Source organism: Rattus norvegicus, chromosome 5 (genome assembly GCF_021556685.1).
Source record: "Rattus norvegicus strain SHRSP/BbbUtx chromosome 5, alternate assembly SHRSP_T2T, whole genome shotgun sequence".
Taxonomy (NCBI): domain Eukaryota; kingdom Metazoa; phylum Chordata; class Mammalia; order Rodentia; family Muridae; genus Rattus; species Rattus norvegicus.
This window is the reverse complement of record NC_141538.1, coordinates 167,415,014-167,556,491: the sequence shown is the minus strand read 5'-3', so window position 1 is coordinate 167,556,491 and position 141,478 is coordinate 167,415,014. Positions and strand designations below refer to the sequence as shown.

At 49.0% G+C, this 141,478-nt stretch overlaps 4 protein-coding genes, 1 long non-coding RNA gene and 1 other non-coding gene across 23 annotated transcripts in view; 3 read left to right on the top strand and 3 right to left on the bottom strand.

Moving 5' to 3' along the window:
• The window catches only part of Per3 (period circadian regulator 3), a 37,430-nt gene extending 11,954 nt beyond the window's left edge, over positions 1–25,476 (top strand). For 2 of the 9 annotated variants that reach the window (XM_087551289.1, XM_087551292.1), the window contains 14 exons: positions 1,352–1,458; positions 1,690–1,846; positions 5,085–5,190; positions 6,139–6,267; positions 6,841–6,970; positions 11,197–11,329; positions 11,841–11,956; positions 12,113–12,280; positions 15,898–16,125; positions 16,756–17,444; positions 18,731–18,833; positions 19,787–19,970; positions 20,598–20,748; positions 23,102–25,476. In XM_087551289.1, coding sequence (XP_087407415.1) covers positions 1,352–1,458; positions 1,690–1,846; positions 5,085–5,190; positions 6,139–6,267; positions 6,841–6,970; positions 11,197–11,329; positions 11,841–11,956; positions 12,113–12,280; positions 15,898–16,125; positions 16,756–17,444; positions 18,731–18,833; positions 19,787–19,970; positions 20,598–20,748; positions 23,102–23,185 — 2,485 coding nt within the window. In that variant the 3' untranslated portion in view covers positions 23,186–25,476. 9 annotated transcript variants of the gene reach the window in all.
• Positions 25,477–27,300: 1,824 nt separating this feature from the next.
• Uts2 (urotensin 2) lies at positions 27,301–40,977 on the bottom strand. 2 transcript variants are annotated; one of them, NM_001429544.1, is made up of 5 exons: positions 40,710–40,977; positions 32,638–32,845; positions 30,155–30,265; positions 29,084–29,127; positions 27,301–27,539 (listed from the first exon to the last, which is right to left on the bottom strand). In NM_001429544.1, the coding sequence occupies exons 2-5, from the start codon at positions 32,738–32,740 to the stop codon at positions 27,426–27,428; spliced, it is 372 nt and encodes a 123-aa protein (NP_001416473.1). In that variant the 5' UTR covers positions 32,741–32,845; positions 40,710–40,977; the 3' UTR covers positions 27,301–27,425. The 2 variants fall into 2 exon arrangements, with proteins under 2 accessions (NP_001416473.1, NP_062033.1); NM_019160.3 differs by lacking the exon at positions 40,710–40,977 and having other exon boundaries at positions 32,638–32,789.
• Positions 40,978–51,087: 10,110 nt separating this feature from the next.
• On the top strand, positions 51,088–56,565 carry LOC102556501 (uncharacterized). Its single transcript, XR_015621369.1, has 3 exons — positions 51,088–51,256; positions 55,373–55,501; positions 56,425–56,565. It is a non-coding gene; the product is annotated as an uncharacterized LOC102556501 (long non-coding RNA).
• Positions 56,566–57,498: 933 nt separating this feature from the next.
• On the bottom strand, positions 57,499–57,656 carry Rnvu1-33l1 (RNA, variant U1 small nuclear 33 like 1). The gene has a single exon (XR_015621540.1). It is a non-coding gene; the product is annotated as a U1 spliceosomal RNA (small nuclear RNA).
• A 17,481-nt stretch (positions 57,657–75,137) lies between these two features.
• On the bottom strand, positions 75,138–101,531 carry Tnfrsf9 (TNF receptor superfamily member 9). 4 transcript variants are annotated; one of them, XM_087550771.1, is made up of 9 exons: positions 101,442–101,531; positions 101,045–101,291; positions 90,321–90,445; positions 89,261–89,365; positions 87,388–87,525; positions 86,518–86,587; positions 85,056–85,186; positions 83,958–84,092; positions 75,138–75,414 (listed from the first exon to the last, which is right to left on the bottom strand). In XM_087550771.1, exons 3-9 carry the CDS (start codon positions 90,418–90,420, stop codon positions 75,317–75,319), a joined length of 777 nt encoding a protein of 258 aa, XP_087406897.1. In that variant the 5' UTR covers positions 90,421–90,445; positions 101,045–101,291; positions 101,442–101,531; the 3' UTR covers positions 75,138–75,316.
• Positions 101,532–106,108: 4,577 nt separating this feature from the next.
• Positions 106,109–129,505, top strand: Park7 (Parkinsonism associated deglycase). 6 transcript variants are annotated; one of them, NM_001277251.1, is given in 8 exon segments: positions 110,730–110,827; positions 111,701–111,759; positions 112,154–112,260; positions 113,358–113,459; positions 114,995–115,054; positions 115,735–115,804; positions 118,254–118,340; positions 122,237–122,584. In NM_001277251.1, coding segments are annotated over 6 exon segments (570 nt in total). In that variant the 5' UTR covers positions 110,730–110,827; positions 111,701–111,759; positions 112,154–112,170; the 3' UTR covers positions 122,398–122,584.
• Positions 129,506–141,478: the final 11,973 nt, after the last annotated feature.

Genomic DNA, 141,478 nt, shown 5'->3' with positions numbered 1-141,478 from the left:
TATGAGACACACACACACACACACACACACACACACACACACACACACACATTTTAGAATTCTAGTCTTGAAGTTGGAAAATCTGAGAAATCGAACTGAGCCATACATTAGTGTAAAGGGAACCCAGACACTGTTAATGGAGCCTGGTTTGTCTAAGTCACCCTTACAAGACTTCCTAACCCTGAGCACACTTCTGTGACTCCTTTTGATACTGTGTACCACTTTTGACATTACAATGTATCCGATTATTAATGACGTTTATGACGTTTTTTGTTCATCAGCCTTTGTTACTGTCGTAAAGCACTAGAATGGCCAACTTGTCAGGAGGAAGGAAAGGTTTATTCACTACCCAGTTCAGTCCACAATCACATGGCTGGCTTATTGCTTTAAGGCCTCTGTGGGATAGGACATGACTGTGGTGGTGGCATAGCTCCCCACACAGACAGTGAAGGAAATCTACTTCATGGAACCAGGAAGCAGCAGGAAGTCAGCCTAACTGTAGGAACCACGGAGGAGGGCTGGCTCACTCCATGACTTGCCCGCTGCCTTTTTGCTAGCCTTCTTACACAGCCTGGGGTGTCCAGGAAGTGACACTGCCCACTGTGGACTGGGTCTCTGACATGTCCACAGACTAATGTGATGGTGACATTAACACAGTTGAAACTTTCTTCAGGTGATGAAGTTGACAGCTAATGTCAACTCAGACAGGGCCCCAGGGGTTATCCCAGTGACCTAACTTCTTCCCACCAGGCTTTGCCTCCTGAAGGTCTCGCCACCTCCTAGGATTGTCATGGGCCGGGGACCAGGCTTTCTGTGTACTAACTCTTGGGGGTATTCAAGGCCCACCAGTGCTGCATAAACTCATACACATGCACACATTCATACAACAACCCCTTCCTCACTAACACCTTCTGCATTACCATATGACAACGTGGTGAAGAGCACACATGCTGAGAGTATCTGCGGGTGATCTGGAGTTTCTGACTCCTGAGTTCACAGTGAGCCTGCAAGCCTGTTTTAGTGTACGAGGTGCTTTTGGTACAATGTGGCAGAAGGCCATGGACATAGCTCGTGTTTGTTCCCCATAAACAGGCACTTAGGGCTTTGCCTCATTGGATGCATTAAGGGGCATCTTTTCATTAGTGTTCTTCCTGTGTAGAGCTGACAGAGAGGCTAGGGTTTGATGGTGATGTTTTGTTTTGCAGAGTGGGAGACAGAATCCTTACATATGCTAAGCATAGTCTACCACTGAGCCATGTGGCCAGCCGGGGTATGTGTTTCTAAGTATGTAAAAACTGCTTAATTACCTGCCCCATATAACACGCTTCCTGTGTGTGTGCCTGTGCCCCAGAGCAGTGCCTTTGCTGGGTTTCCTACCTCAGGATCTGATTGGAACGTCGATCTTAACGTACTTGCACCCAGAAGATCGGCCTCTGATGGTTGCAGTACACCAAAAAGGTGGGGCCCGCTCCTGTATGGAAGTTGTTATCTGCCACTGATTGGTTGTAACTTTTCAGTTCATTTCTGCTTAGAGTTTAGCCTTCACCCAAATCAGAAATGCGTTGAAACCGCTAAAATCATTGTTTTCCTGTTTTAAACTGCTAAAGAAAATCCCAAGCAGATAGCATGTGGGGACACTTAAAATCCTATCTGTGTTGAGTTTGGTTTTAATCCTGTTGCTTTGTATAGTTTTAAAGTACGTGGGCCACCCTCCATTTGAACACTCACCCATAAGATTCTGCACGCAGAATGGAGATTATGTCATTCTGGATTCCAGCTGGTCCAGCTTTGTGAACCCCTGGAGCCGGAAGGTCTCCTTCATCATTGGTCGACATAAAGTCCGAACGTAAGTTCATCAGTTGCTGCTCTGGGGTACAGGGGTGAGTAGGGCAGGTGTTGCTTGTCATGGGAAGATTGACATGATTGGGTGTGTTACATGAAATAAATATGAACACAGACACACACACACACACACACACACACACACACACACAGATACAAAGGCACCCACACTGGCGCCGGCTAATTTCTAGTACCAAGGTTTCCCTGCCACTAGGGTCTCCCCATGGGAGCTGCCCAACCTGCCATTCTCCTGTGGTGGATCCTGCTCACATTCCCAGCCACCTGCCCCCTGTGGTTAGCTGTCACAAATCCCTGTAAAACCTGGTAAAAATCAAAACTCTAGAGGCTTGTAATTTATCGTCAGATTTATATCTAAATTCTCACCCCACAGAATGTCCACACAATGAACTCAGAGCCAACTGATACTGATATAAACCGCCCACCTAGATAAGACAAATTGTCCTGTAATTATCTGTCCCTTATAAGACATTCATAGCTACCTGTGACTATTTAAAGCCATACACAATCTGGATCATCTTTCTCGTCCTCCTTCCTTCCTTCCTTCCTTCCTCTTTCTGTCTCTATGTCCCTGTCTTGAAAATTCTCCTCCCACCTTCCTTTTCCAAGGCCCCATCACAGGCTCTCGCCTTATCTTTCACCTGCCTTCCCCTGTGCGCAGACAGCAGCCTGCAGGTATAAAAGTTCAGGAGTTCTCTAGCTTCCTTCATGGCACTACCAGCACTCTGCGGTCTTCTGACAGTAATTGCAGTCTTGGGGCAGGGTTTCAGCTTTTAGATCACTGTGGCTGCACTGTAGATCTGAGCAGATCTACTCCAGATCTAGGGGCTCCATCGCCCTTTTCTGGCCTGTGCAGGTGCCCCGCGTGCGGGTGGTGCCCAGATACACACCGGGCAGAACACCATAGCGTAAGAAAAAAACCTAAACTAATATTCACGTGAATTTTATATATATATATAAGTGTTATGCTTACGTGTATGTATGATGACTGTGTACCTGGGGCACTGGAGACCAGAAGGGGGCACTGGGTCCCCTGGAGCTGGGGCTACAGCTCTGGTAAGCAGCTGTGTGAGTGCTGGGAACCAAACCCGGATCCTCTTCAAGGGTAGAAAGTGTTCTTAACCGTGGAGCCATCTCTTGGACCACTGGCTTTGCTGTTTCTTGGCTCCTTCTTCCACCCAGCCTAGGGCTGGGCAAACAGACTCCCATTGGACCACACCACTCAGCCTCACACCGAGTGTCAGGGACAATGTCCTGGACCACACCACCCAACCTCACACCAAGTGTCAGGGACAATGTCCTGGACCACACCACCCAGCCTCACACTGAGTGTCAGGGACAATGCCTACATCATAAGACTTTATGAGGTGATATGTCTGTCTCAGTATTCTTCATTGGTACCCAGACTGGTCCCTTCCTCTCCCCTTAATAACCAGGAGACCTGGGAAAGGTCCCATGGAGGGATAATCCCATTGGATAGATAATACTGTAAAGCAGTTGGAACAATGGCTACACAAGTTAGGGCAGTGGTTGTCAACCTCCCTAATCTCTTTAGTAAACTGCCTCATGTTGTGGCAACCCCAACCATACAGTTATTTTCATTGCTACTTCATAACTGTAATTTTGATACTGTTATGAATCATAATATGAATATTTTTGGCAATAGAGGTTTGCCAATGGGGTCACAACCCTCTGGTTGAGAACTACTGTTTTAAGGCTTCTTAAAGATGTTCTTTTCTTTCTTTGTTTTTAAAGATCTACTTATTTAATATATATAAGTACACTGTAGCTGTCTTCAGACACACCAGAAGAGGGCATCAGATCCCATTACAGATGGTTGTGAGCACCATGTGGTTGCGGGGAATCGAACTCAGGACCTCTGGAAGAGCAGTCAGTGCTCTTAACCCCTGAGCCGTCTCTCCAGCCCTTGCTTTTTCATTTATTGAGTGAGGTATTGTGTAAGGGGAACAAGCAAACGTGTAACGTAGCATTCACATGTGGAGGTCAGAGGACGCCTTGGGTGGAACATCCTCTCACCAGGGCTCTTGGATCAAATCCTGGTTATCAGGTTTGCACAACAAACAGTGCTGCGCGCTGAGCCACCTCTGAGCATTTTAAATCCTCTGAATCGAATGACAGGTAAAGTAGCGTTGGGAAGGCCTCCTTTTCACCACCTCAGGTGCCGTAGAGTCGTCTTCATCAGGTAGCGCCAGTGATTAGCAGCTTTAACCTTTATTTACTTATTTTTGATTTTTTTTTTTTTTGAACCAGGATCTCCCTGGGTAGCCCTGGCTATCCTAGAGCCCCCTGCATAGGCTAAGCTGGCCTCATGCTCACAGAGATCTCCTGCTCTGCCTCCTGAATAATGGAATTAAAGACATGCTACCATGCCCATTAAGCTTTAAGTTTTATTCTTACGAGTTTTTAAATCCTGTGTAGCTGTGTACATCTGCACGTGGTTGTGTGCAGGCACCCTCAGAGGCCAGAGGCATCAGATCCCCTAGGAGCAGGTGATGTACATGGTTCTGAGCCACCTGACATGGGTGGCGGGAATCAGACTCAGGTCCTCTGGAAGGACAGCACGCACTAACCACTGAGCGTCTCCAGCCCAGCTGTAACTGCCCAGCAGCTTCAGAATCTTAAAATCCCTACAGAGGTTTACTCAGTCAGACTTTGAAACCAGTCCTTACTGAAGCTCTTGAGGGTAGAAGAAGTAGCTAACTAGACAATATGTACGTAGTTCTGAAATGGTTCGTAAGATCAGTGCTGTGGGGAAATGAAAGCTGTGCCAGGTGCATGTGATCAAGCAGGAGGCAGAGCTAGGAGGCTAGCCTGGGCTACTGAAGCAACACTTTGTCTCACAAAACCAAGGGCTGGGGATGTAGTTTAGTCGTGGAGTGTTTTCCTAGCATGTTCAAGACCCTGTGTCCTATCCCCGGCACCATGTGGGTTAGGGGCTGTTGTATCTTTTTTTTTTTCTTTTTTATTTTTTTTTTTCTGGACCGAACCCAGGGCCTTGCGCTTGCTTAGCTCTACCACTGAACTAAATCCCCAACCCCCTGTTATATCTTTTTAACTCCATACCCATACCTTCTGTATTTAGAGTCAAGGAGTTCTTTCATCGAGACTAATAACTAATTCCTTAAGCAGTCCCAGCAAGTGTTCTCGTCTCTGTTTCAAGTGAACCCAGTTCCTGATGTGTGGCCTCCCCTGGTGTTTTATAGGAGCCCGTTAAATGAAGATGTTTTTGCCACCAGAATAAAAAAGGCAACCAGTCATGACGAAGACATAACAGAATTACAAGAACAAATTCACAGACTTCTCTTGCAGGTAAAGTGAGAAGTGTTTAAAAAGACATCATTCCCAAAGTTGTGCTTTATGTTGGCTCAGTCTTGGTGACGTCACTCTGCGAGCGTGCACTGGGAGGAGAGAGGAGTCTCTTCCTCCACCTCCCAGACGTTAGTGCTTTCCTCCTCCTTCTGTGGATTAAGTCCCGCTTGGGTTTTCCCTTACTCTGGGTGAGGTGTGCAGAACATTTGGGCTGTGCTGGATTTGACACAGCAAACCGAGCTGCACTGCAGGAGAGACCTGTGCTCTCTGGATGAAAGAAGCCTTTTCCTGTTTCAGATGCCAACAGCATACTCAGCTCCTGAGTTTGGGCTTCAGTGTTCTTATTTATTTATTTATTTATTTATTTATTTATTTATTTATTTAGATGATTTAGGTTTTACAGTTAGAAGAGTGTTATGCTTGGTCTCAGTATCTCTTGGCATTGTAAGGGAAGTGGGAAAGTGACCTGTTGAAGAGAACAGCCAATGAGGGGCTGTGTAGGTAAAACAAGCTGACCGTCCACAGTGCGTGAGGCCAGCCGTCTTCCAAAATGCCTTTCAGAAAGTCTCTAGGGTTCATGAAGTGTCTGAGGTTTTATAAAAGCCATCTTTTTATTTCAAGTGTTCTGTCTAGTCTTAAAGAACTAAAGTTTATTTTATTTCATTAAATTATTTATGATTTTAGAAAAGTTATTGAAGTGCTGTATTATGGCATCTAAAAAAACCTGTTGCTGTAATTCCCACCGAAACTAAAAAGTTAGGCTCTGCCCCGAGAACAGGAAAGCACTGGGAAATGGCTTACACCAGCAGCCGGCTAGCAGCATCAGCCTCCCTACACCCGCTGTAGCGTTGAGGGTGCTCTTAGCTTTGTGATGATCGTAGACTAGAAGCTGAGGTGAATGTCGTCACCACGTGCACAGCAGTAACTGAACTGGTCCCTTCCTCCTAGCCGGTTCATGCCAGTGCTTCCAGTGGCTACGGGAGCCTGGGCAGCAGTGGCTCGCAGGAGCAGCACATCAGCGTCACCTCTTCCAGTGAGTCAAGCGGACACTGTGTGGAGGAAGCCCAGCAGGAGCAGGTGCGTGGCAGTGGGAGCCTTGTGCAGGTGCCGTTCTCTGTACCGTGCCAGTGGCGGCCCGGCGCCTGGTGACACCTTAGGATTTGTTTGTCATTTACAAATTTCATTTTACTTCAGAAAATAGTTTGAATGGATATAGATAAACATCTAAAAAGAAAGTCTGGCCTAGGCTTGGTCGCACACTTAAAATTTCAGCAGTCAGAGGATTATAAGAGTCTGGGACCAGCTGGGCTCCATGGTAAGAACCCTGTCTTTAAAAGAGAGAGAGAAAACTCACCTTTACAGGGAGACTCTTAGAATCATTGTTGCTTTTCTGAGAGTGGCGGGTGTACCACGGGCAGATAGATGAAGTACAGTTTGATTGGCATCAGTGTATCACGGCACAGGAAGAATTAGAATTAGAGTGAGGAGTGCTTTTAGTCATGTCTCAGGGAGCCCAGGGTTTGGCATGTATTGTTTGTGTGGTTTTTAGCACGTGTGCGCACGCACACACACACACACACACACACACACACACACACACACACACACGTCTACATTGTTAACCCTTACATTATCATTCTTTCCCCCAAGATGACCCTGCAGCAGGTCTATGCCAGTGTAAACAAAATTAAGAATGTGGGCCAACAGCTCTACATCGAGTCGATGGCCAGATCGTCGGTGAAGCCAGTGATGGAGACGTGCACGGAACCGCAGGGTAGTGGTGAGTCGTCAGAGTGACCTTGGTTGCTCTCCTACCTATCTCTTCACAGAGAGCAATACGTTTGCAAGCTGAGCAGACAGACTGAGGCCTGAGCTCTTTCCAGCTTGCTGATTACGCAAGAAATAGTAGCAGTCTTGATAACAGCAAGATGGCCGCTGCAGAGTAAACTGGCAAGCTAAATGGTTTAGCTCAGTACACTTGAATAAAGAAGAAACTATTTTGACAACATCAGATTCTTAGTTTGTTTCCTTTCTGAGATTTCCAGGTGTACTAACCCCTGCAATCAGGAGGCACAGGCTAACCTGGTCTTCCTAGTGAATTCCAGGACAGCCAGGGCTCCAAAATGAGACCCTGTCTTCCCTATAATTTTTTTCAAAAAAAAAAAAAAAAAAGAAGAAGGTGTTTATTCTCATAATACAGAAAGGGCGATGTCCAGGGTCAAGGTTGGAAAAGGACAGTAGTCAGTGAGAACCGACTCTGCTTCCAAGAATGAGCTTGAATCCCCACATCCTCCAGAGGAAAAGCTCTCCTGGTATGACAGAAGGACAGACAGCAAAAAGAACTCAGCTCGGGCTGGAGAGATGGCTCAGCGGTTAAGAGCACCCGACTGCTCTTCCATAGGTCATGAGTTCAATTCCCAGCAACCACATGGTGGCTCACAACCATCTGTAAAGAGATCCGATGCCCTCTTCTGGTGTATCTGAAGACAGCTACAGTGTACTTATATATAATAAATAAATAAATAAATCTTTTAAAAAAAAAAAAAAAAGAACTCAGCTGGTTCCCTCCCTTAGCATGTGGTTTTGAGATGGAGCCTTGCGGTGTCACTCGGTTATCTCAAACTCCTGAGGTAAAATGATCCTTCTGTAACAGCCTCCGACATGCTAGGACTAAATGCATGTCACCACACCCACCTGGTTCTCTAAGGTCACTTCACAAAGGGATACAAGAGTGCTTCCATTTTCTGCTCAGGAATAAATAAAAAGCATCAGCCCACAGCAAATCCACAGCCTTTCTCCACCCAGTTGGAGTCCTGCAGCACCAGAAAGCACAGCTAGAATCCAAGGAAAGACTCGGGCTTAGGCAACGCTGGGCTGCCGCGCACTGCTTACTGAGCCAGATACCTTGCAAGAGACAAATCCTGGCTCAGGTAAATGCACAGGGATAACGAGAGTGGAGCAGACACTCAAACGACTCTCAAAACAGCCAGAATTTGGCTAGAGGAATTTGGGAGCTGAAGCATCCATGAAACCATATCCACAGACTGCAAACCTGTGTCAGTCCAAACCCAGCCTGGGCAGGGAAACAGCTCTTCAGTCCCCACTGTTCTGCACAGGTTCACACTTTATGGAAGGACAAGAGACAAAGTGGGCACTCAAAGAAGACTCAAAACACTGCAGCAGAAGTGCCCGACAGGTAAAGTAAGTAGAAATGGCACATCGCGGGGCCAGCTCTGAGGAGGAGCCGAGCAGAAGGGCCTGCTGGCAGGCCAGAGATACTGTGTGTCCTCACCGAATTCCCAGTGATTCACAAGCGTCCACCTCAGTCTAAGAGACTAACGTTACTGTGTACGTTAGATCAGAATGAGAAATGGTTGCCACCGACACCCCAGAAGGAAGACTCAGTAAGCTCCCAGATGGATTGCTTCAGATCCCACTGAGATCTCAGGCGGAAACAGACAGTGCCAGTCCAGGGGTCATATCAAACCATCTAACACGGGATTGACCGGGATCCTAGGAGAGGTGTTTGAAGACAGAAAGTCAAGATCTTATTGATATTCAAAGAACATCAGCCTACATGGCTGAAGGCAGCAGGACAGGCGGACAGGTAAGATGGAATAGTGCATTGTCAGCAACCACGCACAAGACAGGAAACGGCACCTTCCCACGAAAGATGGTCAGATCTGCACCTGGGGGAATCCTTCAGAACCAGATGTCTCAATCAACTGAGAATTAGACGGCGCACTTTTCTACCCGAAATGCCAGGGAATTTCTTTTTTCTAACTATTTTAATATGTGTGCATGCATGCACACTTACGTGCACATGAGTGTGGATACCCTGGGCAGAGAGATGCCGTACATCCCGTGTGGGACGGAGCGGAACAGAGAGGTTGCGTCTCACTGCTTACAGTAGTGCAGTTTGACAGGAACTGTACATCTGCTTAACCGTTTCCACTTGACAAGTGACCATGTGACTTTGGGTAAGGGAAACCACGGTGCTGGTGGTAAAGCCCGGCGGAGGAGGTAAAGGCTCTGCGCTCAGTCCTGCTCTCCAGAAAACTGAAACGTCATCCACTGAACGCACAGGAAGCAAACCTAGCCACCCGTGATAGCGACACACACTGAGGTTGAAAGCGGGGAGGAGCTGCCTACGAAGGGGTAGCTGGGAGAGCGCGTGCATTTGCCAAGAGCCATAAACATTAATCCCATCTCGGAGCATACAGAGAACCCCAGGCCACTTGCAGATAAATCTGCCAAGCAGGAACATCAGAGCCATGCCCAGGGAGGTGAGCTTACTTACATAGCTTCAGAGAAGAAAACCATATTTCAGCTAGATGCCAAGTAGAGAATACTGAAGTGCCCAAAAGCCATACCCAGGCTGTCGGGTTTATCAGCGGCGGAACTCTCAAGTCACTTTGTGTGTACGCCACGGCTGAACAAACTGCAGATGCTCTAGTAAGCTAACAAGGCTTCCTACCACTGTAGAAGTTTTAAGTAATCAGGAGGAAGTCTCGACTAGATTGTCCTAGACAAGGGTAGAAGCATGTGGAGGAACTGAGTGAGTCATTCAGCTGGATAGGTGGATGGACAGATGGACAAGGGTTAGCAAACAGACCTGTATAGTCATTTCTGACCACTGAGAAAACTTATAAGCATAGACACACGCCTAACACCAAGATCTTGGTTGCTGGGTCTGTGTTTTTGAAGAGAAGGAATTAGGGCCAGAGAGTAAAGACAGTCAAGAGACAGACAGACAGACAGACAGACATCAGAAGGGCACAGGGTGGCTTGGAAGAGCTACAAGTAGCTCAGGCTAGGACAATTTGAGTAACAAAACTCACCATGATAGTGTTGGTTTATAACCCACCAAATTAAGTGACCTGTGTCTGTACTGAGCGATGACTGGAAGAATGAGTCAAGGCAGGGACCAGGTTACAGCGGAGTTAAGATCGGACCACCAGATTCACTGAACTCCCAGGCAGGATCCTGAGATAAAAGCTACGGTTAGTGATAACACAGTAAAAATGCAAGCAAAGTATTCATTTCAGTGAAAAGCCGTCCTCCACTGTGAATTTTATGGTTCACCACATCATTGTGGACTTAGTGGAAGTTCCTCGGAGGGGCATGGGGAGCAAACGCTCCTACCATCCCTGTAGACTTGAGAGGAGGCTATCTGAAGTCATGTTAAGATAGGCTCTCCAGGCCAGCTAGAAGTGCCTGTCACTAAGAACAGAAGCAGCTGAGGCCACAAGTCTGTCAGTCATGTGACAGAATTGCTCACTCCCCCGGAACCCTGCCGTTCTTGCTAGCCAGAGCCCAGCTTCTGGCGCTGCCAGGTTCCCTGTCTCCTTTCCTGGGCTCTGTCTTCTCTATAGGAGCTTCAGGTTCTCCAGCGCTCAAGCCTGGAGGCTTTCCCTTCTCTCCATGCCCCTGCCAAATTCAAATAGGTATAGCATCATTTTATCATCCCTTGGTTGTGGGGGACAGCAGGATCACAGCCATCAGTCACCATCGTGGCTTGGTGTGGGCAATGCTGTGTTGTGTGCTGCACCCTGCAATACATGAGATATGTGTGATACCAGATATTCCGGTCTCCGTGCCCACTGACCAACTCTGCAGGGTTCAGGTCCAGTAGACAGGTGGTGCACAAGGGGAGGGACTCGTGGCATTTAGGTGTCTTAACCAGTTGTAACAAGTAGTATTAGCCTGACATTGGGCGTCCCCCACCAACTGCTCATCCGAGAGTCGCCCTGGTAATCCTTGCCCGAGATACATGCTTCACTCATTTTTACAAATATCAGCGTAATCATTGTGTGCAGCTTGCTTTCATGCCTTATTCACTTTACTGATATGTTTGTGTCGGTCATTTAGATCTGAGCTCACGTTTAATGATATCAAATAGACTACGTGGTACTGTATAAATGTGTTATGAGCCTACTACGATTTGCCGAATATTTTCTCACTGCATGCTAGACTTTAATTGCATCTCCTTCCATTTTCTTTCAGATGAGCAGAAGGACTTTTCTTCCTCTCAGACACTGAAAAATAAAAGCACAGATACCGGCTCTGGAGGCGATCTGCGGCCAGAGCAGCATAGCTCGTCCTATCAGCAGATGAACTGCATCGACAGTGTCATCAGGTGAGAAGTGCAAGTCTCAGCGATGTCACCCTTGGGCAGAAGCCTAGGGAGTCAGTGTGGAGCCACAGAGCCCTCTCAGAGACGTCTGTGTTGGTTTCATACTGTGAAACGCAGACACATATCCATGTGATCGGTTGCTGCATGTGGAGCTCTTAGAGCTGCTGGGGACAGTGGTACTGAGTCCTCTGTGTTAGCCTGTTACACAGTTCACAGTTTGATGACCATAATGGAGGACACAGAAAATATGATGCTGTGTCTCTTGTGGGAAAGCGCTGTAGACAGTGCACACCTATGCTGGTCAGAGTTAAACGGTGTGAGATGTGAAGGCCAGTTAAAGAACGTTGTGGAATAGATACTCTAAGCCAGTAACCCAGGCTGGGATGCTGAGGACTGACCTCATCCACGAAGAAAGGCCCAAGTCCCCCATGCCTCAGTGGCACAAACAAAGCACAGAAGTGGGCGTGGCCTGGTGCAGCCAATAAGAAGACTCAGCCCTCTTCTGTCGTTGTAGGTACCTGACAAGCTACAGTTTCCCAGCCTTGAAAAGAAAGTGCATCTCCTGCACAAACACGTCTTCATCCTCAGAGGAAGCCAAGCCAAACCCAGAGGCAGACGGCAGCCTGCGAGGTAGCGGGAGTTGAGTGCTCTGGGGTGGATGATGCCATTGGAATCATGAGTCCTGGTGTCTTCCCTTCGGTGGCTAATGACTTAAATGGTCAGTCACTGACTCCGTAAGCTTCTGCTTAGTATTCTTCACCATCAGTTTGTCACCTCTGTCACCAGACACCGAACAGCTCCTGGACATTCCAGAACAGGAAACAACCGCACCATCCGCAGACGCCGAGGGAGGTGTTGCACGGACCCTGTCCACTGCCGCACTGAGCATGGCGTCTGGCGTAAGCCAGTGCAGCTGCAGCAGCACCACGGACCACGTCCCCCCCCTACAGTCAGGTACCGCTTGAGGAGGAAAGAAACCATTACTACAGTGTCTGCGTCATAACCACTTTCCCTGTCTTTCAGTTAAGCTAATTAAGAAATGCCACCATGTCTGTATGTGCTACAGGCTGTCAGCATGTCTGTATTGAGCATGTTATTTGTTAATAGATCAGTTGATCACGTGGAGCTCTTAGAGCTGCTGGGGACTGGGGTGCTGAGGGCCTCTGTTCACCGTTATGACTGCACTTCCCTGGGGACCGCATCGGGTTGCGTGTGGCTGTTGGTGTGTCTGTTTGGGGATTGTGTTTATGTGTATGGATGCTTTGCCTGCATGTATGTATGTGCATCATGTGTGCCCGTTGGCCACAGAGGCCAGAAGAGGGTGCCACATCCCCTGGAACTAGAGTAGGTGTGAGCCTCCCTGTGGGTGCCGGGAACCAAACCTGGGTCCTCTGCCAGAGCAGCAAGTGTCTTAACCTCTGCGGTCCTCGCAGCCCCATTCACTGATGTTCTAGAAAGGTGCCTCTCACATGCTGGATGTGTACTGGCAACTTGATGAGTCACATGTGTGTTCTCATTTTCGTGTTGACTTTCTCGGCAGCACACCCGTCCTTCACAGCATTCTTACTTACTCAGTAAGTTACCCTGACCTTGACTGTCGGACTTTTTCACTGCCTCATGCTCTTTGACTCTGGGTTTTCACGGGGACTTGGTAGGTGAGATGGTGACACATCTCTGAAGTTGGGAGTCAGGAATGTCCCTGGCCTACTTTGGTCCTCTTCACTGGTGTATCGGATAATGGGGGTTGACTTGTGTAGTCGCTGTGGGAGCTCTGTTCTTCACTCTGCGAGCTGTGCTGGCTCCTTTTCTCATTGCAGTGACAGAATTCCTGATTACCACAACCTGAGGGGCATGGGGTGTTTTTAGCTTATGATTTGAGGGTGCAGACCAGCTGCCTTGCCTCTTCAGACACCTCCCCAACGAGATGCCCCACCCACTCACACACACCCCAGTGCCCAATCAGACACCTCCCCAACGAGATGCCCCACCCACTCACACACACCCCAGTGCCCAATCAGACACCTCCCCAACGAGATGCCCCACCCACTCACACACACCCCAGTGCCCAATCAGACACCTCCCCGAGATGCCCCACCCATTCACACACACCCCAGTGCCCAATCAGACACCTCCCCGAGATGCCCCACCCATTCACACACACCCCAGTGCCCAATCAGACACCTCCCCAACGAGATGCCCCACCCACTCACACACACCCCAGTGCCCAATCAGACACCTCCCCAATGAGATGCCCCACCCACTCACACACACCCCAGTGCCCAATCAGACACCTCCCCAACGAGATGCCCCACCCATTCACACACACCCCAGTGCCCAATCAGACACCTACCCAACGAGATGCCCCACCCACTCACACACACCCCAGTGCCCAGACACCTCCCCAACGAGATGCCCCACCCACTCACACACACCCCAGTGCCCAAACAGCATGGATTTGCTCCTGTCCTGAAGCCTAGCTCAGTTCTAATAACGGTTTTAACCAATGAGAGCACACTCCGCTCTCACAGCTGTCTCCATGCCCTGCATCTCAGAGGGCTACTGGGAGGAGTCCTGTCAGCGAAGACTGATCTGGCCAGCTGGACTGTTTAGTCTTCACGAGTCTTTGCTCTCGGGAAAGCTTACTACCCCCCTTCCCAGCCTTACCCTGGGAGGAACTCCAGCTCACAGAGATGACCACAGGGCAGCCCTGCCCCCTTCATTACGTACAGGGACAGCCAAGGCCTCAACTCAAGAAGCAACTTTCCCTCGCTCGCCCGCTGGGTTGCCTGTGAGTGGTAAGCAGGTCCTCAGCAGTTTCCATTGTAGGACCAGGAACTAATTAAGATGCAAGACCCAGAGATTGACTCAGCCGGGCCAGAGCAACCACACGGCTGCTACTGGAATCCCTGCCTCAACCACAGGAAGGCCCGCCAGCGCTTGCCTTTTTCTCTCAATGTGTATATAGCATGTGTGTATGCTTCTGCATTGTTCGTGTGTGTGTGTGTGTGTGTGTGTGTGTGTGAGAGAGAGAGAGAGAGAGAGAGAGAGAGAGAGAGAGAACATGTATAGAGATCAGAGGACAAGTTTTTGGGGTCAGGTCTTTCCTGTTACATGGATTCCTGAGATCCAATTCAAGTCACCAGACTTGCATGACAGGCACCTTTACCTGCTGAGCCATCCTGCCTGCCAGAGATGAGGTTTTCTATTCTGACCAATGAAGGAAGCACCACTCCTTAGGCCTGAGCTGTCCTTCCCTCTGTCCTGGGTGCTTCCCATCCAAGAACTCAAGGCAGACCCTCCCCTGAGTGCCAGGGTCAGCGGGGGGCTGTCTGTCTCTCTGGAGGCCTCTCCCTCACCTGTCTGTCTTCTCTGCCACTGTCCTGGACACTCTCGCCTCGCCTCTGAGGGAGTTGATTAGGTACTGAGGCCCAGGGCCCTGAAACCTTTTATTTCATGCGTCCATTATGTTCATTGTCTGAGGCAAGAAAGTCAGTCTGCTCCCTGATGCTCTGCTGACTGCGGCTCTTAAGTCCACTCAAACCAAGTCAGAGCTGGCACGGGCCCAAGCCTAGCCAGGCTGCCTGACTATTGCACAGCTTTGAGAGGTGGGAAGGGCATTAGGTAACCAGCACAGCGCCCATCGTGGTCTCTCTCTTGAAAGCAGTAACCTAGAAACAGCGCAGGATCTGCACACAGCGCGTACGGCTGCACGTGTGAATAAGCGGATGCCCTGTGCATCTGTGTAGAGGATGAGGTGCTGTGCACTGTCCAACTCCCTGAGGAGTAGGAAGTGGAGCTGAGCCGTAGGCCAGCGTCCGTGTGTGCCTTTTCAAGGACAGGGTGGCTGGCAGCCGACGAGCCTCTGCACTCGTGCTCCCTTGTCTGTCTGTGCGTCCAGGGCCTGCAGGGCAGGAAAGAATGGTTTTCTGTGGGGAGAATGAAAAGAAGCTGGGTAGAGCGTGGAAGGCACAGGAAGAATGTGCTTAATTGATTTTTAAAGCCTGGTGTTTGAACCACTGGAGTATGTTTTTACAAAATCAACTGAGCCAAGGACAGTGGTGCACGCCTTTAATCCCAGTGCGCAGGAAGCAGAGGCAGGCAGATCTCTGCAAATTCAAGAACAGCCTGGTCTGCTTAGCAAGTTCAGGACAGTCAGGGCTACATAGAGTGACAGTGTCTCCAAATAACAAATAGAAAGAAATTCAAAGGTTAGAGGTGATCGCACGCACGCACTTGTAATCCAGTGCTCCAGAGACCGACAAACTCAAGACAGTGAGCTAGTTGCGAAACTCCAAGCTCTGTTTCTAAATTAATAATTATGACCAAAAACAAACAAGCAAAAGGAATGTAAAAAACATGGAAAATGTAAATCAAGACCTAAATAGTATCTGTATATTCAATCATAAAGTAATATATATGTAAAGAAAGATGAAAAGAATTTTTGTGCTGTACTGATAAGTTTTTATATTCCAACAATTATGTTTGTAGAAACGTATTGAAGGGCAGTTACAAAATAAAAAGAAACCGTTGCTACTAGTTACAATTAATTCTGTTTTCTGTGATCCCAGCAGAAAGTGTTGCCGGAGCGTGTGAGCCCTGGGCCCTGAGAACGAAGGCTCACGTGACCGCAGAAGGATTCAAGCCCGTGGGGCTCACAGCGGCCGTCCTCTCCGCGCACACGCAGAAGGAAGAGCAGAACTATGTTGACAGGTTCCGGGAGAAGATCCTGACCTCGCCCTACGGCTGTTATCTTCAGCAAGAAGGCAGGAACCATGCCAAGTACGCCTGCGTCGTGGGAGGTAGCTACATTCAGTGTACGCCCCTTCCATCCTTACGTTACCGTGACTCACGCACAGGCGGGACTGTCCTTCCGTGTCAGTGGGAGATGCTTCCAGGAAGAACTGCCTGGCACACTGACGCGCAAATCCACGGACACTCAGGCCTTCAAGTAAAGGGTAGAATATTTGTGCATGACCTACTCAGACGGCCGTGTCCTCATCCTCGTCTCTTATCTAACACTCAGCACACTCGCCATTGCCTTTGAAGGACGTGGCGTATCTGTACGTGTTCATTTTAGCGATGGTTTTTTCTGAGTATTTTCAGTCTGTAGTTGGCCTGGTGGACAGCTCAGGCCCCTGTGGCTGTGCAGGGCCAGCTGAACCCAGGAGAAGGGTGACAACAGGTGATTGCACCCACTCCACAGTTTATGAAGGAGCCCTAATTAGAATAAGAAGAAACCGGTTAAGGTGCTGGATCTGGTTGACTTTAGAGCACTAATTTTTACCTAGAATTTTTGTTGATTTAGAACAGCCTTTTGTATTTGTAAGAGTATTGGCAGGTGCTTACTTCGTGAGGAAATACTTACTGCGGCGCCTTTCTCCGTGATGTTTACGTTTTCTGTAACATGCCTCCATCTTTATCGGCAGCAGGGGCCACCCCTAAGCACAGCAGATGTGCTGGAAGTGAGAGACGGAAGCACAAACGGAAGAAGCTGCCGACGCCTGTGGACAGCAGCAGCTCCAGTGCCCACCTCTGTCCCCATGTCAGAGGACTCCTTCCAGATGTGCAGCACTGGAGCGCTTCCGTTACCTCTCCCTGTGCTACAGGCCTAGCTCTCCCCTCAGCCCTGGTGGTTCCCAGCCAGACCCCGTATCTCCTCTCCTCTTTTCCCCTTCAAGACATGGCCCCTCAGGGAGTAGGGGACTCCGCAGCCTGGGGTGCTGCAGCCGAGTGTCCACCTCTGTCCGCTGGTCCCCAGCCTGTTTCCATGTTCCCTTCTGCTTACATGGGTACTTTCATGACCGTCCTCCTGCACAACAGCCCTCTCTTTCCTCTGTGGCCGGCATCATTCTCTCCATATCCATTCCTGGGGGCCACAGGTCCTTCTCAAATGGCACCCTTAGTACCAGCAATGGCTCCAGACCTGGAACCAACCCCTTCAGACCACGGCCCAAGGAGAGTGGAGGAGAACTGGGAGACACACAGCGAAGAAGAGCATCCGTTTATTAGCTCACGGAGCAGTTCACCATTGCAGTTAAATTTACTCCAGGAAGAAATGCCTGCACCATCAGAGTATGCAGATGCAGTGAGAAGAGGCGCCTGCCCAGACGCTAAGCAAGTGAGTGCAACTGTCAGCACCGAGGGCCTGAGAAGCCTGGGTCCTCTTACCAGGCCAGGGCTCAGCACCCACAGCCTAGCCATAGTGGGCGACCATATCACATGGCTGTGCCTAGGACTACGCTCGTGTGTGTGTGTGTGTGTGTGTGTGTGTGTGTGTGTGTTTATTTGTTTGAGGCAGGGTTCCCCTGTGTAGCCCTGAGTCTGGCATTGCTGCATTTAGTGTGGAATCAAAAGTGTTTTATTTTATGTGTAGTAGTGTTTGGCCAGCAAGCATGTGGTATGCTCTGGAGGCGTACCAGCAGAGGTAGCTGGATCCCCTGGAACTGAGTCTCAGACAGTCATAAGCTTCTGAGTGTGGGTGACAGGGACCAGGCCCAGGGCCCCTGGAGGCACATCAAGGGCTCCTAACCCATGAGCCATCTCCCCAGTCACTGCTTTTGATAGCCTGAGTGAACAAAGCTTAGGAGCTCAAAAATAAGACAGCAGCAGCTCAGGAGCTGGATAAACAGTTCCGTGGTTACAGTGCTTGCTATGCAGTCAGTCAGGAGGGCCAGAGGAGACCCCAGCATGGCATCGGCTGTCCCGGAAACCCCCATAACTTCAGCTCCAAAGGACCCCAAGTTCTTCTCTGGCCTCTTCAGGTGCCTGCAAACACTCGTACACCCATGCATAGAGGCATAGTGAATAGTTTCAGTTCACAGACATTTTACTTACTGTCGGGTGGGTACTCAGGTGCCACAGTAGCCATGCAGAGGTCGAAGAACAACTCTGGGGGATTGGTTCCCTCCTTACAATGTGGGTTTCGAGGATCAGACTCGGGTCATCAGGCTTGAAACAGGCGCCTTCACTCAGTCTTGCTGACCTAATAATATACGTCTTAAAGTACATATAATGACTTTGGTTCATGAGCTCTGCCACTAGTGAGATGGGCTAGCCTCAGTGGTGCATTCAGCTTGGCTTGTGTGTCTTTACACGAAAGCTGGGAAGATACCCACCTCACAGCCTCTGCTGAGGACCAAAGGATTTAGAGCATAGCTTAGAACATATAAAGGGTCCACGTGTGCTTGCAAAATGGCAGAAGTGTCTGGAAGCCCACACTTGTGCAGTGCCTGGCATGTAGCCAGGGTTCAGGACACAGTAATTCCAAAGAAACCCTGACCAGGTTCTCGACGCCAGCCCCAAGTCTTCCCTTCTCACATGTGAATCCCTCCTACTCGACATGTGCAGCTGAAGAGCAGCCCGCTCGCTAGCCAGCACTCAGTAGCCCTATGTCCTCCCCTCCAGCTCTGTGTTACAGGTAACAGTGGCAGTAGGAGCCCTCCCTGTGCCACAGGTGAGCTGGCCACAGCATCAGTACAGCAAGAATCTCCATCCGCAGCTGCCTCAGGTAGGTGGCCAGGAAAAACAGCCTCTCACACTCTCACCAGATCACTCCATCCAAGGCCTTGTAGCTTGGACACGGGCACAGAAAGGAAGTTTTGGACACCCCCCTCCTCATTTTGTAGGCTTCCTTTCGGGCAGGTTTATACTTGTGTAACTGTTACAAGCACTTAGAGTATTCTTTTCTAGAAAGTTCTGTAATGGTCTTCAGTCTATGTGAGTTACTTTCCTCACTGCTGAGACAATATCCCACTGAAGCAACTTACAGGAGAAAGGACTTGCTTGGGCTCTTGGATCTGTGGGTACAGTGTACTGCGGCAGGGAAGGGGTGGAGGCTAGACCATCTCGGTCTGAGGCAGAAGGACCTCGGCATAGCTGACAAGAAACAGCTCAGACCTGAAGTGGGGCCATGTTATAACCTTCAAATTCCTACCCCCCAGTAACCCACCTCTCCAGCATCCTGCCCCAAAGGGTCTACCACTTCCCAGAACACTTCCACCAACAGGGGACCAAGTGTTATACGTGTGCCTATGAGAGTGTTTCATAGTCAGACCGACAGTGACTACGTCCGTCCTGACACACCGGTGCACTTTTTTTTGGGTTCCTGCAGTGCAGGGTGAGAGCTTCTTGCTTTAAGAGTCTCTCAGCAATGCTGTTACGGTTGACCCTCATTAGATGGGTTGGCAGCCTTCCTTTCTGTTGCTCAAGAGGATCACACTGGATGGATGGATGGTTACTGGGATCGCATCATGTAGATGGTTACTGGGCTGCCTCTGCTCTGGGCCTATGATCAGTAAGGCTATGAGCCATTTGAAATTGTAAGGTCATTTGGTGAGTCTCTGGTTAACACCCTATGGAACTGCCACTGCTGAGATGGGCAAGTGGGTGTCAAAGTCGGAACAGGACGTCTCTGACAAATGAACTTCTGACGGGTCTTCTCCATTCTGTTGATCTTGGCAGGAAGCAGTGCCAGCAGTGTACACGGCAGTGGCAGTGACTACACTTCTGAAGTCTCTGAAAATGGACAGAGGTCACAGGATAGACAGAGAGACAGAGCCTTTTCCGGGGCGGCTGAAGAATCTATCTGGAGAATGATAGAACGGACGCCAGAGTGTGTTCTCATGACATACCAGGTGCCGGAGAGGTACGAAAGCACTCTGCAAACCCCACTTAGTGTTCGGACAATCTCTCTTTATTTCTAAAGTTTCCATATTACCGTTTATCTCGTTCACGTGTGAGTGTGCCACGGCACGAGTGTGGACGCCTGTTCTCACTGTCTAGCCTGTGTGTCCCAGAGATCAGACCCAGGCTTGGTGAGAGGGGAAGCTCCTTCCAAGCTGTGGCGTGTACCTAAGGACAGAGGGTTTGCCCAGAAGTGACCAGCTCTTTCAGGCCATCACACCAGCTCTTCTTTTGGTTTCTAATGTGGCTTTTCTACATAAAATGACTTTTAAATGTTTTAGATACCATCATAGAAAATGTGTTTACAAATTTGTTCATTTAAATTCAAACAACAAATGATCCTTGAAGGAAAAATGGCAGCCACGCGTGTGCAGACCTATACAAACCAGACACGAGCCTGCGGGCTGTCCTTCCAGGATGCACACGCTTAAGATGTTTGCTTTCGCCCTGGCAGAGGAGAGCTAGGGGAATGCATTTCTTGATGCGCTTCATTTAAGCATCACAGTTTTCCACCAAGAAGCAAAGGTTTGCCATGGCAGACAGATGAAGTGCGTCGGCACTGGGCGCTCAGAGGCCTTCTCGGTCTTAGGGGTAGAGACACGGTGCTGAGGGAAGACCTGGAAAAACTTCACAGCATGGAGCGGCAGCAGCCCCAGTTCTCTTCTGCGCAGAAGGAGGAGCTGGCCAAGGTGCGGTCCTGGATCCACAGCCGCCCTGCCCCTGAGGAAAGACAGCTCCAAGTAAGCATGCATCCCTCACGTCAGGACTGTTCTGTGTCAGGTAACGGGTGTCCTCCATCTAAACCATCGCCTGTGTGCTTTAAATACAAAGTGTCACATGCTATGTAACTTGTACAGTATGTGCTGGGTTTTGAATACAGGTCTTTTTAACACTGTGAAGTTTCCTAGGAGAAGCATACACTAATGTCTGTCCATCCCAGGTAGGGCCCAGCCCCAGACCAAATACAGTTAAAGTAAAGGCAGACTTGGCGACCCAGTGAGTTCATGGAGTTTACATTACAGAGCATGGGCGATCCCAAGACAGCCATATCACTGAAACTATCTCGCCCCAGCATGAGTGGTAGCTCCACAGATGGAGCCCTCCACCCCTTCAGTCCCTTCTGCACTCTAGACTCTCATCGCCTCCTGAGAACACAGGACACCTGAGGTGAAATCATACAGAACTGAGAGGTCAGCGTAGGAAAGAGGCTGGGGTCTGCAGTGACGGTCTAGTGACTCCCTACCCACTTCCTGTCAGGGAGTGTTAGCAGTCCCGATCTTAAAGGTCTCTTGTGAGTAGCCACAGTTCTTCCCTTATGTGTGTGAAGCAGGAGTCTGCAGCCGTGATGAGATAGTTCTCTCCCACCAGTTGGAATGCTTAGGGTGATAAAGACCACCCTAGAGTTTGACAGCTGAGGGGACGGACAGAGATACGTGGTTCAAATATGCATCCCTCTTTAAAAGTTTCATTTCAAAGTATAAGAAAGGCCCACACTGAAGGAAGCTTTCTCACCCCACAGAGCTCTTTATCCATTTCCTTCAGCTTGTTGGTACACTGAGAACCCTGACACGGAAGCCCAAGTCATTCTGATGTGTTAGTGTCCCAGACCAAGGACCGGCAAGCTAGGGCTGTAACGGCATACGGCCTTGAGTTACCATCCCTCCAACCCAGTCTGTAGTGTCCCTTCATCAGTTCCTCCCCGTTGTGCTGCTTTGTGTGTAGCACTGCACATGTCTGCACACCTGCACGCATGTGTTGTACCCACAGAAGCCAGAAGAGGGCACCAGATCCTCCAGAGGCGTAGCTGTGAGCTGATGTGTCTGCTGGGAGTCTAACCACCCAGCCTTCTCCAGTACACGCCCTTCAGCACGTCTAACACTGCAGAGAGTGACATCATGCCCCCATCCCAGCCTCTGATTTCATGGATTCTCCGACTCCTCCCTTACTGTTTAAGTTTTCCCAGATAAAGGATTCTTGGTGGAAGTTTTTTTCTTTAAGCACTTTGACTGTATCAGCATTCTGTCTTCTGGCCTCCATGTTTCTGCTGAGACATCTGCAGACGATCCTCTAAGAATCTCATGTGTGGTATGTCCTCTCCTGCTTTGGTTTGACTGCTTATCATGTGTCTGGGTGTGTGTGTCTGAGCTGATCCCATCTTGGATGCTGTGTTCATATCTTCATTAAATTTGGGAGATTTTTTTCAGTCGTTTTGTTCTCACATACATCCTTTTCCTTTCTTTCCCTCTCTCTGGTCCCTCTAACAGCTGTCAGTGCACTTAGACCAGAGAAGCTTCAAGCACTGCTCACCCTGTGGGTCTTTTCCTCCCAATGATGATAGTGGTGGTGGTGATGGTGGTGGTGGTGATGCTGGTGGTGGTGGTGATGTTTGTTGTGGTGATGGTCGTGGTGATGGTGGTGGTGGTGATGGTGGTGGTGGTGATGGTGGTGGTGATGATGATGATAATGATGGCATCTGTTATCTACCGTTATCTAGTCTTCAAAGTTTCAGTTCTACGTTCTCCCCAGACTTGCCTTTATTCCTCCAGGGAGCTTTATCTCAGTTCTGTCTTTCTCAGGGTTAGAAGGTTTTCTTTGTAGGTGTCTTTCACTTAATCGATGCTTCTGTTTGCTTGTCTGTGTCTTCTCTCTGCTTTGTCTTAGCTTTCTAACCTTGTGATAGAAGCACCAAAAACACTCAGAATGTTTCACTCCACAGGGTAAGTCAGGGCAGGAACTGAAGTGGAGGCCATGGAGGGGTGCGACTTACTGGCTTGCTCCCCATAGCTTGCTCAGTCTGCTTTCTTAAAGCACCCAAGAGCACCTTCCCTGGGGTGACACAGCCCACAGTTAGCTGGGCCCTCCCACATCCATCATTAATCATGAAAGTGCATCACAGACTTGTCCACAGGCCAGTCCGATGGAGGCATTCTCTCAATGGAGGTTCACTCTTCCCAGACATGTCTGGGTTTATGTCTGTCAAGTTTACAGAAACCAAGCAGTAAATCTTCCCTTAATTCAGCCTTTTCCTTATTTTTAAACTCTTTAGATGACATTAACATCAAATAACACGCTTGCCTTTGTTCTCTTTTGGAGAGCTATGTCACCTGTGAAAACAGAGGTTCAGTTGGTGACACTGCAGAGGCCTGTGAACAGTGTCCAGCAGAAGACACCAGTTGAGCAGCTGTGAAGATGTCCCACCCTCTCCAGGTCATGTGGAACACAGAGACGTGTGTTACCTCATTACAGTCTCTGAAATGGCAGTCATCAACATTAAGATCTTCCCTGGCTTTGTTCTGGTTTGGTTTTGGTTTCAGTGGCGCTGGGGATCAAACCCAGGGCCTCGCCTCGCCTCGCCTCCAGGCTGGCACTCCCCACTGCTGACCTGTATCCCCAGCCCTCCCTTCTTGGTTTCCAACAGATGACGTTTTCCCAAAGCAGGATTTGTGTAGGTTCTTGTTCCTGCTATTAAAACTGCCAACCAGAGCCTTCTGTAGATCAGCCGTCACCTGAAGACATTGGATTGCATCTGACGGCATGATTTCAGAAGCTACCCTGAGTTAAGTCACTGTTGGAGTGAGTCTCATGCCTTAGTCTCCTTTGTTCTGTTCTGTTGTTACAAAATCATTTCCCCACTAGAATACTTGAAGAACTTCTATCTGTGGGTTGTGTGTTTCTCACGGTGTTTTCCGTGAACTTACCACATTGATGTAGGTTTTGTACAGCATGGTGCTTCTCTTCCTGATTGTAAGACATTCCGGCTTTCCCACAACGTCAGAGCGCATGGTTCTCTAGGAACTGTGGGGATCGCAGTTTCTGTGTTTGACCCCATTCTCGTCCACACACTTCCTATGGCGGCTGCCTTTCATAGGAGCTCTTTCCTTAAGATCTGTCTGCTAGACAGCACATACTCTTTGGACAACTGAAGTTAAGCCTTGCATGTTAAAAAACGTCTTACTCAAACAGTAGTGTTTTTAAAGTTGTTTTGGTTATAAAATAAATGTGAAAAGTTTTAAATATTACGTTAATGTTATCGTGGAGGTGTGTGTGTACCCAGGCTTACCAAAACAGACAGTTAACTTTTCCTTTTCACTGAATTACACAATGAGGTCCTCATGCCACCCAACGGTCTGATTGGCCCTGCCTTTTGTTTGCCCTTGAACGGCAAACAAAGTGTTTGGGGTCTGCAGCGTGAGAGACTACACTTAGGGAAGCTCGGAGACCCCAGCTCATTGACAGCAGCGTCCCATGAGTCTGTGTTCTCCAAGCGTTTTCGTCTCAGAAGTGAGTGCGATTGTTTACGAGTTCGTCCACTCACTGTCCGGTGCTCTAGTTTAAAGAAGCCCCAGGTTCCTTCTTGAATGCGGAAAGGCTATGGAATCCGCCCATGCAGGTCAGGAAGGAACTGGCAGGGAGGAGGTTTACAGTGGCCTTTTCCTGCTTCACTTCCTGTAGTCTAACTTATTTTTCTTTCTTTCTTTTTCCTTTTTTTTTTTGTTATTATTGTTTTGTTTTAGGAAGACACTTTGTTTTCCTCAGACAATTTATAGCTGTTGATAACTGTATTGTCACTGTGGTCAGGAGACATCGCAGAGGCCACTGTGCCCAGCGTTCCAATCCTGTGGCTCAGACTTTTCTAAAATAATGCTTTTTCTGGACAGCAGTCCTATCCGAAAGTATCGGAAACAATTTAAAATGCTGCCTGTGACGTTTCTTGGAACTTTCTGGTGTTGAGCAGATCCAGACACCTGTTCCTGCTGTGTGAATAGAGACTTCACAAAGCCTACTCCATCCAGTGGTTGTGGAGGCCTGGATGGTCAGGTTGTTCTCCAGCGAAGGGTTATGCTTGTTTGGAACTTCCAGAATCCTCCTGCATCTGTGTGCATACAGCACATCTGAAGGTTTCTGGTGAGAGACGCCCTTTCCTGTAGGTCCTGGATCCCTGTTTTCTCTACAGTTCCTTATTTCCTTGCCTTCGTCCACACTTTATGATAGAGTCTGTTATGCCAGGCTTGATTTGAAAATGGTGCTGTAGTCAGGTCTGTAAAGCCCTCTACCAAATCTCACCTTTGCTAGGATGCCATCAGTACACCCAGCAGTCCCTGCTGCTGAGGGCCGGTCCAGCAGAGGCTGCTACCCCCCATGGGGGTCATACCCAGTGGAAACTCAAGCTCACTGACTTTGTATCAATAACCAGAGAACTGGTAAGAAAAGCGTGCACTGTAGACTTGAATGTCTACATAAATATTTCCCCCAAAGCTTAATTTTCTTGGGTCAGTGGTCAAATTTTATGAAAAGATGTTGTATAAATGGACTAAATGAGGTATTATAATTCACAAGGTGGCACATTTTAACGAGATTGACAGTTTGTTCATAATTAAATGTGAATTTGCTCATACGTATGGATATTTATCTTTTCATTGGGTATCTTTTTGAGTAAAAACAATAAACAGTGTCTGTGTTCACGTGGAGAATGCTCTTCATTGTGTAATGAAGCCTTGAGCATGACTGGTGTCCCCTAGAGCCGCCTGCTCGCTGCTGTCCCTGAAGGTCCCATGCTAGGTCCACACCACCAAGCTCACAGCTGTTTGCCTGTCTCTGTGCCCACCCTGGAGGACAGGCATCTGCCACTGTGCTTAGTCCCCATTGTAGCCCTGAGAGTTTCCTGAGCCCTGGATACGTTTAAACATCCTGATGATGCTATTCGTTTATGCCAGTAAACTATCAGAAGTATTCCTGAAGCTTCGTAGGTAAGCTTGTAGTTCACAAAGTCTGAGTCACTTAGAGCAAAACCAAGACACCAGAATATAGAACCTGAGCCCAGGCAGCAGGGCCTTAAGTCTCATGCCTGTCCAGTTGTACCTTCCTCTCATGCCATTAGCAAGGGCAACATGGCCCAGGACTTACAGTTTCTGCCTCCAGCCTGACCTGTGGAAGTGCTCTGTAGAAACTCTCCTTCCAGCTCACAGCAGCCCGTGGAGGCAGTTCTCACTCTACAGGGGAGGCTGCTGCAAAGGCAGAGGACGCAGCTCCTGTGACTGGGCCTAGCGGTTTGCCATAACATAATCGCCCCAAGTCACTACGCCTAGTGACAGTTTTTTAGATTATGCTAGTATACTCGAAACCCACTCAGGCTTTCGGGATTGCCAAAGGGGAGCGAGAGCTAGTTTGACTCTGACACTGAGAGGCCACAGTCTCATAGCCAGACTTGATGGTGGAATGCTCGAACGTGCCCACCTGCGTCCCCTACTGGGCCGTGCTGTTGTATCGAGATTAGGAAAGCTTTGTCACATGTACTTGAAGACACTGGGGATATTTGGTGACAAGGGTGAGTGAGGTTTACACAGCGCCTCATGGTTGGTGCAGACCTGTGACACCCAGACAAGGTGTCTGGCCGTCTACAGACTGCCACAGTTGTAGCATGAAACGCTGGTCTATTCACACATCTGTGGGTCTTGAAGCTTAATAACCTGCCGATTCCATTCCACAGCGTGAATCCCCGCGCCAGCTCTAAGAACACTGGGTATTTTGCTTTCGCTGGCAGAAAGGAAGTGAGTTTCCTTTACTCAAAGTGAGTCAGCTGTGACACCGAGGCTCACAGAGACTGAGAGCAGGGACATTTTCAAGCGTCTGAGAAGTACTTGAGCCTGCTGAGAGTATGAACACGCACACTTGTCCCCAAGAAACAGTTCAGAGCATCCCTGCCCCCACCTGACACTGCCTTTACGTTAGAGCTTTGCAAACTCAGGCACCGCCTCCCTGGGAAGCAGAGCTTAGCAGAATGCTTGCCTCAGGAGCAAGTGGAGCTCCCAGATCCAGCCTTGCTCCCATCCAGCCTCAGCGCGACTGACCCAGATATGGTGATATCCGCTCCAGACATGGTGACATCCACTCCCAACCAGCACTCAGGAAGTAGGGAGGCAGAAGAATCAGGAGTTCAAGACTGGTGATGGATGCATGAGACCCTGTCTCCCCAGTTCCACCCCAAGGCAATGTGTGTGTGTGTGTGTGTGTGTGTGTGTGTGTGTGTGTGTGTATTCACTTTCTTAAGGCTTGAGAAGATGTCGACAAAGTGATTTATTTTTAAATCATTTTTTACCTCAGAGGCTCTTGGCCAATCTTTGTCTTTATGCCTTCTCTTCCTCCTCTGTGCCCAGGACGGACAGAGTTCACGCAGCTAGGCAGGCTCTGCCACTGAGCGACACCTCCAACCCAACTCTTATTTCTAAGCTAAATGGGGCAAAGGCGGGCTACCAATTTTCCAGGATATCTACACAAGTAAACAGAACTGTGTGTGATACTTGAGAAACATAGAGGGTTTATTTCTCATAGTGGAGAACGGGGCGTTGTTGGCACGATTTTTCTTCAAGCATCTGCTCTTTAGTTTCCTGAAGTGATGGTTCTGAGGAGACGTCTCTCTTCAAATGCAGTACTTCCAGAAGCATTCTGGGGCAGTCCCGTGTTGCTTACGTTGTTTCCTGGTTCTCGCCAAAAGACGGCTCAGTACAGTGTTAGAATCTTGCCCAGTGAGAGCCTGAAACCACAAGAGCAGAACAATTAGTAGCCCTGAGTCAGAGTCCTCGATGGGGCTCCCCGGGCTGGGGCTCTGGAGCTCTCATCCAGTTGACTTAACTCTATGGTTGTCCTGAGTTCCCCTAACTTCTCAGTGGCCTCTCAGTCACCGCTCTGTCAGGGTTCTAGACGCTTGCCTTCTGAGTAACATGGAGCATATCTGTTAAAATTGGCCTGTTCTGGGGTTGGGGATTTAGCTCAGTGGTAGAACGCTTGCCTAGCAACTGTAAGGCCCTGGGTTCGGTCCCCAGCTCCGAAAAAAAGAAAAAGAAAAAAAAATTGGCCTGTTCTAAAGGTCAAGCCATAGTTTTCCTTTGAGTCCAGAATGCAGTAGGCACATCCTACATGTACATCTTTAGGCCTTCAGGATAATCCCCGTACTGGATAGTTTTATGCTATCTTGACACAAACTAGAGTCATCAGTCAGGAGGGAGCCTCATTTGAGAAAATGCTTCCATATGATCTGTCTGTACCAGAACTCTAGGGCATTTTCTTAATCAGTGGTTCATGGGAAGGGCCCAGCCCACTGTGGGTAGTACTGTCCTCTGGCATGGTGGTCTTGGTGCCATAAGAAAGCAGTCCGAGCAAGCCAGTAAGCAGCACCCCTCCATGGCCTCTGCATCAGCTCCTGCCTCCAAGTTCCTGCCATGTTTGAGTTCCTGTCCTGACTTCCTTCAATGATGAACAGTGCTGTGGGAGTATAAGCTGAATAAAAACCCTTTCCTGCTTTGGTCATGGTGTCTCGTCACAGCAATAGTAGCCCCAACTGACACTGTCCTATTTTAAAGGATATAAGCCTCCTCTGAGTCATGATGACTTTTCCTCAGCTGCGCACAGAAGCCATACTAGTCCTCTAAGGGCTTCAGGTAGTGCACCCTGTCTCTAGGATCTCCTGTCACGTGATGGCTACCAGGAGGATGCTGGTGGCGATTACAGCCACAGAGCTATCTCTGGTCTGTCCTCTGCACCACTTTTCACCCTGGGAAGGGGAGCACAGCATCCTTCAGCCCTTCCCGTGCTGCCTTGTTGGTGCCCCATGCTGACTAATGTATCACTCCCCTGGTGATCTGTTGAATCGCAGGTTTGACTAGTAGGGTCTGTGAGTGGAGACTGAGCATTTCTCACCAGCTTTCTAGGAATGGCACTGCAGCTGAGGCCACGTGGACAGCAAGCCTTGCAACAGCCTCACCTGCTGCTCCTTTCTCTCACATCCTACCACAACATACTCAGGACAGGCACTTGTTCTGACGTTCTTGTTACAATTTACCCAGAACAGCCGCCTGTTACATCATTGTTACATTCTCTCTTACATCCTACTACAGTTGACCCAGAACAGCCGCCTGTTACATCATTGTTACAGTTACATATTCTGTGAGTCGGTTTAGAAAAATCAGTGCTTCGGAAGAGCACTGGGCAATTATTTTAAGGTATGATTCCTTAGATCACTCTTGGGTTATGAATTATAAGAAGTTCAGTTTTTCTCTCTCAAAAGCCAGCGCTCCTTACCTTCCTCAAGCTTCCCCTTGGAGTGGGAGTCTCGGCACTGGGATCTGGAAAAGAGTTTGACGCCTTGTCGTTAGATCTACTGCTGTGTTTTCAAAGTCACCATGTAGACAAGGCTGGCTTTACCATGTAGACCAGGCTGGCCTCACAGAGCTCCACCTGTGGCATTTGCCACCACACCCAGCAGTTAGGCTTATTGCAAAACATACAGAATCTAAGATTGCAGGGCCGAGAGATAACTCGTGGTGAACAGGCTAAAGGGCCAAAGTTCAGATCCCCAGAACCCAGGTAGAAGCTGGTTGGGCGTAGAGGTTACCTTCGTTCCTTAAGCACTCAGAAGGTAGAGACAGGATCCCTGGGACAGGGCAGCTAGGTAAAACAGCTGGATTAAGGTGCTCCAGGCCCAGAGACCCAGCCTCAATAAATAAATCGAAGAGAGTTGGAAAAAAGCCAGTGTCAACTTTGGGCCTCCCACACACCCACATGGGCCCACCCTCACACATGCACACCACACATGCAGAGAAGACAAAACAAAGACAGCACCCCTAAATCGTGTCTCAGTTCCAGTCCCGTCCAGAGCAGGCAAGGATTCTGACCTCTGCGTTTTAATAGTTTGTCAAAAACTGTACCTGGACTGTCAGTCAGCAATGTCTACTGAGAGACTACATCCTCTACCCACATGTTCTGAGCAACAGAAGAAAACAGTCAAAGCTGTGGTCTTTCCTATCAGTTGTTGGTGTTGTGATAGGGTCTCGGGCTAGCCTCAGACTCAGTTCACAGGCGTGAGTCCCCATGTCTGTCGTCCACCATTCCAACCCTGTTTACGTTTTACTTCAAAGTCACCCCAAGAGGGAAATTTTCTCCTTGCTCCTGCTGCTGTTTTATTTTGTTTTTTAATATAGCCTTGTTGTGTAGCCGAGGCTTGCCTGAGTCTACGGAAGGGTAGACAGAGGGTGGTAGAAGAATAGGCTAAGAAGGGTCATACAGTTCAGCTTTTAGAGCTTTCTCTAGGAGCTGGAATAGAGCAAATCTAGTAGCTGCAGAATCCACCCATAAGCCTAAGGGTGTCTTTACCTGCCTGGCCAAGGCTTCCCTCTGCTTCTGTGCCCACGGTCTGGCGCAGCGTCTGCAGGAGGGCAGTCCTCTCCAGCTCCTCCAGAGCCCGAAGAGCATTTTCCTCAAGCACTGTAGGGAGAGACAGACAAGTAGCCTACCCTGGGCTTCACCCGGCCATTCTGTTCCCCGTGAGTACCAGGGACAGGGAGGTGGATACTGGAATTCCAAATACAGAACTGGTGACATGTCACGGTGGCACTTAGCAGATGTAAAATGCTACGCAAGCCATCAGGAGTCCACGGAGGAAATCATGGGCCACCCCTCCCTGCCATTGTGGTCACCCTAGCACCTGCCTTGGGTAGGAGCCAGTCTGGTTCAGAAAGTCTGACTGGCCCTCACCTCCGTGTACCCCTTGAGACCTGTTGCCTCTTGCTTTGAGGTATCTGAATGGGAGGCAAAAGGAAGGATCGCCTGTGTCCCCATGGGGAAGTTGATGGTGGCACCTCTACTGCGCCTCACGGTGGACATTCACATGAAGTTCAAACACTGTATTGTGACCTTTGCGTGGACGGTGGTCTGAGGTGTGTATGCCGAGGGAAGTGTGGTAAATGCATGTAAGGTATGCAAGGTTAAGTGTGTGTGGGTGTATGCTATGTGCAAGCTGTGTGGTATGAGGTGTAAGTGCAGGCAAGGCAGCAACTGTGGCAAGTCCATGTGAGGAGTGACATTCACAGTAACAGGTATGAACGTACGGAGTGCACAGGGTGTGTGTGTGTGTGTGTGTGTGTGTGTGTGTGTGTGTGTGTGTGTGTATGCAGGACATATGTGACCAGTGTGCACAGGGTGTGTGTGTGTGTGTGTGTGTGTGTGTGTGTGAGAGAGAGAGAGAGAGAGAGAGAGAGAGAGAGAGAGAGAGAGAGAGGAGAGAGAGAGACCAGTGGCGGCTGGCAGTGGGACATGTGCCTTGGCCGAGTGCCGGCATGTTGAGATGCTCTGGGAGTCTGGCTGAAAGCCACACAAGACCCTGGAATGCTGCAGACTGACAAATACTCCTCTTCAACCTTGATGGAAGACAGTGGAAAGCCACTAAAGGCACCCACCCGAGTGGGCAGCCACAGTAGTCCTGGGAGACAGCCTCCATATTGTGATGATGTGTAAATGCCTGGGACGAAGGATGTGTGTGGTGAAACCTGAGCGGGGGGGGGGGGGGAATCTGACAAAAACACTAAGCTTCTGCCTGTTTGGAATTTGAATGTGAGACTGCCCTCTTCTCAGCTCTTTCCTCATAGCTGTTTAAAGTAGCGTCATCATCTGAATACTCCTGATCCCTTCAGAGAGAAAGAGCAGGGTGCACTGCTCTTTTAAAATAACAGCACTGGTTCGTGCCTGGTCTTGAGCATCAGGCCCAGTGCCAGTATGAACTCAGTGGCCCCAGCAGCTGATGGACAGAACAGGAGTGATGCTCTGAGGCGCTCAGAGTGCTGGTGGAGGCTGGATGGTCCAATGGCAGTGTTTGAGAGAGAACTCAGGAAAAGGTCTGAAAGGACCCAAGAGCCACCAGTCAACCTGCCACCAAGCCTGCCCACGTGCTAGAGAACCAGGTCATCTCTGACCTCTACCTCTGGGCCCTGGTGTGTGCATGCACACATAATAAAAGTAAAGGAAATTTTGCTTGAGTATCCAAAACCAAATATTAAACCCGGTTACAATTTTTTTGTGGTCTCTAATATACAACCTGATAACCAAATTAAAAGGCCGTGGTAGGGGCTGGGGATTTAGCTCAGTGGTAGAGCGCTTACCTAGGAAGCGCAAGGCCCTGGGTTCGGTCCCCAGCTCCGAAAAAAAGAACAAAAAAAAAAAAAAAAAAAAAAAAAAAAAAGGCCGTGGTAAGATTTCTAATCTTTCCCCTTTTAGTTGAACTTGAGAGGAACATTAAGTCCAAAGGAAAACAAACTGCTTGAATGGCTATGCGGTGCCCAGCTTCAGCCACCACTCTGCTTAATTAAGCCTTTTCCTTCCACTGTCGGTCGTTGGTTGGAGGCGTGCTTTCCAGCTCACAGAACTATCTGTAGGGGTTGGGGATTTAGCTCAGTGGTAGAGCGCTTACCTAGGAAGCGCAAGGCCCTGGGTTCGGTCCCCAGCTCCGGAAAAAAAAGAACCAAAAAAAAAAAAAAAAAAAAAAAAAAAAAAAAAAGAACTATCTGTCGTTGGAGAAACTACTCCTGCACTCCACCAGGCCATTCCAAAATCCAAGGCAACGTTTTAAGTCGGTCCAATGTTCATAAGCAAAAGTGATGAGGGACGTTAGAAGTGCATTCGTAGCATGAAACGGGCAGTTTGCTTAGAGAAGGCCATGCCCGTTGCTCAACCTAAGACCTGGAATAAGGACGCCTTAAGCCTCTATTCAAAGCACCTCCAGGAGACCCCTTCCAGCCAGCATCCCGCTCCTGCTCCTGTACCCGAGCGGCACCCAGAACTGATAGAAAAAACGGTCACCTCACCTGGAAGCTGAAGAGACATTTCACCAGTGTCCGTGACGGGAAAAGACAGGAGTGGATTCAGGAGTCCTACGAAGAGCAGGCAGCAGAAGGGCACCCTGTCCATGACGACGGGAAGAAGTCTGGCTGGGTGTCTGCTCCGGAGGACTTCCGACTCTCCTCGTTGAGGGATTGCCCGTTTTATCTATCATCCTGTGACCTCATATGTCCCCTCCAAAAAAAAAAAAAATGAATTTATTGGCTAGAGAGGCTGAAAGGCAATCACTTTGCATTGATGTAATTTTTCAAAGTAACAATTCGTAGACAATAAATTTACTGGCTTGTTGACTGGGTGTTCAGAGTGGGTATTCTATAAAGCACTGCGGAGTTTATAAGTCTGGCAAAGTAAGTTACTCAGCGATAAATCACAGGTGAAGGACAGGGACAGACACCATGTAGCCAAGGCAGAAGGACAAGGATTTATGAATGTTAGCAGAAGCGATGCTGGGTATGACGTGAAATATCTCAGCTTCCTTTTCAAAAAGTCCTTCACTGGCGGATAGAGGAGCTGTCTGGTGTACTAAACCAGGTGTTCCAGATAGCAAAGACACAGTGAGCATTGCTCAAAACTCGGGTCCAGCACACGCGCTTGGCTGTGTGTAAAATCACAAGCACTCGGTCCCCAGAACAAGATTTCCTTAGGGTTGGACAGTACCCAGCAAGGGGGACTGAAGGACGTCCCCACACTGCTGACCAATGACTTCACTAGACTCAACCTGGCAAAGTGCTGTGAGCCGCTAGCTCACCTCAGTTCTTTGCTTAGAACATTGCTTTTTCTAAAGAACGTATGTGTGAGTGCACACATGGGCGCTTTCGTGCGTGCGTTTGCGTGTGCGTGTGTGTGTGTGTGTATGTGCACTAGTGCACATGTGGCGCATCTGTACATGTGTACAAATGCATTTTCAAGAGTGTGTGCATGAAGTAACTGACAACTATGGTCCAGTGTGCCCCAGGCAAGAGGGTTCAGAATTTAAGGCCAATCTGGGCTACATCCTGAGTCTTCGTTCAACCTACAGGTTCTCAATTTTACACCTGCGATCCCAGTTGAGACTATAAATTAGTAGATGACAATGACTACAGAGAATGCCGACCAAAGAGTCACCCCAAGACGTGCTGTACAGAATTGGTATGGAATATTACAGAGCTGGAAGTAGTTGGCTTGGGATAAGGAGATTGTTTTTCTTAAAGTGCTGTGCTATAGGTTAGGATGCTGTGCTATAGGTCTAGGATGCCATGCTATAGGTCTAGGATGCTGTGCTATAGGTCTATGATGCTGTGCTATAGGTCTAGGATGCTATGCTATAGGTGTAGGATGCTGTGCTATAGGTCTAGGATGCTATGATGTAGGTCTAGGATGCTGTGTTATAGGTCTAGGATGCCGTGCTATAGGTCTAGGATGCTGTGCTATAGGTCTAGGATGCCATGCTATAGGTCTAGGATGCTGTGCTATAGGTCTATGATGCTGTGCTATAGGTCTAGGATGCTATGCTATAGGTGTAGGATGCTGTGCTATAGGTCTAGGATGCTATGATGTAGGTCTAGGATGCTGTGTTATAGGTCTAGGATGCCGTGCTATAGGTCTAGGATGCTGTGCTATAGGTCTAGGATGCTGTGCTATAGCTCTAGGATGCTGTGCTATAGGTCTAGGATGCTGTGCTATAGGTCTGGAATGCTGTGCTATAGGTCTAAGATGCTGCACTATAGGTCTATGATGCTGTGCTATAAGTCTATGATGCTGTGCTATAGGTCTAGGATGCTGTGCTATAGGTCTAGGATGCTGTGCTATAGGTCTAGGATGCTGTGCTATAGGTCTAGGATGCTGTGCTATTAGGTCTAGGATGCTGCACTATAGGTCTATGATGCTGCGCTATAAGTCTATGATGCTGTGCTATAGGTCTAGGATGCTGTGGTATAGGTGTAGGATGCTGTGCTATAGGTCTAGGATGCCGTACTATAGGTCTAGGATGCCATGCTATAGGATCATGATGCTGTGCTATAGGTCTAGGATGCTGTGCTATAGGTCTAGGATGCTGTGCTATAGCTCTAGGATGCTGTGCTATAGGTCTAGGATGCCGTGCTATAGGTCTGGGATACTGTGCTATAGGTGTAGGATGCTGTGCTATAGGTGTAGGATGCTGTGCTACAGGTCTAGGATACAGCTCAGCTAGTGGAGTGCTTCTGGGAAAACCTGGCTTAGTCTTCAGCACCACATAAACCAGGTATGGTGATATAGGCCAGTAATCCAACACTTGGGAGATGGAGGCAGGGGGACCAGTAGTTCAAATTCTGTACATCTCTTTAAAAGTCTATGCTGGGGCTAACTGATGACGCACACCTTGAATCCCAGCACTCGGTGAGGAAGAGGCAGGTAGATCTCTGAGTTCGAGGCCAGCCTGATCTACAGAGTTAGTTAGTTCTAGGACAGCCAGGGCTGCAGACAGGAACCTGTCTTTAAAAGTAAAACTAAAAATCTATGATGGAATGTTTGCACAAACATATTCTGTGCACATGCGTGTGTAAGTCACTCCCGGTCTGCCGACACGTACAGAGCAGGACGACCAATCCAGGGGTCTTCGGTGATTGATCCTTGAGGACAGCTGCGGAGGGAGCCGGCACTGAAGTCACACTGTCCCTTCCCCCAGAGGGTGCTTGCCAAAGCTTTGTCATTCCCTGGTGACTCAGGGGTCCTGACAGTTATTAGGACGGTTTTACGGCATGGCCTAATTAAGTTAGGTTGGAAGGCATAGGCCTCAATGAAAATCAGCACCTCTCTTCAACAGGCTGTCAATGACAATGTCACCTTGTCCCAGAAAGGCTCTGAGTCTTCGCCCAGCCCCCCGACAGGTGGTGTGCAAGGGTGTGCAGAGGATTGCTGCTTTACAACACTGCCCTCTGAGCACAGCAGCCATCCTCACCAGAGACCCCTCACAGAAAGGGGAAGGAGGCTGTGGAAGGTCAAGGAGACCTCACCTGAGATTCCAGCCACTCCCTCCCGTGCCCGCCTACCAGCTATACATGGTCTCGGGAGACGCTTACGTGTGAAGGGTTAACAGAACGGAGGACGACACCTGTACCAGGGTGAGTCTCTCCTCACTCATGCAGCTGATTTGGGGTGATCCCTGCTCCTGTTTGCCACCCCTCACGCATGCTCTATAAGCCCGGCCAGGAACCCGGTTCACCGGGTTGAACTTCTCTGGAATCGGCTTTGGTCTGTGGTTGGTGGAAGCACATGCTTGTTCGAATTTGCCCAGGGAGAGTTCGAACTACACCGCAAGAGTCATGGCTTCACATGTATGCTGGGACATCCGTGAACAGCGACCCCCTGAAAGGTATCCTGTCTTTAGCTAGCTGCGAAGCTCTTCCTTAAAGCAGAGGGATCCAGATGCGCTGGTCCACACCTGCTGGAGAGATGGCTCAGCCGTTAAGGGCACTGACTGCTCTTCCACAGGTCCTGAGTTCAATTCCCAGCAACCACATGGTGGCTCACAACCATCTGTAATGAGATCTGATGCCCTCTTCTGGTGTCTGACAGCTACAGTGTACTTCTATATCATAAATAAATAAATCTTAAAAAAAAATGCAGCCTGTATTTCCCATCCTCCCTACCCCCTGTGCATGTGCGTGTGTGTGTGGGAGGTGTTGCATGCATGTACATTCATACGTGAGTCCCTGAAAGAATACAGAGGCCGGGGTAACTGTCAAGTATCTTCCCCACAGCTCTTAGCTTATTCTTGAGTTTATCAGTTGGCTGCCCGGCCAGCAAACTGCAGGGATCCTCCTGCCTCTGCTCCCACCATTAGGGTAATGGGAGTGGCAACTGCTCCTGTCCTTTTTTTGCGGGAATACGGACTCAGGACCTCATGTGTGTCTCGTAAGTATTTTACCCACAGAGACATCACTCCAGGCCCCAATTCTGAACTTGTAATAGGCAAACTACTTAAATTTGCGAGCTGGCATCTCCTACCCTCTTTCACGCGTTGAGTATGTCATATTTGTAGCCCATGTCGTGTTTTGTTGGTGTGTTTTGCTTATTGGGGTTATGGTCCACAAGGATGTGAGCTGTCCCAAGTGCCTGCCTCACACACAGTAGGTGCCTAAGCACCATTAATGCCAGATCCCTTAGCTCAGTGCTTGGGTTCTGTGAATGTCCTTTCAACTGAAGTTTATCTATCACACCCATGGTGGTTTAGATGAGAATGGCCCAATCATGTGCTCGAATGGTTAGTCTCCGCTTAGTGGAACTGTTCAGGAAGGATTGGAAGGTGTGGCCTTTTTGGAGGTGTGGTTTTGATGAAGGAGGGGTGTCACTGGGGAGCTGGCTTTCAGGTTTCAAAAGCCCACTCTAGACCCATACACATATTCATATTCTCTCTCTCTCTCTCTCTCTCTCTCTCTCTCTCTCTCTCTCTCTCTCTCTCTCTCTCTTTCTCTGTCTCTCCCCCGCCCCCTGCCTTGCTCAACCTACCGCCATGCTTCCTGCCATGATGGCCTTGGGCTAACCCTCTAAAACTAAGCAAGCCCCCCAGTTAAAGGCTGCCTCAGTCACTGTGTCTCCTCACAGTAATAGAACAGTGACAGAGACACACCCCTAAAATATGATTCACTTAGTAGCCTGCTACTAGTTCATTCTTCTGGCATTAGCTGCCCTCACCGAGAAAGTGACCTCACTGTCCACCTGGAGGTTAGCCCAGGTTGACCACTGAGCCTCTCTCCCCTTATACCACCACCAGCAGCCTTAACCTGGAGAACTCACAGGGCTTTTTGAGGCAAATGGCAGATAAAAATCAGAAGTTGTGAAGCTTAGATTCTATGTACAGAATAATGTGTTTATCATGGCAATCTTTTTTTTTTCTTTTTTTCGGAGCTGGGGACTGAACCCAGGGCCTTGCACTTGTTAGGCAAGCGCTCTACCGCTGAGCTAAATCCCCAACCCCCATGGCAATCTTCATACGCATGTTTCATTACATTTTGTTCCCACCCCTCTCCTCAGTGCCCTCGTTTCTGTTCCCACCTGCTTCCTGCACCTCTTCTTACTGGACTTTCACACAAGGGCTCAGTTCTGGGTGCCAGGCTAGCACAGACAGGAGGGAAACAAGTTGATGGGCATTCTCGGGGACACCCAGCTCCACAGTCAACCCCTGAGCCCCAGCCTGTCTCCCTCAGAATGCCCATGTCCCTATCATCCTGTGTGACTGAAGCAGATGGCCTACGCCGTGTTCAAGCTCGCTCTCTAAGGTGCACAGCTTTGGCATCGACATGCGGGAGTCCCAGGGCTCTGGGCACACCCTACATGTTTGTCTGCTGAAACTCTGATCCCCAGTGTGATGGGGGCCACAGAAGAAAAGCAAAGTGAGATCAGACCAGGAGAGTGGTGTCCTCAGAGTGCGATTAATGCTGTTATAAAAAAAAAAAAAAAAAAGAAAGGCCTGAGAATTCTGTGCATGTAAAAACAGTTAAAGAAGTCCATTGCCCTCCAACCGGGGCATAAGCCCTACCAGGACTGAATGTGCCAGCACTTTGTAAGTGGTTATCGAGCCTCCAAGACAGGAAGGCATGTCTGTGTGTGAGACTCTATTATGCCGTTCTGGAGAATGGAACCGACAACAGCAGGCAGAGCAAGCCTCCAGAGCCGAGGAAAGAGGTGCAAAGCTGTGATGACGTCCCTACTTCTCAAGTGACAGATGCTGGCTCAGGCAAGGCGGGACTCTTGATTGTCTTGCTGTCTTTGGCATGACCTTGACGATATCGGAAGTTATGTGCTAAGCCCTTTTAAAGGTAGGAGCTGGTCCCAGGGGCCTGCCACTGCAGAGTACCCAGATGGAGCAATTGTGTGCACTAGACCATGTGGCTCTCTGTCCATCCCATCATGAACAGGCAAGCACACGGGACAGATGGCCACAGGGCACAGTCAGAGCCTAGTTCACACGCTGATGTTGCTGTAAACACTGGTGCAAGCCCCTAGAACCCTATGCCACCCTAGAGTGCTACAGACAACGTTTGCAGGCTCTCACAAAGCTGCCAAAGGAACGGTGTTCCGCGTCTGGGTACAATCCAGCACTGATGTGTCACACACCCGCATGACGGGGACAGGAAGGGTGACGTACAGTAAACATCCGCTCTAGTTATTGATTTGATTCATCACATTACCCAAGTGACTCAAATGTCACCGCTCCGGTGCCGGCACAGTTTCGCCAGGGCACCGCATTGTCCCATTATTGATGTTAAAGGGTGCCGAGAGCCAGTCGTGGAGCTAAACGGAAGTGAAGAAGCACAGCCCGGTCGTACCGCAGATGGATGCTCTCAGGAGCGCTCAGGACCGGCTACCTGCATGATTTTCTTTCATGATTGTGTGCGTGTATGCATATGGTGTGTGTGTGTGTGTGTGTGTGTGTGTGTGTGTGTGTGTGGTGTGTCTACATTCATATAGGTGAGTATACACATTCATGTGTGTGTGCAGTGGGTGCACATTCATATAGGTGTGTGTGCACATTCATGTGTGTGTGTGTGTGTGTGTGTGGTGTGTGTCTACATTCATATAGGTGAGTATACACATTCATGTGTGTGTGCAGTGGGTGCACATTCATATAGGTGTGTGTGCACATTCATGTGTGTGTGGTGTGTGCACATTCATGTGTGTGTGTGTGTGTGTGTGTGTGTGTGTGTGGTCCGTACACATTCATATAGGTGTGTGGCCATGTGTTTGCATCATCTGGAGGACAGAGGCCAATGTTGGGCATATTCCTCAGTCGCTCTGCACCTCATTTTTGCAACAGTCTCTCACTGAACCTGGAGCTCATTGACTCGGCTAGATCACCTGACCACAGAACTCCAGCTTGTCTCCTCCTGCCCCCAACCCTGGGATCACGCATGTGTGCCACCACACCCGGCTTTTACACAGACACAGGAGATCCATGCCCAGATCCTCCTGTTTGTTCGGCGCCCGCTTTACCCCCTGTGACTTCACTCCAGCCAGGTTCATGATTCCTACCATTTCCTGTCTATAAGTCAGTGGGACAGGAGTGATGGGCTGGTGTGTATTAGTTAAAGCTCTGAGACCCAGAATCTCAGAATGAGGCTGTGTTCACAGACAGAGTCTTTGAAGAGGAGATTAAGCCAAGGTGAGGGCCCCTTAAGGTGGACCCTGAACTAAAAAATTTTTAAAGATTTATTTGTATTTATTATGTGAGTATACTGTAGCTGTCTTCACAGGGCATCAGATCCCATTACAGATGGCTGTGAGCCACGATGTGGTTGCTGGGATTTGAACTCAGGACCTTTGGAAGAGCAGTCAGTGCTCAGCTACTGAGCCATCTCTCCAGCCCCTGAACTAAAATGAATAGTATCCTTGCAGGAAGCAACAAGAGACAGACAGACAAAGGAACCAGCATGAGAGCGCACTGGGGAAGACCCATCTGCAAGTCGAGGGGGCCTTACAAGGACCAGCCTGCAGCCCCTCGGACTTTAGCCTGCAGGCCTGTGGAAAGACCCAGCAGCCGAACCGACTACACCAGCAGTTCAGTGGCAATTCTCCCTGGGGGTAGTAAGTTCAAAGGTCGAGTTCCGGTGTTGGTCCCCAGGTGTTGTCCAACCTGTTTCCTTGAGCTACAGTCTCTCACTGAACCCGGAACTCCATGACTAGGCTAGTGTTATGATTTGACTGTGGAATGTCCCTCATAGGTTCATGCTTTGAGCTCTGTCTCCCAGCAGGTGGTGCTGTCTGTGAAGTTTACGAAGCCATGAGTAGGTAGAGCCTTGCTGGAGGAAGGATTCCACTGGGAGTGGGCTTTGAGGTTATATCCCTTGTCGCACTTACTCCCCTCTGCTTCCTGTGTGGGGGGAAAGATAATCTCTCTACTCCCTGACTACCAGGCTGCCCCTCCCTCCCGCTCCTCCATGGCCATAGACTGTGTCCCTATGAACTGTAAACCAACCCCTTTCTTTCTTCCTGAAGTTGCTTTTGATCAGAATGTCCTCTCATAGCAACAGAGTTCAACTAGAGCAGCTGTACTAGCTGATCCACAATCCCCAGGACCAACCTGTTTCTGCCTCCCAGCACTGGAATCACAAGTATGAGCTCTATGGCTGGATTTTTACCAGGCTTCTGGGGAATCAAACTCCGGTCCTCACGTCTACATGGCAAACACTTTGTTAACCTAACTATTTCCATCCAACAATTCTATTTCATTTAAAAATCTCATCACAGGACTGGAGAGATGGTTCAGCGGTTAAGAGCACTGACTGCTCTTCCAGAGGTCCTGAGTTCAATTCCCAGCAACCACATGGTGGCTCACAACCATCTGTAATGGGATCTGGTGCCCTCTTCTGGTGTGTCTGAAGGCAGCAATGGTGTCCTCACATCTCATTGTGACCAAAGCAATAAACCTGACTCACAGTGCTACCTCACTGTGTTCTTGTCCTTGGGTAATGGTTTAGTTTGTGATGAGACACCATGACCAAAGGCAATTTGGAGAAGAAAGGGTTTCTTTCACTCACACATCCATAGAACAGTCTGCCACCAACAGCAGTGAGGGCAGGAACTCAAGCAGGGCAGGAACCTGAAGGCAGGAGCTGAGACAGAGGCCATGGAGGATGCTGCTGACTGGCTTGCTCCTCATGGCTTGTTCAGCCTGCTTCCTTATAGAACCCAGGACCATTAGCCTAGGGATGGCCCCACCCACAATGGGCTGGGCCCTCTCCCATTAATCACTAATTAAGAAAATGCCCTCTATCTGGGTGTAGTGGCACAAACCATTCCTTCCAACACTTGGGAGGCAGAGGCAGTAGATCTCTCTGAGTTCAAGGTCAGCCTGGTCTATATGGTGAGTTCCAGGACATCTGGAGCTACATAGGGAGACCCTGTCTCAAAAAATTAAAAGCAAAATTAAAAGCCAGTCTGTAGCTTGATCTAATAGAGACATTTTCTCAATTGAGGGTCCCTCCTCTCCGGTGACTCTAGCTTTGTTAACATGAAACCAGCCAGCACAGGTAAGAAGGGAGCTTTAATTGCTAAAGTCTTCTTTATGGTTCTCAGGGATTGTTCAGAGCAAAAATCCACCTGAATGCTGAAGTTTACTAAAAGACCACTGGGTTCTTGCTCATTTAATCTTTCTCCCCGTTTCTTATCAAATCCTTCAGCAAAACTCACTAGGAACATAACTAGAAGCAAAGGAAGTTTGGTTTCTGCCTCATTTATAAAGGTGTGCACCATGGGGTCTGGGTAAGGGATCAATCTTAGTAGATGTTGAAAGAGCTGATTGGCCCTGCGCTGAGCTGTGAGAGGCGTCTGTGGAAGTTGGGTTTAGCCATGAGTAGATGTCAGGAGTCAAATAGTCTCTGCCAGGCGGGTTTGTTTGTTTGCATTATGTTATGGTTTGTATATGCTCAACCCAAGGAGTGGCCCTGTTAGGAGGTGTAGCCTCATTAGAGTGGGTGTGGCCTTGCCAGAGTGGGTGTGGCCGTGCCAGAGTGGGTGTGGCCTTGTTAGAGTGGGTGTGTCACTGTGGGCATGAGCTTTAAGACCTTCATCCTAGCTGCCTGGGAATCAGTCTTCCACCAGCAGCCTTCAGATGAAGATGTAGAACTCTCAGCTCCTCCTGCGCCATGTCTGCCTGGATGCTGCCATGCTCCTGCCTTGATGATAATGGACTGAACCTCTGAACCTGTAAGCCAGCCCCAACGAAATGTTGTCTTATAAGAGTTGTCTTGGGGGGTTGGGGATTTAGCTCAGCGGTAGAGCGCTTGCCTAGCGAGCGCAAGGCCCTCCCTGGGTTCGGTCCCCAGCTCCGGAAAAAAAAGAAAAGAAAAAAAAAGAGAGTTGTCTTGGTTATGGTGTCTGTTCACAGCAGTAAAACCCTAACTAAGACACATTCTATTTATTTATTTGGAAGAAAGGCATGGATTTGCCACAGTGCCAGTGTGGTTCAAGAACTCCTTGTGGGAGAAGCCAGTTCTCTCCTCCCACCATGTGAGTTCCAGGGATCAAACTTAGGTTTGGTGCCAAGTACCTTTAACCGCTGTCCATCCCACTGGACCTAAGACTATCTAAAGCTATCTGGGGTGGTTAGTTTTAACTGTTAACTTGGTACATCCTAGAGTCACCTGGAAAGAAAAATCAGACTGGCCTTTGGGAGTGTCTGTAAGGGACTGCCTTGATTGTGTTTATTGATGTAGGAAGACCCATCCTGAATGTGAGCAGCCCCTTCCCTGGTTTGGCTCCTGGACTGTGGAAGGAAAGCTAAGTATTCAAGCTTCCAAGGCGTCCTGGGGAACAGACAGTGGGTGGTGGTCATGTGATCAGCTGCTTCCCATTCCAGCTGCTGCGAGTCCCCTGAAGTGATAGCCGGGAACCTGGGGCTGTAGGCTAAAGTAAACCATTGCTCCCCTAAGCTGCTTCTCAGCAGGATATTTTACATAGCAACAGAAATGAAACAAAGACAGCATCTCATCTGGAAGACAGAAAGAACCTTCTACAGCCCGTGAGAGGCTAAGGCTGTTGGTAACAAGTGTTTGTCATACACAGACATTTTAAAGATTTATTTTATTTTATGACTCTGTGTGTATGTACACTGTGTGTGTGTGTGTGTGTGTGTGTGTGTGTGTGTGTGTGTACAGGAATCCAAGGAGTCCAGAACAGGGTCATATTACAGGCCCCCTGGAACTAGAATTACAGGCAGTTGCGAGCCACCATGTGGGTCCTCTGCAAGAGCACTAAGTGCTCTTAACTGCTGAGATATCTCTCTAGCCCCACGGGAGCCACTTCTTCAGTTCTAACAATGCTCTTTGTGTGTGTGTGTGTGTGTGTGTGTGTGTGTGTCTGTATACACATGTGTTTTGTGTGTATGTATGAGTGTGTGTGGTATTACATATAAGTGTGTGTACAAATGTTTGTATGTAGTGTGTGAAAGAGTGTGTGTGTGCTACATGTGTGTGCCATGTGTGTATGTGTGTGTATGAGTGTGTGCTGTATATATGTTTGTGTCTGAGTATATGTGTGTTTGCTGTGTGTGTACAAGTGTGCATGTATATAAGTGTTTTGAGTGTTGTATGTGTATCTGTGTGAGTGTGTGTGAATTTGTGTGTTGTATGTGAGTGTGTGTGCTGAGTATTGTGTGTGTTATGTGTGTGTGAGTGTGTGTATGTGTGTGAGTATGTGTGTATGCTGTATGTGTTTGAGTATGTGTGTGTGTGTGCTATGTGTGTGAATGTGTGTGTGCTGTGTATGTATATGTGTATATATGTGTGTGCTATGTGTGTGAGTGTATGTGTGTGTGCTGTGTGTGTGAGTGTGTGTATGTGTGTATGTATGCTATATGTATGAGTGTGTGTGCTGTGTATATGTGTGAGAGTGTGTGTGTGTGTGTGTGCATGTGTGTGTGTGTGTGTGTGTGTGTGTGTGTGTTTAGCCAGTGGACAATTCTGGATGTCATTAGTCAGGCATCATTTTTTTGAGGGGGGTGTCTCACTCACTGTCCTAAGACCGGCCATGTAGTCTACACAGCAAACCAGAAAGCACCAGGATCCAGCTGTCTCAACCTCCCCAGAATGAACTACAAACACCCACGGCTGTTACTGTTACTATTACTGTAACTGGTTGGTTTCGCTGTAATGCTGGGACTGTACCCAGGACCTAAGCACATGCTGAGCAAGCACACTGTTGCCTAGACAACTACCTCTTCCTGGAAATGTATTTTTAGATTTTAAGGTTGGGGCTGCAGAGACGGCTCAGCAGTTAAGAGCATACTGCTTTTGCAGAGGACCAGATTCAGTTCCCAACACCCACATCAGGCAATGCGCAACCACCCACACATAATTGTAGTTCCTGGGAATCCAATGCCTTCCGGCCTCACTGGACACCTGCACCCGTGTCATACACATAAACAAAAATAAACGACGACACCTTTGCAATTTAACTCTTAAATTTCTAAATATCTCTGTACTTTCAGATCACCTTTCTGCAGCTGATTGTCCAACTTTTCATTATTAACACAGTTACCCATACTGCCTTAACTCTCATTGGGTAGCACTACCAGGCTAGTTTTGAGCTCACACAGCCTCAGCCTTGCCAGTGCTGGGATCACAGGCAGGAGCTTTGAAATCTGTTGGGTGGTGAGTTTGCTCCACCTTCAAGTGCCTGCCAATTTTACCATCACTTGTGACAGAAAGTGCTGAGACCTACCTCCAGGACAGCGTGGCTTCCTCTTGCCATCTTCCCAATTCTGTCTAGGTTGGCTTTATGTATTATAAGATTCCTTTTTCAGTATATGCCGAGTTGAAATGTCTTGGATAAACCAATTCTTTTATCCTCAGGTAATATCCACTTTTTTTTTTTAAAGATTTATTTACTTTATTTATATGAGTACATTGTAGCTGTTTTTCAGACACACCAGAAGAGGGCATCAGATCCCATTACAGATGGTTGTGAGCCACCATGTGGTTGCTGGGAATTGAACTCAGGACCTCAGGAAGAACAGTCGGTGCTCTTAACCACTGAGCCATCTCTCCAGCCCCGTAATATCCACTTTTATCCCTGCCTCCAGCGCCTGTTCTGAACTCAGGTTTGTCTGTACTTCTCTGGTCTCTTTAAATGGAGCACGCACAGTTGGGTCATGTGTTTTCAATCCAATCCGATAATCTCTGTATTTTAGTTGGTGTGTTTAAACCATTTACATGTAATGTAGTTGTTGTTGTGATTCAGTTTAAGCCTCCTACGTTTCGTGATTTGTTGCCCCCTCTTCTTTTCCACTTTTTAAAAATTCCTTTATTATACCTTCCTCATTCTCTTGAGTCATTTGGATGGTTTTAGTGCCTTAATTTATCTGTATCATTGTTTTTTTTTTATTTTTACTTATTTGTGTGTGTGTGTGTGTGTGTGTGTGTGAGAGAGAGAGAGAGAGAGAGAGAGAGAGAGAGAGAGAGAGGTATGTCATGGCCCATGAGTGGGGTCAGAGGACAACTTTGTAGGTCAGTTCTCTTTACCTTTACATGGGTTCTAGGGATTGAACTTGTATCCTCAAGCTTGTGACATTAGGTGACAAGTGCCTTCATCCACTGAGCTATCTTGCTAGTTCAGGGTTGTTTTCCTACTATCTTTCTATACTGGAGAGCTGGTGAGTAAGACACACACACAGCTGACCCGTCTTTTTGCTGCTCCACTGTGGAGTTACGTCTTCCACAGTTTGGGAAGTGTCCTAGCTAGGTTTATGCTAACTTAACACAAGCTAGAGTCATCTGAAAGGTGAGAATCTCAATTTAGAAAATGCCTCCATAAGATCCAGCTGTATGCCACTTTGATGGGAGAGGGACCAGCCCACTGTGGGCGGTGTCATCTCCTATACTGGTGGTCCTGGGCTCTATAAGAAAGCAAGCTGAGCAAACCAAGGGGAGCAAACCAGTTTCAGCACACACACACACACACACACACACACACACACACACACACACACCCCAAGGCCTCTCCATCAGCTCCTGCCTAACTTCCTTCAGTGATGAATAGTAATGTGGAAGTGTAAGCTGAATTAACCCTTTCCTCTCCAACTTGCTTTAGTCATGGTGTTTCATCACATCAATACCAACCCTGAATAAAGGAGGAAGCCTTCAGTCTTTATGCCTTCATATATATTTCTACAGTGTTATAGAATGAACACACCTTCCCACTGAAAAATCACATCAGCACTTAGAAATTAATAAGGAAAATCTCCCTAATAATAGCACAAGGCTGGTTCTGGCTACTGCACAAAAGGGAGCCAGCCCCAAACAGAAATTTCCATCAGTTGACTTAGTTTCACACCTTCAGCTTAGAGTTTGAGCAACTAAACATGTTTCCTGGAGACAGAAATTTCAAGATGGGTGGTTTGGACGAACAGGGAGATTAGCAATGTCAAAATATTGCCACATTGTCTCTGGATGAACCAGGACTGCTGTCCCCAGACAGCTGCTATCCAGGGCCATCCTGCCTGACTAGCAGAACCATGCTCTTCCCAACAAGAGAACTGGGGAGCGCTCCTTTATCTAAATTCTACCTTGTGTAACTTAGTTTTTCTTAAGCAACTTTAGCAGATCCTTTGTAATATCAACATATTGCTCCCCGTTTGTCCAAGATGATTACAGTGTCTTTCTCCTTATTTCTGAAACTCTAATAGCACAAATAGCTAGATCTTTGTGCGTTACCCACCGCAAAGAGCCCTTAAGATTTATCTGATTTCTGAGCTGCATTTTCAAGTAGGATACTTTAATTTTTTTTTCCCCCCGGAGCTGAGGACCGAACCCAGGGCCTTGTGCTTGCTAGGCAAGCATTCTACCACTGAGCTAAATCCCCAACGCCAGGATACTTTAATTTTGATTCTGGTTGGTTTTGTTTCCTTGTGTTGTCCTCATTCTGATACAATGTTTCAGATGTTGAGTTTTCTGGTTAAAAGTTTCTGTTCTTTTTCACGATTTCTATTTTTTGTTGGTGGAATGCTAAGTGTGTTGTCCCAGCATCTAGAGCACCTGGCACTGTTAGCCTGCCATTTTCTTTTTTCTGGAGAATAACTCATCTTTTCATGGTGTTTCCTGTGTCGGATAACTTTTTTTTTTCTTTTTTCTTTTTTTCGGAGCTGGGGACCGAACCCACGGCCTTGCGCTTGCTAGGCAAGCGCTCTACCACTGAGCTAAATCCCCAACCCCGTCGGATAACTTTTGATGCTTTGATGACTGTGTTGTGGGACTCCATCTTCCCATAGCTCCCTGGCAATCACTGAGTAGATACATACCAGTCCCATCTTGTCATTTCTGCCAAGAGTTCCTGTCACTTAAGCTGTTAGAATCTATCCTCTCTCTGTTCCTTTGGGTGTAGCTCATGCTTGTGCCATTTAGAGGCTAAACTAGGACCCAGGCAGTTTCAATTAAAACCTCAGCTCTTTCCACACACACACACACACACACACACACACACACACACACACACACACAAAAGAAAGGTTACTAGTTATTCTTCTGTTGCTGTGAAAAAATGTCTGACCAGCGCAACAGAAGAAAGGAAAGGTTTATTTTAGCTGATGGTGTAAGGGCTCGATCCATCACAGCAGGAAGGCCTGGGCACAGGAGCATGGTCACACGGCATCCACACTCGGATGTGAAGCAAGCAGATGCTGAATGCTGTGCTCAGCTCCCTTTTCTCTACCTTATTGGGTTTGGGTTACAGCCCAGTTGCCTCATAGACCAGAGTCCGTACCTGTCTGAATCCCCAGCCCAAACCCCAGGAGCATTTTTATCTATCTCTCTAACTTGCCTTTTGAGACAGGGTCTTTCTGTGTAACCCTGGCTGTTGTGGAACATGCTCTGTAGACCAGGCTGGCCTCAAACAAACTCACAGGGACCTGCCTGCCTCTGTCCCCCAAGTGCTGGGATTAAAGACATATGCCACCACATGTCTTCATGAGCATTTTATTTTATTCTTTAAGGCTTCCTTTTATATGTATTGGTGTTTTGCCTGTGTGTATGTACACCACATGCATGGCTGGTACCTGAGAAGAGGGCGTGAGATCCCCTGGAACTGGAGTTACAGGTAGTTGTGAGCCACCAGGTGTGTGCTGGGAATTGAACCTAGGTCCTCTGGACGAGCAGCCAGTACTGTTAACCACTGAGCCATCTCTCCAGCCCCATCCATGAGCATTTAAATGCTCACCCTATACCTCTAATTATTGGGGTGTCTGTTACACAGCCTGGGAACTTCAGACAGTGTGAAACTGTGCTCACCCGAGGCTATGTTCTATCTACTCTCCGCCTTGGTACTCTCTACCTTCCCCCACTGTTTGATCCCTTTAAATAATCATTCCGTTAAGAGCAATGGTCAGCCAGGTGTGTTGTACCAACTGTCAAGTCCAGCCTGGGCAGCAATGTGGTGATATGTAAAGTAAAGCCTTTAGGTGTGGCTTTGAGTAAAATGTTTCGGCAAAGCCTCTGCTGTTGGGTTAATCGGTAGAGGCTGAGAAATTGTTTTGAGAGTGTTTGAACCTTGAAGAGACGTCGTGTCTCTGGAAGGTCTGCACTTGGTGCTACATGAGAGCTTGCCGCTGCACAAGTCTTGGTCCCAAGACACTCCTGGCCAACCTGGAGTTCTTACTATTAATTTCCAGCTAGCCATGGTCAAAAGGGACTGAGATCTGTGGACTATTTGCTCTCTCTGGTAGCAATGATAAAAAAAAAAATACTTTGGTAGTTGGAACCTTTCCCAGCCCCAATAATTTTGTCTAATGATTGACTAAAAGTCGCTAGAGTGAGCTAGATATAATCAGTCTTTTGTCCAAGAAGGCTGAGCCTCTCTGCTCCTTTGGAAAATGAAGGCTTAGCATCTTGATGGGCTTCTGTCTGTAGTGCGGCACCTACGACCGACATCAGTCAATCTGACATAGGGAAATTCTGCCCTGAGAGTCTGAAGATACACCTCGGTGATTAAGAACATACACTCCCGGGCTGGAGAGATGGCTCAGCTGTTAAGAGCACCCGACTACTCTTCCAGAGGTCCTGAGTTCAATTCCCAGCAACCACATGGTGGCTCACAACCATCTGTAATGGGATCTGATGCCCTCTTCTGGTGTGTGTGAAGACAGCTACAGTGTACTTATATATAATAAATGAATAAATCTTAAAAAAAAAAACCATACACTCCCTGCTGAGGACGTGAGTTCAGTTGGGTGTTCACACCTGCCTGTGACTCCCGCTCCAGAGGAATCTGATGCCCTCTTCTGGCCTCTGTGGGCGTGCGTACACATGCTTGGTGCCCTGGCGCTAGGTATGGCTCGGTGATTAGAAGCTGTGGCCACTCCTGCAGAGGTCCTGGCTCTGGTTCTCAGCATCCACACGGCAGCTCACAACTGCCTGTAAGTCCACTTCCAAAGTACCCGACATCCTCGTCTGGCATCCCAGGCAGGCGTATGGTGCATGGACCTATATACAGAAAAACACACATATACACGAAATAAATGTAAGTGAACAAAACATAAGCAAATACATTTTTCTGAAGGAGCGTAGCAGGCTGCGGGTGGGTGTCACCCAAAGACTCTCGTCACACTGGTTTGGGAAGTACTTCAAGCGGTTAGCCAGGATGGCTTCGGCCTCGTTCTCCAGTTACCAAAGCCTCACCACCTCCTAGAGTCTCAGCTTTAAAGATAGACTCTTGGCAGCCAGTAGGGTGGGGGTTTTCTGCTACAGAACCAGAGAGCATCACCTCCTGTGCGTTCTCGCCTCTCGACTTTCCGCCAGTCCTCGGTCAGCACGGCCTGACATGTCTCAGAAACTACCGTGTTGCTTTGGGGGTTCGGGGGGAGGTATGGGGGTCAGTAAGTAATTTGTGAACAAAGGCTCAAATCTGGCTGTCCTTGTGGGGACCCCATGCTCCCCTCTGTGTGCACGGTGCTCACTCTTCCCTGCCGGATGTCATGGGATGGAATGCTGAGGGTACGACAGAGACAAAGCTGTAGAAATTGTCAGGCGCTTTCCTAACTTGAATTTTTCCCAACACCCACTTTTAATGATGGTTCCTCCTTTTAACCTCCTTTTAGCCCACCACCCACCAGAGGTAGTGGGAAAGAAAGGATACAGGGGGAGTGGACCTGTTTAGAAAGGTTCTTTGGAGCAACTCCCATCTGTGCTGTCTGGAAATCACCAATTCAGTTCACAGGTAGTCAGTAGGAGCTCGATCCACTTGCAAACACTTTATGGTTACACCAGCAGTCTGATTTAGCAGAGTCAGGATAGCAAACACGAATCAGGGCTGGAGAGATGGCTCAGCCGTTAAGAGCACCGACTGTTCTTCCAGAGGTCCTGAGTTCAAATCCCAGCAACCACATGGTGGCTCCCAACCATCTGTAATGAGATCTGATGCCCTCTTCTGGTGTCTGAAGACAGCGACAGTGTACTTATAATAAATAAATAAACCTTAAACAAACAAACAAACACAAATCAGCAGCAGTGGCTACCTAGTAGAGACAGCCAGGCCTCATCCTCAGCCCTAGTCATCAGGAGGGACCAGGAGGAAGGCCAGGAAAAGTTCTTGGCTGTGCCTCTCTTGGAAGCAAAGATCAGCGAAGACTGGTGTTGCACAGCCAGCTCTAAAAGCAAGCCAAGCTCAGCCCCAGTCACTGTCCATCAAATCCTTTTCATACTCCCTCCAAACATCACACGTCCTCCACGGGTCTTGCCTCAGCAGGTGCGACTGTCACAGCTGACATCATGCAAAGAGTCCTTCATCACGTGTCCTTTCACAGTCTCGCTTTAGCAGAGCATCCTCTCTCCTGTGTCTGCTTCAGCTAAATGTTCCTTCACGTGTGTGTGTCCCGGCAAAACACCATCCAAACGACTGTCCAAAGAACGCTTAACGCTCCGCTTCAGAGTTTCATACCATTCTTAAGAAGTTCCAAGACAGAATGAAGTCACTGGAGGGGCCTTTCTATCTGGGGTACCTGGCAACAGCCTTCCACCCAATGGACACCTTACAACGTGGTACCCAAAGGAACCTGGTGTGACACGTGGTGGTGTGACAGGTGGAGCCAGACAAGCGCCTGTGAACCGTTGGCTGAGTGGACTCTTCTGCTGGATGATGAAGGTAACTGCTGCAGATCCATAGCCACAAGCACACCATAGTGTGCTGGGCCTGCACTGGGCCTGCACTGAGCCTGGGGCCTGGGCCTGGGGCGTGGGCCCTATTGGTAGAGCATGTATAAAAACCTGGGTTTCATTCCCACAACTGCACACCCTGGGTTTTTAACTGCATGGACTGGATATGCTGGTGCAGACTGTGATCCCAGAACTAGGGAGGTGAGGGCAGGAAGATCAGAAGTTCAAGGGCGGGGACTGGAGAGACGGCTCAGCAGTTAAGACCACCGACTGCTGGGAACTGAACTCAGGACCTCTGGAAGAGCAGACAGTGCTCTTAACTGCTGAGCCATCTCTCCAGCCTCTTTTTTTTTTTTTAAAGAGATTTATTTATTTACTATATATACAGTGTTCTGCCTGCAAGTATACCAGCAGGTCAGAAGAGGACATCGGATCCCATTACAGATGGTTGTGAGCTACCATGTGGTTGCTGGGAATTGAACTCAGGACCTCTGGAAGAGCAGTCAGTGCTCTTAACCACTGAGCCATCTCTCCAGCCCTCTTTTTAAGATTCTTACAGGATTATTTTTAAAGATACGTAATAAAATACTTAACCTTTTCTTTGTCACCGCAAATCGCTGCCTGCCAGGAGGAGAAACTGGCTGAGGAAACTGCCTTGCCTGCTCGCACTTTGCTAATCTCTAACAAGTTGCTCAGTTATGGGTGTATGTGGGCTCTTGGGAATGACTTGTCTTCTTTACCTGTAGAAGGTAACGTTACTTCTTATAAAGGTATTGGAGAACACTCTGTATTTTCATCATCACTAGAAGAAAATTAGAACATAATCACGTTGTCACTTTCTACTACGTGGAAAGTTTGGTTGGGATCTGTAAACCATGGGAGAAAGAATGGAGTTGTTGGAACATTGTTCTTCAACTACGTGTGTGTGTGTGTGTGTGTGTGTGTGTGTGTGTGTGTGTGTGTGTGTGTGCAAGCATGTATGCATTTGTGTGTATGAAGTTATTGGAGTCCACCTTTGCTTCATTTACTCAGTGTGTAGGTATATGTGTGTGCATATGATAATTTTCTCTCTTTCCTTCTCCTTCTCGGCAGCCCCAAGGAGTTAAAAATAATTCAGAGCATTTGCTGTCCACAGGGAGTGCCAGCCCCAGGAAATTAAGATTTGTTCCCTCAGAGAAAAGTCTGCTGAGTAATTCCTCTATTCGATGTCTGCCATAGGCAGCAGCCCCATCGGTATCTGGACCAAGTCCCTGTCAGCTGCTCTTGGAACTGACCCCCACTAATGCCTGCCTCATTTTATCTGCCCCACGGATGCCAAAGCCGGTAATTGGCACTGCTTCAAGATGGCTCTGTTGCCTTCCTGCCCTACTCGCCCCAACTCTCCAACTGCTGTGTCCACGTTTAGGCTCAGCCTCTGATGTGTCACCAGTGAGTCATGGCTCCTGATCATTCTGGGGCAAGGCTGGCATCCTGGTTTGTACCAGAAGATGCCTGCAGCCTCTCTTCTGTCCTGCTGTATCTGGGTATGATCCCTATGGCACAACCCCTGACCTCTGCCAGAGCCACTCCGGTGACCTTGTCTCAAACAAACCGAAATCTTGATAGAAGGGTAGACATCTCTCACTCCAAACTCTTCTTAAGATAACACTAGCAGGACACTGACTGGTTTTTTGCATTTCTAATGAATTCTTAAGGGGGAACCCATCTGAATGTTAAATAGAATGTATCCTTTTTTATTAAAAGATTTGTTTTTATTCCTGCAAATGTGTTTATGTCTCGGTGTACTGGCTCTTAGGTTTCAAACCTGTTCCCTATTTAACATATCAAAGTGAACCTGGCTTCTAGGTTCTCCCAGCATCCCTCAGTCCCTACCTGTTAAGGGGCGTGGTTGGCAAACCCCACCCTCTCTCTCTACCCTGCCTTCTCCAGCTCAGGAGCTGGGCTGCACTTCCCACAGAGGTCTCTATATCCACACACTTGGTTACCTACCCTCCCTACCTTTTTCTGCTCCTTTGGGCTCCTGGCTGCTGTACTTGGTTCCTCTCTCTCCCTTCCCCTCCCTCTCTCCCCACATGCTTCAGGGTCAAGACTGCTCTGGACTCTCCCAGATGTGTCTGCCTCTGGCTGTGCTCTCCCACACGTCTATAATAAACGTTCCCCTCCACAATATCTAGTAACAGGCATGTCCCTTTTTATTTATTTTGTACATATGAGTACACCGTCACTCTCTTCAGACACACTAGAAGAGGGCATCAGATCTCATTACAGATGGTTGTGAGTCACCATGTGGTTGCTGGGACTTGAACTTGGGACCTCTGGAAGAGCAGTCAGTGCCCTTAACCTCTGAGCCATCTCTCCAACCCCTCTATTTAAGTTTTTTATTTATTTACTTTTACTTGATGTGTATGTCTGTGAGCCTGCTTGAGTTTATGTAAACCACATGTGTACAAGGAGGCCGTGGTGGTCAGAAGCAGGTGTCAGATCCCGTGGATCTGGAGTCCCGTGTGTCTTGAGCCCAGGTCCTCCTCCAGAGCAATCAGTGCTCCTAACCACTGAGCCACCTCACCACCCGCCCCTAAACTGCTATTTTAAATGGGATTTTTTTCCTTTCATTTCATTTTTGAGGCTTCTAAATATTTGTTGTTCCTATTTAATTAAAACATTTAAATGACATTTTCATTAATTCTAGAGGCGGGGCAGGTAGTGGTTCGTCCCACAGTGCGCATGCGGAGGTCCAAGGACAGCTTATAGGAGTTGGTTCCCTCCTTCTGCCGTGTGGGTTCTGGGGGATCAGACTTAGCTCAGGCTGGGACAGGTACCTTTACCCATGGGATCCGTTTGAATGGCCCTTTGCTGTTTCGAGACAGTCTTGCTATGCAGACCCGGCCACTGTGGAACTGACTGTGTCTGTCAGCTGGGCTAGAGCTCACTGTTGCCTCTTCACATTGATGTTGTGATGTCTGGTCAGATGCTAACACACACACCTCTGACAGGTGTGCAGGTAGAGACATCTGTTAAAATGTTCTTCCTCTTCTTTTTTTTTTTAAAGATTTGTTTATTTATTTCATGTATGTGGGTACCCTGTAGCTGTCTTCAGACACACCAGAAGAGGGCATCGGATCTCATTACAGATGGTTGTGAGCCACCATGTGGTTGCTGGGCATTGAACTCAGGACCTCTGGAAGAGCAGTCAGTGCTCTTAACTATTCTGCTTTTAAAACAAGATTTTTTTTAAATTATAACTTCTTTTGCATCTCTGTGTGTGCATGTATGTGTTTCTGTGCATGTATGTGTTCATGTATGTGTTTGTGTGTGCCTGCCTGCATGTGTGCATGTGTGTGTGTGTATTCATGTATGTGAGCACGTGCACATGTGTGCCATGGTACAAATGTGGAGACCAAGGGATGATTTTCAGGAGTTAGTTCCCTTCTCCTGTGTGGGTCGTGGGGTTCAAACTCAAATCATCAGTAGCCCAGGCTAGCCTCTAACTTACCGTGTAGCAGAGGGTGATCCTGAGCTCTTCCTCATCTTTCCACAGTAAGTGTCTCACCAACGGAGTCTTCATCCAACCGTTGTTTCTGTTTTTTGAGACAAGGTCCTAATACATAGTTCCGGCTAGCTTAGAACTCAATGCAGAGACCAGGTTGGTCTCAAACTTGGAACAATCCTCCTGCCTTAGCCTCCTGGATGCTAGGGTTGTAAGCACACACCAGCAGGCTTGACTCTAGCAATTTCTTGGAACACGGTGAGATCTCAGGCTACATTAAATACATGAAACTTGGATCTAAAACAGCCCGTGGGAGTGTCGCCACAAGATGGGTTCCACCCGCGGGGCTGCATAAGCCATGCAGGGTGGTAAGTGCCTGTAATTCCAGTGGAGGCCCGAGGAGAGGATCGAGGATTGGAGGATCAGGAGTTCAACACCAGGCAGAGCTTACATAATGACTTCAAGGCTAGCCTGGGTTACATGAGAGCCTCTCTCAAAACATAACAAAGTCACATGTCATGCATGCTTTAAAATGGTCTTAGTGACTTAAATTACCGTCTCTCATTTTCATGCTCTGCCCGAGACCACGATTTCTTCTGACGAGCTGCTTTTCTCAAGGAACTTCCTGGCTCCAGCTGTCTAATTGAGGGCAAGTTAACCTCTGAGGGAAATAGATCCTGGCCAACAGTGTGATCTCGTAGTCCCTAGGATGACTGTCATTTCCCTTTCTTGTCCCCTGGAGGACAGGTGAGAATTAAAAGACCCCTGGGCGCCGCTTCGGAGTGTTCCTGGTCCCAGGTAGCCACCCTCTCAGCGGTGGTGTCTACCGCCCTCTTGTGGTGGAGGGAGATTTTGTTCTTTTCAGTTTCTCATCTGACAAACATTCCCAACAGCCATGTGGTAGAAGTGAATGGGTACCTGTGGGTGTCAAATATTTACATCTGAGCGTCGCACTTAGTGACATTAGGGGGAAACAGGGAAAAGGATCCAGGGACCCCGGAAAACTGAGCACCTTTAAGCAAGATCCAGGTTGCCAGATGTAGTGGGTTCGGCCTAACACTGCTTGTATTCTAATGTTAGTTTGGGTCCTCAGAACTGCTTTACAGGAGGGGCTGCATGTAGCTTCTGGGAACCAGCCTCCAGTTGTTTCTGACTGGTAAATAAAACCGCCAACAGCCCATAGCTAGGAAGGACAGATGGGTTTTTGGAATTTCCTGGGGCTTGGCACTGAAGGAGGATGGGGGGAGGGGAGAGGGAGGGGAGGAGGAGAAAGAAAAGGAGGGGGGAGGGGAGAGGGAGGAGGGGGAGGAGGGGGAGAAGGGGGAGGAGGAGAAGGAGATCCACTATAGCTGAGAAGGGTGCAGGTCAGAGAGGCATAGCCACCATGTGAGGGAGTCATGAGAGTATGGCCAAGGCTTCTCAACTGGGTCCAGGGCAGCCAAGATAGACTATAGAGTTTAGTAAGTAATAACTCAGGAATATTGGCGGGAGGTGGATTAACTGTGTGAAGGTTAGGCAGTGGCCAAACTACTGAGTGAGCTACTTAAGGCCTATCAAAACATAAAGACTGGGGTGGGGGGAGGGGCTGTCTTTCTTTTGGGAACATTGAGTATTGAGGTGGATAGCGAACCTGCCACCGGGACATATTTACTAATTATTTAATTCAACAGCCAAAAGCCCTGAGACCTGTGTCCGCATGTTGAAGATCTCAGATTCAGATTTCAGCAGAGAGCTACCCACATGCCATCCACCACCGGAGATGCTCTGTACAAATCTGCCCAAAATAAATATGGCGCTCGTGACACAACACTGGGCTTTTCTGGTTTCGTGATTCTTAAGGCTTTGGATCCTCGAATGAATGTCTTCTGGTATTTATACTGGAATACGCTTTTTTCCCTGCTCTTACTACCATTCAAGTTTTAAGACTTGTCTTTATTTACCTGTACATTCGTGCCGAAAAGTATACCAAGTGTATGCAGATGTCTGCGGAAGCCAGAAGAGGGTGTCAAATCCCCCCCCCCCCAGAGCTGGAGTTAAAAGTGAGCCACCAAGCACCCATGCTTCTGCAAGAGCACTATGCACTCTCAACTGCTGTTCTAGTGGAAATACCTCCCGCCAAAACTTCATCATCCTCATCAACATTATTATTTAGAAGCAGCAGTAGTAACATGGTGTTTTGACTACTTGTGTCTATGCACCACATTGATGCAGTACCCAGGCAAACCACAAGAGGTCATCAGATCGCCCTGGAACTAGCATTAAGAGACCTACGAGCCACCATGTTGATCAGCTGTTCTCAACCCGTGAGCCCTGATGGTTTGAGGACTGAACGGTCCTTTAACAGGGGTCACCTAATATTATCGGAGAACGCAGTTATTCACGTAGCGATTCATAACAGTAGCAAAGTTACGGTCGTGAAATAGTCCCAAAATAATTTTATGGTTGGGGTCACCACGCCATGAGGGACTATACTGAAAAGTTCCAGCATTAGGAAGGTTGAGAACCACTGATGCAGACGCTGGGAATCGAAGGTGGGCTCTCAGCCAGAGCAATCAGTGCTCATAATCAATAAGCCATCTCTCCAGCTCTGGAATTTTTATGTGCCTACTCCTCAAGGAGACCATGTGAGTGCTGGGAACAGAACCTACGCTGTCTGCAAGACCAGCAAATGCCCTTAACGGCTGAACCGTCTCTCCAGTCTCTACCGTAAATTTTTATTATGCTAGGTTTTTAGAAATCTTCTTTAGGGGAGTGTGTGAACGCAGCCCCCACTACCACAAATTATGCAGTTCAGTTTCCCACGCTCGGGGAAATCTCAGGGGTCAGCACATCAGAGGGCAGCGGAGGAGCCCCACTCTGGGAAACCACCTTGTGGTCATGGTGTCCCCTGCCGGGTGAGTACTGATAAGCTCACCCAGCACACACAGAAAAGACACATGCCGGTAATTCATGTTTTTTTTTTTTAAACTCTTCACTTCAGAATAACTCTGATTATTGCTGTTTATTGCTTATTCTTTTTTTTTTTTTTTTCCGGAGCTGAGGACCAAACCCAGGGCCTTGCGCTTGCTAGGCAAGCGCTCTACCACTGAGCTAAATCCCCAACCCCTATTGCTTATTCTTAAGTGCATACAGCATGCAGTGTTTGTTATAAGAGTTTAAAGAAAAATCTAGTGGGCTGAGAGTGACGCTCCACTGCCGAGCACCTTAGCGAGAACCTGGTGCGTGGCTCAACCTCGACACTAGGTGTCGCTGTGGAGTGCTTTTCCACAGTGGTTATCTTCATTTCATTATTTTACTTATTCACTTTACAGCCTGCTCACTGCCCCCCCTTCCCGTCACCCCCTCCCACAATTCTTCACTCGTTCCCCCTCCCCTTCTCCTGTGAGCTGGGTATCCCCCCGCCCCGGCATATCAAGTTTCTGCAGGGTTAGACACATCCTCTCCCACTGAGACCAGACGGGGCAGCCCAGCTAGAAGAACATATTCCACAGACAGGTAACAGCTTTTGGGATAGCCCCGCTCCAGTTGTTGGGAGACCCACATGAAGACCGAGCTGCACATCTGATACATATGTGCGAGGAGGCCTAGGTCCAGCCTGTGTATGCCCTTTGGTTGGTGGTTCAGACTCTGAGGGCCCCAAGGGTCCAGGTTAGCTGACTCTGTTGGTTTTCCCGTGGAGTTCCAACCCCCTCAGGGCCCTCAGTCCTTCCCAACTCCTCCATAAGAGCTCCTGAACACTGTCCACTGTTTGGCTGTGGTTCTCTGCATCAGCCTAAGTCAGCTGCTGGGCGGAGTCTCTCAGGACAGCCTTTGCTAGCCTCCTGTCTGCAAGCATAACAGAGTACCAGGGATTGGTGCTTGCCCATGGGTCTCAGGCTGGACAGATCATTGGTTGGCCATTCCCTCAGTCTCTGCTTCATCTTTGTCCCTGCGTTTCTTGTAAACAGGATAAATTTGGGGTCAAAAGTTTTGTGGGTGAGTTGGTGTCCCTATCGCTCCACCGAGGTTCCTGCCTGGCTGTAAGAGGCACCCTCTTCCAGTTCTATATCCCTAACGCCGTGAGTCACAGCTAAGGCCACCTCCATTGATTCTTAGGTCTCTGTCTCTTCCTGGAGATGCCCCCACCTCCCCTATCAGTTGCAGATTTCCGTTCATTCTCATGGCCATCTGGCCATCTCTCCTGTCCCTCCCCACACTTGATGCCGAACCCCCTCCCCATTCCCCTCCTCATCCCCTCTCTCACCCAGCTCCCTCCCTCCGTCGTCCTCTTATGACTATTTTATTCCCCCTTCTAAGTAAGATTCAGACACCTCACTGTACCTTCCTTCTCGTTTAGCTTCTCCGTGGAGCGTAGCACGGGTATCCTGTATTTTATGGCTGACATCCACTTACAGGTGAGTATATGCATGCATAGGTGCCCATGCATGTCCACTGGGGACTGGGCAGGGAAATGCAAATCAAAAGAACTCTGAGATTCCATCTCACACCAGTCAGAATGGCGGCTACGATCAAAAACTCAACTCAAAAGTGATACATGCTGGCGAGAATGTGGGGCAAGGGGAACACTCCCCCACTGCCGCTGGGAATGCAAACCAGTACAAACACTTTGGAAATCATTTGGCAGTTTCTCAGAAAACTGGGAATAGTTCTATCTTAAGACCCAGCTGGGGGGTTGGGGATTTAGCTCAGTGGTAGAGCGCTTGCCTAGCAAGCGCAAGGCCCTGGGTTCAGTCCCCAGCTCTGAAAAAAAAAAAAAAGACCCAGCTGGGCTGGAGAGATGGCTCAGCGGTTAAGAGCACTGACTGCTCTTCCAGAGGTCCTGAGTTCAATTCCCAGCAACCACATGGTGGCTCACAACCATCTGTAATGGGATCCGATGTCCTCTTCTGGTGTGTCTGAAGACAGCTACAGTGTACTCATATATAATAAATAAATAAATCTTTAAAAAAAAAAAGACCCAGCTGTACCACTCGTGGGCATATACCCAAACAATGTCCTACCATCTCACAAAGACACTTGCTCAACACCTGTTCATAGCAGCTTTATTCATAACTGAAGTGGAAATTTAACTGAAGTAAAAATTTAAGGGTTCTTTGGGAAATCGGTTGGATGGTGTTGCTGGGGGCAACCACGTGAGGGAACATTTGGCTGAAGCAGACACAGGAGAGAGGATGTTCTGCTAAAGCAAGCACATGAAAGGACACGCGATGAAGGATTCTTTGCTAACAACACGCACGCATTGGTCCACCTTATACTGTGTAGTTGAGCTGCTCTTGTCAGGACTCCATAGAGAGAAACACCAGTTTCTTACGGAACCTGCAGAGTTGGGCTGATTGGCAGAGTGATGTCAGCTGAGGCAGGACCCGTGGAGGACACATGATGTTTGGAGAGAGTATAGAAAGGACTCAATGAACAGTGATGGGGCTGAGCATGGCTTGCTGCTGGCTTGTTTATAGAACTAGCTGTTCAACGCTGTGGGTCTCATTGAGTCTTTGTTGATCTTCGCTTCCCTCAGAGAGGCACAGCCAAGAACTTTTCCTGGTGTCCCTCCGGGTCCCTCCTGCTGTCTCTGCTACGTCGTGCCACCACTGCTGATTCGTACTTGCTATCCTAACTCTGTGGTGGGTTGGTTCTAATTAACTTGTGTTCATTCAGCTCCCAAAATTCCACAGGAACCCACACATCTACAAGTAAGACTCTCGAGGGGTCCTTGCCCCCAGTTGGCTTTGATTGGTAAATTAAGTTGCCAGCAGCCAATGGCAGGGAGACAGAGGCGGGACTTTTAGGTTCTGGGGCAAGGAATGTAGGGAAGGAAGAAGAATCACCATGCCCGGAAAGGAGTAAGATTTAGGCTTGAGAGCTGTAGGAGACAGAGTACCAGCCATGTAAGAGCCAGGTACAGCCGCCCCAGCCCCCACCCAACTGGGTCTGGGGCAGCAAAGATATAGGGATATAGATTTTAGTAAGTAATAACTCAGGCGTATGGGGGAGGGGTTAGCAATTTGGAAGTTTGGGGTCGCCCAGCCATTGTGCTGTTTAAGGCATATTAAAATAGGAGGGTGGTGTGTGTGTGTGTGTGTGTGTGTGTGTGTGTGTGTGTGTGTGTGTGTGTGTGTGTTTTATTAGAGAATCCGGAGCACTGGGGCAGGCGGCGAGGTGTGTCGATGCAGGGGAGATTAGAGCAGGTTGACCAACTACTGATACACGACTCTGCCAAACTGGACTGGGCCGCGATGAAGGATTCTTTGTAACGACACGCATGCATTGGTCCACCTTGCATCGCGTAGTTGAGCTGCTCTTGTCAGGACTCTGTATCCGTGGCGTGTCTGTGAGTGGATCAAGCCGCCGCTGCTGACCTGTGAACTGAACTGCCGATTTCCAGGCAACACAGATGGGAGTTGCTCCAAAGAACCTTTCTAAACGGGTCCACTTCCCTCGTATCCTTTCTTTCCCACTGCCTCTAGTGGTGGGCGATGGGCTAAAGGGAGGTTAAAGCGTTTAAGAACCATCATAGGATTTGAAAAAAAAATTAAAGTTACATGTAATAGCTAGAAACTGGAATCAACCTGGATGTCCCTCGCTTGGAGAATGGATAAAGAAAATGTGGTTTGGGCTGGAGAGATGGCTCAGCGGTTAAGAGCACTGACTGCTCTTCCACAGGTCGTGAGTTCAATTCCCAGCAACCACACGGTGGCTCACAACCATCTGTAATGGGATCTGATGCCCTCTTCTGGTGTGTGTGAAGACCGCTACAGTGTACTCATATATAATACATAAATAAATCTTTAAAATAAAATAAAGAAAATGTGGTTCATCTACCTAATGGAATACTATTTGGCTACTAAAAACAAAGATGTCATGAATTTCGCAGGCAAATGGATGGATCTTGAGAATATCAACCAAGGGTTATCTTCAAAGCAGCAAGTACTCTGCTGTGTTACAGGGGAGCCCATAGCGCCCCACTTCTCTCTGAGGGCTTACACGCACGCAGTTAGTGGTCAGTGGGGGCAGGAGAGACATTTTCCTTGCTGAAGTGCCAAGGAGGTGCCCATGTACCTAGGGACCCGCTGAGTCGTGTGCAGCACACAAAGACATAACAGAAAGCAGAGGGGCTTATGGGGGACAAGGAAGGGGATTTGAATACATTACATACACACAAAGTATTATAACAAAACCATTCTTATGTGTAATTAACATATGCTACTCAAAGCATTAAAATAAGCATGTAGGGTGAGGGAAATAGAGAAGGGAGGGTCCTATGCAGTCAATCAAAGATCTCAAGAGAGACAGCTCTTCCACCCAGCTCAAGACTGTCAGACCAGAGGCTGGGACACTAGCTCTTCCCAGGGACACCCATCCCTCTCCTGCTTCTGCACATGTTACACCTTGGGGGGTCTGCTAGCCGCTTCAGGAACTTCATTTCAGTCCTCTCATGGTGAGGTGGGTGGTGCCTTGGGGGCCTGGACCTGCTAGAAACACAAGGCACCCCATCAGCGACTACACATCAGGGTGGAGGAGTTCTTATCAGGAGAGCCGGAAGCTCTGCCCATTAGGCATCCGGTTGAGTAAGCGATAAGGCCTCCGTGCAGCCAACGTGTGCTTCTCCAGCTCCCGTGGGATTCTGAGAAGCATATCTGATGCCTGAATCTTTACCCTGCAGGGGTACTGCTGTCATTTCCAGGAAGCATGGCACCTGCAGCTGAGCTGGTCAGAGATGGCATTGGAGATGGCAGAGGCAGTTTGTCACGAGTCCCTGACGCGTGCACCTGGCCCTTCCTCAGAAGGTTCGGCTCGGTGGGAAGTACCTTTACCTTCTGACATTTCGCCAGCTCAAGAATTGCTCCATGACTCTCTCACTACTCCCACAGAGTAGGCAAGCAAACATAGAAACTCTTCAAATTTCCCCACCTTGATCCTGGACAAAAATACTAAAGTAATATCAACCCAGCACCAAGACCCTGATTCCGATGCTCATGCTAAACCTAATGCCAACCCAATCCACTACCAATGCTACCAACCTAGTGACCCCAGATTAAGTCAATGCCAGTACAAAAAGCCACTGAGCCTCCAAGCCCAACAACAATATCAAAACCCAGCAGCAGGATGGATGTGGACAACCGGAGGACCTTCAGGGATGAGTGTGCAAAACCCAGGAGCCACAGCACACCAGGGGAGCCTGGTCAAGGCTCACACGTGTCCAGGGTCAGCATACACTTACAGAGCCATATGTAATCGCAGCTGACCTGTGTGCGCACACGGAGAATTATTACTGAAAGTGAAGCAGAGCTCTACCTCCTGTATGGGTGGCAAGAAGTCCAAGAAGAAGCTGGGGTGCAGCTCAGCGGGCTTAACTGCCTACCGTGCACGACGCCCCTGGTCCCACAGCCAACACTACAGAACAACACACACACGGAATCCCAGCACTTTGGAGGTGGAGGGAGAAGGATCCATCGTTGAAGGTCATCCTCAGGCCCCAGGAGAGCGGAAGGCCAATCCGGTGAGACCCTGCCTGGAACAAAAGGAGGGAGCTGGGGAGATGGCTCAGTGGTTAGGGGCCCTGGCTGCTCTTCAGAAGACCTGGGTTTGGTTCCAAGCACACACATACGGTGGCTCAAAACCACCTATAACTCCAGCTAAAGGGGATCTGATGCCCTCTTCTTGCCTCCACAGACCCTGGACTCACTAACAGAGAGAGAGAGAGAGAGAGAGGGAGAGGAAGAAGAAGGAGGAAGAGGAGGAGGAGGAGGAGGGAGGGGGAGAGGGAGGACACCATGATGAGAGGGATGTCCTGTGAGTGGGGAGGCCAGAGGAACCTTTTCAGAGAACAATCTTTGCAATTACCTACCAGAGCCAATCTCCCTAAGAAGTATTAGGACCCATTGCCCAAACTAAAGAAAGATGGATTTTTTTTTTTTTTGGTTCTTTTTTTTCGGAGCTGGGGACCGAACCCAGGGCCTTGCGCTTCCTAGGTAAGCGCTCTACCACTGAGCTAAATCCCCAGCCCCCAGAAAGATGGATTTTTAAAAACCTCTCTGGTTATAACCTTTCCACCAGGACAAGCAACATGAAGTCAAAAGCACAACGCTGAAAGCTGTCAGGTCACAACACAGACTGTTTCTTAACTCAGAAGAGAGCCGCAAGGAGGCCGCCTGAGTCTGGCATTGGCATCTGCGCTGTGTCCTATGAGTCTCCAGTTCAAGGCCAGCCCTAGCTACATACCGAGAACCCACCCAAAAAGAAACAAAAAAGAAAAACAGAAGGGGTGTCTCCCTCTCTAGTAGCGGCTATAAGTTTTGAAACATAAGGGTCTTAGGCCTGCATAAGTTCACACTGTATTCCAGGAGTGTGGAAGCCCTGTTTCTCACAAGAAGGGCTTTAAGGTAAAGTGAAAGAGGTGGGATACAGAGACTCTGTCAATCGGGAGAGGCACAGCAAACACACCTAGATCTGGACACACCCAGGAGGTCCCCAGAAGGGAAAGATGGGTCTCCCCACACAGGGCAAAGTCACAGGAAGAAGAGCAAGGTTTTGTTACTCGGGCAGGGAAGATGCCTCAGTCTGTTTGGCGAATTTAATAAAATGTCGGCATACTGGGGCTGTTTGTTGACATAGGCTGTGGTCATAATCCTCAAATGGGAGAGGTCCCGATCAGATTTAACCTGTGCCCAAGTCTGTGGGACATTCTATTGTTTGGTTGTTGATGTGGCAGTGCCCAGCACACCAGGGGCAGTAGGTTCCTAGGCAGGTGGTCCTGAGTTCTTTAAGAAAGCAGGCTGAGGGGGTTGGGGATTTAGCTCAGTGGTAGAGCGCTTGCCTAGCAAGTGCAAGGCCCTGGGTTCGGTCCTCGGCTCCGGGGGCGGGGAGGGGGGGGAAGGAATCTGTGGTCAGCTGGAGCTGAGGGATCAGCTAGGACTAACCAGAGGCCAGCATCACTCAGGCGAGACCGTTGTCTGGGAAGTGTTTCTCAGGGCCAGCACACCGAGGAGAGGTGCAAGGCTGCATCTCAAGCTGTAAGCAAACTAATTATTATTAATGTGTAAGAATCTCCCATATGCTGCTCATTTGGGTGGCATGAGGGGGTCAAGGAGAGATGCTGAGGATGCAGGAGGTAGGGTCAGCCCCGGAAGATGTCAGGAGAGGCCACTGGTGAAGGTGCAGCCTCAGCTGTAGCGGATACTCCAGCCTACTGGAGATTCTAGCACTAAGGGACAACCACCAAGAACAGCGGCAGGTGTAGCTTGAGCCAGCATGAGCCAGCATGAGCCAGCATGAGCCAGCAGATCTGGGCTGTGGCCCTCGCTCATTTTGGGTTTATAGATGGATGCTTGCAGCCATGTCCCAACAAGGTGTTCCACTCAGCCCTTTGCGATGGTGCTAATTCCACGCTCCCTCAAGACCTACTGGCCCTGTAATACCGCCATCTTGGGGTTAGGATGCAGCCAATGACTTTGGATGGTGCATAGCAAAGCACCCACAGCAGGTGTGTTCCACAGAGGAGCAGCCTGCAGGGCGGCCATATTAGCACGGCTGGCTCCGCTTTGCTCAGATTTAACGGTACTCTGCCTCCTCCTTTTAGAAATGATAAAGCATGAGACTTAGTTTTGTGTTTTACAGATCACAGTTAGGAGCCTTTGCGCCTTTAAAAAGACGTCGGATTATTTTAAAGATACTGAACTTTGAAACTGTTTGAATCTATTAAGGACCATGGGACTTATAAAGATATACTCTTGTTTTATATTGAGTTGGGAACATGAGATATTAGGAATCAAACGGAACAGGTATACCTCATGCTTAAAGCTAGCTGCCCTCCTCTCCTCCTGAGTGCTACACTTAAAGTCATGTTCCACCACTCCTGCTGGGGTTATAGTCCGATAGCGATGTGTTAGTGTATCACATCAAGGTGTCAATTGTATCTGTTAGGTTTTGATACCAGTTAGAGTCACCTGGGAAGAGGAAACTTCAACTGAGAAAATGCCTCCATCAGACTGGCCTGTGAGCAAGTCTGTGGGAGGTTGTCCTGAGTGACTGATGTGGAAGGACTCTGCCCACTGTGGGTAGAGCCATCCCTGGGAAGGTAGTCCTCGGCCTCATAAGACAGGAGTAGACTAAGCAAGCCATAGGGACCAAGCTGCCAAGATGATGGCCAGTTTTGATTCTAACACCAGAGACTGCGCTCTGCAGGTTTTTAAACTGATTGTCGGATTGTCACCGAGTCACTTGTGCTTTGGTTGTCCTTCCTGCCCTGGGCCTTTTACCCTGGCCCAATCTCCCCTATTCTGAACTGTCTCTAGGACTTTCAGTGACTAACCTCTCAGCCCCTAGCCAGGGGTCCCCAGATAAAGCCCTGCCCAGCATTGGAGTCTGGTCATGCCTCTCTCTCTCTCTCTCTCTCTCTCTCTCTCTCTCTCTCTCTCTCTCTTTTCGGAGCTGGGGACCGAACCCAGGGCCTTGCGCTTGCTAGGCAAGTGCTCTACCGCTGAGCTAAATCCCCAACCCCAGTCATGCCTCTCTTGAATCCATCTTTCTTATACTGAAGAAGACTCCATCAGATCCCTCCTGGTCCTTACTCGGAGTCTCTCCTTGGCCTCACCCTCCTTACCTGACCTGATATGCTCCATGAACTCTGACCCCAGCAGCCCCAGACACCCCCTCTCTCAGCTTGCTAACATGAGCTGCCTCTACCTCATGCTGCAGGCACCAGGCTGCCAGTCTGTCCTGATCGCGTTCACTGTCTATTCTCAGCACAGGGTAGGGCCTCAGGAATATTGTGTCATGGACGATCCTCCTAGAGAATGTACACCCTGCCTGGTGTGGCTCTGGTCCACCTTGCCAGTTCCCTTGACTCAGAGTTCTCAGTTGGGAAGGAATTAATCTTGGTGGCTTTGAATACAGCATAGTATGGGGAGCAGGTGCCTCAGCACCCCAGCCCAGAGGGAGAATCATCTGGGCACTCGCCAGTTCTGTGAACTCACCAGAAGCAGTGTTCTTAGTTAGGGCTTTACAGCTTCGAACAGACACCATGACCAAGGCTGTCACGCCCACCTCGGCGGGCAAGGAAGATGCAACACGGTTGGATTCTTCTCAACAGCCTTTACTGCAGGACACCTTCATTCTTGATACAGGGAGGCAGCGGCGGCAGCAGCCAGCTCTAAGTGTTACAGCTCCAAGTGTTACAGCTTCAAATGTTACCGCCTCAAAGGCAAAGCCACTCGCCTTATATACACAACAGTATGCTAATATTCTTTCAGGGATTGGTGGGGCACGAGTCACACCCACTGTCATCCCAGCTACTTGTCCTCCAGAGATTGGTGCGGCATGAACTTCCATTAGCATAGTACTGCCCCAGCCAGACTGACGGCAGGTGCAAAACCCCACGCATGCGCAGTACTGCTGTTCACCACAGGAGGGCGCCAGATTCACCTCATTATCATACAGCTGCCCTGACAGGGGACAAGCCTGCGCATGCGCGGTAAGTTATTCACATTCAGACGGGGCTGGCTGTCGGCGCCATCTTTACTTCGCCACGCCGCTCCCTACACAAGGCAACTCTTTTAAGGACAACATTTCATTGGGGCTGGCTTACAGGTTCAGAGGTTCAGTCCATTATCATCAGGGCGGGAACATGGCAGCCTCCAGGCAGGCATGGTGCAGGAGGAGCTGAGAGTTCTACATCTTCGTCTGAAGGCTGCTAGGAGAATACAGGCTTCCGCTGGAGAGATAGCTCAGTGGTTAAGAGCACTGACTGCTCTTCTAAAAGTACTGAGTTCGATCCCCAGCAACCACATGGTGGCTCACAACCATCTGTCATGGGATCCAATGCCCTCTTCTGGTGTGTCTGAAGACAGCTACAGTGTACTCACATATATAAAATAAAAAATTATTAAAAAAAAAAAAGAAGACTCCAGAGAATACTGACTTCCAGGCAGCTAGGATGAGGGTCTTAAAGCCCATGCCCATGGTGACACACCTACTCCAACAAGGCCTCTTAATAGTGCCAATCTCTGGACCAAGCATATGCAAACCATGTCATTGCTAGTAATTAAGTCATTGGTGACAAAGAGTCTAAAATATGAAGTCATTTTTTGAGGGAGAGGTAGCTGAGAACAGGGTCTCATTTTGTGGACCAGACTGACCTCAAACTCATGGACCGCCTGCCGCAGCCACTGCCCCAAGTTCTGGGACCATAGGCATGCACCGTGCTCAGCTCCACATTCAAAACGTGTAACACACTTGGGACCGACACGCTTCCGTTATCTAGCGAGACCGTCCTATTCATTCATGATTCGCCATCTTTTTTTTTTTTTTCTTTTTTTCGGAGCTGGGGACCGAACCCAGGGCCTTGCGGTTGCTAGGCAAGCGCTCTACCACTGAGCCAAATCCCCAACCCCGTGATTCGCCATCTTAAGGGCTAGTGTTGGAAGTGGCTTGCCAGAGACCATTGTGTTCTCTCAGTCTCGATATCAGACTATATTGAAACAAAGGACCTCAAGAATTCTGGAATTTTCTAAAGAATCTCAGCTGAAGCCTGGTGCCAGCCAGAGGGCGGCTCGCCTCCAAGGAGGAGGTTTCAGGATGCAGACACTGCTACTACCTTGCTAGAGAGACTGGAACCCAGGCAACAGAGTGCTACCGGTGGGCAGGGCCACACCTTAGTGGGGGCTGCATAGGTAGTGTATTAACGGGTTTTGTGTGTCAACTTGACACAAGCTGGAGTTACCACAGAGAAAGGAGCCTCCCTTGAGGAAATGCCTCCATGGGATTCAGCTGGAAAGCATTTTCTCAATTAGTGATCAAGTGGGGAGGACCCAGCTCATGGTGAGTGGTGCCGTCCCTGGGCTGGTGGTCCTGGGTTTTATAAGAAAGCAAGCTGAGCAAGCCAGGGGAAGCAAGCCAGTAAGTAACATCCCTCCATGGCCTCTGCATCAGCCCCTGAGCTCCAGGTTCAGTGAGAGACCCTGTGTCAGAAACGTGGAGAGCAATCAAGAAAGACACCTGATGTTGCATTGGCCTCCATGTGCATGTATAGGCACGTGCACCCTCTCCCAAACACACTAAAGTTATCTTTTTAAGCCTTTATTTTTCCCTCCTGAAAGACAATCTTGGGTTCTGTGCGCTCACCGATAACAATCGCTACTCTAACCCCGCCCCCACACACAGAACACAGATACTGCGTATAATGTAGCCATGGTGTGTGGTACACCCTACCACAAATGGAAACATTGGCTTGGCTCAGCTGAAGACACCCACTTGAGGAGCCCCACCCCCACCTCCACCCCTGGCCCCGAGAGCTAAAGTTTCCATCAGGGTGACATCTTCCACTAAGAACAAAATCACTCTTGTCTCAGAAATAACGTAGGTTTGTTTTTTAAGAATCTGGAAACTTAAGTGATTTCATTTATTTTGATCATTGAAATGTCTGTGTAGTCTATTCTAACAAATTATTGGATTTCCCAAAAGACCTTCCAAAGGGAGCCATCTTCCTCATCTTCCTTTCCCTTTCTGTTATCTACTGCAAAGTCAGTGACTGGAATCCCAAGATCCTCCTGCATTTTTCATTTACTCCTATGCCGTGCACCACAACCAAGGCATCATACAGTCTGAGTGCTTGGTCCAGAGCTGGATGTACTGTTTCCACAGATTATGGGGATTCGGGATCTGGGACATAGCTGGAGGATGTAGGCCATTCATGATGGACCTTTGAAGGTTATACCAGCCTCTGGCGGTGGTCTAGCCTCCTACCCACCAATACACGAGGAACTACATAACATGCTCTTCCCACTGCCACTAATGCTGCCATGCCTTCCCTCCCAGGATACCCTGGACTCCTCTGAGACCTTCCCTCACTCGGTCTCCACCATGCACTCTGTCACAGAGATGGGGTAGCTAACACAGCCTCCGTCAGATAAGCACACCTTGCTTCGTGCTTTCTGTGTTCCTAGTTGGAAGCAAATAAGAGACCAACTCCATTGCCCCAGATGTGCCATGCCACAGAGGTTGGGCGGGGGCTCACACCTGTACCACATGTGGATGGTGGAGGGCACAGACAGACCAAGACACCAAGTGTCCGAAGGCAAGAAGATAGATGACATGTCTGTTGTCCCAGCTACTCAGGAAGCTAAGGCAAGAGGATCCTTGATCCTGGCAGGTCCAGCCTGGCAGTGAACTGACACTCTGTGTCGCAAAACATACACATTTGCTAAAAATAAAATAAAAATAAGGAAAAACCAGAAAGAGTGGTACTAACATGTAACCCCAGAACTTGGGAAACTGAGGCAGGAGGATCAGGAATCCAATATGATCCTTTACTATGCATTGCATTTAAGGCTAGCCTGGGCTATATGGCCCACCCTCCCCCCAAAAACTATGGAAAGGTAGACAAAAATGAAAAAGAATTCTCTGCACAAACCAGGAATGGCATGAACTTTCTCAACCTAATCAAAGAATTTGACATCTCCTCTGTAAAGAAAAAAGAAAAAGAATCATTGAGTTAAGTCCTACCACCTAAGTCAAGGATAAGAAATGAGAAAGTAGCCAGCCAGTGGTGGCGCAGGCCTTTTATCCCAACACTCAGGAGGCAGAGGCAGTCAGATCTCTGCGGGTTCAAAGCCAGCCTGGTCTACAGAGTGAGTTCTAAGACAGGGGCTACTCGGAGAAACCCTGCCTCCAAAAACAAAAACAACAGCAACAAAGACTAGAAAAGGAAGAAAACTCTGTCATTGTAACCAAGCTGATTGCCAGTGAAGAAAGGATTTATCTACATCTTATGAGCAACAACAAAGGCCACTCAAATGGAAACAGGCCACATTTCTGGCTCCAAAAACAAACCATTCAAAAGCAACCACACAAAGCAAAATTCTTAGAAATAACTCTCAAGTGGGGCTGGAGAGAGCTCAGTGGTTTAGAGTTCATACTGATCCTGCAGCCTCTGGGTGTGGGAGCCTCCTATAACGCCACCCCAGGGGATCTGACGCCACCCTTGGGCCTCCAAGGCCACCTGCACTCAGGTGCACACATACTGGCACACAGACAGACTTGTGTACATTTTACACATAAAATAACAGATCTCAAATAATTGTAACAAAAAATGTGAGCTCAGCGGTAGAGCGCTTGCCTAGCGAGCACAAGGCCCTGGGTTCGGTCCCCAGCTCTGAAAAAAAAGAAAAAAGAGAAAAAAAAAAAAAGAAAAAAGAAAAATGTGAGAGAAATGAGTAGAGACCCTGCTCTCCCTAAGAATGTCTGATGAATGTTATTTTATATATAAAATGTTTCTCTTTCTTGAACTGCTTGGGGGTTGGGGGTGGGGACCACTCAGTCATTGAAGCTGGAGGTATTTGTTCGCTTCCTCTGCCTGGCTGCCTCTAGTGGAAACCGTCAGCCGAGGAACCCTTTAGCAGTAATCAGATGCCTCTAACAGCCCAGGAGTGTTCGGATCCTCCCCTCCCGTTCTGAGGAACAGTCCACCCCAGCTGCAAAGATTGGTGAAGCTGAGCTACTGCTTTTGTTCCTGTCAGGGCTTCCCTAGAGGCCCTGCGTTGCCCTTGGCCTTCTCCAAGACTAGCCTATACAAACAGGTAGCCCATTGCCTATTTTCATTCACAGACATATGGGAGCACTGTCAACCCCTGGTGGTGGCTCTGCAGACAGCTTGAGACTGGTGCAACTGGAAACCTGAGGTTGGTCTTTATGTAAGGTCTCTGATTGGTGGAACTGGAAGTTGCACAGTGATTGGTGTGAATTACTGTGCTTCATTTGCATGTTTGTGCCGGGCCCCCTTTGTAGTTTTTGTGACCAGGCTGTTGGGCTCTCTTTAATTTTTTTTTTTTTTTTTTTTAGTTTATGACACTTGTTTATTTCTCTGTGCACATGGGTGCACATGCAGGTACATGGTGTGACCTGTGGGGCACGTATGTTTGTCAGCTCACGTTGGGATTGGTGGCAAGCACCTTTACCTCTGAGCCATCTCAGCAGCACTGCCACGGGGAGGACTCTAGTACAGCAATGGGAAAAGATGCTAGGATAATGGCCAAAGGTCAGTTTCTAGAATACAAAAGGAATTTATATGTTTATAATTTATATAAGAAAAAGGTAATCAGGCTCTTTTTTTTTGTTGTTGTTGTTCTTTTTTTCGGAGCTGGGGACCAAACCCAGGGCCTTGCGCTTCCTAGGTAAGCGCTCTACCACTAAGCTAAATCCCCAGCCCCAATCAGGCTCTTTTTAATGGGGCAAAACATGAGCAAATATTTCAGAAGAAACACAAAGGGCAGAGAGATGGCTCAGTGGTTAAGAACGCTGGCTGTTCTTGCCGAGGTCAGGGGTTCAGTTCTCAGCATCTGTGTGGGGCAGCTCACGACCTCCTGTAATGTCAGTTCCAGGAGATCCAGTTCCCTTTTGTGGCCTTTGTGGGTACTGACATGCACACAGTACACAAACAAAGACGCATACGTGCACATAAAAATAAGTATTTTACTTAATTGTTTCTTTTTCTTTTTTAACTCAGGGTCTCTCTATGTAGCCTTGGCTGTCCTGGAACTCCTTGTGTAGACCAGGCTGACCTTGAACTCACAGAGATCCACCTACGTAGGCTCTGCCTCCCGAGTGCCGGGATTAAAGGTCTGCGCCATGGTGCCCAGCTAAATCTTCTTCTTTTTTTTTGTTTTTTCCGGAGCTGGGGACCGAACCCAGGGCCTTGCGCTTGCTAGGCAAGCGCTCTACCGCTGGCTAAATCCCCAACCCCTAAATCTTCCTTTTTAAAGGGAACAAATGGTATTTGATGTGACAGGACACTGGTCTGTCATGAAGGGATGCAAACTAAGACCCCAGGAAGTGCCATTGGTACCAACAAAAGTCTAGAGAGGGACTGTGACAATGGCTGAGGGCAGACAACGCTGAAGCAGCTGGAAATGATAGGAAGCACAGACGCAGGAGCCTGATCAACTCGGGAAAGCAGCTCGACTCCTGCCACTACCTTACTGTGCTCACAGATGGGCCACGGCACCCACTAATTATCACATTTAGGGCCAATCATTGCTGACCCGGCTGTGTGCCTGGCTCTAAAGACTGGCATCTAATCCATCACATACGGTCTGCCGTAAGATATCCAGTGTTCCCATTAGAGGCTGCTCCCTCCACGCAGGTCCCAGAGACAGCTCCCAGAGGTCACAGGCGCTGTCTGCAGTGTGGTTATGACAGAACATAGGCATAACTGTTTGAGAAAAGAAACGTTTATTTGGGCTCACAGTTTCGGGGAGGATTCGGTCCATCACAGTGGAGAGAGCATCATGTCAGGGGCACATGGTGGCATTTGTGGCAACAGGAGCAGACACAGAAGGCTCTTCAGACTGACTGGATCAGGAAGCAGGGAAAGCAGGTGGGGACCAGGGACCTGTAGAGCCTCTGAAGGACTGCCCTCGGAGTTTCTCCTAAAGGCTCCGAAGCCCCCAGTGGGGAGCCAAACATTCAAAGCATGAACCCGTAGTGGACATCTCAAACTTGGGCCATGACATAGAGCCACGGGCCTGGGATCAATGTAAGCAGTGGGGTTTGGGGACAGGGGAGATGCTCAGCCAGTTACACACTTGCTCTGCAAGCATGAAGACCTGAGTTCAATCCCCAGAACCCATGCACGTTCATAATCTCACAACCTCCTGGAAAAGTAGAGCCTGGGAAATCCCTGGGCTCATGGGCCACCCAGCCAGCCAAGCCTGATTGGTAAGCCGTGGGTCAGTAAGAGACCTAAGGATCAGCACTCAAGGCTGACCTCCAGCTCTCTCTCTCTCTCTCTCTCTCTCTCTCTCTCTCTCTCTCTCACACACACACACACACACACACACACACACACACACACACACACACACACACACACACGCATTCAAAAAGAGACATATCTTCATTTCCCTGCACTCCATTGAGGTCTGGAGGGTGTCACTCATTATTTCTGTATAATCTGGCCCATCCTAACTGATCCAGGCACCTGCTGCAAACCCAGCAATTGTATTTTAGGGTGTCACCCCAGTAACAGGGCGTCTCCCCAGTGCCTCCCCTGCACAGGCGACAGTAAAGGATCAGCAGCAGCCACGGTGGTAGAGAAGCTGTTGAGGAACCCGAACGTAGCTCTGGGGAGGATGGACTCATAAATGGTGCAGGCGGTCCCTGCAGAAGGGGCACCCTTGGTGCTACCCACAGCCATAGGCGTTACAGATCCAGTTCTGAATGACTGAAGTGGCTCACAGCTGCCACCACACAGCCGGACGCCAGGAAGCTCAAGACGCATGACACATATGTATGTGCGTGTGTTCCTGCCTTCATGGTCAGGATTTCTGGAATGAGTGGGGGGGTGGGGAGACTCAAATTCCCTAAGAGCCCAACTTTAATATTTTTAGGTGGCTTTTAAAGATGGAGAGGCTGACTTGTGGGGAGGGGGGGGCGTCGTGGTGAACAGTTTAAATCCCAGTAGTCTGGACGGAAAGGCAGGAGGATTTCTGTGAGTTCCATGCCAGCCGGGAGTACACGGTGAGGGGTGAGACTGCTGTCTCAAAATAAATGAAAGTAAAAACCATTGTCAGCTCCTGAGCTGTACGAGGGCCACACAAAGGCAGGCGACAGCCACGTCTGCCCATGGCAGGTTTGAAGGCCGTGTTCCTACTGTGAGCTCACGGGTGTTCCCTGCCTCACAGCGCTCTGCGCCTTCCCTACATGGTTCGTTTATTGATGAGGCTGACACGGAGAACACAGGAGAGGCAGACCCTTGGACTCCTCTGAAGATCCCCCTCAATCTCTGATAGGCCTTTGCCAGACAGGGATGCATGGGTCTCCCACTCTTCAGACAGTGGAGGGTGGTACTGTAGTGAGAAAGCAAGGGAAAATGGGTTGGGGAAACACAGCATCTTATGGCTCATGGTCATGCATCATATTTACACACACATACACACACATGCTGATTTTACAGTTATTCTAGCTGAACCATTGGTCTATGAGACCCAAATGAACTGTTATTTTCTTTAGGGGTGTGTGTGTGTGTGTGTGTGTGTGTGTGTGTGTGTGTGTATCTTAAACTATATATCTAGATATATATACATAAAGATATATATATATATCTTTAATTTTAAAAATGTCAAGGGCAGGCTGGAGAGCCGGCTCAGTAGTTGAGAGGATTGGCTGCCCTTGCAAAGAACCCAGCCTTGATCCCTAGAACCCACATGGAGGCTCACAGCCATCCACAACCCCAGTTCTTCTGAAGCCAACCCTTTCTCTTCTGGCCTCTGCAGGCATCAGGAATGTAGATGCACACACACACACACACACACACACACACACACACACACACACACAGGCAAACAGGCAGGCAAAACAGTCATACACATAAAATTTAAAATAAGAAAAAGGATTTAAAAATTAACAAATATATTAGCATCAGAAGAGACTTGGACGGGGTGCGTGCTCAAATGCCATCTAGGATGGTTTTAAGAACAGGGGGGTGGGGTAACTTGTGCTACTCCCTAGGAGGGTGGGGGTCTTAGTGCTTCTCGGTTTCCTGAGGGTCCCCACATCTCCTAGGATGGCACATTACAACTCGTAGCTTCCTCCTCCTCCTTCTTCTTCCTCTGGAAACCGGCAGCTACAAGCATCTTCCTCTTGAGCAGTTCTAATCGCCTTCTTAAATGCTAAAAAAAACAACAGATACAATGTAACAGACATGTTAGCCGCAGTCTCTGTTACACGAGACACACCTGGGAACTGGTTCTCAACCCTAGCAAGCTTACAAACCTGGTGATGGCAGGTTCGAGCTTCCTAGATACAGCTTATTTTATCTTACTGCATTTTAGTTTAGTTTACTGTGGTTTGTTCCCCAACAGGATCTCACTCTGTTGTTCTGCTGACTTACAACTCTCTCTGTAGATCCAACTGGCCTTGGACATGTGATTTCCCCTAGATCAGCCCACCCAAGAGCTGGAATTACAGGCATGCCCCAATATGCCAGAATTTATTTCCTCCCTCCCTCCCTCCCTTCTTCCCTCCCTCCCTTCTTTCCCCTTTCAAAACCATTTTTCTATACTTTATACAACGGCTTGAAAACAGCAAACCAAGGCTCGAGCCCAGCTCACAGTGGCTGAAAGTGCGGCCCAGGCTGCAGGTGCGGTTATGGCTTCAGAGCGGCAGCCCCTTTTTTATTCTCTGGAGTATTTCAGATTTTCACTTCTTCTCCATGAGATCACGTGGCACCAAGTTTAAAGCTGCTCACTAGTTCTGTCTACGAAAGCCAAGAACTAACTGATCGGTGTTAGGACCGTGGCCCCAGCACCCGAGGCTCTCCCTGCAGCTACAGCTCAGGCTGTGCCTTATCTGTGGTTACAGCTGAGCCCCGCTTCCAGCTCTGGGTCTTTTCAACCTAGCAAAAGACCCCATTCCAGTGCGTCTACGCTCCTAGATCGTCTACGTCCTAGATCGTATTTTAAAGGGGAGGGGGAGGGGAAGGGAGCAAAGTTAAGACTGAGGAATGCTGCTGGGATAGCTTTTTTAATTGTGTCCAAGATTTAGCCAAAATAGTAAGTATTCACTTCAGGTCAGGGAGGCCATACTTTCCCAGATTTGCTGGTCTATACTGTCCAAAACTCCAGACATAACCTAGGAAACAAACACAAAGTGGCTGGAAGACAGAGGGGACAGGGAAAACTGGCCAAGAATCTCAGGGCCTAAGAAACAGCACAGCATAAGCTGCCTGGGTCTCCCCTCTGCCTCTGATTCCCAGAGGGGAGCAGGAAGAGCTGAGAGGAAGCCAGCACAGAGGTAGGAAAAACCCCGTTCTCTCCAGTGACAGGGATAGAATAGCCTAGCAAGATGGGAAACTGCTAGACCAATGGTTCTCAGGCTCTGGGTTGTGACCCTGGAGGGGTCAAACGACCCTCTCACAGGGATCACCTAAGAGCATCAGAAAACACAGACACTGACATTACAATTCATAACAGTAGCAAAATTAAGAGTTATGAGTAAGAATGAAAATAATTTTATGATTGTGGGTCACCACAACATGAGGAACTGTATTGAAGGGTCGCAGCATTAGGAAGGTTGAGAACCACTGTGATAGACAATGAGTGACCATCACTGCAAAGGCCAGGGCCACTCCCAGACCCCAAGGGGTAATGGGCTGGGAAGAACCCTCGCTGTCCAGGTTCGCCTGCTCTCCCTCAGAGGAAGCTGATAGAGCCTCAGATTATACTGCCACTCCTGGTGCCACCCCGGTGCCAGGTCAGTGGAGGCCACCTGGACTGCAGTACCTAAGTGTGCCTTGTCCTCTGAGCCAAGGTAATGCCCTTTGAGGCCTGAAAGGATCCCTACACAAAGGCAACAGCAAGCCCCTCCTCCAACGAAGTTCAGAGCAGACCTCCCTGGGAGTGGCCTCAGGCAACCAGGGAGAGCTCAGCTCGAGAAGATATGACCGACCGATAAGATAAGAACCGATAAGAATCTAACTGCAGCCTCATCAAAATGTCCAACAAGCAACCAAGAAGACATCAGAAACAAATGGGGAGTAAACAAGTCGGAGAGCTACGTGCCATAGTGAACATCTAGAGTCCCAGCTACTTGGGAGGTGAGGTAGGAGCACTGCTTGAGGTCAGGAGTTCAAGACCAGAGGGACAACATAGTGAGACTCAGGGAGAGAAACAAAGGGAACCCAGTAGCTATTTTTTTTTTTTTTGGCTCTTTTTTTCGGAGCTGGGGACCGAACCACTGAGCTAAACCCCCAGCCCCCCCAGTAGCTATTTTAAAACTGAAAATTCTGATAACTAAAAATTGGGAAAACCATGACTTTTCACAATGGAATGGGGAGGGTGGAGCAGGAAATGTCCAATCCATGGATGGATGGACGGACGGACGGAGCCTCAAGGACTCTGACAAGAGACCCAAATTGACATCACTGGAGCACGAAGGGTCAGAGGAGGGAAACGGGGCTGGAATGTTAAAAAGCATTTGAAGAAATAATGGCTGATTCGCCACCACCTGCTGCAGCCTCAGAGCTGGGAAGACGAAAGCTACAAGTTCTAGAAGCTGACTGAACGTCAAACTGGAGGAGCCCAGGAATCCACATCACATCACAGCCAGGGCTCTGAAGACAAAAGGCAGAGGAAAGTCTTGAGAGCAGCGAGAGACTCCTTGCTACTTACAGGGGAAACCCACTGGAATAACAGCCAGCAGGAAGTGTCTCCCACCACACAGAAGCAGAAATGTTGACCTATTTATTGTTGTCTATGCACACCCCTTCTACACAGGATAAACACATGATCTAAGGCACTATGTCGTGCTGAATTGTTTTAAATTTATTTATTTATATATAAGTACATTGTAGCTGTCTTCAGACACACCAGAAGAGGGCATGAGATCTCATTAAAGATGGTCGTGAGCCACCATGTGGTTGCTGGGAATTGAACTCAGGTCCTCTGGAAGAACAGTCAGTGCTCTTAACCACTGAGCCATCTCTCCAGCCCCGTGCTGAATTGTTTAAAGAAAAGAGGGAGTGGGTCTACGGTGCTGGACACTGCTGGCTCACACCTTTAATCCCAGTAGATCTTTGAGTTCAAGGGCAGTCTGTTTACATAGTCTCAGGATAGCCAGGGCTACACAAAGAAACTGTGAGAAAGAAAGGAAAAGGAAGAAAGGAAGGATGGAAAGAAGGAAGGAAAGAAGGAAGGAAGGAAGGAAGGAAGAGAAAGGGGTTGGAGAGATGGCTCAGTGGTTAAGAGCACTGATTGCTCTTCCAGAGGTGCTGAGTTCAATTCCCAGCAACCACATGGTGGCTCACAACCATCTGTAATGAGATCCAATGCCCTCTTGTGTATCTGAAGAGAATGACAGTGTACTCACATACATACAATAAGTAATTCTTTAAGAACAAAATCAAAGGACTGGGGCTGGAGAGATGCTCAGTGGTCCAGAGAGCTTGCTGCTCTTGCAGAGGGCCTGAGTTCAGTCCCCAGCATCCGCATCAGGGAGCTCCCAATTTCCAACTTCAGGGTGTCTACCTCCGACACACATAACATTCACTTACACAGGCACATATATGCATAAAAATAAAAGCTTTAGAAAAGGATTTTTAAGAAGGCTGAGGAGACGGCTCGGTAACTAGGGTGACTAAGGCACCCACTCATGAGGATGCAAGGTTGGCTCCCTAGAATCCCACAAAATGGCCAGGTGAGCTTGGCAGCCCAATTGTAATTTCAGACTTGGAAGGTAGAGAGCAAGTTGACTAGCAAGTCCAGCCTGAGCTGAGTTTGATTGACAGACCCTGCTTTGATGAAAAAGATGAAAAAAAATCAAAAATGATTCCTGACATCAAAATAAGGTCTCCACATGCACATTCCCCCCCATAGGTATGCCCAAATGTATGCAAAAATATTCAAACGCATACACCACACAGACACACATATGAAGGGGGGGCAGTAAATACTCAGGCCTAAATCTGAAAAAAAAAAAAAGCATATAGGACTTATACATTGTAAATTACAAAATATCAGTAAAGTAAGAGAAAGTATAAATGGAGAGACACACTATGTTCACGGAGAGGACAGCTAACAGAAAGATCCGCAGATTTCATGACAGAATACTAGCTGCCTTTCTGTAGACAGAGATAAGAGTCTCATAAAGTTCCCGTGGAAATGTAAAAGAAGCAGAATAAACAGCTAGAACTAACCTGAACAGGGAAGATGGAGCAGGGAGGGTCCTCTCTCTCTCTACCCAGTTTTGAGACTGATTTTGTAACCACAGTAATCCAGACTCTGTGGTGCTGGAATAGACGCAGCTCTAATAGGAGAGGGACTCCACCCCTCTCGAGCACAGCCAATGATCGGGGACCCCACCCCTGCAGAGCACAGCTAATGATCGGGGCCCTGCCCCCTCTCGAGCACAGCCAATGATCGGGCACCCCCGCACGAGCACAGCCAATGATCGTGGACTCCGCCCCCTCATGAGCACAGCCAATATTCGGGGTAGACAGAAGAGGGAGAATAATGTTTCTTTGAATGACACTGAACAGGGCACACACAGCTCCCTAACCCCCCAAAGAAAAAGTCTCGACTTTAATTTCTGACACTTTATAGCTAACTAACTTATAACTTTTATTATCAAACATAAAAGTGTAAAACGTAGATACTACCACTGCGGGGAAAGTCTCAACCCTTCAGACCCAGGAGGTAAGGAAGGGTTCTTAGATGTGAGCTGGCGAGGTAGCTCGGCTAAAAGCACCTGCTGAGGAAGCTTGAGGGCTTGAGTTTAACCTACCGGACGCACATGGTAGGAGAGCACCTACTCCCACGGGGACTCCATCTCATACACATGCATGACCATACACATACATACGCTCGCGCCCCCCAGTCATTACACACACACACACACACACACACACACACACACACACGCGCGCGCGCGCGCGCGCGCTCACACAGGGAGAGAAAGACATAAAGACTATTCTTCCTTTAAAAAAAGAAAGTGTTCTACCTGCATGTACACCTACACACCATAAGAGGGCATCAGGCCCCATCACAGTTAGTCGTGAGCCACCACGTAGTGGCTGGGAATTGAACTCAGGACCTCAGAAAGAGCAGATAGTGTTCTTAACAGCTGAGCCATCGCTCCAGCCCTGTTAAGGAACTAGTTTGAGGGGTTGGGGATTTAGCTCAGTGGTAGAGCGCTTGCCTAGGAAGCGCAAAGCCCTGGGTTTGGTCCCCAGCTCCTAAAAAAAGAAAAAGAAAAAAAAAAAAAAAAAAAAAGGAACTATTTTGAAGCCAAATCCAGTGGCAACCGATTGTAAGACCAGCACTCCTATGGAGAGATGGATGTGAAGCAGAGACAGGGGTAGGGGGATGGGAATGGGGGGGGGCATCAAGAGCTTGAGTGCCGTTTTAGTCTACACGGCTTGGTGGAAACAGGAGAGACTGCCTCAGCCAAGTGGAAGGAGAGAATCCTCCCTCTGCAGGTGGCCTTCTGACACACAAAGTAAACAAAAGCAAACTCAAATATATATATATATATATATATATATATATATATATATATATATATATATATATCCCTACAATTTATCTTAAGTGATACAAAACTTACTTTAGCATGAAACATAAATTTGGGGATTTTTTTTTTTTTGTTGCTTTTGTTTGGTTTGGGGTTTTTTTGTTGTTTTGTTTTGTTTTGTTTTTTGGTTTGTTTGGTTTTTTTTTTTTTTACATGTACGTAAAAATGTCACGGGGCTGGAGAGATGGCTCAGTAGTCGAGCACTGGCTGCTCCTGCAAAGGACCCTAGATCAGCTCCCAGCACGCACACAGTGATACATGACCTCCTCCTGTAAGTCCAGTTCCAGAGGATCTGCCCTCCACGTGTTCCTGCGTGCATGTGATACTCATAAAACCCGTGCAAGAGAACACACGTGACATAAATAAAATAAATAATAAATACTTTTTTTTTTTAAACAACTAGGAGTCAAAATGGAAACTTGAGGAGCGGCTGCCAGAGAAAGGGCAGACAGGAGTGGGGAGCTGAGGAGAGCCAGCAAGGCCAGTCCTTGCTTGTGGATAGTTTGGGGATTTTTTTTTGTTGTTGTTGGTTTTTTTTTTTTTTTTTTTTTTTTTTTGTTTCATGTGTGTTCTGTACTTCAGAGTCCTGGCCTCGTTGTGACGTTAGAGTCTCGTGGATGCCACGTGACGCTATTCTTCTCTCTGTGACTTTCTGTGAATGTGTTATGATATAAAAACTAAAAGGTTTTTAAAGTTCTTCTTTTTAAATTGCGGGTCAGTCGTTACTAATTAATACCTCTGAGAACATGCTCACAGAAACCTTGCTGACTCTCTGCGTGGGGATGTGATGATGATTCTTTTGGTTAGAGGGCTCCACCGGAAAGAGGCCTGGGCAGGGGAGAGGAAGACCAAGGGAAAAGATCCGACATCTGCAGAGGGGGACATTCACGGGTGTCCCCTTCATTGATAAGGAAAGGACAGATGGCCCCGTGGGAAGACTGCTCAGCGTAAGAAATCCAAACAGCCAATCAAATGTGAAAAGAGGAAAAGGAGTCTAACCTCAACTACCATCAAGGAAATGCAAATCCAAACCACACCCAACCAGACAGATAAAAATAGCGCTACCTCGTTCACACCGAAGTGGAGCAAACAGCACTCGCAGCTCACTGAAGAGGCATCGAGTGTGGTCCACATCATTTCGTAAAAGTTTGATCTACTGCCTTGGACAGGACTTAAGTTCCTCATTCCCACATCTCCCCTGCCACAAGTTAAAAAACAAAACCAAAGCTGATCCGCTGACTAATGAACAACAGCCACCCTTACCTGACTAACCACCTCTCCAGGTCAATCCTCAGATTCTTAAAGGGTGCCTGTGTGCGCATGCGCGTGGTGCGTCCCCGCGTCCCAGAGGACAACCTGTGGGAGTCCGTTCTCTCCTACTACCCAGGGTCTGAACTCAGGTCATCAGGCCTTGCAGCAAGCGTCTTTACCTACTGAGCCCTCCTCAGATATTTCAATCAATCTCCATGCTCCTGTCTGCTCTCCTTTTGGGCTGCAATTTCGCCACCTGGATGCTCTTTGTCTCTGACCGGATTGTAACCGGCCTATCCGCCCTCATCCTGTCCTTCACAAAGTCAGAGCACAAGCCACCCCGTCTATGAAACGTAAAACGTGTGTAGACCCTGAAAGCTTTTGTGGAGGGTACTAACTCTGTGCCAGACAGTAGCTTGTTTCCTTGCAGCGTCCTATTTATGAATGGGTGAAATCCGCTCCGAAAGCTTTCATTCACTGTCCGCTCGGCAGCAGTCCACCCTACACCCCATTCCACACCATCCAGTTCTCCCTACTTCCTTAAGTGTAGACCTGAGTCGAGGCCAAGTCTACTCACCATCCATAGAAGTAAAGCAGGCTGGGTGGGGTGGTGCTCTCTATAGCAATGTGCACGCATTGACATGTGTGCAGTGCACACGTACGTTTGAGGTCAGAGGTCCACCTTTGTTTGCTTGCTTGCTTTTTTTGCCAGAAAGAGTCTCTCACTAGCTTTACTTTACCAAGTAGGAGAGGCTGGCTGCCTGCTCTGTGTTGGGAGCACATCACTGCTTCTTACACAGATCTGGGTGTTAGCATGTCTCTGTGTAAAACAAACAGTTTACCAACTGAGCTAGTCCCCCACCCCCAGCTTCTGAGCAACATGCTTTCCTGGTTCTTCTGTGCTGTCGGCACTGGCCGACTAGGTGCCCACACTCACAGGAATCTGGGACTGGGGCATATGTGTCTGATGTCCTATCCATACCCTAGGTCCTGTTCTGTCTCTATTTCTGCCCTAGCAGTCACCCTTTGCATTGTGGGGCCTCAGCCTTAACTCCAACTCCACCTCTCAGCACCAAGTCACAACCTCCCCAACTGTGTCCCCAGACTCTTGGGTACTTTGTGGGTCCTTTCTCTTCCACCCATCTCTACCCCTTCCCTTCTTCCCTTCCAACTCCCTAACACCAGGTAAGAGAGGGGAAAAAAGGGTGGGGATGGAGGTGGGGGGGGCAATGATATCATTAGACTACTCCCTGATGACTAGAGGTATCAAGTTCCTTGGGGCAAGTTTGACTTTTGCCTAATTTCTTCTTTTTGTCTCTTTGCACCCGACTACTTAACAAACCGCAACCAACAGCATCCACCCGCCAGCCTGCCAAACAGCCCCTTCCAGCAGGGCTCTATCATTGATAATCCCCTGAGAAGTCTCTGGAATTCCAAGTGTCACACATTCCCAGAAACTATCTGCAGCTGGCGAAATCACTCCCCTGTTAGAGCATGAGGCAAACCGTAGTCAGCTGCCCTGGACAGTCTGAAGCAGCCCCATTTCCCACACATGGGGTTAAAACAAAAAAATCATTCTTATAATATTTCTGAGTTTTAAAGGAAACCAAGATTCTCACTATATGACTGCCTCCAGACATTGCTACAAACTTGTCCTGGCTTTGCAACCATGCGCTAGCCAATTGTCCGCCTATAATTTAAAAAAAAAAAAAATTCAAGCCTACAGTATGGCTGGGGGGGGGTGGTAAAGACACTCTTGACACACAAGTCTGAGGACCTTCATTCAGGCCCTGAAACAGGAAGACAAGGCATTCTGAAAGGTTGTCCTCTGACTCCCAGACATGTGCCTGCCTCCCCACCCCCACCCCCATATACCACGCTGTATTGGCCTTACGTTGCTTGAATATGTGGGGGAACTTCTTCCTGAGCCATTTGGGCACAGAGAACCAGAGAATGATGAAGATCAGGAACAGGAGCAGCGCTAATGTCAGCGCCAGGAACAAGGTAAGAACCTGCAAGGGGCGCTCTCCTGAGGGAGCAAGGAGGCAGATAGCAAAGTGGTTAGTGAGGACAATATTGACCCACACTCACCCCAGAAATGCATGGGCCCTGGGGAGGCAGTGGCCAAGCACCCCAACCCATGACTCGATAAGCTTTGATGACTTTACTGTCTTTTGGTTATTCGTTCTGTTTTGTTTTTTGAGACAGGGTCTCACGTATCCCAGACTAGCCTCAAACTACACATGAATCTGAGGATAACCTCAAACTCCTGATCCTCCTGCCTCCACCACCAGGCTGGGGTTTACAGGTACACACCACCATGTCCAAATTCATACAGTTCTAGGGATGTTTCTGCACGTGACAAGCAATCTACCAACTGAGTCACAACCCAAGTCCTAAATCTCAATGGCTTTTTAAAATGAACCCAAATGTGGGCTGGAGAGGTGGCTCAGTGGTTAAGAGCACTGACTGCTCTACCAGAGGTCCTGAGTTCAATTCCCAGCACCCACATGGTGGCTCACAACAATCTGTAATGGGATCTGATGCCCTCTTGGGGTGTGTCTGAAGACAGCTACAGTGTATCCATATGTAATGGCTTTACTAGAAGCCTAGGGAAACTAAGTAGCTCGCCCACTGAACATAGAAGAGGTGTGAGGCCTGTCAGTCCCGTGGACTTGGCCTTCATGGGACAAGGGTCTCTATTACTGACTAAGTAACAGCATCCAGAAAACAAGACAGGGCACAAAGAGGATGTTACCTCAGAGCTGCCTGCTGTGGGCAGAGCTGGTAGGCCCATTGCTGAGGACATTACCTTGTGGTCTGAATAGACATCATGCGTTTACTTGGATGAGGTTTTTCAAGGTTTTTATGTAGTTCAGGCTATCCCGGAACTTGCCAACTTCCTGCCTCAGCCTCAGTAGGGGCATTATTCCAGTTGTACACTACCACAGCTGCTCAGTAACTTTTATTTAACAGCAAATAAAACAATCACCTGATTCTCTCTCTGGAGTAGTCACAGCACTAGGAGTGGTACTGGGAGAGAGGCTGACCACAGGGGGTCCACAGACCACGTCTTTCTCCTTGGTCCCATTCTTAAGCACAGACCTTCCGTCTAGAGAGCAGCTTAGATAAATCAAGAGAAGGAACTTAGATGGTTAATTTACAGAGGAGCACAATGAGAAACTTTGTATCCAAGTGATGCAGCCGGCCTGGGCTCACAAGCAGTGGGCAGATGATGTGAGTACCGAGAGGCTCTCTGGCCTCCCGCCCATCTCTCTCAGCTTCCTTTACAGCCAAATTCAGTCAACGTGGTGCAATGGGTTTTGACTCATTAATCTCTCAACCCTTCCCCTGAAGTTCTTGCTCCTTTCAGTGCCCTGGGCCCACGCAGGGCATCAACAGGGACGGGGGTGGGGGTGGGGGTGGGGGTGGGGTGGGGGTGGGGTGGGCGGAGAGTTCCAGACAACGCAGGCGTAAGCCCTGGGTCTGCACTTCAGAGTGACCGTTGGCAGATTTATAAAGCCTGTCTGAAGCCTTGGTTTGCTCAGCAGCTTAAAAGAGAGGCAGCCTGTGCTCCCAGAATCAGGATGAAAGCAAGTGAATAAGTCCTAGGGATACAGGCTCATGAATAGCAGCTGTTACTAACATCACCACCATCAGCATCACTATCCTCTCTACCATCATCAGTACCATCACCACCACCACCACAACCACCATCATCACAGCCACCATAGCCACCACCACCATCACTATCACAACCACCACATATGATTTTTCCTTTTCTTTAGATCCCTGTTCACGCCCCGTTTTACAAACACTAACTTGGGGCGTTCTAATCAATTTAGGTTGAGGATCACAGGCGTCTAAAATGTGATTTTACCACCAGGGTCAGTAGTCCGTGTGATTGCCAGTTGCCTTCACAACCTCTGAGCCATGTGTTCCATACCCAGACCCCTGTTGTCCTAGGCACCATCAAACCTCACCTGGACGTATGGCCACCCCCAGAGCCCAGTGCCAACCTTGCAAGCCCTTGAGAACATCTGGACCTTTTCCACTGCCTGTGTCCCTCCAGCGGCCAGCACAGCACACATGTATGTGCTGGAGGCAGAGGCCCTGCTCTCCACCACACACACAGCATGGGTTCTGAGGAAATGACCACCTTCATGGGAGCTTCTGTAAGCACAGAGTTCCCCTGTCACCTAGGGGCTGTCACTCCAGATCTACTTTCCAGTGACAGTGTCCCCCTCCTTCAGTTTGTCCCAGGGTCTTTGCGTTGTAAGAAAAAATGAGAGTGGGGATGGGGATTTAGCTCAGTGGTAGAGCACTTGCCTAGCAAGCACAAGGCCCTGGGTTCAGTCCCCAGCTCCAAAAAAAAAAAAAAAAAAAAAACAAAAAAACAAAAAAAACAAAAAGAAAAAAAAGAAAGAAAAGAAAAAATGAGAGTGCATACGTACTTCGTCCAGGGTCGGCAGACGCCGGCGCCGTCCTGGTCATTAAACGTTCCCAAGCCACAGTTTTTACAACCTAAAGAAAAGTTGAGAGGTTGGGGACTTAGCTCAGTGGTAGAGCGCTTGCCTAGCAAGCGCAAGGCCCTGGGTTCAGTCCTCAGCTCCGAAAAAAAGAAAAAAGAAAAAAAGAAAAAAAAAAAAAGGAAAGTTGAGAATCAGTGGGAGGCATTTTACTGTCTCACAGCTTTCCCCGGGCGATGAGCAACTGAACCAGGTCATTGGGTCAACCTGCGCACACTGCTTCGTGGTTAATATGCAGATTAGTTTAATGTTTTTTTTTTCTTTTTTTTTTTTCCGGAGCTGGGGACCGAACCCAGGGCCTTGCGCGTGCTAGGCAAGCGCTCTACCACTGAGCTAAATCCCCAACCTAGTTTAATGTTTTAATCCACATGTATGTGTGCATGCATCTGTACACGCACACGTTCACGTGAATGCAGAAGAGAGCAGCAGATCTCCTGGGGTAGGTGTGACAGGCCATTGTGAACCGCCTGACGTGGGAACGGAACTCGGGTCCTCAGCAAGGGCAGCAGTCTCTCTCAAGCACCTGCTAGATGATTCCTGCGCTGGAAGCCTGGGACTGCTCGTGTCCAGTCTAATCATATGAGGGATACTGAGCACATCTAAACATGTCCGGATGCGCAGCTCTGCTGGCTGACAAACGTCCCGGTTTCAGATTATTCCCACTCATGGAAGCACAATAGCACACGCACTAGAGCGGAGTGAGAACACCTGTGGGCAATGCGTCTGCGCCTCCCTCTGCTCGCTATGTTCAGGTTCACAGACTCCCACCCACAGGGTGGAGGGAGAGCAACCTACCCTGCTCCGTTAGTTCCTGGCCGGGCCTGCAGTCCTTCTCACACCTGGTACACTTTGGCCCCAAGCAGTGGAATCCCTCCACGCACTCACACTCTGCGTTGTGGGTAGAGGAGCAAGGCTTCTTGAACCTGAAATAGCCTACAAACCCCAGCTCCGTGTTACCCTTGACCTCCAAATTCAGGAAACGAATCTTAGTTCTGCAGTTTTACATGTGTGTATGTATATATTCATACATGTACACACATATACATATGTGCATATATGCACACATACATGTATACTTCTATGCACATATCATATACACCATGTGTACATATATATACACATATGCATAATATATACATCATATACACACATATACACATATACATCACATACACATCGTATATATACTTGTACATCATATGTACATATACACATGCATGACATATACAGTATATATGCACATATATATGTACATCACATACACATATACATCAAATGTACATATATGCACATATATCACATGTACATATATACGCACATACATCATATGTACTTATATACACATATAGATACATATACATCACATACATATATTGTATATGCACCTATACATCATGGGTACATATATACACATATACATGATACATACATAATATATACATACTCATCACATACACATATCATACATGCACATGTATATCATATGTATACATATACATCATATATGCATCGTATAGACACATATATGTACAGATAGATAGATAGATAGATAGATAGATAGATAGATAGATAGATAGATGGATAGATAGATATCCATGGTTGCTCTGCTTATGTTAGTGACATTATAACTTTAGAACATCATGTTTGCCTGTTTGCTTTCTTTTCTTGGTTTGAAATAGGGTCTCATTGTGCAGTCCAGGCTAGCATTAAACTAAAAATCCCCCTGCTTCAGTTTCCTAGCGCTGGATCTGTGTGCCACGATGCTTGGTTCATACTGTTTTATTTTCATTCTCAATTACAATATGTTTATGCTTTGTTCATAAAACTTTTTCTTGGATTGGTGGTGCGGCTCAGTGGTAGAGTGCTTGTCTACCATGTCAAAGCCTTGGGTCCCATCCCCACCTCATAAAACAGGCATTCCCAATCTGTGGGTAGTGACCCCTTTCAAGGTTGAATGGCCCTTTCACAGGGGTTATCTAATATAATGGGAAAACACAGATGTTTACCTTACGATTCATAACAGTAGCAAAATTACAGTTATGAAGTAACAATGAAAACAACTTTAAGGTTGGGGGCCACCACAACACAAGGAACTGTATTAAAGGGTCACAGTATTAGGAAGACTGAGAGCCACTGTCATAATCTCATCATTTGAACAAGAAGATGAGATGTTTAAGGATAGCCTGGGCTACATGAGACCTTTATTTAAAAAGAAAAAAATCTAGGCATGGTAGTGCACACCTTTAATCTCAGCACTCCAGAGATAGAACTCTCTGAGTTCCAGGGGCAGTTTGGTCTATATAGTAAGTTCTGGGTTACCCTGGGCTACATCATGAAATCCAGACTCAAAACAAACAAACAAACAAACAAAAAACAACGAAAGAAGTCTCTGATGTCAAGTGAGTATTTGCTCTGTTACTCAGAAAGCTCAACAAAAATGATTGTTATTTCATGAAAGAATTTTACTACACCCAGCTGTGGACAGAGGCATCAAGCTTCCAAAGAAAGATCAGTGAGTAAAAAGGGAACAAAGATGAACTCTGCCCAATGGTCTCCCTCTGAAGCAAACCTCCAGACTTGGGAGGCTGAGGAACGGGAGTCATGAGTCCCAGTCTAGCCTGGGCAACAGCAAGATCTCCTTTCAAGACACAGAGACAGACTGAGCTACCTTGACACACTCTGCAGATGTCACAGTTCGGCTGTCCACCTGTGCTGGAGTAGGTACTTGGAGGGCAGCTGGTGCAGACCGGAGGGTATTTACTGCAGAAAGTCCCTGCAAGAAGTGTCACAGGCGTTTGTGTCTGACAACATACGACCAGCACTTGACATCGGGATAAACTTTCCATCTGCCCTCCTGGCATCACAGCAGTAGACACGTCTACTGACTGGCATTTTAAGACTGCACACCTTTGTGGGGTGACCCTTGGCATAATCCAGCAACCAGGAATAACAACATATAAATAGTGTCACGAAGAGATCAAGAGGGGGAAACCCCGCATTTGTTGAGCGATCCCTTTGGGAAGTGAGCAGAGCAGGTTGGGACCCAGGAGAAGGTCACTGGGGCCAGCCACCTGCTTGCTCTCTTCTTGCTCCTCCTTACTGCTGAACGTGCACCTCATATACAAAGCTCACATGTACCATGGGGCTGTTCAGATCCTGTCCTGGGACCCTTCCACGCAACCCTATGAGACAGCTTCTCCGATTATGCTCGGATGGCAAGTTGAAGTGGCGAGGTAAAGCTGGGTCCCCGTGGCCGTTGGTTGTGTTCAACAAGCTTTTGCGAGGGAATGAGCTGTCTTCTAACCAGGTGTGCGGGTTAGAATAGGCTTGGCCCATGTGGAGAGGCACTATTAGGAGGTGTGGCCTTGTTGGAGCAGGTGTGTCTCAGTGGGCGTGGGCTTTTGAAGTCTTTTAATGCTCAAGCTCCACCCAGTGTGGAAGAGCGCCCTCTCCTGGCTGCCTGCAGAAGACAGTCTCCTCCTGGCAGCCTTTGGATCTAGAAGTAGAAATCTCAGCTCCTCCTGCACCAAGTCTACCTGGTGAGAATCCATGATGATAATGGACTGAACCTCTGAACCTATATAAGCCACCCCCAATTAAATGTTGTTCTTTATGAGAGCGACCTTGGTCATGGTATCTCTTCACAGCAACGGGACCCCAACTAACTAAGACACCAGGCTAACCGAGCCTTCGACAGTCAGAAAAGCACCTGCCAGTTTGGCACTTACCAGCCTCACAGCTGTCACAGGGGTTCCGCGTGGCTCTCACCTCCTCGGTGCCCACCACCAGCAGCACGGTGACCACCATGTTGTAACAGCTGCTTCCCATAGCGAAACGTCACATGCACAGGACACTAGCAAAGGAAAGTCCAAAGCGTCTCAGATGAGCTGCTGCTCTGGCTGCTGCTGTAGTGTGCTGGCTCGACATGCACCAGGGTGCAGAGACCCAGAGTGGAAGTAGATGTCTGTAAGCCCAGCATACGAGTGATGGAAGCAGGGGGGCAAGAGTTCAAGGTCATCCTCAACTGCGGAGAAAGCTCCAGGCCAGCCTGGGCTACATGAGATGCTCTCTTTGAAAGAGGGAGACTATCTTACAAGTGTCATTCTGTCAACTATAAACGGGGTGGGTTTCCCTTCCCGAACTGTCCACACCGTCAACGATCCCTGAGCAGTTCCACAAGGTTTTAGGGAGCAACTAAGACCGGAATATTGGGGCTGCGTTAGTGCTTCCAGATTATCAGGCTGGCATTGATTGCAGCCAAGCTGCCCCTGAAGCAGAGTCCAGATGGCCAGTGCCATTTTTTTTTTTTTTTGCTTCTTTTTTTCAGAGCTGGAAACTGAACCCAGGGCCTTGCACTTCCTAGGCAAGCGCTCTACCACTGAGCTAAATCCCCAACCCCGATTGGGTCCATTTTTTAAAAAGACCCCTGTTAATTCACTTTCAGAGTTTTCTTAAGCACAGACCTGCACTTGCCCAAAATTCAATTTTGAGATTCGAAGCTTGTTAAAAACGAACAAAAACAGGTAATTAAGAGCAAATTCCAAGGCTAGTGCTGAAACTCAGGTGGCAGAGGACTTGCCTGGCATGCATGAAGCCCTGGGACTCAGTCAGACCCAGTGGTTCACATCTGTAATAGCACTCAGGAGATGGTGCCAGGAGAATCAGAAATTCAGGGTCACCCTTGGCTATACAGACAGTTTGAAACCAGACTGAGCTACACAAGATCCTGTCTCCAAAAAAAGAAAAAGAAAAGACTTTCTTGGTCTTTATGTAGTGGGCAGAGAGAAACTATAAATTACCAGGAAGGTACCATCTAGAAACCTGCACTGAGAACGCAGTCCATCCCCACTTCTCTAGTCCCCCACTAGCCCCAAGCAGACAAACCTTGCGATCTCGGGGCAGCGAAGAAAGAAACGTTCTGCTCCTTAGCAGCTCGGCGAGGTTCTGCCGCTCCAGAAGACCACAGGTCAAACACAGGACCTGTGACTCAACTGAGCAGGGCCTCCTGGGAAATCCCCACGCTTCTCTGTGAAGCCGTTCATCTCCTCGCTGCCCTCAAAATCCCCAGAGCTCCAGTCCCTACTTGATGTTACTTTGAAAGGTTCTTGGAACCAACTGTCGACCATTAGGACATTTCCTGGACAACTTTAGGAAACAAATTTGGTTGCTGAGCATAGTCCGTTACCCATGCCAAAGCTTTTAATGCGTCCTTAAAATACCGGAGACTTAAGGACTGAGAACAACCTAAGGGTTGTTTTGTTTTGTTTTGTTTTTGCCACAAATCATCTCCTAAATCTTGAGAACAGAGAGACAAGCCTCTTAACCCCAGCACTGAGCTGCGCTGCAGAGGGCACGACCCAACCCTGGAAGGGACCCCAGGAATTGTGTCACCGGTGTTAGAGTGCCCTTATGCAAATGAGACGGCTCTGGCTGTGTGTCCAGGCAGAGGATCAGCAGGGCAGGATACTCTGTGATGTCTGCGTGTGAGACTGGGGAGAAGACAAACTGCAGGGCAGGAGAGAAAAGGGAAGCAGGCTGCTCGCGGGCACTGGGTGATGTTACTGAATGAAGTGGAGATCCGTGAGAAAAAGAAAGAACTGGTGGAGGGGAAAGAGAGGGCAGAGAGGGTGAAGAGCAGAGGAGAAGGGGGAGGAGGGAAGGAAGAAGGAGGGAGAAGAGGGGACGGAGGAGGGAAAGGGAGGAAGCGGTTGCTATGGAAACAGAGCATGATTAAAGATGCTTAGGAGATGGCAGGGAGGGGATCGTGGCAAGAAGGCTTGGACAGACACACAGCTCTAATTCCAGAACTCGGGTGGCTGAAGCAGGAGGCTCACAAGTCCTGAGTTCCAAGTCTGCCTGGGTTAGGCATCAAGTCCTAGTGTTTCGAAAGGGAGGCTTTATCTGGAATCCAAATGACTAACAAATGCTTTTCCACAAGAGAAAAGGAGGCTTGCTCTTGGACCGAGAGATGGGAGACCAGAAGAGAGCCAACATTTCGTAAAACGCATGCCGAAAGCTCTCCAGGTCTGCATGAGGCCAGTCGTGCCACTGCCCACCTTTGAAGCATGCAGGAGAGGGGCCGGAGAGGTGGCTCTGTGGTTATGGTGGCGTAGTGCTCTTGAAGAGGACCTGAGTTTAGTTCCCAGCATCCACAGTGGGCCGCTGACAAGCACCTGTAACTCCAGGGAGATCTGGTGCCCTCTTCTGGACTCCTTGGGTGCCTGAATTCATGCACACATATCCCCAACATATACGTAATTTAAAAATAAAGGGTATTGGAAAGATGGCTCAGTGGTTAAGAGTACATACTGCTCTTACAGAGGACCCAGGTTCAACTCACAGTGCCCATACCAAGTGGCTCATAACAGCCTGTAACTCCAGCTCATGCCCCATAACATAAACGTCAACATTTGAGTTATACATAATCAGGAAATTTTATGATACTCACTGGGCATGAAACCATCACCTCCAGTTAATTACAGAATTCTCCCATCAATCATAAAGAAATCCTGGGTTGGTTCAGTGATCAAGGTCACTAGCTGTCCTTGTCGAGGACTTGGGTTTGATTCCCAGCATCCCACGGGGCAGCTCACAGATGCCTAAAACTCTAGTTTCAGAGAATGTGATGCCCTCTTCTGGCCATTTCAGGCGTTGCATGCATATGGTGTGATACGCAAAACACTCATGGCACGATTTTTTTTTTTTTTTTTTGAGACAGTGTCTCAATATGAAGCCTCAGTTGGCCTGGAACTCACTGTGGAGACTAAGCTGGCCTCCTGAGTGCTGGGATTAAAGGCGTGCGCCACCAAGTCCAGCTTTTAAGGAATATTTTAAAACAGAAATTCCTAAAGCCAGGCATGGTAGCGCACACCTTCGATCCCAAAACTCGGGAGGAAGAGGCAGGCAGAGGCAGGCAGATCTCTGAGTTCAAGGACAGCCTGGTCTACAGAGCAAGTTCCAGGACAGTCAGGGCTACACAGAGAAACCCTGTTTGGGGGTGGGGTGGGGCACATGACAAAATCCCACATATGTTGTGTCCCCCTGAGACCGATCTTGTCTCTGGGCACTTGTCTGTTCTACACACTCATAAAGTACAATTAATTAGCCAGCCTGTGGTTTTCTGTGACAGGTTCCTTTCACTTAGCGTATTTTTTTTTTTTTGGTTCTTTTTTTTTTTTTTTTTTCGGAGCTGGGGACCAAACCCAGGGCCTTGCGCTTCCTAGGTAAGCGCTCTACCACTGAGCTAAATCCCCAGCCCCCACTTAGCGTGTTTTTAAGGTCCATTCATGTTGTAGAATGTGTCCTCTTCCTGGTGTAGTAATATTCCTTTAGACAGAGATATCCCATGCTGTTTATCCATTCAGCAGTTGATGGACACCTGAGTTGGTTCCACCCCTGGCCTTGACGCTGCCATTCAGGTGTACACATAACCGAACCGTTCTCTCTGGCGTACACTTAAGGGCGGGGCTCCTGTGCCAAGTAGTAGCTCAGTTTCGCTTTGAGCTGTTTCCCACCGAAGCTACATCAATTCACAACCTCGTCTGTAGCAAAGAGCGGTTTTGAGTTCTCCACACATTAATGCTTGCGATTTTTCCACTTAAGGAAAGTGGTCAGCCGTCCTGGAGGCTGGTGGCATGGTAAGCCACTGAGATTCGATCTGCTGTCCTTGGGATTCTGACTCCAGTGAATCCTGAGAGGGAGGGAGTGGGGACATGGTGTGGTGGTCACGAGCCCACACTTGGCCATCAGTCGGGCCTGGATAAATCTAGACTCTGACCTTTATGTTTATGTGGCCAATCGGACGTTATAGTACAGTCATCCTATGTATGAAGGGATGAAGGAAAAGAAGTAATGTGGACCGCATAGCTCAGCACCAGGCCTGTGTTTCCAAAGAAAACAGAACTCTCGTGAGATGGGTTTTGAAACTCCACCTCCAGACTCTGGTAACAATCATCAACAAAGTACCAGAGGCAATGGGAGAGAAGCAGAGGGGAAGGGGCCATCTAGGAACATACCCTTCCAGCTTCCCAGTCATCCTGCTCCAACTTTGGTGACTGGAAGTCTGTCACACCATAAAACACACAGCCACACTGCTGACCAGATCACCTGAGGCTTCTTTTTTTTTTTTTTTTGTTCTTTTTTTCGGAGCTGGGGATCCGAACCCAGGGCCTCACCTGAGGTTTCTAATGCCCTGGGCTAACCCAGTGGCCTTTGTGTATTTCGTATGCACCCGTGCTCTGTGCCCCTGCTGCACGGTGACATTTAGTCGAGCGAGACCTGCTCCTGCCATCTGGGTGGTTGTGGGCAGAACTGTCACCTCCCCTGAAGGGATGTCATTTTTTTCCCACCACAGTGACATTCATGGGCTCCTCTGCCCATGACACATGTCTCCTCTGAGCTAAGAGATTCTCAAGATTAGTTTTATCAGCCTACAGCTGAACCAGACCAACCGCTCCAGGAGTGCTCTGCGCAAGGTGCTTCTCCGCCGTCACCACGTCCCTGCGGTCTTGTGTGGTAAAATTACCGCGGCTACGAAGGTAGATGACAGGAGACACTGCCCATGCCAGCAAAGCGCTTGGTGGTCATTTGCTTTGAAAATACATGAGCTACTGTTTAATCCATCGTGTCTCTCTAATCTTCCGAGTGTAATCTTTAAGAAAAAGAAAGTCACAAAACTACAACATCTTCCTAAGTCCAGACAGAGTACCAGCCCTTGACGGCACCCATTAAACTGCTTCTGCCACCTTCTCAGGTCTGAGCTGGGGACCGGCTCTGTGTGCCTATGACCGTGTCAAGTGAGTGTGGCTCTGAGCCTAGACAGCATGAGGTTTCACCTGCCGTAAGGAGCTGAAGAGATGTTTGGAAGGAAGACAAACAGGCCAAGCCCCATAGCACACACCAGCAAACCCAGTATTTAGAGGTGGCGGCAGGAGAACCAAAGGTTCAAGGTCGTCCTCAGCTACACAGTCTATTCAGGACCAACCTTGGCTACTTGAGATTCTATAAAGAGGTAGAAGGGGGGAGGGGGAGGGGGAGAGGAGGGGGAGGGAATCGGAGGAGGGGAGGAGGGGGAAGAGGAAGGGAGGGGAGGAGGGGAGGGGATGTGTCAGTGGAGATGATGGTAGTTGTCTTAGGGCTTCTACTGAGGGGAGGGAAAGAAAGGGGAATGGGGAAGGGGTACATGACAGAAGAACTAGAAAGGAAAACAAACTTTTCCTGTGAAAAACGCCCAAGGGCATTGTGACATGTCCTTGTGACCCTTACCCCATATCCTGGGCAACTACCCAGTAGGTAATATCAGATAAGGCATTTATTCACTTGTGATACCAATAGAAGCTGACCCAGAAGAGGAAATCAAACAAAACTCAGACAAAGGAAAGTGGTTAAAACAAAGAAACAAAGAAGCCATGGCGGAGGGTGACCTGGAAGAAGGAAGCAGCACTAAGGAGAGGTGAGGTGCTGGCAGCCAGGCTGCTGGCCTTGCTCTGGCTCATGCACTCTCCCTGTGTGATACCCATGCTCATGAGACCTCAGGGTCCCCATCCTGCTCCGTGCACGGGGTTTCTCTGGATGCCCGCATGTCACATCCAGATATTCAGAAGAAAAGTGTCAGATAAGATCTGTTACTAAGTAAGTGCTCTCCAGCCCTGCCTACAAGCCACAGATACACAGTTTGCAGGTGTCTGACCTGCGGCTGGGACCTGGCGGGTGGTGCCTACCAGTGGCCATACTGTGAAGGTCCCTGCCTTCCAGATACAGGGGGTGCAGCCCACTCCCCTACAGCTGACTCTGGGTAGGAGATCCTGGTTCCCCACATACCCTACTTATGTTCCAACTCGTACTTCTAAGAGAAAGACCGTGTGACTCCTGGGTCTCGGAAGTGCTGCGGCCATACTCTACGACCACAAACACTTCACATCGTCCTCAGATATGGATGCGTGGACTACACAGCACAAAAACTTAATACTTAACCTTTACTAGAATCATCCAGAATGAAACAGAACTCCAGAACTGTAAGTAAATTGAATTCTTACACAGCTGGAGGCAGTGGCACAACTCTGTAATTGTAATTCTTGGGTGGCAGAGGTAGGCGGATATCTGTGAGTTCAAGGCCAGTCTAATCTCTATGGCAAGTTCCAGGCTACCCAGGGCTTTGTGATGAGACTGGGTCTCAAAAAAAAAAAAAAATTCAACACAACTTAAGAAAAATTTTAAACGTTAAAAAAATGTCCAGGTGCTGGAGAGATGGCTCAGTGGTTAAGAGCACTGACTGCTCTCCCAGAGGTCCTGAGTTCAATTCCCAGCAACCACACAGTGGCTCACAACCATCTGTAATGGGATCTGATGCCCTCTTCTGGTGTGTCTGAAGACAGCTATAGTGTACTCATACATAATAAATAAAATCTTTTAAAAAAATTCTCATATTTAACATTTAAAAATAAATGTTTTATTAAATATTAGCATTTAATACCAGCATTTTCTATTTATTTGTTTTAGTTTATATTTTATTTTTTTTAAGATTTATTTATTCATTTAATGTATGTGAGTACACTGCAGCTGTCTTCGGACATACCAGAAGAGGGCATCAGATCCCATTACAGATGGTTGTGAGCCACCATGTGGTTGCTGGGAATTGAACTCAGGACCTCTGGAAGAGCAGTCAGTGCTCTTAACCTCTGAGCCATCTCTCCAGCCCCTTATACTTTAATGTTAACAGATAATCTTGAAGCCTTTAGAAAAATATTTCTTTCTTTTTTTTTTTTTTGGTTCTTTTTTTCGGAGCTGGGGACCGAACCCAGGGCCTTGCGCTTCCTAGGTAAGCGCTCTACCACTGAGCTAAATCCCCAGCCCCTAGAAAAATATTTCTTAAAGTCAAACTAAATATGAAATAAATTATTCTAATTGTGTGTGTCTGTCTTGAGTATGTACATACGACCCCCCAGGAACCGGACTTAAAGGCAACCTTGACTGCCTCTTCCAGATGCTGGCACTTGCTTCTACCAACTGAACTGTTTCTTTAGCCCCTGTGGCTCTAGACTACAGATATTAGCTTAAGGGCCTAGGGAAGGACCTGTCGTGGTCTGAGTCACACAGACAGTGTACAGGTCATCTGGGCTATAGCCACCTCTGCCCTAGCTGTGGGAGCTTGGAGGAGTCCCTGAATGTACAGATAATATAAGGCTCATGTAGACTATTTAGTATCTGTGTTCCTGGTTCTGGGAGCTGGACACAGCCTAGCATACAGATTGCCAGGCTATTTAACCACCTCTGGTCCCCAAAGGTCACATGTCTTTTCCTTTGAAAAGACAACCCCGTGTGCTTAACATTCCTGGTTTCCCTATTGATCTGTGGGCGCTGGGGCCTCATGCTCCCAACAGCACCTACCAAATTCTCTGCACTTGGAAGCAAAGGCCTGTGTGTAGCCTGAGGTCAGGCTGGCCTTGATCCTGCAGCTATCCTCCTGCCTAAGTGTGGTGTGAATAAGAATGGTCCTTATGGACTCATATATTTGAATGCTTAGTCACCAGGGAGTGGACCTATTTAAAAGGATTAGAAGGATTAGGAGGTGTGGCTTTGTTGGAGAAAGTGTGTCACTCAGGGTGGGCTTGGAGGTTTCAAAAGCCTATGCAAGTTCTGTGTGTGTGTGTGTGTGTGTGTGTGTGTGTGTGTGTGTGTACGCATGCGCGTCTGTCTGTCTGTCTGTCTCTCTCTCTCTCTCTCTCTCACACACACACACACACACACACACACACACACACTCACTCAGATCAGGATATAGTTCTCAGCCCCTCCTCCAGCCAGCACCACACCTGCACGCTGCCACGGTTCCCACCTTGATGATAATGGGCTGAACCTGTGAAACTGTAAGCCGGCCCCAAACTAAATGCTTTCTTTCTAGGAGTTGCCTTGTTCATGGTGTCTCTTTACAGCACTAGAGCCGTGACTAAGATACTTGGCTTCCTGAGTACCGGGATTACAGGCATGAGCCACCACACCTGGCGTGAATCATACCTAACCTTATAACCGTTCAGAACTGTGAGCACGATTCTAATGTGGGAGGAAGGGGAAATTGTGTCACTGCAGGCCAGTGTTCCAACTCCTGCTGCCCCCTCTTCATCCCCATGACAACCTATGAAGTAGACAGATGCCACTAATGTGGGGCCAGGGAGTCATGTGTCGGGACAGGAGGGGGTGGGGTTGAGGGGGTGAAAGAACCAGAGTTGGGGTCAATCTAAGGCCAGTGGGAAAGTTCCACAGCAAACCTCCAAGCACAAAGACTCCTCCCTTCCAGGGAGTAGTTAGCTCCTGGATCAACTGCAAACCAAACTGTCAAACAGAGCCACCTGTGACTCCCAACTGACCTCTCCTTAACTCCCAACCGTCCCCCCTGGAAAGTCCAGAACGGTCCACTGATCACGAGTCAGCTGGGAGGTCACTTTACCCCATCAATTGTACCCTGCCTAGTTACCATTGTTTGAATTCTACCCCAATTGTTTGCAAGATATATGACTCCCTGTCAGAGTCTATTCAGGTCGTCTCCCCTTGAAGTACGAGGACCCCGACATGCCAGAATTAAACGCCTCTTGCTTTTGCATCGATCACTGTCTCCATGAGTCTCATTCAAGAGGTCCTGGAAGAGGTTCGAGTCGGACCTCACAGGGGCAGGGAGCTGTGAGACAAGGGGAACCAGTCTGGAATAAGAATGGAGTTGAGGGGTGTTCAAACCCCAGAAATCTTGTCCTGAGATCGGCAGAAGTAGGATCACTCCTGCTTGCCCAGGGCCTACATGTCCCGGCACATGTAGCCCTATGCCCTCACCTTTGCCCTTCTGGAGGAGGTCATGTAGCCAGGGAGCCAGATTAAACTTCCTCTCCCTTATAAGTTCATGTCCAGCAGCACCTGGAACTCCTCCTTATGCAAATGAGGTATCCTGATCCTGGTCTCACCCCAACAGAAACCCCTACTCAACCCCCCCACCAGATTTAAATAAATAAAAGGCTTTGTGTCTGTTGTTGTAAAATTATAAAAAGGGCAGTCTTTTACCCCGCCAGGTTCGACACTACACATCCCAATTCCGTGGCGGCCCAAGGCCTCTAGCTGCCGCACACTCTCTTACACTTAAATCACTACATGAAAGAACACACAACACAATAACCTCTGACCCAATTGATAAGACATAATTGCCCACCTAAACATACAAAGTCCTGTTCACATCCATCCCTTAAGAATATTCACGGGGTTGGGGATTTAGCTCAGTGGTAGAGCGCTTGCCTAAGAAGCACAAGGCCCTGGGTTCGGTCCCCAGCTCCGAAAAAAAGAACCAAAAAAAAAAAAAAAAAGAATATTCATAACAGGGGCTGGGGATTTAGCTCAGTGGTAGAGCGCTTACCTAGGAAGCGCAAGGCCCTGGGTTCGGTCCCCAGCTCCGAAAAAAAAGAACCAAAAAAAAAAAATATTCATAACAACCTGTAAATGTGCAGAGTGGAATTTTTTTTTTTTTTGGTTCTTTTTTTTTCCGGAGCTGGGGACCGAACCCAGGGCCTTGCGCTTCCTAAGCAAGCGCTCTACCACTGAGCTAAATCCCCAGGCCCCAGAGTGGAATCTTAACATCAGCCTCCGTGTTCCCTCTGAGGTTACTCTGCAGTCTCCTCCAGTCTCCTGTCCTTTCTGTTCCAGTCTCCTCCTCTTCCCTCAAACTTTTCTCCCGCCCATCCTTCCTTCTTGTCCAGTGACAGGTCTCTTTCTACCTTGTACCTGCCTTCACCTTATAACATCCTCCCACCCCCCAATGTCTCACTGAATTCTGTCTCCCGAGACTCTTCACAGAGAGCTCTCCGCCTCCTGTCTCTTACCTCTCAGCAGTTCCTGTTTCACCTCCCCCTCAGGATCCACAGGTTGTGATCACAGGCTGATCATGCCGCTATGGGCAGAGAAGTGGAGCCTGAAGGACAGCTGGCACCTCAGTGTGAAACACAGACACCGACAGGACATTCGGGAAGAAAATGAGCAACGCCCACACACCAGGGGACATCCACAGGCCCCACCAGATCCCGCCTCCCCACCATGAAGACTGGCAGTCTGTTTTTGCCTTTGATCTCCTACTTTCTGTTTATGGTGTCACCTTCTGGCCAAGGTAACTGCTTGGCATTGGTAGAAGGACCCTAGACCCCTGCCTACTTGGGTGTCAGTCATAACCCCATATCTTTAATCTCTCCTTGGGAAAAAAAAAAAAAAGACCAGTTATACAATGACCACTTAAACACCCTTAGGACGGTCACTGTTTTCTCTGAAATTTGCAGACAGGCTCAAGTCCTGACTGCCCAAGAAAGATCCTCTCTGCCCAGGTAAAACCAGACCTTTCCTATTATGGAAAATACCTCATCATGTCAAAAGGAGTCCCCAAGTTAGAGGGCTCTGCGAGCCCTGCTCAAGAACAGTGGCTGAAACTTACCCAAAGGTGAAAAAGAATGAATGGTGGCTGGAACTCAGAACCCCTGGCCACAGGGTCTCTGTCAGCTCTTTACGCTGAGGGCTGGCCTTCAGCACCTGAATTCCAGGAATGACCGATGGTCGGATGGTGGGGGGTGGGGCAGCTGCAGCTACAGCGTCACAGCCTGACCCAGATCTTAGACTTTTCTTCTTTGCTTGATTTTTTTTGTTTGTTTGTTTGGACGTTTTTCTTTGGTTTAACCCTAATACTGAAAATAACTCGATATTAAAGATCCCTTCACAGGATTCCCCACCCCACAAAATCTCAATCGTTCCTTTTCACCAGTGAACACTTGGAAGGCAGCCACTACGGTGGAAAGCCTGTTAGCTCAGAGAGGCAGAGAAAACACCCAGCTGACCTTCCTCCTCGGCTGGAATCCCAGAAGGAATCCCTGTCTGCAGAACCTTCTCAAATGACCTCCTCCAGACTGAATGCCCCTCCCTTCTGCTTCTTGTGAGTCTCTCAGCTGTCCTCCCAACTTCTTTTTTTTTTTTTTTTCTTTTCTTTTTTTTCCGGAGCTGGGGACCGAACCCAGGGCCTTGTGCTTGCTAGGCAAGCGCTCTACCACTGAGCTAAATCCCCAACCCTGTGCCCTCCCAACTCTTACTCTACAGTTTTTCACTTAATAATCCTAGGTTCCCTTCCTTTCACCCGGTTGCTTGCTCCGCCCCTTGACCTGTGGTTGATTTTACCTAATCCTGTTTACTGTGTCCGGATAGAAAGATTAAAGGTGTGTGCTGTGAGGTTGGGGATTTAGCTCAGCAGTAGAGCGCTTGCCTAGCAAGTGCAAGGCCCTGGGTTCGGTCCCCAGCTCCCGGCGGGGCAGGGTGTGTGTGTGTGTGTGTGTGTGTGTGCTGGGGCTGAACCACACCACAACTAAGAACAGGTTTTCCCAGTCCGTAACACATATCGGGCAACACTGCAGCCCAAACGGGAGAAAGCTCAAAAGGATGAATTCACCACAAGGATGCTCCCCCTCCTTTGCTATGTCAGCATCCCTCAAAAGATAAAAGCTAACTCAATTCCTCACAACAGGAGATGACGTAACCACCACATTCCTTACGATCCCCAGAGCCAAGGAGTCATAGAAAGGACACATCAAATTCTTTGGTTTTTTCTTTTCTTTTTTTTTTTTTTTTTTTGGAGCTGGGGACTGAACTCAGGGCCTTGCGCTTGCTAGGCAAGCGCTCTACCACTGAGCTAAATCTCCAGCCCAACACATCAAATTCTAAAAGCCCAACTTTAAAAACAAAAAGCAATCGCCTACCCCCTAACATACCACTAACAATGGCTACTCTAAATATATTTGAGATTTACAAAGGTTCCCAACGCCCTCCTCTCTCCCCGTCCACTGACACACACCAGGACTAACTCCTCCCATCCCGGTATGATGGTGTGATCCCTTAGACAGAACATGGAAGGGACCTGACCCTCTCATGATTGGAAAGGGTTTTGTGTCTGTTGGCATCCCAGCCAGAAGTGTCTGATACCACTGTACCAACCGAGAAGATCTCCTTGATGGGTCAAGGACTGAGGAGGCAAAGGAGGTGCCCCCAGGCCTGCCTCTCCTCCGCTCTTCCTGTTGTCTTTGTGATGCTCCACTCTCACTCCACTCCCGCCCGGCCCCTCCCTGATCTTCCCAATACCCACCACTGGAGATTTTTGTTAGAGAAAGCTATTATGGATAAAATGGACTTACAGGGACAGGAGATTGCCCTCCAAGAGTGCCAGGAACCTTTGCTCCTCCTGGCCCCGTTTCACCAAGTCTCCGAAACACCAAATCAGCAAGCAACCTTGCTGACGGACGTCACTATCAACCAGGATTTGCTTCAATACCAACCCAGTCCCAACCTAGAGGCTGGACCCTGATGATTCCTCCCCTTTACAAAAAAAAAGGGGGGGGGGAGGAAGAGTGGGGCCAGAAAGCTGTAAGGCCAGGGAAGCCATCCTGGAGCAAAAGTGGGGTTGAGGCGTGACCAAACCCTGGAAATCTCGTCCTGAGATCGGCAGGAGGGGGGTTCACCACAGAGAGGTCACGTAGCTCGGAAGCCGGGTTAAGCTTCCTTTCCCCTTACAAGATCATGTCCAGCAGCCTACAGCAGGGGAGCAAAGCCTTAACTATTATGTTTTACAGGCCAGGAGCCTGAGGCCTGAGTGAGGGGTTAGTAATTTGCTCAGAAATACTCAGCAAGGGCTGGGTTTAGGCCGATACAGGCTGCAGACTGCCACTAGAGGCAACCAAAGTTGAAGGAGATGCCAGGATGGAGGCCAGGACTTCTCGTTTGGAAGCCGCCTGAACCCGGGGTTAAGGGAGATGACTGACTCCAGAGCTGCTGAGTTGGTTCTACTCTTGTGAATGAAAAAAAAAAGTGTTAACTCAGCAGTCAGGGGTGAGACTGTAGACTCAGTGGTTTGAGAGCTACGGCAGTAACCACAGCTACGTGAATGACTACCCAGAAACGGAGAGTCCACCCCCCCTTACTCAGACGGGATGAGGAGCATCAGTGACTACACAGAGCCACCATTTTACAGATCTTGGCTGGGAGAGTTAGCTGCATGGTACTGGCTGGTCCTCCGAGGATCTCATCCCTGCCCCCATGTCTGGCAGCTCCCAGCCATCTGTGAGTCCACCCTGAAGGGATCTAAACCCCTCTTCTGGCCTTTGTGGGCACCTGCACAAATTGGCACGTGTGCGTGCACGCACATCTTTTTGACTCTGGTTGTCCTACCTTCAATTTTGTTGCTGTAATAAAACATCCTGAAAAAAAGAAAAGCTTATTTTATCTCAGGACTCCAGAGTACCAGATTGCAGTCCATCCAAGCAGGGGGCTCACAGCAGCCCGAGCGAGAGATGGCTGGTCACGCCATATCCACCGCCAAGAGCGGAGAGGGATGGATACTTGCTTGCTTGTGATCAACTCAGTTTTTCCTTACACGGTTGTGGACCCCTGCCTAGGGAGTGGTGCTGCCCTCAGTGGGCTTGGTTGGTCTTCCTCCATCAATCTACAAGACAATCTCCCCACAGACATGCTCACCGGCCAACCTGCTCAAGATGGTCCCTTATTAAGGACTCTTCCCAGGTGATTCTAGGTGGGGTTGACAATTAATCTAATCAGAGTGGTACAGGGTGAACTTGACATGTACGGGGTTCAATTCTCTGAAACAAAAGGAAGAAGTCAAGAGCACGTGGCCAAAAAATTATTAGGCAAGTAAATATAAATATGCCATGCTTATTTTAGAAAGCAATTGAATGTCACTCAAAGATATTCCTTGGACTGCAGTGACAATTGTGACAAGCACAGATGAATCATCCCCAAGAAACAGCAAGAGTTGTATGACTTTTGTTTCAGGTTTTACCACAGCACTGGGGGGTGGGGGTGGGAACAGGGAGGGACAGACAGGAGGGGTACGCAATAACACACAAAGGACACTGTCCAAATCAATCCCCCAATTCACCTGATTACTTCAGAGGTTCAGCTTTCCTATGTCCACTAGCATTGTTTTTATTGTTATTCAAATAAAGAACAAGACAATCAGAGGTAGATCCCTCCCCCTTCCCTATGTGTAGTCTCTCAGTGGGCCTGTCCTATCCACTGGCTAGACCGGCTGCTGGTCACAGAGCCCAGAGGACCCTGGTCTCCACCACCCCGGTGCTTACAAGCACATGCCACGGTGCTTGGCTTATTTATTCATTTACTTTGAGTCCTGGGATAAATATTGAGTCCTTATGCTCCTGCAGCAAGCCTGCAGGCACATCTGAGCCATGTCCCCACTAACCCTGAGCTTTTAAATGGTAACAGATAATCCGAATAACTCTAGATCATTCTAGTTCTCCCTGCATCTCCCTTCTGTTCCCTTACATTTCTTTCATGATGAAGAATCAATGGATAAACATTGCTTTTTGTTCTATTTTTGTTTTTCAGTTAAATGTCGCTACACTAAATCAAAGTTCTAAAATACCAGTGTGCAACTTGTCTTCACACACACACACACACACACACACACACACACACACATTCACCTGTTCATCCTCGGGGGTCCTTCATGATATAAAACATACTACACACACACCAGCCTAGTCCCAGAAAGTGCTAGCTTAATGATGTTGAAGCTGAGTGTGCACATGTGTCTGTGACGTCCACACAAAACCAACAATGCACTTCTCAGAACACGTCTCCGTCATCAGTGACACAAGACTGGTCTGTCTTCCTCCCACTGAACAGAATCTGATAACTAGGGAAGGACACTGTCCACTGTTACATCCCTTGGACTCAGAGAACAATATAAACCGTCACGAACCTCTTCCTGTTTTGTGAGGCATGTTTGGACATACCACTGAGAGGAGGACACTACATACATGATGCACACAGCCTTACTGTTTTGGGACAAAGAGCCATGAGACTACAGATGTTGAGCCACACTGTGGAATGTGGGTGGACTGGTAGCTGGCATAACTCCTACTAATTTTAATGCCTATCTAGGAGTCACTGCCTAAATCTGCAGATTCAGAGAACTACAAACAAGCACAGCCTCTCGAAAGTATTTTGTCCTTGTCCTGGGGGTAGCCACTGCTTAACCTACAGTAGAAGGGTCCTATTTATATTTAACTATTATCCATCTTGACTGTGTGTCAAAATCTGTCCCCCAAGTAAGGTCTGGCCACTTGTCCTCAATAAGTTAATAAAGCGTTGAATTAATAGTAAAAAGCAGAAAGGAAATTCGGTAAACTGTCATTTTCTGGCCAGTCTATTTGCAGCAGTCGGCAGCAAGCGCGTCACACCTTCAAGCCGCCTTCTTGCCCCGGACGTCCACAAGGTCGCAGTACTTGGTGACCTCAGGGCGCCCGGGGACCGCAGAGGTCGACCCAAATACCATCAGGTTGTGTGCGGGTGAGAGCACGAAAGCTGGGCAAGCGCACTAAGTCCCGCAGAGCAGCTCGAGCGCCCTCCCACTACGGTTAGGTTTAGCCAATCGACGGCGCCGCCCTGACGGAAGGGAGCTGTGCGTCTCTGCGGGTCAGCCGACTCATTTCCGGCGGGCGGTGCTCCGTGGGAGGCGTTCCGGGTGGTCAACCCTCGAGAAGCTTTACAACGTCCCGGCCGAGGCGAAGTGGGTCTCGGCCCCTCACAGATCTCCGTGTCAGAATTTTCCCCTTGCGCCAGCGCGGCCTCAAAGGTCAGGGCTCGCCCACTCTCCGGTCGCGCCGACCTGACCTTTCGTGGGCCCTGGGGCGGGGGCGGAGGGGGGGGGGAGTTCTCCGCGACTTCGGAAACAGGAGTATCAGCCGGGCGTGGTGGCGCATGTCTCAGTACTCGGGAATCAGAGGCAGGAGGATGCCCGCGAATTCGAGTTCTAGTCTACTGAGCTGTAATGTAGGACAACCCCCCCCCCCGGTTTTTTTTTTTTCCTATTTTTGGTAAACGTCCCAAAAGCATTTCCTCTGCCCAATACCTGTGGTTTAGTTTTAGGGAAGCACGAAAGAGTTGAAAATGTTAATTTCCCGCTACAAATGGCACGTGTAACAATCACGATCTGCTCAAATGACCTTGATGTGAGAAATTAGATTAAATATGGCAATTGCTTCAACACACCAATTTTCTTGAAACCCAAGGGAAGTTGTAGCTTGTCCGTCTCCCCACAATGCATAATGACCTGAGAAACGTTGAGTGAAAAAGTTCGTGAATGGTATGGGGCTGTTCTAAGAGGCGTCATCATGACCAGAATTACAGCAATATATTTTGGTAAATGCTTGGGTTTTTTTTTTTTACTTTGTTCTATGAATATGTAGTGAGAAATGTGTTCGAGCTGTCTTGAGTGTTACTGGCACTATTAACTAATGCTGGCAGCGTGTGGGGTGGGCGGAGTGTGAATTTTGGCATCAGAATATCTGAATTTGTCCAAGACTGCAAGACCTTATAGAATCATTTTATTTTCCTCTACCTCAGTCTTCGTATCTGTAAAATGAAAATGATGATATGCTGTATTAGTTACTCTTCTCCTTGTGGTGGCAAAGTACCTGGCAAGACGTAATTTAGGGAACCGAGGGTTTACACTCCCCTCCCTGCAGGGGCTTGAGCTCTGAACACGTGGCATTGGCACGCAAGAAGTAGATCTTCGAATACCAGTGCTCAGTTTGCCTTGTTTTTGAACCTTCAAGGAGGGACTGTCCCCATCCCGCAAATGATGCCCCTCACATTTGCGGTGTTCCCAATCTAACGTCCTCCCACGTCCGCGCACAGGGCTGTTTCCTTGATTATTCCACATCTTGTCAAGTTAACAGTATTCACGGACACCTTCCAAAGTCAAAGAGAAACATCAGCATTCTAGCTGGAAATACTGAGATCCAGTCCGGTGTGGGGCACATGCTTTTAACCCCAGCACTTGGGAAGCAGAAGAAGGCCAATCTCCATGAGGCCAGCTTGGCAGAAGGGAACATTTAAAGGTTTGGGGTGGGAAGGACTGAGGGGAGCTCCTGCTGTGTAAGTCAGCAGTTACTAATAGCAAGTCTGTTCCACTCGTGTCTTCAGGACTTTGCTCAATCCTGGGTTAACATCCCCGAGGCAAGACTGGCAGAGGGAAGGGAGGGAAACCGCATCACACAGCAAGCAGGAAGGGGAAAGGACTATTTCTGGGGGGTGGAGGGAGAATCCAGCTCCCAGAGGTAACAACAGCATTGGAGGCTTTTTAAAAAGATTTATTTTTAATGATGTTCCTCTTGTGTGTAGTTGTGTGCGTGCATGTGTGCGTCCTTGGAGGCCAGAAGGTGTCATGGGGGGCCTTTGACATTGTCCTTCCAGGCAGCTGTGAGCCACCTAATGTAGATGCTGGGAACTGAATGCAGGTTCTCTGTAGCACTTAGTCACCGAGCCAATTTCTCCAGCCCCAATATGTGGGTTTTAAAACTGCGAGCAGGGTATTCACTGGATAAAACCAGAGTTGACCCTGCTCCGTTTTCAGTTCCTGCTGGTGGTGTGGAGATGTCAGGATTGTGGACTTCTGTCCCCTCAAAGTATTGACATGGCATTGCCACCACCCCACCATGTGTCTTACCTTTTTTTTTTTTTTCTTCAGTTGTTTCGTGCCACAGCAGCCAACCAGCTTTCTGTGCCTCCCTTTTCTTGTTCTTCCATTTTTAGCTCTGGAGTTTGGAATGAGGGGCCCTGACTGACTCATGGCTATGCAGGCTTCCTACCCTGGAACAACAGCCTCCGCCACATTGTTGCTTTGAGACAGGGTCTCCCTCAGTTGCCCAGGCTGGCCTGGAACTTGAGATCTTGCCTCAGGTCTCCAAATGATCCTGTCTAGAGGTGCAGGAATGGCTTCATATCCTCTGCCAATTAAAGATCTAGAAGGCAAGAAGGATGCATTACCACAAATCTTGGGAGGTCTCCATAGAGTCACCATAGAGACTGGGGAAATCAGGATCTCTTCATTACTAGAAAAATTAAAGTATAGATCAGATGGGAGCTTGAGAATTATGTAAGCAGAGTTTAAAAGAAAACCCCAGAGAGTCAAGCTGTTCATCTTGAAGCCACCCCAGAGTAAGAGTATGGAAAAGATAAAATGGCACAGGGGTCAGCACATGGCTGCAGGGGACAGCACAGAGGTGCCAGGACTCAGCACATGGTGGCAGGACTCAGCATATGGTAGCAGGCAGCCACACAGTGAGGACAGGAGCTTTAGAAAAGAGCGAGAAAACTCCATGTTAAGGAGTTTAAAAGCATCTTTCCAGCATCAGGAAAAGAGAAGAAAAGGGAACAGTTGTGTCTTTCCACTCCAGGGACTCCAGAAAGGAGTCGCACACCTTCTCAAGGTGAAGCTGCCTTCCTGGGGTGTTCCCAGCCAGGTCCCTGAACTGCATCACTGAATTAACCCTGAAGGGAAGAGACCAGGGCATGTGTTCCCCTAGAGGTAGATTTCATTCTTCACTTAAGTACATGGGATTACAGGCATGAGCCACCAATCCCCAAACCCTCTGTGGATCTCAAAGCACACATCTGACAAGTTGCCCAGGTCTTGTCACTCCAGCTTCCTGTACTTTAAGACAGCTGGCTCTGTCTTTCCCCTTTGCACAGAGTGAAGAGCCCATCCATTCCACAACTCCTAAAACAAGTTCTATTGTGTACCTGACTTACTTAACAATTTTAAAAATTAAATTCTGAGGGTTGGGGATTTAGCTCAGTGGTAGAGCGCTTGCCTAGGAAGCGCAAGGCCCTGGGTTCGGTCCCCAGCTCCAAAAAAACAAAACAACAAAAAAATTAAATTCTGCACAGCCCCCTCCAGGTTGTAGGGATCACAGTTACTGGAAGGTTTGACCAAAGTTTTAATGCCTGGGAATTTCCAGTTTATAACCTATAAACTATGAACCTATAATGGAAATCAGCCAATGTATGTGGGGTAGTCAATCTCTATATAGGAAGGAAAGCAAGTTTACATCCTGTCTGGGGTTTGCATAAAGTTCTGAGACTTGTCAAATGAGCTGACTTTCTCTGTAGTGGGTACAGATAGGACCAGGTAAGGATGAGTCTCTCCCCTGTAAGCTGAAAGATATTTATTAACTACTTAGGAGAGGGCCAGCGGGAGGGCTCAGCAGGTAAGGGTGCTTGTGGCACACCCAAGGATCTGAGTTCCATCCGAGACTCTTGTAGTAAAGAAAGAGCACACTCAGTAAGCAAGTGGTCTTCAGTGAGCCCCTGCATGCACTCTTTGGCACGGGTTGAGATGCACACACAATAAATGTCAACCCCAAACTGTAAAACACTGAAATAAAATTAGATAATAGTTTATCTTATCGTAGATGTCAGCGTTGTCTAACCTGAGGGTGCAGTAGGGCATTTTATTAGGTGTGTGTGCATGAGTGCAGTGCCTGTGGAGGCCAGAAGAGGGCATTAGATCTCCTGGATCTGGAATTAGAGGCAGTGACGAGACTCAAGTGGATGCTGGGAACCCAACCTAGGTCCTCTGCAAAACAAGCAAGAGCTCTTAAATTGACTCCCTCCTGCCCTCGTGTGACCCAGGGGACAGGGTGACCAGGAAGGGACAGTTCTGGGATGACCTGGAACGGAGTACTAGCAAGCCAGGGGCAAATAGAAGGGATGTCACAGTAAGGAGCAAGAAAGGGAAACAGTCCACAAAAAACGGGGTGTAAGACGTCTTCCAAAAACGACCTTGAACGTCAGCCTCCAACTCGCATATGCTAGAATTACAAGTGTGGGCCACTGTGCTGTGTACTTTTATTTTCTCTCCCTTTCTTTTTCCTGCATTGGACAAACGGCGGCGAGGGGGAGTGGTGGTGGAGGGGATGGTTCAAACTCTAGCCCAGTCTGGCCTCGAACTCGTAGCCACTATCCTCTTAACCTTTGCAGGGGCAGAAACCCTGCAGATCAACCGCGCAGGCGCTCGCAGGGTGCTCAGTACCATTGGTTGGGGGAGGGAAGGGCGTGTTAAAACGGCCGCGCAGGGTTGGGGATTTAACTCAGTGGTAGAGCGCTTCGGTCCCCAGCTTCGGGCAAAAAAAAAAAAAAAAAAAAAAAAACGGCCGCGTAGTATCCTCTGTTCTCTCATCATCCCGGGTCCTGAGCTCAACCGGACGTGACGCACACCGAGGCGGAAGCAAGAGGGTGCGCAGCCTCATCGCGCATGGTGCGCATGCGTGTTGTGTACAAATCTGTGCGACTGAGCCGGGTACGGTGTTCCTGCGGGACTGTCTGTGGCTTCGCGTGGGTGGAGGAGGCGCGGCTGCAGGTCAGCGCCCCGGGGCAGGAGGAGGCCGGGCTGTGGTCCGCCCGTTGCCCGGGGAGGATCCGGGCCCGGCGGGCTGGGGGCGGCGGCCGCGGTGCATGCCGGGCTAGAGCTCTGCACAGCCCCCTCCGGGTTGTGGCGAGCACAGTTACTGGAAGGCTTAACCAAAGTTTTGATGCCTGGGAACCGCGCAGGAAAAACACGCGGAACGTGCTTCACAGTGGCGGCTAACTGCTCTCGTCCGCGGTGCAGAGCCGTCTGGCAGGGTTGACCTCCTAAAGGGATATTCCATCTTTATTAATCATTAGTAGTGTGGTCAGAGACTTAGCACCATTGGTCTCCCCCAACCTGGTCCAGACATTTCAGCAGTTTATCGGAACAGCAACAACAGCAACAAAACCTTCAAAATTTACAAGTTGGTTTTTCTACCAGTGAAATTCAGGGTTTTTTTTGGGGGGGGGGTTCGAATAATTTGGTTTGGGTTGTTTTAGGGGTTTTTTGTTTTGTGTTTTTTTGAGACAGGGTTTCTCTGTGTAACCCTGGCTATCCTGGAACTCACTCTGTAGACCAGGCTGGCCTCGAACTCACAGAGATAGATAACTCCTGTCTCTGCCTCCTGAGCGATGATACTAAAGGTGTACTCCCGGCTCGAACTTTCTCTTCCCTTCGCTCTTTTCTCTCCCCTCCCCCTCAATATTTTAAGAAAGCCTGCCTCTCCATAGTGTGACTGAGACGCAGGGCCCATTATGTGACCAGCCTTTGTTAGAAATTGGTCCTAAGAAAGCACAGTACTGGAAAATGCAAACAATACTAGCACACATTAGCAATCCCAGATTTACTGTTTTTTTTTTTTTTTTTTTGGTTTTTTTTTCGGAGCTGGGGACCGAACCCAGGGCCAGAGCTGGGGACCGAACCCAGGGCCTTGCACTTCCTAGGTAAGCGCTCTACCACTGAGCTAAATCCCCAGCCCCTACTGTTTTTTTTAAAAAAGATTTATTTTTGGTGTATCAGCGTACTGCCCACATGTATGTGTGTGCGGTGCCAGCAGAGACCAGAAGAGGGCGCCGTATCGCTTGTACCTGGAGATACGCAGTTGGGAGCAGCCTTGTGGGTGCTGGGAACTAAACCTTGGTCCTGTGCTCTTAACCACAGGCCATCTTTCCAGCCCAGCCACCCCGTCGTCTGTTTTCATCCTGGAATTAGAGCGCTGAAATGCTGCCATGTGAAATAGTTTTACCCTAAGCACCTGTCGCATAGAAGATATTACTCTGTGTGAACAGTTGGTTGTTACAGTGGCAACATTTTCAACTTTTTTCCCCGTTTTTTTAGGTCTTTAAGAAATAGAAATGGCATCCAAAAGAGCTCTGGTCATCCTAGCCAAAGGAGCAGAGGAGGTGGAGACAGTGATTCCTGTGGACATCATGCGGCGAGCTGGGGTGAGTTCCCCTCATGGGCAAGCCCTCCCTGTCTTAAAAGGAGGGGACTCTTAAGTCATTTTTACTTGTTGTTGATGTATGTGAGCCCGCATCGTATGGTGCAGATGTGGAGGTCAGGGGCTGTGTGTTGTCTCACGGGCTAGCCTGGGCTCCTCATCCTGTGTTTATATAACACGGCAAGCTTTCAGTGCACTCATGTTTGCCAGGCTTACCTTGTGTAAGCGTTTCCTTACCGCAAGGATGTTAGCTCTCTGCCTCTTCTCACAAACCCCAGGCAGAGACAACTCAGCCGCGCTGGTTTCCAGTTAGAGCAGGGCTCAGCCCCAGGCAGCCTGTTCATTTCTTTATAGCAAAGGGCCTGACACCATGGGAAAGCCACTGCCCCTCTCCTCCAACGACAGCCTTACGAAAGTGGAGGAAATGCGTCAAGGCTTCCGTTTATCCTTTGTGTGCATATGAATGTTTGCCCGCATGGCTGTGCACCACACAAGTGCCCAGGACCGGAAAGAGGCCAGAAAAGGATACCCGATTCTAGGGTTGTGGGTGGTTGTGAGCCGCCATGTCGGCGCTGAGAACCAAACCCTGATGCTCTCAACCACTGGGCCACCTCTGCACCCTCTTAGTAAATGTTCTCTTGTGGGGTTCATTTGCGCAAATGTGAGGATGGCTGTTCAGGCTCTGCACCTGAAGGTGGCGCTGCTGGGCCAAGACTGTGTAGTCATCGTCACTGGGTTTTGACAAGTTGTCTCCAATGTCCCCTACTAAATGTTTTGCAGGATAAAGTGTTGTTTAGTTGTTTGGTGTGCACTTCTGCTCTGGGAAAAGCATGTGAGGTTTGACTGATAACAAGGGTGACCCTCGCATGGTGGGTTATTAGGATGGCCCGGTAACTCATTTCCCAGACTCAACACTTGAGGAATAGAGGGTGTTCTAGCCAGGCCATTCCGGGTAAACCAGAAGAGACCAGGAATTTGCCATTGCCTGGGCTTGGTCCTGTCCTCCCTAACGAGTTACTTACAAACCACAGAATGGGTGTTAGAGTTGCTGCCCCGCACTGTGCGTGCTTTCCTGTTCTTGAATACCTGTTCTGTCTCTAGATTAAAGTCACCGTTGCAGGCTTGGCTGGGAAGGACCCCGTGCAGTGTAGCCGTGATGTAGTGATTTGTCCGGATACCAGTCTGGAAGAAGCAAAAACACAGGTTTGTTTTGTCCACATGGACTCTTCCTGCTTGGAGCTCATTAGTTCTTTGAAACAGCGTTTGGCCCTGTCTGTGACAGCAGTTAGAACAGACTTCCTTTTGGAGAAGGACTTGGCCTGGGTGGAGGCTCTGGAACCCTTAGTCAGTAGGTGGGTGGGGTGGGCAGCGTGTGGCTTAGTGGGAGAACACTTGCCTAGGAAGGCTATGTGTTCCATTTCCAGCACCACAAAGACTAAGTGGATGGCACGTACTGCAGTGTATACTATTATGATAGCACTCGCGCTCGCTCTCTCTCTCTCTGTTTGTACTTTTTAATTTCACCATGTTTAAAATTAATTAGGTTTTTTTTTTGGTGTTCGAATGTTTAAGATATTAGGATACTGTGATTTTTCTCTTCCCAAAGTTTCATAATGCTAACTTTTTTCTTTGCCTTTTAATATTTGGGTTTTTATTTTTAGCTATTAAAAGTACACTGCCTGTATTTTTTATTGAAAAAGTCACATGGTAGAGACGTTTATATATAAAGTTTATATATAAACATATATAAAGCACCCCTCTTATCTCAGGCTGGTCCCTGTCCACTGCTGGGTGTATTTCGTCTGCGAGCATCTGTGGAGTTGATGAATATCTGTTTGTTTTGGTGCACATGAGTGTGGTGGCTCCCTAAGGCCCTGTGGTTGGCGCTGTTTCCTCTCTACCCTGGTACATTTACACTACACATGCTCCCTGGGCTTCCTTCCGTACATTTTCCATCACAGATTTTTCTGCATTTTAAAACACACACACACACACACACACACACACACACACACACACACATATATATATATATATATATATATATATAGAGAGAGAGAGAGAGAGAGAGAGAGAGAACGAGCGAGCACGCACAGCACACACCCCAGAGAACAGGTAGGGTGTTGGGTCCTGTGCAGCTGGAGTTAGAGGCAGTTGGGCCCCATGTCAGTGCATTTTTTTGTTTGTTTACAGTGGTTTTTTTTGTTCCACAAAAGGTGCACACCTTTACCACCTTTATTTGTTTCATTTTGGATGGTTTGTTATTGTTGTTTTGAGAGTGCAGCTGGAGTTAGAGGCAGTTGGGCCCCATGTCAGTGCATTTTTTTGTTTGTTTACAGTGGTTTTTTTTGTTCCACAAAAGGTGCACACCTTTACCACCTTTATTTGTTTCATTTTGGATGGTTTGTTATTGTTGTTTTGAGACAGGGTCTTGGTATCTGGCTGGCCTCAAAGTTAGTAAGTAGCTGAGGGTAGCCTTGAACCCTTGACCTTCCTGCTTCTACCTCCTTCTATGGGTGTGCACTACTATGCCTGGCACTTACTTATTTTTGGTGTTAGAGTCAAACCCAGGCCCTCAAGCATGGTAAGAATGTGCTCTACCACAGAGATTCATATAACTCCACCCCCAGACCCCACCCCTCACACCCCGCAGGCATACATGCTGTTCTTTGGCAGATACTGGGCTGCCATTTAATACAGTAAAACTGAAGTGTTCCCTTTTGTTTCCCGACTCACAGGGACCATACGATGTGGTTGTTCTTCCAGGAGGAAATCTGGGTGCACAGAACTTATCTGAGGTAAAAACTGCACTGTCACAAAAAAAAAAAAAAGCTTGTGGAGAAACTCACAGCTTCTGCCTTGTCGCCTTGGTATGCTTCAGGATGTGCTGTAGGCACAGGAGAAGCAGCAGAGGTTAGCTCTGAGTCCAGCCTGCGCACACAGTTCTGAGAACAGCGCTGCAGATCTCTGCTGCACACAGGCTTGGCGAGTGTGGACTGGCGCAAGGCTGCAAGCTTCCCAGCTGCTGCAGCAGCAGAGTGGGTTAAGCCTAGAAGGTGCTGCCTGCTCTGTCATCGGGGTTGAGGACAGCTGCAGGACCACAGACAGGATGACATGAGAGGCAGCCATTGCTCTTTGTTTCGAGCTCTATGTGAAGAGTCATGCAGGAGAGGCAGGAGCAGGGAGTGGGCTGTACCTCCTGGGGGTCTTTTCCCTCTGCCATCTGAAGCTGCTGAACCCTGTGTCCCCTCACTTCTGCCTCTTCTGGAGCACAGGACAGGGTTATGTGTCTTGGTGACTTTGCTTTGTCTTTCCAGTCTTTATTGGGCCTTTCTCTTGGGGTGAATGCCATTGACCAGGCTTGAGAACACAGACACACTGGGAAGCTGGTTAGAGCGCTTTCTGGGAAACGGCTAGAAGTGAGTTAGGCTGGGAGTGACGGTCTCAGTGGTGACTGGCGTTTGGGTTCTCTCTCTAGTCGGCTTTGGTGAAGGAGATCCTCAAGGAGCAGGAGAACAGGAAGGGCCTCATAGCTGCCATCTGTGCGGGTGAGTAAGTGCGGGTGTGGGGCATGCAGCGGCTGAGGCACTGGCCAGTCTCTCAGAGCTTGACTGCACACAGCTTGCCTTCATGAAGCCAAAAGGCGCCCACACTGGCTGTTTGGTTTGGGTGGCATGAACTCCTGTCTCGGCAGCACTGAGCCCAATTGTTGAGCGTTCTGTCTCTGTGCCCTGGGTCGCTGTCTGTGAAGTTCGGTGTTTTCCCTGTTTGGTTGACCTCAGGGAAAATAAGGCTTCTGGAATCCAGCAGACAGCTTGTTCCAGCACATCTCTGTGCCAGCAGTTAGGCCTGCCAGGAGAGTCAGCAAGAATTTGACCGGCACAAACGCCACACATCTCCCCGGGCTCGCCTGCCTCTAGGGCATGACTGAGCCTTGGCTTGAGTGCTCTTGAACACTCCTGCTTCAGATGAGGGCTTTCGTCCATGTCCTGAGCCTTGAAACTCTGATCGTTTGCTTCCTGGCCCACTTAAAATCCATGCTGTTGCTTTAACATCAGGCGATGTTCTGGCATCTGGCGTCTTCCTCATCCGATGCCTGAAGTGGTCACAGAACAAATGGACAGTGACTGAAGGGATGGATGGTTTCTTTGGGGATCAAGGGACTCTATCCTAGCTCTGGTGCCCTGGTTTCCCCCCAAGGGACAAAGCAGGTGATGCAGGGACCTCTGTGGCTATTTGTGTCTTGTTGAGATGACGGCACCTGTCGAAGCCATCTTTCAGGCTAGGCACTATGCTATACTCTGCTGTTTTAAAACTTTCCCTGGGGCTGGAGAGTTGGCTCTGCAGTTAAGAGCGCTGGCTGCTCTTGCAGTTCAGTTCCCAGCAACCACATGGCTGCTCACAACTGTCAGTAACTCCACTTCCAGGGAATCTGACATCCCCACACCAATGCATATAAAATAAAATTAAATAAAAATTTAAAAAAATTTCCCCATTTGGACCGGCTAGGAGACCAAGCTATAACCGCAGTGCCGTGGTGGTAGAAGCAGGAGTACTGTGAGTTTAAGACCACCCTAGGCCACATAGGAGAGCCTCTCTCCACAGAAGAAAAGAAAGAAGGGAAAACGTGAGGATAAGTTGTAAGTCCCCAGTGCAGGCCCTAGCATGGCTGAGTTGTATGTGCCTAGCGTGTGGGAAGTCCTGGCTCTGTTCCCAGCACCAAAAACACACATGGGAAGCCAGTCTTACTCCCAGAAGTGGCAGGTTGTGGGCATCGGGATCCAGGGATTGCTGCTTGAGTGCACAGTAGAGAGCCAGTGGGAGCCCCTGCACATCAGCTCCCCTGACAGGGCCCCGGCCTGAGCTCTCACAGCCACAGCTCAGGGGTTTCTGTTGGTTGATGGTTGCTATCCGTAACCGTCCTGTCCTGACTGGACGGGAAGTCTTTCGCTGTGTCTGGGTGACCAGCCTCCCTACGGTTTGCCTGGGTTTGTTCCTTAGACTTGGCTGAAAGTAAACAGCAGTGTCATCGTCTTCCGTGTCATGGACTAGAATGTCGGCAGCTGAAGCTGGCTTGCTCGCTTGCTTGTGCTCAGTCAGGCCTGAGGGCCAGCCCTTCCTCCAAACCTAGTCAGTGTTAAAAAAAGAAACTAGCAGTCCTATGTCACCGTCTCGGAAGGATAAACAGAAAAACCGGGGCGACTCGGGCAGAGGACGGAGCTCTGTGATGAAGCCTGTCTTCATCAGCAGGAGGTCTCAGTTGTTCGCCTCACCCTTGGTGCTGCTGAGTCCAGAAGAAAGTCATTGCAGGGAGGCTTTCCTGAGGAGTCAGGGAGAGAGAGGGAAGTTTGCAGGGGAAGGGGCCCTGGGAGTCAGAAGCTTGGGGTGTAAGGGTTCACCTGGAACCCAAGGAGTTCTAGTTGGCTGGGTGTCCTTCAGGCGTCCACCAGGCGGCGCTGTAGGAAGAGGCGGGGAGGGGGGGCCCTGTCTGCTGCCAGTTCCCAGAGCTAACTTGGCATGGTCTTCATCAGAGGCTCAGGTGATGGCAGTGGTGATCAGGCCATTAACTCCCCCCCCCACCCCCCACCCCCCAAAAAAGAAACAAACAGTGGTTAGTTGCTTTCCATGACGGGACGGCAGCCATGCTTACCTTACCAGATGTGCTCACATAGGCTCATTGCAGATGCTCTGTGTAAGCCATGGTATTTAGAGTGGTGGCTATTCACGCTCTAGGTGTTTGATTTAGAAGAATACTTTTCCTGCTAAGCGGTTTTGGTTTGTTTTTTCTCTCTTTTTCTGGAGCAGGGCCCTCTATGTGGTCTTCATTGGCCTGGGACTCGCTCTGGAACTGGATCTGTAGACCAGGCTGGCCTGGAACTCACAGAGATCCACCTGCCTCTGCCTCCCATGTCCCTGGGCTCACAGGGCTGTGCTTTGGTTTTACAGCACAGGGTTTCTCTCTAACCTCTCATGCGTATTCTTACATCTTACTCCTAGGTCCTACGGCCCTGCTGGCTCACGAAGTAGGCTTTGGATGCAAGGTTACATCGCACCCACTGGCTAAGGACAAAATGATGAACGGCAGTAAGTATGTCTGTACCCTGTGCTTTTCCACTGACAGAGTCCTAGAACCGGGGGGTTCCCCGGTGTGGTATGGCAGCCTTGTTCCCTCTATGCCCCTCTCAGGGGCACTTGCCCAGCCTGGTACAGAGGAGCCTCCCAGCCTCCGCGCATGAGACACCAGATCCCTGATTCAAAAGTAGGAAGGATTATGAAATGCAAGCTTAGTTAGTGTTTTCACCAAGTCCTGAACAGCACCCACGGGTAGAATTGAAGCCCCAACAGCAGCTTCAGCCAAGACTGTTTCCCCGAAGTCCACAGTTCCACAGACTCTGGGGATTGTCTTCAGGGCAGGCCAGCTCCTTTGGGGATGTGTTTGCTTCCTGCGTGTCGGCTAGCATCTGGGTTTTATTAAGTCTATAAAAGCAGCTTCTCTTTATGGTAAAGCAGGCAGACTGGGTGTGCAGGGTGAAGCGAGGCTAGAGGCCCCTCCCTTCTCTCTCCTCCTCCGCTGGGCAGTGAGGCCTGTGAGGTGTCTTAGGGGGTCTGGAGCACCCCGCGTCCTTTCTAGTTACTCTCACTCAGAGCCACTTGGCCCTGCAGCCCGTGTTTGTGTTTGAGATGGGACCCACTGTTGCACAGGTAGCTTGAAGCCATCCTCCTGCCTCAGCCTCAAGTACTGGGCATGTAAGTGTGTGCCATTGTGAGGCTGTAGCGTCTCACCTTAACCTTGTTGCTTTCAACGTTTGCAGGTGGCTTCATTGCTGGTGGGATCTCCTGTGTCTTGTGTTTCTTTGGCTCCTGGTGTAGACTGTGGTTGGTTTTGCTTCTTTGCCTGTGTGAACCCATACCATCAAGAACTTTCTTTAAGTTACTGTTTTGGTTTTAGTTATGTGTGTGCACATGAGCAGAGGTGTGCACAGAAGCCAGGAGAGAGTGTCATGTTCCCTGCAAGCTGAGTCACAGGCAGTTGGGGGAGTACTGGGGATGGAACCTGCGTCCTCTGGCAAGAGCCCCTAACCACTGAGCCGTCTCTCCAGCCCTAGAGCTCCCTTTTCAAAGTAAAATAGTATACCATGCATTTTTAAAGAATTAGTAGCCTTTTTATTTTATAGGCTAAGGTTCAGTAGTAGAGTGTATGTTCGGTGTACACAAGACCTGGGTTTAACTGCTAACACCGTCATCCCCAGTGGCACTGAGCGCACTGGCTGTGCTGGAACTCGATCTGTAGGCCAGGCTGCCTGTGCCTCCCAGATGCTGGGATTAAAGGCGCATACCGCACCTGGTACATTACAGCTTCAGAAAGCCCACAGCTGGGCCCACCCACATCACCCATGACTCAGGGCGCTCCACAGACTGGCTCCACTACAGGCCAGCCTTCTGCAGTGTCTTCTCAGTTGGCACCCGGGCTTGCCCTGTGACTGCACTTCTGCATGTTGTAGGCTTTGTCCGGAGTGCTGTTTCCCTGAAAGCCTGTCGCTTTGTTTCAGGGTCTCTGAAACTGAGTGGCACTGCGCTGTTCTGAGCTCTGGCTCTTGGGGGCTGTAAATACAGATGCTGAGTCTGTGTGAACCTTGTGAAGTGAGGTCATGGTGGGGAGAATGACAGGAACTGAGGCTGCGCTGTGCGCAGGTGCTGGTCCTGCGTCACCTGAGCTTCTGAAACCTAACTGTTGAGAGCATGCAGTGGGACCTCAGAATTTACAGTGCCCAGCACTGGAGCCTACAGTGCTTCGGCAAGGCAAGGAACCATCTCCCCAACCCCCTTCTGTGTAGTGCAAGGCTTCCCCATTCCTACGTCTTAGCTAGGCATGGGATCAGTAAGTTTGGCCATTGTGCCCCCTCAAAATCAGTCTGAGGAACTGTAGCCTTCCTCCATGTGACTGTCATAGGTGAGGCTCTTCTGAGGGCTCCGTAACACTTGATAAACCTCTGGGAAGGGGAAAGGCCTCTTCCTCCCCTGCCCACAGCAATGAGAACTGTGTTGGGTGAGCACCATTCCCACAACAGCAAGGCCTAGAGAGTTCAGGCCGCTCTGAAGGGCAGGTTAAGGAGGGACCGGACCCCAGAGCCACTGTGCTCAGAGGCTCTGCCTTTTCTCGAAGGACCAAGTGGAAGGATTCGAGGCTCTCTGGGCTTCAGATCTCTATGGAAACTGTCTTATAGTAGTGTTCCCTAGTTGTCACAGACAAGACCTAAGTAGTGAGTGATTTATGTCTCTGTGTTTGCACACACAGGCGGCAGCCTTCAGTTGCTTTCTCTGAAGAGATTCTTTCATGTCTGCAAATTTATCCTGAACCCCCAGTCCTTCTCCCCAGCCCACAGCCTCCCTGGCCCCACTGCAGCCCCGGTGGCATTGGTACTCTGTGAGGCTGTTCCTCATTGTGGCCACTAGGTGGGGCCATTGACAAGTACTCACCCTGGTTGAGCCCTTTAAACTTCCTGCTTAGACTGAGGCTGGGTTTCTAGTGTTTCATTTAAAATGTCTTGTCCTGGTTTAGCCATCAGAAGGTAGGGCTGGGTGAACCGAAACTTCCCTTCCCGTGGTGGTTTCCGTCTTCTGTCGTGTAGTGTAAATGGGAAGTGTCTGCTGTGTCCTCTGGGCAGCAGTGAAGTGAGTTTTGAATGAGATAGGAAGGCAGGCTCTTCCAGGCGTGGCGGCCCACTTAGAGGAGAAGCATGCTTCTGGGGGCCTCAGTGAACTCTGGATGTCCTGGGTTCGTCATTTCTGGTAGCGACAGGGTACATGAAGCTGTGCCCAAGCATCTTGGGCTGAGGCCGTGTTGGAGGGTCCCACTGAGCGGGGTGTGGAGGTCTGTGATCATTCTTTGTGTCGGTGTGTCTGCCCCTCACCATCAGCATGTGGCCCTCTTCCCACAGGAGCCCTGGCCTTGGAGGCCTGTATTCCTGTTCTCTGCCTGCCCTCACTTCCCACATCCACTTCTTCCCGAAGGTTCTGTCCCAACCACCCCTTTCTCTTACCGCCTCTGTGCCAAGGCCCGGGCCCAGAGAGCCTGGGCAGAGGGTCTCCTAGGTACTTGAGAAAGTGGGGTTCTCTGCACAGTGTGCCCTGAACGGCGCCCTTCGTGCTGAGGGAAACAGTGGCCAGGGTGGGACGCTGGTGCAGAGCCCCACTTGAACAGTGGGCAGACCGTCTCAGGGAACCGAGTCAGGGAACTTTCACCCTGGACTGCAACTGCTTCCGTGTTCTGGTTAGACAGGCAGGGAACAGAAGAGGCCCCAAGCACTCTGAGAAGCAGCTGATAAGAAAGCAGACTCAGCTGCTGCAGCTGGAGGAACGAGCGTGGCCCAGCTGTGGGGTCAGCAGGCCTGCTCCAGGGCCACACTGGGTCGGCCCAAGGACCGGATGCTGGGACCATGGCTAAGGCTCACTGAAGGCAGCCCTGGGCTGTAGGGTGAGGATTGGAGATGAGTAAGGCCTCAGCGGGCAGGTGGATGTTTGGAGCCTGGGTCCTGTCTTACAGAGACAGAAGGTAGGGAGCTGGGGAGCCTTGGTGGAGCCCACCCCATTGCTTTAGTTGCTCAGAGGAGCAGGGGAGGCAGAGGCTCCCAGCTACCAGTCTTGTGTGGCCTGAGGCTGCAGAGGACCAGGCAGTCTCTTCTCCCCACTGTTCTGCTCTGCTCTGCCATGGCGCCCTGGTGTAGGAAGTGGGGAAGTTTGTCACCAGTGCCCGCAGAGGTCTCTTCACCTGTGCCATTGGTCCCTTCTACCCATCTTGCCTTGCTTTACCATTGTTCCCACAGGGCTGCAGTGGCCTGGAGGGCCGAGGAGACAGACCTTGGTAATAGCTGCAGCCTAAGTTTCATTTACTCACTGAAGACCAGGAATGGCAGCAGCGTGGTGCGGAAGGGTTCTCTATGGCCATCATAACCTAGCATAACTGTGTCTGCTCCCTGTAGGTCACTACAGCTACTCAGAGAGCCGTGTGGAGAAGGACGGCCTCATCCTCACCAGCCGTGGGCCTGGGACCAGCTTCGAGTTTGCGCTGGCCATTGTGGAGGCACTCAGTGGCAAGGACATGGCTAACCAAGTGAAGGCCCCGCTTGTTCTCAAAGACTAGAGCCCAAGCCCTGGACCCTGGACCCCCAGGCTGAGCAGGCATTGGAAGCCCACTAGTGTGTCCACAGCCCAGTGAACCTCAGGAACTAACGTGTGAAGTAGCCCGCTGCTCAGGAATCTCGCCCTGGCTCTGTACTATTCTGAGCCTTGCTAGTAGAATAAACAGTTCCCCAAGCTCCTGACGGCTACCTTTGTGTCTGGCTTCTTTGTGATGGTGTGGGCTGCATACAGCCTCAGGCTGAAGGAGCTGCTCAGCCCTTCCACTGTGGACTCGTCCTCTGACGGAGGGGAGCCTCCTGGGCTCCTCAGTCGCCTCCAGCCTGAGACGAGAGCACACAGGGCTCTCACTGAGGAGTAAAATCTGCTGGGGGTGGGCCTCATCTGCCCTGACCATATAGCCCAGGCTAGGTCAGCCAGTACACAAGGCCTTTTCTCTTTCTCTGCTGGGGTAGCCAAGAAGAAAGGTAGAGATGGAGTACCTGGCGGCCATCCTGTCACTGTGAGGAAAGAACCTTACAGGTACCGGCAGCTCCGGTTGAAGCAAAGCTGGAAACTGCACATCATTCCTGAGACAAGGATCCCCCATGTAGCTCTGACTTTCTTGGAACTAACTGTAGACCAGGCTGGCCTCCCACTCAGCAGAGTTGCTCCTGCCTCTGCCTCTTGAGTGCTGGGGATAGATGCACGTTGTGAGAAACACTAGTAAAGATAACACAGAAAGCCGAGGGAGAAAGAGATGCGGTGGGGGTGGGCAGGCTGGCAAGACTGACGTTAGGGGCCACGCTTACCGTGAGATGGGGGTGGAGCTGGGTAAGGTGGTACACTGGTTTGATCCTGAGGCAGGAGGATCATCCACAAGTTCAGCGCTCTCACAGTGAGCTCCAATACAGCCAAGGCTACAGTAGGACTCTTCACTCAGCCCCTCATCCACTGAGCACTCTGCTGTGTGCCAGGCCCCCGTCACAGGACCCAGGAGTAAGTCAGTGGGCTCATGGGGTACATGTACATGTCCTGTGGTGAGAACACAGGCCTCCCTGTTGAGGTCCTGGGGAAATCTGAGAATGAATGGGCTGGGCTCTGATAAGAGGCCTCAAGCAAAACAGAAAAACCGCACAAAGGCCAAGTAGTTGCTGGCTTGGGGTGTGGAGAAGCAGGGAGCGGTGGGATGAGAAGGATCTGGTGAGTGGAAGCTGGAGAGGTGGCCAAAGCTGGCCGAGGAGGCCCAGTTGTCACCCTTGTCGTAGAAACAGGCAGCACCCCCGGCTTGCTAAGGCAGGCTAATGGTGGAGTGACCAAGGATGGACAGGCTTCCACAGGAAGCCATTCTCACACGTCAGCAGATAGAGGAGATGGCAGAGATGGTGAATTTGGGTTTCAGCTTGGATTTGAGGTACCTATAAAATATACTTTATCTGGTCATGAAAGCCAAAGGCCAGGGGTGGTGCCTGACACCTGGAACCCCAGACCCTGAGGTTGAGACCAGCCTGGGTCACGTGGTTCCAGGCCAGCCTGGGCCAGAGCGAGAGAGACCCTTGTCTCAGGACGCATTATCCCAGCAGTCACCAACTGTTCTCTGAGAATAATTGACTGTTAATGATGACTGTCCTCGGACTCCACATCCCGAGGAGCATCCCTCCAGCTCTGCGTGGTTTCCTGGAATGTCATCTATAGGGGGAGAGATGTGTGCTCCAGTCCCTGCCCTGGAGCAGCAGGAAGTGACTGGACAGCCAACCCTGAAAGGTAGCTTTGGAAGTGATATCAGCTTGCGCATCTGGAGTGTGGAGTGGGCTCCAGGAAGCTAGCTCATCAAACTCTCACCTCTGGCTAGTTTCGGCCGGCTGGCTCTGGGGTTGATAAGATTCTAGCCCCTGGGCTACTCTGCCTGCTGTGCTAGTCCAGCCTGCTCCTCTCCAACAGGTGGCCACGGACCCAGAATTGAGGGGGTGGGGTGGGCTGCATAGATGGAAAGGTGGCCTGGGGTTAGGAATGGGTGTAGTCCATCAGTGGACTGCCTCTTTCTCTGTCTGAAGTGACTCAGAGTGACTCCTTGGTATGCTGTTCTCTCCCTTTTTTGGTAAAACTTTGTTCACCTCAGAGCACAGTGACCCTGATGCCCCAAGCCTGTGCTAGGAGGGGCTGCTCTCACCCAGTCCAGAAATCCTGACCCTTGCTCAGAGCTCGTCTTCGTGGGGCCAGGTACTCAGAGCCTTAAGCCAGCTGCAGAAACGGCTTTCCTCAGCTGACTTCTGAGCCAGCTCTGTGGGCTGCTGGCGGTGGGCAGAGCGGTAGGGACCGTTGATTCTTTTCTGGGTGTAAAGTGGTACCCCGAAAGAGGAAGACTCTCTCAGCACTTCTGTACTTAGCACCTAAGCGTGGGGGCCCTTCTGTTGGGAGTGGCCTTGGTACCTGCAGTTTCTTCCTGTTGGGCTCGAGGATGTGCCTTCACACCCTTAACCTCTGATACACAAAACCCAGGTTCGATCCCTAGTACCACCACCACCACCACCACCACCACCACCACCACCACCACCACCACCACCACAACAAAAACCAACCTTGGGAACGGGATGTAGGAGAATCAGAATTTCAAGATCACTTTTTACTACATTATCAAAAGTGAGACCAGCCTTGATCACATGAAACTGTGTCTTTTTTTTTTTTTAAGATTATACTTATTTATTTTATGTATGTGGGTACACTGTATCTGTCTTCAGACACACCTGAAGAGGGCATCAGATCCCATTACAGATGGTTGTGAGAAGACCTTGCCTGTAGAAGTTATGACCCCATCTGTTCTCTGCCATGGTGTGTTACAAAGGCCACGGGATCCAGCAAAGCACACTTCTTACATTTAGTGTGTGGCCAACTGTGCCATCCTGGAGGTTGGTCCCTTGTTCCTCGCTCAACTGATGCTCCACTGAGATTGGAGGAGAACGTTAGCGTCCAAAGCTCATTCTGCAAAAGCCTCTGGGTGTCTTTAGGAAGTGTCTCTTCTTTCCCTTGGTGAGTGGACAGCAGCCAGACCTCAACTAAGTCAGTCGCTGGTCCTGGCTGGCTCACACAGCCCGTTATACAGGCCAGCTCCATCCCAGGAGCCCCCATGGAACCAGAGAGTGTGCCCTGGGTGTGGAGCCCTAGGGTGCCCTGACAGTTCTGAGCCTCAACACTGGGAAGAGGGCAGATTTGGGGTCCGGCATGAACACCGTCACGGTCTACTCTGCTTATGAGCTATCATGTCAACCTGACACAAACTCGAGTCATTTTGGAATAGGAAACTTCAATTGAGAAAATGTCCCCACCAGACTGACCTGTGAGCTTGAGAGCCCCTTAAAGACTCTCTCCGGACCACTGCGTATTTTGAGTTAGGAATCTGTGATTCTGGTCAGCTGGGGCTAAAGAACAAGCTCTGATTAACCAGAGACCAGCACCACTGAAGTGAAGGAAAGCCCGGCTGGTCTGAGACAACTGGCGTCGATGAGCTGGACCTGAGAAGTTAGCGGTGGTTGAGAGACACATCATGGAGGATGGTAAATTCAGAAGCGTCCCCTTGCAGTCAGCACACAGAAGTTGTGGTCCAGAGGGGGCTGAGGCTGCAGCCGTTCGAACTTGATGATGTGTAAGGGTCACCCAGCTGGTACTGGTTGTGAAGATAGGAAGGGGTCATAGGGAGCAGCTGCGACATTGTGTAGCATGGCTTGTAGAGAGCCCATGAGAGGCTGTTGGTGAAGGCTTGGAACCATGTGGCAGGGTTAGAGTTCCCAAGAGACCGGGAGAGGCTATGGGTGAGGGTACAGCTGGTTGCAGAGACCCCGATGTTTTGGAAATGTCAGTACCATGGGACAGTCCCCAAGGACGGCAGCAGAGGCTAGCCTGGGCTTAGGAGACAAGTTGCTATGACAACCCTTTTGAAGACCAGAAAATCCTGAGTGTGGCAAATCTGACTTTGCGCCTTAACTGTTAGACCCTTGGCTTGGCTTTGCCTGGACTGTGACTGTGCCTGGTTCTGTCCTCTCGGAATGAAAAGGTATTTAACTTACTTTGATATTTCTTTTCTGGAGCCCACAGTCGAGAGACTTTAGAGATTCGGAGAGGTTGAAGAAAGACTTGAGCTGAAGAGACTGTGGATGTTTAAGGAGAATGGACTTTAAAAACCGTCTGACTTTGTGAAGCTGGGACTTCTGGAAGTTGGGATGGTTTATATTGTGACAGTGATAGGAGTTCTTGGGGATGGGGAAGTAAGGAGATTTTTGGTTTAACGGTGATGTGTTTGTGTGACAGGAAGTCAATTGAGCAAGCTATAAGCTGAGTTCTTTCCCAGCTCCCTGCCCTGCTGGAGTTTCTGCCCTGACTTCCCTCAGTGATGGACTGTGTGACCTAGAAGTAAGGGAAATAAACTCTTCCCTTGGTCACGGCATTTCATTGAGGCAGTAGAAACCCTGACTAAGATCACTACCATCATCGTTATTGCACCTCCGCCATCACTGTCACTGCATTCTCCCCCTCCCCCTCTCCCCTCTCCCCCCCCCCTCTGTTTCAGGACAGAGCTTCAGCCTCCCCAACAAGCCCTGTCACCAGGACAGACGAGATGCACCACTTGATGCTTTATTTTAACTTTGCAATTTTGCACTTAAAAAAAATTTTTTTGGGTCTAGCATGAATGCATGTTTGTAATCTCAGCATTCAGGAAACTGAGGCAGGAGGATTGGCCTGAGTTCCAGGACAGCCTGGGCTTCATAGAGTGGCCAACTCAGACAAGTTTCTGCGGCTGCGGCTGCTGCTGCCGCTGCTGCTGTTTTAATTCAGTCTGTTGGTAGAGTTTTTAGGTGGCTCAAAGTTAAATCAGAGGGACTGGACATTAGATGGCTCAGGGCTGGCGGCTGTTGCAGAGGACCAGGTTTGTTTTCCAGCACATGCAATTTGGCTCATGAACTGTAACTCCAGTTCCTGGGGATCTGACACTCTCCTCCAGCCTCCATGGGCACCGTGCAGACGGACACCACCACATGTCAAAACAAAATGTAAGCCTCAAAAAGCAAGGCATTTCAGGGCCTTGGGGACACAGAGCCACTATGCATGAGCCCTTGGGTTTGATCTGCGGCTACGTCATAACTAGTTTGTCAGGAGGTAACGTTACAGAGGACAGTCACTGTTTTCAAAAACAGAAGTGTGATAGCAGGGACGCAGACCAGACGAACTGCACTTGGACGACAGAAGGTGCTGAGGGAGAAGCGGGAGGGGCTGATCCATCCTATTGGATTTGCATCTTTGAGGGGGGAGCTCTTTTGCACCTAGGCAGTGAACAGGAGACTCACACTTTTAATCCCAGCACTTGGGAGGGCAGAGGTAGGCAGATCCTTGAGTTCGAGGCTAGCCAGCCTGGTCTACAGAGTGGGTTCCAAGACAGCCAGCCTTGAATGGTACCCTGCTAGAACCTCTCTGTCTTCCCAAGCTGTGGTGGTGCCAATCCTGTGTCCCTCAGACCTCCCTTCTCCCTTTTGTGGGGCCAGTGAGCCCGCAGGCTGAGGCTTGCTATGTGGTCAGTTTGCGTATGGTGGTGGACCATCAGCCCTAAGAGCCAAGCAGGGAGGTTTGGTCCCTTGTATTTGGATTGCAGCCACTTGTCCAGGGGAAAAGGAAGTGTGCACAGCTCACAGGCAAGAATGAGGTCACCACATTTAGGACCTGGTTGTGTGGCTTTATGCAGGAGCCACAGCTGCTCAGTACACTTACCACAGTGATCCCTGGTGGCGGATTATACTGTGTCCTTTTAGCCTGTGAGACATCAGCTCAGCGCCGAGTCTGTCTCAGAGCATTTAAGATGTTTTAATCATAAAAATACATCTGTAGGAAGATCTCAACCCATGAAAGCCTTATAAAGCAAGACTTAAAATGTTGTCTTCCTTCCCGCCCATGTCCTCCCTGCCCTCTAGGGAAGCCCACCTTGTCCTCCTCCCTGCCTCTCTGGTGCGAGACGACCCACCACGTTTGACTCTTTCTCGCGCGTGTGAGCATTTATTTTTAAGTGGGTACACAATGGGATTCATTGTGTACACTGCTTTGCAAACGGGCTTGTTTTACAACTCAGTAGGACTTGGATGTGCGCCAGGGTCAGACTGCCTTTGCCTGGGCGCGGGGGAGTATTTCTATGGGACACCTATGCTGTCGTGTATTTAACCATACTTCTATGAACCGGGAATCCCTTAAAATCCAACAGGCTGCTCGCAGGACACAGAGAAATCAAGCTGGGCTGACCTGAAAACTTCCTCCTGGTGTCGAGCGTTCGTAGCGCAGGCCTCTGGGGGAAGAAAAGTCCTCAAGGATATTACAGCAAGCCCTCCATGCGACGGTACTGACCTGCCAGTCAAGAGGAGCTGTGAAGGTTACAGGGATAGCCAAACACTGAAGGCCCGCTCTGCAGGAGGGGGTTCATGCTTGACACTGAGAGCCTGAACCAAAGCCCATGGCTCCAGAGGGTATAGGCTGTAGTAGGAGAAAAGTACTACCATTGTTTCTCTAACATATTCATGTTTGTGCCCCCCTCCTAGTTAAGGTTTCTATTGCTGTGATAAAAGATCATGACCTAAAGCAGCTGGGGAGGGAAAGGGTTCACTTCAGCTTACGTTCTGACCGCCACACTCCATCACCGAGGGAATGATGCTGGAGCGGAACTGAGGCCATGAAAGTAGAACCATTCACTGGCCCGTTCACCTACTTTCTTATAACAGTCAGGACAGCCTGCCCTACGGTGTAGGGGTGGGGTGAGGAGGGAGCTGAGGTACAGAGGTCAGAGGAAAACCTGCAGAGGTGAGTCCCCTCCACCATGTGAACCAGTGACTGGGCCACCATGCTTGGCTGTCAGAACCTGCAATCCTTATTCTTTCCTTTGGCGTTTTTCTGTCTAAAACTAGATGCTTATCTCATTAATTCTGGGATTTTTCTTCTCAACTGGGCTGTAGGCCGGATTACTTTTAATCCCAGCACTCAGGCATATCCTTGAGTTCAAGGCCAGCCAGCCTGGTCTACAGAGTGAGTTCCAAGACAGCCAGAGCTGCACAGAGAAATGCTGTCTCAAAATAAATAAATTTAAATAAAATAAATAAATGGAAGGATTTTCTTCTCTTCTAATGTAAACATTCAAAGCTATGTTTTATGTATCACATGGACATGTATGTGCAAGTCTGGCCACTTTCGAGTGTACATAGACTTTGTTTTGTTTCTCTGGGTTTTGTAGTGATCCCTGTGTTCTGGTCTTTGACTTGAGTATAACCCAGTCCGGGAGCCTGGGCTTGGTTCTCACCTTTACAGTGGCCATTTTGGTAAATTGGTCCCTGGGGGTAAGGGTAGGGGTGGAGAACAGGCCTTCCGTCTAAGCAGCCCCTGGGGCAGGGGAATTACTGGAACCTCACACAGCAACTGGGAACAAACTACTTCAGGCAGCTGCTTAGCCATATCTGAAATCAGCAAATAGCAATGAAGCAACCCACCCTCCCCCAAAGACCACGTCCAAGAATGTTGTAAGACCAGAATCTCCTTCTGCTCTGCCTGGTCCCCTGAAACAAGAGCCAACCAGCCCCTGTCCTAGGACCTCCTCCCTGTAGTAGCTCTGTAGCAGGGGGTAAGAGAAGGTGGTGGGGTGATGATGGTCAAAGTGGTGCTGGAGCATAAACAGGTAAGAAAGCCTCAGGAGGAAACGAAACATTGTGTACAACTAAGAAATGCCCATTTGGGGTTGGGGATTTAGCTCAGCGGTAGAGCGCTTGCCTAGCAAGCGCAAGGCCCTGGGTTCGGTCCCCAGCTCCGGGGGGGGGGGGGGGGGGGGGGGGGAGAGAAATGCCCATTTAAAACAAACAAACAAACCTTCAAACAAGGAAATGGAGTTTCAAGATAGCCCTAGGTCTGCTCTCTTTGGTTGGTGATCTGTTTGTAACATCCTAGTAGCTAGAAATGGTTTTTCCATCTTTTTAAATTTTTTTTTTCCGAGACAGGGTTTCTCTGTGTAGGCCTGGCTGTCCTGGAAATCCCTCTGCAGTCCAGGCTGGCCTCAAACTCAGGGATCCGCCTGCCTCCAGAGTGCTGGGATTAAAGGCCTGTGCTACCACCGCCTGGTTTCATTCTATAGCTGCCCTTACCCCATTTAAGGTTCCAGGCTCTAAACTGTGAGGGATGAGGTAGCCTCCAGCTGCTCTGGTTCCTCTGGCCTCAGGACTTAGCCAATTTGCAACAAATGTGGGCCACCACCTGCAGAAACAGGCTGTGGGCTATGGCCCTGCCCATCCCCAGGGAAGCCTTAAAATTAAGGGGCTTCAGACGCCTCCTTACCTCTCTCCCTGCTCCTCCCTACCTCCCCTTCCTCTTTTATGGTCCCCATGGTCACGTGACCCACCCAGATTTCCCCCCTCCCCCACCCCATTAAAGCTCATTGTACTGAGGGTAATTTTGTATCAACTCCTTTCCCTAGCTTCTTTCTCTGCTGAACAGAGAGGCCCTCTTCTCTCTCTAGGGAGGAGAACTTAAATATCTATCAACTGAAAACATGGGTAACTATCTCCAAGTTTGCTTTAAAGAATGAGGCCTGGTGGCCTTTAATCCCAGCACTGAGGAGGCAGAGGCAGGGGGATCTCTGAGTTTGAGACCAGCATGGTCTATAGATTGAGTTCCAGGATATCCAGGACTACACAGAGAAAACAAACTTGTCTTGAAAAACAAAACAAAACAAAACAGAAAAGACAAAAAGAAGGAAAAACCATTTCTGGTTACTAGGACGTTACAAATAGAACACCAGTCAAAGAGACCCAGTACTATTGTGAGACTTCATTTTGAAGGTGTTTTTAATCAGCATTTATTAGTTGTACACAATGTTTCATTTCATCATGACATTTTCTTTTCTTTTTGATTCATTTATTTATTACATATATAGTAAACAGCTTCCTGCCTGCATTTATGCCTACAGGCAGAAGAAGGCACCAGATCCCATTACAGATGGTTGTGAGCCACCATGTGGTTGCTGGGAATTGAACTCAGGACCTCTGGAAGAGCAGTCAGTGTTCTTTTTTTTTTTTTTTTTTTTTTTTTCCACGTGGAGAGGTTTAATGAGAGAAGAAGAGGAGAGGAGAGGAAAGGCCGGCCATGAGCACGTGGAGGGAAGGGGTGGGGGTAGAGAGAAAGGACAGGGAAGAGAGGAAGAGCAGGGAAGAGAAGAGAACAAAGAGAGCTAGCAGTCAGTGTTCTTAACCACTGAGCCATCTCTCCAACCCACATCATGAGATTTTCATACATGTTTGTTTCCCGACCAATTTGGCTTGTGCACCCCACCACCTCTCTTACCCCGTCCCACACTGCTGCTATGTTGGGGAGGTCGCAAGACCCTGCTGGCGTTTGATAGTGCTCATACATGGGTCTGCAAGCTCTGGCTTTTACCTATCAGCTATAGTTTCCCAGCCCCGGTGAGCACAATGGCAGGTCTCAACCATCATAACTCCGCAGTACACCTCCCACACAGAAGGCGTGCGTAAAATATGGGTTTTGTCAAGTACCTTTAAAAACTTTTCTCCCCAAAGCCATACCAGGCTCTAGTGTTCCATAACTACCCTGACCACTGCTACGGTCTTAAGAACAGGCTATCCTACTCCAGTGTACAAGGCTATGATTTTACCTGCGTGTGTTTGACTCATTCACTGATTCCTAGTTGGTAGCACTTTCTGTTCATTTCTTCACCGGCATTTTGATTTTTTCAGCCCAGGCCTGGTTTCTGACTTCAGAGGTAGACTAGGGAAACAAAGTTAGACAAGAGTCTACAAACCTCATGACTGTGTCTCAGCCTGCTCGTCAGCTGGCCAGTTTCCTTTTGCTTCCATAGTTTCCCCAAGAGGTTTAGGATCTCAATTTTCTTTTTTTAACGCTGTAACACATTGCCTCTGTAACACATTGCCACCAATCAGAGTATTTGATACTAGTTTACTCCCCCCCCCACCCGCCCCCACCCCCGCTGGGGACCAAACCCAGTTTACTTTTTAAATGTACATTTGGTGTTTGGCCTACATGTATGTCTGTGTGAAGGTGTCGGATCCTGTGGAATTGGAGTTCTATAGACAGTTGCCAGCTGCCATGTGGGTGCTGGGAATTGAACTCAGGTCTTCTGTGAGAGCAGCCAACATGCCTAACTGCTGAGCCATCTTCCCAGTACCCACCCCCCCAAATCTTATTTATTTCTGTCCCCTGCTACTGATTTCTTCATGTGTGGGTACAGAGGGTGGAGAATTCGAAGCAGTAGCTGGTATGAAACTCTTCCCATGGACAGGCAAGAGTTCTTTTGGGAGAACTAGCAAGCAGTTCAGCCTGTTCACCCGAAGTCTGCATCTGTGACGTTCGCCACTAACTACCAGGCTGATCGCATCTGTGGACAGACGCATGTCCAGGTTGATGGACACATTTGAGTATAAACAGCTATAATTGTTCCGTACAACCGTGTGGGGTGGCGTCTCTCCATCCTCTTCCAGGAGGAGAATGGCAGGATTTAAAGGGACCTCATGTGAGAACCTTAATGTGGGGTTGATCGAGGAGAGTAGCAGGGGTTAAAACTGGATTATTGTGGGGGGAGGGAATTCCAGATCCATTGATATGGGGATCCTCCAAGGATCCCCTTGAGGGCATAAGGAGTTATAACAGTTTAGATTCTGTCAATTTGCCAGTCTCCTTAGCCAACAATTCTACAGCTTCGATGATTTTTAAACCATGGCGTGATCCTGCCCCCACTGTGGGTCAAATAGCCTTGAAAGGTAGGCTACTGGTCATCGACAGGGACACAATTTTTTTTTTTTTAGATTTACCTATTTTATGTATGAGTACACTGTTGCAGACACACCAGAAGAGGGCATTAAATCCCATTATAGATGGTTGTGAGCCACCCATGCTGGGAATTGAACTCAGGACCTCTGCAAGAGCAGTCAGTGTTCTTAAGTGCTGAGCCATATCTCCAAAACCCAGGGTCCCTTGTGTTTGTCCATCTTCCTTTTTTTTTTTTTTTTTTCATGTATGTACAGGGAGAAAGGTTTTTTAGTAGAGAACCTTGACAGATTAGGGCAAAGGAATGACAGAGATCAGACCACACGACAGACCCCATGCAAGAGATTCATTGGGGAGGTATGATGGTTTATACATGCTCAACCCAGGGAGTGGCACTATTAGAGGGTGTGGCCCTGTTGGAGTGAATGTGGCCTTGTTGGAGCAGGTATGTCTTTGTTGGTGTGCGCTTTAATACCCTCATTCTAGCTACCTGGAAGGCAGTCTTCTGCTAGCAGCTTTCAGATAAAGATGTAGAACTCTCAGTCCCTCTTGTACCATGCTTGCCCAGACACTGCCATTTTCCCACCTTGATGATAATGGATGGAACTTCTATACTGGTAAGCCAGCCTCAATTAAATGTTGTCCTTATAAGACTTGCCTTAGTCATGGTGTCTGTTCATAGCAATTAAAACCCAAACTAAGAAGTTGGTACCAGGGACTGGGGTATTGCTGTGATAGGCCTGACCAGGCTTTTGTTTGGAAGAATGTGGATTTTGGGACTTTGGACTTGGAAAGCATTGGAGTGCTCTAAATGGGCCTCAATGGGCCATCCTAGTAGGGACATGGACTTTGTTGCTGTGAGTGATTTGAACTGTGCTGACCTGACCCAAGAGGTTTCAGAGGAGAAGAACTTCAGAGTGTGGCCTAGAGACTGTTTTTTGTGGTATTTTGGTGAAGAATGTGTGCTTGTCTGAAGAGTCTGCCTGAGACTCAGGTTAAGAGACTCAGATTAATTGCATTGATAAAGGAAGACTCAGAAACGCCCATCATAGACTTTGTTCTTTGGTCAAGTGTCATGAAGAGCATTTTTTTTTTTTTTGTTCTCTTTTTTGGAGCTGGGGACCGAACCCAGGGCCTTGTGCTTCCTAGGCAAGCGTTCTACCACTGAGCTAAATCCCCAACCCATGAAGAGCATTTTAAACAAGCATAACAGGCTGAGAAAAATATAAAATATATGTTTTGAATACTAAAGGGTTTCCGGGAAGTGAAATGGGGCTGAATGGGGACTTTGGGGCAAGATCCTACCCAGCTAAGTTTAGATCCAGACATGGTGATAGATACCTTTAAACCTAGGAATCAGGCATGCAGATCTCTGAATTCAAGATCGATCTATGGAGCAAGATCCAGGACAGCCAAGCTTAGGCAGCCAAGAGGTTGGAAAAGAGCAAGCTGGTGATGGTGTGATAGAACAAGGAGGCCATGTTCCAGCCCCAGCAAGCAGCAGAACTTGGCAGCTTCACCCATGTGACTCCAGCTTTAGAGTGAAAAACAGAAAGGACTACTGGGACAACTGATGCTGGTGAGAAGTGTTTCTGAGAGCACAAAGAAGCTGTGTTCCAGAGATGGCCAAGGTTGTACCTCATGCTGCAGCTGTCCTTGGTAATGTGTAAGAGTCACCAGGTAGTACTAGTTTTGAAGGCATGAAGGGATCATGAAGAACCGCTGAGGGCTGGGCACTGTGAGAGGCCATGGGAGGCCATTGGTGAAGGTGCAGCCTCAGTTGCAGTTGATGGCCCAGGACTGAAGGAGTCATGTAAATGATTTGAAGCTTGGCACCATGAAGCGAGCCTATGAGAGGCTATTGGTGAAGCCTAGCTGCAGTGGAAGACCCCAGTGTATTGGAGACGCCAGTACCATGGGATGACCACCAAGAACAACAGTGGATTAGCCTGAGCTTAGAGCGCTACAGAGGGCAGAGCTGCAGAAGTGATGCCAGCCCTTTGGAAGAGCCCAGAAGGGGTTGGGGATTTAGCTCAGTGGTAGAGCACTTGCCTAGCAAGCGCAAGGCCCTGGGTTCGGTCCCCAGCTCCGAAAAAAAAAAAAAAAAAAAAAAGAAAGAAAAAAGAAAAAAAAGAAAAGAAAAGGAAGAGCCCAGAAGATCATGTGTGGATCCCAGACATTGAAACAAGAAGCGGTAACATGGAAGTTGTCTTGGAGAACGCAAAATGTTTGAGATGCCAGAGCCGTGGGCTATCTGCTGAGGAAAGCTCCTAACAGGGAGTGGAATCAGAGCAGGAGAAAGAAGTTTGTTGCAGTCAACAAAGATGAAAAAGGAGTTAGAGATGTGAAGACCGTTTTGACATCAGACATGGAGATGCAGAGTTTGGAATTTGCCCGGTTGGTTTCCTGTCTTGCTTTAGGGATTACAGTTTTAAGTGATTGGATGGATCTCAGGAAAGACTTTGAACCTTGGACTTGTAACATTGTTGAGACTGCCATAGACTATGTGGACCTTTGAAGTAGGACTAAATGTATTTTGCATTATGCTAAGTTTAGGTGTGACCCCCATAGGCTCACGTTTAAATAAGCCTATGGGGACCAGAGAATCTGATAGTTTCTATATGCTCAGCCATGGGAGTGGCGCTCTTAGAGGGTGTGGCCCTGTTGGAGTAGGTGTGGCCTTGTTGGAATGGGTGTGTCACTGTGGGCAAGAGCTTTAAGACCCTCGTCCTAGCTGCCTGGAAGTCAGTATTCTGCTAGCAGCCTTCAGATGAAGATGTAGAACTCTTAGCTCCTCCTGCACCATGCCTGCCTGGATGCTGCCATGTTCCTGCCTTGATGATACTGGACTGAACCTGTGAACCTTCAAGATGGGAGCCAAGGAATACCATGAAGTCACACCACACAAAAAACTTCCCATTAGAGATTTATTGGGAGAGAAAAATCCAGGAAGATGGCTTCCTGTGCTTGGGCAAGAATCAGCCTAGAACTGTGCAAGACGCTAGCATTTCTTGGGAGGGGGGAGGGGGGAGGCTGGACCTTCTCAGGGTGGCCTGGGATTGGAGGGATTATGTGGCCTGCTCTTTAGGACAAACCTTAGGGATGGGTGGGGGTTTGTTTGTTTTTCTTGTAGAGCAGGTCCAGGCCACTCTCTCTTGGGGCTGGGAACTGAGAACACCTAGAGCCCTTACAAAATGGCCTTAGGGAAGCCTGGGTGATGGAGCCTGGCCACTCTCTGTCTTAGGGCTGGGCACAGCAGTTTTCTGCCAGGTAAGGGAGTCTGGGAGGCGGGGAGCAGGACCCCCCCCAACCCCCCCCACCAGCGCCTCAGACTGGGTGGTGGGGGTGGGGATGGCTGAAGGAGAGGACTGGTTATTTCTCAGCCTTGAGGGTTTATATAAAATATATAAAATTTACAAAGGGAGTCTGGGGTAAGGAAAGCCTCCCTTGGCTGCTTAAGTTGGCATGAAAAGCCAACAGAGAGAGAGGAGAGCTAGAGAGATGGCATGGGCTTTATAAAGGGTACTCCAAGCATGATGACAGACGGTGGCCGTTGGAAATTATTTAACTAAGATGGGTGAGGGGACGCACTTGGTTCAGGAACGCGGGTAGTTTTCCTAACAGATACGCAGCCGCTTCTGAACCTCTGAACGCTTGCGCGGCAACAGAGTTGGATTTGATCTTGATTCTTTCCCTGTGGGGGCTAAAGTTTAGCGCTTCGCTCGTGCAGGGGCTGGAAATCTGGAGTACAGTATGGAACTGTTCCAAAAAATTCAGACTTGCCCTACGATCCCCTCCTAGGCACCGCGTGTGATCACCTAAATGTTCTCTCTGGTCAGACAGCGGTTTCTTCCCTGGGGTTAGTCGATACTAAACAGATAACCGGCTGTCTACAAATTGGGCCGCCGGGCTGACTTTCTAAGTAGCAGTTTTCTGAGAAAGCTGAGGTCAAAGGTTAATTCAGACAAGTCTCCTCCCAGCTTGCCGCAGGCAACCAATGTCATTCATCCCTGGGCCTTGCGGGTGATCGGCCCCGTGATCGGCCGGAAACCGATGTGTGCTTCCCTAAGGCCTCAGCGAAGGAGCGGAGCCATTGAATGGGTTCGCGTCCGTTCAGAGAAGAAGGGACAGGGGCTATAAGGAGGATGTAAGCGGGGGTTTCTGGAAGGATCCTTTCGGATGCCTTTCTTCCCCGATCCACTTCAGGACTTTTTTTCTCCGGATGCGTTGGTGGTAAGATGGTGGCTGGCTCGGTGTGGGAGCGCGGACTGTCGAGCTCTTCCCAGGAGGAGCGCGAACGGGGGAAGAGAGCAAGGTTGGTGGCTCTCTGGGACAGCCAGCCTACAGTACGACAGTACGATCCGATCTGAGAAGGTCGGCAGGCAGTACCTTTCAACATTCGGGGCCCAAGGATTCTTCGGTAAATCATCCCTAGTCGGCCACCATGGTCTCAAAGCCAGTGATGGGCTTGGGCTGTCCTGTCCTCATGGTGGGGAGAAAGTGACAGAGTAGTTCACTTGGGCAGAGACAGGTGACAAACAAGAAATACAAGAACGGTTGATCAGGCGGTTTCCTCAGCCACACAGGTTCACGTGGAAGTCCCAGCCCCAACCCCACTCCACCCAGGGTCAGAAAGCAGGAGACATGACCAAACTTGTTTGTTCTGCTGCTCAAATTGGCGTTGCTGTCTGTCCTTTTTCATTACTTGAAGGGTGGTCTGTCAGTCCTCAGTCAGTAGTTGTGTGTTAAATGTTCCCGCTGTGATGGTGGGATCTTCTGCTCTGATCATATCAATGCCAACCCCCTAAGCACTCTTTTCACCCCTCTGCTCCCAAGAACCTCTGCGAGCAGAGAACCTTGCTATCTTGTTGGAGGCTCTATCCACTGCAACTGAGCACCTGGTTCTCCTGGTGGGTGGTCTAGCCTTGTCTGCTGGTGGGTGGGCTAGCCTTGTCACGCATCTCCCTTCAAAAGCCGATAGTGACCGTCCTCTCTCTACACATGGGTTGTGAAGGAAAAGTAGATTTGTTTGTGACTTGGGAGGTAATTTTGCTTTACTTAGAAAAGGGGACAAGTTAGGAACAGGGTAGCCTTGAACTTCTGATCTTCCTGTTCCCACCTTCCAAGTGTACCCCCAGTTTATATTGGTTGTGGGCAGGGTGGTCCATCTGACACACATTTTTCCACCTCTGGAATTTTAATGCCTGTTTAATAGTACCAACAATGTTCCAAATTGATCGAATCTACCTTGGATTCTACAGGGAAAAAACAAAACAAAACAAACAAACAAACAAAAAAGGTTCTCACTTCACCATGGCTAGAACAAAGGAGGAATACTTGGGTCCCAGGCCCCAAAGACCTGCCAGTCTTCCCACTTCCTGAAACTCCCACCACCTCCTACCAGCCAAGCTGGGAGCAGGCTGGGTCTCTTCCCGCATTCCAGGTCCCCAACAGGAGTAGCCTCTGAAAGCAGATTAGCATAAACTCTGAGATCCTGGGGTGGGGGCTGGGAAGGCACACACCTGTAATCTGCAGTGGGGAGTCAAGAGCCCCTGCTTCAAAAGACCGTACAAAGTGGGTCTGTGAGCCCCGTCTGGGCGGGGGTGCTTGCCTCCAAGAAGGACCACCCGAGTCTGATCCTCAGAACTCACAGGCGGAAGGAGAGAACTGACTCCCAGAAGTTAACCTCTGACCTCTGACTTCCACGGATATGCTGTGGCACACACACACACACACACACACACACCTGCCCCCAATACACAAAATAAGTGAGTAGAAATTGACCAAGAATAAGTAAGGACTAGAAAATGCACTGAATTTGACTCAATACAACGTTTCCCCATCAGGCACACGTCTTGTGCTAGGTTCCCCTGCTAACTGCGGCCTTTGCTCTTTCTCACTCTGGCGTCTTTACTGCTCTTGTCATCCGTGGGGTGGAGTTTTTGGAAGATGTGTCTAGGCGTGGCCTCGTTTTCCTGTATCTTCAGGTCTGGAAAACTGTTACATTTTATTTATTTTGTAGTACTGGGGATTGAACCCAGGGCTTCACATATGCTCAGTGAACACTCTGCCACTGACCTATGTCCCCAGCCCGTTCTCCTATTTATTTATCAACGGATTGTATATGTGTAAGAGTGTGTGTGTGTGTGTGTGTGTGTGTGTGTGTGTGTGTATGTATGTGTGTGTATGTGTGTGTGTGTGTGTGTCTTGGTGCATGTGTCAAGGTCAGAGGACAACTTTTAGGAGCCAGTGCTCCCATCTTGTCTCTGCCGCTGTACAGTGGACCACCGCCAGCTGACCTGTGACCCTCAGGTTCTGCTGCCCACCTCAGCACAGGCTCCCCGTGTTTAGAGATTGATGACATCACATCTGGCTCTTTAAATGTGTGTTCCAGGGACTGATCTCAGGCTATCAGGTTTCTGTGGCAAATGCTTTTACCTGCAAAGCCATATCCCCACCCCCACCCCTGCCGAGATGCTCTCTGTCCCTCTCTTCTTAAGAGTCTACCCCTTGGGATATATGTATATACATATACATATATACACATATATATGTATATGTATATATATTACGCTCTGTTCTTGTTTCATGGATAGAGTGCTCTGCTTAGTCTCTGAGGACCGTTGTTTTAAAGTCCGTTTGCTTTGTGAAATGTTTGCCTTGTGGGTCTTGGGTTTTGTTGTTCGTCTGTGTGCCAGCGTTGGTGATTGAATGGGGCTGGGGTTCATAGATGGTTGGCAAGTGCCCATCTCTGACACAGCTTTTGGGTTTTGAACTTCTTCCCTCCCTCCATTTTTGTTTGTGTTTGGGGATAAGGCCTTACTCTGTAGCCCAGGCTGGCCTTGAACTCAAGCTGATCTTTTATCAGCCCCTCAGGTAAAGTCCTGGGGTTACAGGTGTGCATTGCCACACGCGGTTTTTGTGCTTCTCTGGACATTAATTTTCCTTAAGTGCCCAGTGACTTGTAACTTAGTACATACATGCCTGTGTTTGAAAGTTCTGCCTTCTGGTGGATCAGGGTTCCCATTTGATGAATCTGCCAGCCACAGCAGCAGAAAGAACCATAGAATGGGCAGGGCATGGGCTAGGGGAAGAAGGCTGAGGGCACACACCCACGGTTTAAAACAATTGTTGGGGAGGGAGGGCAGGACCTGCTGTTGCAGGAGGGGATCCGTCTGTCCTCTCTGTTCATAAATGCAGCATATTCTTCCTCTAAGAACTTGGCTTCCTTCATAGACAGCATTTACATCTCTTTCCTGTTCTCTCCTTTGGGCTTATTTTTCCATCAGACCCAAACCATCCACTCTGTCTCTCATAGAGTCCTGAATCCCATAGGCGTGGACCATCCTGGTGCCCACACACACCACTGGGCTCCCATCACAGTTTCTTCTTGCTTTCAGATTTCCGTGTTTAGCAGGAGGGCAGGACCCTCTGAGTGTGATCTCCACCATCCACCATCTCTCCCTTCTGGCCTGGAACCCTGAAAGGTTGCTACCCTAAACCACTCTGAAAACACAGTCAGTGCCTCCTTTTAGTCGGGATACTTGTTTAGAGGGAAAAGATCTAATGTGAGGATTTCTAGCCTCGGAAGGAAGTGAAGATACGTCCTCAGAGGAGTGACTCAGGCAGCCTGGACCTCCCCAGCACAGGTTGGTGTATGCACAGCACAGTTTTATGTGCACCTGAGGGTGTTGTGTGATTCAGAAAGAATAAAATGAGTTTGTGCAGATGGGACCATACATTGGGCGCTGGGGCTGGGGAATGATGTAAGGATGGGATGATGTGTGTGGGGTGAGGAAGGGACCTCTTTTTGTCTTTATCAGGGTTGTTCATTGAAAGCTCTGTAAACACTTTGTTGTTGTTGTTGACACTAAAGACACCAAGTCCTTAACTATACAATTTAAGAGGAAAAAAACTCTCACGTGTAGTGGCTCACATGCCTGTTATCGTGACACTGGGAGTCTGGGGTAGGGAGTTCACAGAGTTTGAGGCCAGGATGAACACAGAGTAAATTTAGGTTATTCTGGGCTGGAGTAAGGCCCTGCCTCAAAATAACAATTATTATAGGAATAGAAGTTTTCCATAAGCCAGGTATAATGGCGTACGTCTTTAATCCCAGCACTCAGAAGGCAGAGGTAGGTGGATGGATCTTTGTGAGTTCAAGACCAGCATGGTCTGCACAGTGAGTTCTATGACAGCCAGGGCTATACAGTTTTTGTCTCTAAAAAAAACAAGTTTCCCACAGACTAGTACTATAGGTTATGGGGGGGCAGGGATCCTTAAACGAGCTTTTTAGTGGC

Bases quoted from the DNA above. Each gene is read 5' to 3' on its own strand.
- Tnfrsf9 (XM_087550771.1), bottom strand. From the start codon at position 90,420: ATGGGAAGCAGCTGTTACAACATGGTGGTCACCGTGCTGCTGGTGGTG. The intron at 86,588-87,387 runs GTAGGTTGCTCT...ACTTTTCTTTAG, and splicing joins CCAGGAACTAACGGAGCAGG to GTTGTAAAAACTGTGGCTTG. The intron at 75,415-83,957 runs GTAAGGCCAATA...TGTTTTTTTTAG, and splicing joins CCCCCACATATTCAAGCAAC to CATTTAAGAAGGCGATTAGA.
- Uts2 (NM_001429544.1), bottom strand. From the start codon at position 32,740: ATGGACAGGGTGCCCTTCTGCTGCCTGCTCTTCGTAGGACTCCTGAAT. The intron at 30,266-32,637 runs GTGAGGTGACCG...CTCTCCCTACAG, and splicing joins AATGTCTCTTCAGCTTCCAG to TGCTTGAGGAAAATGCTCTT. The intron at 29,128-30,154 runs GTAAAGACACCC...ACTCTTTTCCAG, and splicing joins GGGAAGCCTTGGCCAGGCAG to ATCCCAGTGCCGAGACTCCC.